Source organism: Oncorhynchus gorbuscha, linkage group LG22 (genome assembly GCF_021184085.1).
Source record: "Oncorhynchus gorbuscha isolate QuinsamMale2020 ecotype Even-year linkage group LG22, OgorEven_v1.0, whole genome shotgun sequence".
Taxonomy (NCBI): Eukaryota; Metazoa; Chordata; class Actinopteri; order Salmoniformes; family Salmonidae; genus Oncorhynchus; species Oncorhynchus gorbuscha.
Genome location: NC_060194.1, coordinates 30781569 through 30919507, shown reverse-complemented (window position 1 = coordinate 30919507; position 137939 = coordinate 30781569). Strand labels below are relative to the sequence as shown.

At 43.2% G+C, this 137939-nt stretch overlaps 2 protein-coding genes across 2 annotated transcripts; both read left to right on the top strand.

The window, feature by feature from the left end:
- The first annotated feature begins 17958 nt into the window (after positions 1-17958).
- LOC124009655 (epidermal growth factor receptor-like) lies at positions 17959-102875 on the top strand. Its single transcript, XM_046321677.1, has 27 exons — positions 17959-18209; positions 66294-66445; positions 68140-68326; positions 69277-69408; positions 69682-69750; positions 70519-70637; positions 74578-74719; positions 78675-78791; positions 79131-79257; positions 79382-79455; positions 79538-79625; positions 79757-79956; positions 81553-81685; positions 83058-83148; positions 84833-84990; positions 88286-88324; positions 89070-89214; positions 89326-89448; positions 89793-89891; positions 90961-91146; positions 91635-91790; positions 92046-92121; positions 94782-95026; positions 95192-95359; positions 100146-100199; positions 100358-100451; positions 100727-102875. Exons 1-27 carry the CDS (start codon positions 18116-18118, stop codon positions 101131-101133), a joined length of 3675 nt encoding a protein of 1224 aa, XP_046177633.1. The 5' UTR covers positions 17959-18115; the 3' UTR covers positions 101134-102875.
- Positions 102876-103022: 147 nt separating this feature from the next.
- On the top strand, positions 103023-133412 carry npc1 (Niemann-Pick disease, type C1). Its single transcript, XM_046321676.1, has 25 exons — positions 103023-103193; positions 110309-110437; positions 110595-110701; positions 110917-111080; positions 113183-113350; positions 114204-114453; positions 114752-114834; positions 114978-115348; positions 115580-115806; positions 116042-116142; positions 116547-116649; positions 116794-116983; positions 117346-117528; positions 117681-117795; positions 120162-120289; positions 123237-123371; positions 123510-123599; positions 123718-123908; positions 124176-124291; positions 124650-124779; positions 125038-125223; positions 129999-130230; positions 130417-130530; positions 131094-131256; positions 131476-133412. Exons 1-25 carry the CDS (start codon positions 103122-103124, stop codon positions 131556-131558), a joined length of 3831 nt encoding a protein of 1276 aa, XP_046177632.1. The 5' UTR covers positions 103023-103121; the 3' UTR covers positions 131559-133412.
- Positions 133413-137939: the final 4527 nt, after the last annotated feature.

Below are 137939 nucleotides of genomic sequence, written 5' to 3'. Positions count from 1 at the left end.
CTATATGATTCTGTACTGTGCAGTATTTTCATTTTAAGGGTTGAAACAGGACATGACTGGCGTAACACTTTTGAAAGGGATTCCTATTGGATTATAGTTAGCAGGTTCATTCATTTACTCTGAACGTTTATTGTATAACCCAATGGGCTGCTATGGAGACCACATGCTCTAACAAGGCATTGGCCTGGGGAGATCGTTGGGAAAGGGTAAAACCACCACCATACAATGGATCATGTACAGTACTGTGCAAGTCTAGTTTCACCGTGTCAGCACAAAAGTGTGCACACGCCAGAGTACCTGCATATTCTATCCCACTAACTATCCACCACAAAACAGTGTTATTGCCATTAACAGTAGCGGAATCTACCAGTAAAATATTGCTCATCTTGTGAAATAAGTCCCCATTGCACATTCAAATATTAGCTAGTCTTAGCTGTGTGAACACAATGGGAACGCCTTGAGGAAAGCAGATGCTTTAGAGATACCAGGTGGTGCACTGTAATCTCTGCAGCTCTGCTAATTACCTCTTCATTTATTGGCATTAGGCTGTTTGTTCACTGTGCCTGGAGCCATCTTATATCATTGCATTGTTGCCATAGCCTGGTTAAACCAGACTGAATGATGCGCTCAGCATTTGTCAATAAACAATTTGAGTATTCAGTCTGGCTTCACCAGGCTACCACTGGCAACAGGATTCAGTTAACACTTTCAGCACTTCAAGTCTGCTGTGTTTGCACACTACATTTTAGTGTGATCCTACAGTTCTGAAAAGAAAAGGGCCCAAGGCTGGAACAACAAAACCTAAAGGTCGGAACAATAAAACCTAGAGGTAGGAACAAGAACTGCCATCTTCTTGTAATGCTCATACCAACCCAAATCCATAACAATACCTCTCTTAAAGTAAATGTCCAGTGTCCAGATTTCTATGAAATACGACCTATAATTACAATATGAGTTAAATAGTTTTCCTTCAAAAATGGTAAGCAGCTTTTATGTGTTGGAATGCTATGGGCGTAACCCAAAGTACCTCTCCCCCTATATACTGGTCATAAAAAATATTCACGCAGGTAGACAGCTGATTGGCCAGCTCATCCTCCTCTAGACCACTGATTGGCCAGCTCATCCTCCTATTGTCCAGCTCATCCTCCTCTAAACCGCTGATTGGCCAGCTCATCCTCCTCTAGACCGCTGATTGGCCAGCTCATCCTCCTCTAGACTACTGATTTGCCAGCTCATCCTCCTCTAGACTACTGATTTGCCTGCTCATCCTCCTCTAGACCGCTGATTGACCAGCTCATCATCCTATAGACTGCTGATTGTCCAGCTTATCATCCTCTAGACTGCTGATTGGCCAGCTCATCATCCTCTAGACTGCTGATTGGCCAGCTCATCCTCCTATTGGCCAGCTCATCCTCTAGACTGCTGATTGTCCAGGTCATCATCCTCTAGACCGCTGATTGACCAGCTCATCATCCTATAGACTGCTGATTTACCAGCTCATCCTCCTATTGTCCAGCTCATCCTCTAGACTGCTGATTGTCCAGCTCATCCTCCTCTAGAATTCTGATTGTCCAGCTCATCCTCCTCTAGACTGCTGATTGTCCAGCTCATCCTCCTATTGTCCAGCTCATCCTCCTCTAAACCGCTGATTGGCCAGCTCATCCTCCTCTAAACCGCTGATTGTCCAGCTCATCATCCTCTAGACTGCTGATTGTCCAGCTCATCCTCCTCTAAACCGCTGATTGTCCAGCTCATCCTCCTCTAGACTGCTGATTGTCCAGCTCATCCTCCTATTGTCCAGCTCATCCTCCTCTAAACCGCTGATTGTCCAGCTCATCCTCCTATTGTCCAGCTCATCCTCCTCTAAACCGCTGATTGTCCAGCTCATCCTCCTCTAAACCGCTGATTGTCCAGCTCATCATCCTCTAGACTGCTGATTGTCCAGCTCATCCTCCTCTAAACCGCTGATTGTCCAGCTCATCCTCCTCTAAACCGCTGATTGTCCAGCTCATCCTCCTCTAAACCGCCGATTGTCCAGCTCATCCTCTAGACTGCTCATTGTCCAGCTCATCCTCCTCTAGACTGCTGATTGTCCAGCTCATCATCCTCTAGACTGCTGATTGTCCAGCTCATCCTCCTCTAAACCGCTGATTGTCCAGCCCATCCTCCTCTAAACCGCCGATTGTCCAGCTCATCCTCTAGACTGCTGATTGTCCAGCTCATCATCCTCTAGACTGCTGATTGTCCAGCTCATCCTCCTCTAAACCGCTGATTGTCCAGCTCATCCTCCTCTAAACCACCAATTGTCCAGCTCATCCTCTAGACTTCTGATTGGCCATCTCATCGTCAGGAGTATTTTATTTTGTATTGTTTTTGTTATGGATCCCCATCAGTTCCTGCCAAGGCTGCAGCTACTCCTCCAGGGATCCAGCAATATTAAGACAATTTACATACAGTTAAAACATTACACTTCACAACACATCATTACATACTACTACAACATATCTACAATACAAAATCCATACGTACTTGTGTGTAGAGTGCGTGTGTTAGCATATGTGTGTGTGTATGTGCGCCTCTTCACAATCCACACTGTTCCATAAGGTGTAGTTTTATCTGTTTTTTAAATCTGATTCAACTGCTTGCATGAGTTACTTGATGTGGAGTAAAGTTATATGTAGTCATGGCTCTATGTAGTACTGTACATTTCCCATAGTCTGTTCTGGGCTTGGAGACTGTGAAGAGACCTTTGGTGGTATGTCTTGTGGGGTATGCATCGGTGTCTGAGCTGTGTGCTAGTCTTTTAAACAGACAGCTTAGTGCGTTCAACAATTACATTTTCTTATTTCACCTTTATTTAACCAGGTAGGCCAGTTGAGAGCAAGTTCTCATGTACAACAAAGTAGTGCGACAAAAACAACAACACAGAGTTACACATGGAATAAACAAACGTACAGTCAATAATACAATAGAAAAAAAATCTATATACAGTGTGTGCAAATGTAGTACGATTAGGGAGGTAAGGCAGTAAATAGGCCATAGTGGCAAAATAATTACAATTTAGCATTAACAGTGGAGTGATAGATGTGCAGATGATGATGTGCAAGGAGAGATACTGGGGTGCCAAAGAGCAAAAAAAAATAACAATATGGGATGAGGTAGTTGGGTGGGCTATTGACAAATGGGCTGTGTACAGGTGCAATGATCGGTAAGCTGCACTGACAGCTGATGCTTAAAGTTAGTGAGGAAGATATAAGATTCCAGCTTCAGTGATTTTTGCAATTCGTTCCAGTCATTGGCAGGAGAGAATTGGAAGGAAAGGCGGCCGAAAGGAGGTGTTGGCTTCGTGGATGACCAGTGAAATATACCTGCTGGAATGCGTGCTGCGGGTGGGTGTTGCTATGGTGACCAGTGAGCTGAGATAGGGCGGAGCTTTACCTGGCAAATACTTATAGATGACCTGGAGCCAATGGGTTTGGCGACGAATATGAAGCGAGGGCCAGCCAACGAGAGCATACAGGTAGCAGTGGTGGATAATATATGGGGCTTTGGAGACAAAACGGATGGCACTGTGATAGACTACATCCAATTTGCTGAGTAGAGTGTTGGGCGCTATTTTGTAAATCACATCGCCGAATTCAAGGATCGGTAGGATAGTCAGTTTTTACGAGGGTATGTTTGGCAGCATGAGTGAAGGAGGCTTTGTTGCGAAATAGGAAGCTGATTCTAGATTTAATTTTGGATTGGAGATGCTTAATGTGAGTCTGGAAGGAGAGTTTACAGTCTAACCAGACACCTAGGTATCTGTAGTTGTCCACATATTCTAAGTCAGAACAGTCCAGAGTAGTGACGCAGGCAGGTGCGGGCAGCGATCGGTTGAATGGCATGCATTTAGTTTTACTAGCATTTAAGAGCAGTTGGAGGCCAAAGAAAAAGTGTGGTATGGCATTGAAGCTCGTTTGGAGGTCTGTCAACACAGTGTCCAGCTCGAAAGCCAGATTGCATAGCCGAGAAGTCTTTCAAAGTCTTTAGAAAGGCAGGGCAGGATGGATATAGGTCTGTAACATTTTGGGTCTAGAGTGTCTCCCCCTTTGAAGAGGGGGATGACCACGACAGCTTTCCAATCTTTAAGGATCTCAGATGATACGAAAGAGAGTTTGAACAGGTTAGTAATTGGGGTTGCAACAATTGCGGCGGATAATTTTAGAAAGAGGATGGTCCAGATTGTCTAGTCCTGCTGATTTGTAGGGGTCCAGATTTTGCAGCTCTTTCAGAACAGCAGCTATCTGGATTGGGGGGGGGGCTTGGGCAAGTTGCTGTGGGGTGTGCAGAGCTGTTGGCCGGGGTAGGGGTAGCCAGGTGGAAAGCATGTACATCCGTAGAGAAATGCTTATTGAAATTCTCGATTATCGTAGATTTATTGGTGGTGACAGTGTTTCCTAGCCTCAGTGCAGTGGGCAGCTTATTCTCCATGGACTCCACAAATACAAGTAGTGATGAAGTCAATCTCTCCTCTACTTTGAGTCACATGCATATTATTCATGTTAGCTCTCGGTGTACATTTAAGGGCCAGCCGTGCGGCTCTGTTATGGGCCAATTGTAAATAGCTCTCTTTGTGGCACTAGACCATATGACTGGACCAGTGGAGACTGCTGAGGGGAGGACGGCTCATAGTCACTCCATTCCAGCCATTACTATGAACCGTCCTCCCTTCAGCAGCCTCCATTGGACAGGACAGTAGTCCAGGTGTGACAAAACTAGGGTCTGTAGGACTTATTTTGTTGATAGCGTGCCAAGAATGCAGAGCAGCACTTCATTACGGACAGACCTCTCCCCATCTTAGCTTCCGCTGCATCAATATATTTTGACCATGTCAGTTTACAGTCCAGGGTTACACCAAGCAGTTTAGTCTCTTCAACTTGCTCAATTTCCACATTATTCATTACAAGATTTAGTTGAGGTTTAGGGTTTAGTGAATGATTTGTCCCAAATATGTTAGAGAGGCTTCCATTAAAGAACACCTGCCGTGTTCTGTTAGACAGGTAACGCTCAATCCACAATATAACAGGGGATGTAAAGTCATAACACGTACGTTTTACAGCAGCTCATTATGATCAATGATGTCAAAAGCTGCACTGAAATCTAATAAAACAGCTCCCACAATCTTCTTATTATCAATTTCTCTCAGCCAATCATCAGTCATTTGTGTAAGTGCCATACAAATGTAATGCCCTTCCCTATAAGCATTCTGAATGTCTGTTGTTCATTTACTGTGTTTACTGTGAAATAGCATTGTATCTGGTCAAAAATAATTATCCAAAAGTCTACTAAGGCTTGGTAACAGGATGACTGGTCGGCTGTTTGAGCCAGTAAAGGTTGCTTTGCTATTCTTGGGTAGAGGAATTCATTTTGCTTCCCTCCATGCCAGAGGGCACACACTTTCCTGTAGACTGATATTGTAGAGATGGCAAGTACTGTAGGTGTGGCAATATAGTCCGCTATCATTCTCAGTGAATTTCCATCCAAGCTGTCAGACCCAGGTTGTCATTGTTGATAGACAAAAAATGAATGTTCACCTCTTCCTCCTCTTCAAAATTACAATGCTTGTCTTTCCTCATTTGGTCAGTTATGCATGGATGTGTAAGTTCAGAGTTTGTTGTTGGCATGTCATGCTAATATTTCAAATTTTAAAAAAGTAATAAAGTTGTGGCAGTATGAGTGGGTTTTGTGATGAATGAGCCATCTGATTCAATGAATGATGGAGCCGAGTTCGCCTTTTTGCCCAAAATGTCATTTAAGGTGCGCCAAAGCGTTTTTGCTATTATTCTTTATCTTTGTTTCATGGTGCAGTTTCTTCTTATTTTTGTTCAATATAGTCACATGATTAGACACATGATTTAATTTTCCAAAAGGCTGTGCAGCCAGACTTATTTACCATTCCCTTTGTCTCATCCCTCTCAGCCTGTTTTTATGTACATGTTTTTATAGTCCTTATCAATCCACAGCGATTTAACAGTATTTACAGTCATTTTCTTAATGAATGGGTGCGTGCTTATTAGTAACTGGAATTAGTAATGTCATAAATGAGTCAAGTGCAGCATCTGGTTGCTCTTCATAAACACAGCAAATATTCTTTACATTTTCAACATAGGAATCACTGCAAAACTATTGACATCTTATACACTATATTAGGCTCAGCCTTTCAAACTATGTTTTCCTAGATATGGCTAATAAACTCAGCAAAAAAAGAAATGTCACTGTCAACTGCGTTCATTTTCTGCAAACTTAACATGTGTAAATATTTGGATGAAAATAACAAGATTCAACAACTGAGACATAAACTGAACAAGTTCCACAGACATGTGACTAACTGTAATGTGCGTTGTTTGAAGGAGACCAAGGCGCAGCGTAATTGGTGGTCATCATATTTATTTAAATGAGAACCAGCAATAAAATAACAACGTGAAACCGAAACGACCGTACCATACCGTTCCGTAGACTACAAGAGCTGTACAAAAACAAGATCCCACAACATAGGTGGGGAAAAGGCTACCTAAGTATGATTCCCAATCAGAGACAACGATAGACAGCTGCCTCTGATTGGGAACCACACGCGGCCAAATACAAAGAAATACAAAACATAGAATGCCCACCCCACATCACACCCTGACTTCACCAAATATTTATCCGTTATTTTACTAGGTAAGATGACTGAGAACACGTTCTCATTTGCAGCAACGACCTGGGGAATAGTTACAGGGGAGAGGAGGGGGATGGATGAGCCAATTGTAAACTGGGGATTATTAGGTAACCGTGATGGTTTGAGGGACAGATTGGGAATTTAGCCAGGACACCGGGGTTAACACGCCTACTCTTACGATAAGTGCCATGGGATCTTTAATGACCCCAGAGAGTCAATAAAACGTCTCTCTAAGGTCAGGGCGTGACACTAACAGAAATGGAATAATGTGTCCCTGAACAAAGGAAGGGTCAAAATCAAAAGTAACAGTCAGTTTCTGGTGAGGCCACCAGCTGCATTAAGTACTGCGGTGCATCTCCTCCTCATGGCCTGCACCAGATTTGCCAGTTCTTGTTGTGAGATGTTACCCCACTCTTCCATCAAGGCACCTGCATGTTCCCGGACATTTCTGGGGGGTTGGCCCTATACAACAGGTCCCAGATGTGCTCAATGGGATTGAGATCCGGGCTCTTCGCTGGCCATGGCAGAACACTGACATTCCTGTCTTGCAGGAAATCACGCACAGAACGAGCAGTATGGCTGGTGGCATTGTCATGCTGGAGGGTCATGTCAGGATGAGCCTGCAGGAAGGGTACCACATGAGGGAGGAGGATGTCTTCCCTGTAAAGCACAGTGTTGAGATTGCCTCAATGACAACAAGCTCAGTCCGATGATGCTGTGACACACTGCCCCAGACCATGACGGACTCTCCACCTCCAAATCAATCCTGCTCCAGAGTACAGGCCTCGGTGTAACGCTCATTCCTTCGACGATAAACGCAAATCATCACCCATCACCTCTGGTGAGACAAAACCGCAACTCGTCAGTGAAGAGCACTTTTTGCTAGTCCTGTCTGGTCCAGCGAGGGTGGGTTTGTGCCCATAGACAACGTTGTTGCCAGTGATGTCTGGTGAGGACCTGCCTTACAACAGGCCTACAAGCCCTCAGACCAGCCTCTCTCAGCCTATTGCGGACAGTCTGAGCACTGATGGAGGGATTGTGTGTTCCTGGTGTAACCCAGACAGTTGTTGTTGCCATCTTGTACCTGTCCCGCAGGTGTGATGTTCAGATGTACCAATCTTGTGCAGGTGTTGTTACACATGTTCTGCCACTGCGAGGACAATCAGCTAGCTGTCTGTCCTGTCTCCCTGTCTTAAGCGTCTCACAGTACAAACAATGCAATTTATTGCCCAGGCCACATCTGCAGTCCTCATTGCCTCCTTGCAGCATGCCTAAGGCACGTTCACGCAGATGAGCAGGTACCGTGGGCATCTTTCTTTTGGTGTTTTTCAGAGTCAGTAGAAAGGCCTCTTTAGTGTCCTACGTTTTCATAACTGTGACCTTAATTGCCTAAAGCCTGTATGCTGTCAGTATCTTAACGACCGTTCCGCATGTTTTTGGTTCATTGAACACGCATTGGAAACAGTGTTTAAACCCTTTACAATGAAGATCTGTTAAGTTATTTGGATTTTTTACAAATGATCCTTGAAAGAAAGTGTCCTGAAAAAAGGACGTTTCTTTTTTTACTGAGTTTATATTATGATCACTACATCCAATGGATATGGATACTGTTTTAGAGCAGATTTCTGGAGAATTAGTAAATACATGCAGATCATTTAATTCCTGTGCTGTTTGTAAATACCCTGGTAGGTTGACTGATAACCTGAACCAGGTTGCAGGCACTGGTTACAGTTTGAAGCTTTTTCTTGAGTGTGCAGCTTGATGAAAACCAGTCAATATTTAGGTCACTCGGAAAATATACCTCTGTTGATATCAAATACATTATCAAGCATTTCACACATATTACAGTGTCCAGATACTGACTGTTGGCCCTTGGTGGTCTATAGGAACATCCCACTAGAATGGGCTTTAGGTGAGGCAGGTGAACCTGTAGCCATATTATTTCAACAGCATTTGACATGAGATCCTCACTTCTCTCTCTGCTTCAATGAACCACTTAATTGGTTTGACTTATTTGTCCAGTTATTGTTTAATAATTAGGTGTTACATGTTCCTTGATGGACACGTAGCTAAGTTGAGTTGCTTCTCTTTTAGTTGCTGTAGATGTTGCTAATACCTTCTTCAGTCGACTTTGTGTGTCGGCTATAAACCTGCTCCTTAACAACTTCTCCCTTCTTTATATGAAAACATGTTTCTCCTCCAACAGGTCTTTCCCTGAGCAACAGCTCTTGAATACCTGAGGAGTGGCTGAATTGAAAGGTGATGAATGAAAGCAAGGAGGGATGACCAGAAACGACCCTTCATTCAGCCATCGTACTCTCTTTCAGAGAAATTACCAGAACACTAGCTGGTCATTATGTTGTGTTTGTCTGGACCTTTCACAGCAACATTTGATCAATATGGCCATACATTTCTATTTGGGGCAATATCGTCATGGCGTTGTTTCTTTTTCTTGTGTAAATGCAGATCTAAAATGCCATGGTGTGCATATTTTCTTGTTTTCAAAAGTGTTGCTAAGATTTACAAGTAGTCTACATGTGTGTCAGTAACATAAACAACAACATACCTTGATATTAACGTAGACAATGTGTCCCCTCTTTCCCATGTCACCTGACATTGTTACAAATTCGAGTCATCCTCTTGGAATACAGAGCATGTCTAACCACCCCTCTCTGCTTGTAACTTGCACAATGCACACACTTGGTCTACATATTTTCCACTTACTTATCTTGGCAAATACAGAGACCTTAGACATGATGCGTTTAATCTTCCATAGTGGTTTTAGTGCAAAGGGTGTCAAACACGTGATCCGCGAGCCAAATGTGGCCCGCGGTATCATTTCTATGTTTTATGAGATTGTAAAAGACCATTCCTCCATACAGAACTTCTCCAGATCCTTAATATCCTTAGTCTGCTCTTATGGGCGGCCCTCTTCAATTCAAACCACAGGTTTTCAATGGGGCTCAAGTCTGGAGACTGAGATGGCCATTGCAAAATGTTGATTTTGTACCCATTTAACAATTTCTTTGTACATTTTGATTAGTGCTTGGGGTTATTAACTTGCTATACGATCCACTTGTGGCCAAGTGTCAGCCTCCTGGCAGCCTCCTGGCAGCCTCCTGGCAGCCTCCTGGCAGAGGCAACCAGGTTTTTGTCAAAAATGTTGATTATGCCGTTGACCTTAACAAGGGCCCTACGGCCAGTGGAAGGGAAATATCCCCATAACATCAAAGATCCACCACCATATTTTACCTTGTTTATGAGGTACTTTTCTGCATATGCTTCTGTTCTTCAACGCCAAACCCACCACTAGCGTGCATGGCAAAAGAGCTCTATTTTCATGGCATCTGACCATGAAATGTTTTAAAAAAAATGTATACAGTATATCCAAACAGCAAGTGGTCTCAATCCCTCAGGGGGAAACCTGAGGGATTGCACCTGACACCTGACAGCTATCCCGTTGCAGCAGCGTCAGTGCACCCATGCTCATGTCTTACATCACTCTTTAACCGCCCTGTTGATCTCAGTGTCATTTTTTTATTCCCTTTTGAAAAAACAGGTACTAACTTTGCATCAGCAAGCAAGTCATAGTAAAAACAGCCCAAATAGAGCAATTCACATTTCAGTTCCGTTGCATATTTGCAAAGTTGTTTGTGATTAGAGTCCATACAATATAATGTCCTCAAAAACAGGAGGATTTGTATTCCCATTTGCCTAATCAGTTTTGTAAACCAACTCTATTTGAGAAGAAATGTAATTGGTGGATCTATAATATCTGAACAGACCAAAGAAAACGATAATAAGCAAGTACCAGAACTAGTCTGTGTGTAAAATGGCACATTAATCCCTGTATAGAGCACTACTTTTGACCAGAGCCCTATGGGCCTTGGTCAAAAGTAGTGCACTTTGTAGGGAATAGGGTTCCATGTGGGACACAAGCCTTGTCTACAGTACATCACCCCCCCCCCCCCAATTCAATGTGACAAACCACTTTGGGTGAGGCCACCATTTCTACACAACACTAAAACACGTTGCATGGTTTATTACAAATGTAAATGAGCCAAATCTAAACTTCAGTCACACTTTAAACAAACTACCACTACTTAAAGGCTTTATGGCAAAGTCCTTATAAGCACTACATAAATATTTCACAAATGATGTATAATCTGACCAAAGTCATACTACATACATACTGTACCTCAGTGGAGCATTTGACACGGTCAACCACGTCATCCTGCTGGACCGCATGGAGAAGCTCCTGGGTCTGTCAGACACTGTCCAGGAGTGGTTCAGGTCCTATCTCACTGATTGCTACCAGTTTATAGCCATCAGTCCTAGTACAGTAGGTCAGAAACAGCTGTGGTCCGACAGGGGGTCCTTCAAGGCTGGGTCCTGATGCCACTAATGTTTTGTATCTACATGGTGCCACTGGGAAACATTGTGAGGGAACATCGACTGGGTGTTCACTTTTATGCTGACGAGAAGCACTGACACTGCCAATACCACTGCACTCCTGCTCAGCTGCCTGCAGGTCATCAAAGCATGGATGCAGTTGGGTTTCCTGAAGTTAAACTGCAAAAAGACAGAGGTTGCCCTGATTGGCAGTCACACTATCATAAACAGCAGCAGCAGTTTACAGCTTCAATACTGATGGTGTCAAGGTCCTCCCCTCCACTGAGGTTCGCTACCTGGGTATGATATTTGACAGCCAGCTCTCATTTGAGGTCCACATCAAGAGTATGACCAAAGTCTCATTTTTACATCTACAGAACATTGCCAGGTCATCCACGCCTTTATTTAATCCCGTCTGGACTATTGTAACGCCCTTTTTGTTGTCTGCCAAGTGTCCAAAACTGTGCTGCACGTGTCCTAACCCACACCTCCTCCGGTGAGCACATCACTCCAGTGCTGTTCAACCTACACTGGATCCCATGCTCATTCATCGACCCCAAAATCCTGGTCCACACTTACCAAGCTATCCACAACTCTGCTAGACCCAAGTACCTGTCTGACCTTATTCTAACCTCCGATCACATACGCACCCTTCGCTCCTCCAGGTCTGTCTCCCTTCAGCAGCCCCACAGAAGACTGAAAACTATGGGTAACAGGGCTATCAGTTGCACGGCTCTGTGGCTGTGGAACACACCTCCATACACTATTAGGGCTGCAGAGTCTATGGCCTCCTTTAAAGGCACAGACAGTGCCGTTCAGAAAAGCTTTCATGGACCTCTGCTATTTCTGTTCCGGATTGTTTTATTAATGTAATACATATATGTAGAATATAGTAGAAAATAAAGATTTTATTTTTGTACTATTTTCTACATTATAGAATAATAGTGAATGTAATGAATTTCCTCCTCTTCCTCCGAAGAGGAGAGGCGAAACGGATCAGAGGACCAATACGCGGCGTGGTAAGTGTCCATGGTTCTTTTTAATACGTTAAGGTACACATGAACAACTGACTACAAAAAAACAAGAAATGTGAAAACTCAAAACAGTCCTATCTGGTGCAAAGACAGAGACAGGAACAATCACCCACAAACACACAGTGAAACCCAAGCTAACTAAGTATGATTCTCATTTCAGGGAAAACTAATAACACCTGCCTCTGATTGAGAACCATACTAGGCCGAAACATATAAATACCCAAATCATAGAAAAACAAACATAGACTGCCCACCCAACTCACGCCCTAACCATACTAACTAAATACAAAACACAGGAAATAAAGGTCAGAACGTGACAGTGAAGACATCAAAACTATGATATAACACTTAAGGAATCATGTAGTAAACCAAAAAAAGTGTTAAACAAATCAAAATATGTTTTATATTTCCGATTCTTCAAAGTAGCCACCCTTACCTTGATGACAGCTTTTCACACTTTTGGCATTCTCTCAACCAGCTTCATGAGGTAGTCACCTGGAATAGATTTAAATTAACATGTGTTCCCTGTTAAAGGTAATTTGTGGAATTTCTTTCTTTCTTACTGCGCTTGAGCCAATCAGTTGTGTTGTAACAAGGAAGGGGTTGGTATACAGAAGGTAGTCTATTACCAAATAGGGCTAAGTCCATATAATGGCAAGAACAGCTCAAATAAGCAAAGAGAAACAACAGTCTATCATTACATTAAGACATGAAGATCAGTCAATCTGGAAGTTTCTTCAAGTGCAGTCGCAAAAACCCTCAAGCGCCATGATGAAACTGGTTCTCATGAGGACCGCCACAGGAAAGGAAGACCCAGAGTTACCTCTGCTGCAAAGGATAAGTTCATTAGAGTTACCAGCCTCAGATACAGCAGTCCAAATAAATGCTTCACAGAGTTCAAGTAACAGACACATTTCAACATCAACTCCTCAGAGGAGACTGTGTGAATCAGGCCTTATTGGTCGAATTGCTGCAAAAAAAACACTACTAAGGACACCAATAATAAGAAGAGAGTTGCTTGGGGCAAGATTCATGAGCAATGAGCATTAGACTGGTGAAAATCTTTCCTTTAGTCTGATGGGTCCAAATGTGCGATTTTTGGTTCCAACCGCCGTGTCTTTGTGAGACGCAGAGCAGGTGAACAGTTGATCTCCACATGTGTGGTTCCCACCATGAAGCATGGAGGAGGAGTTGTGATGGTGCTTTGTTGGTGACAGTGTCAGTGATTTATTTTGAATTCAAGGCACACTTGACCAGCATGGCTACCACAGCATTCTGCAGCGAATCACCATCCCATCTGGTTCATGCTTAGTGGGACTATCATTTGTTTTTCAACAGGACAATGACCCAACACACCTCCAGGCTGTGTAAGGGCTATTTGACCAAGAAGGAGAGTGATGGAGTGCTGCATCAGATGACCTGGTCTCCACAATCACCCAACCTCAACCCATTTGAGATGTTTTGGGATGAGTCGGACTGCAGAGTGAAGTAAAAGCAGCCAACAAGTGCTCAGCACATACAGAAACTCCTTCAAGACGGTTGGAAAAGCATTCCTCATGAAGCTGGTTGAGTGAATGCCAAGAGTGTGCAAAGCTGTCATCATCCAGGCAAAATGTTGCTACTTGTAAGAATAAAAATATATATATATTTTGATTTGTTAAACACTTTTTTGGTTACTACATGATGCTTTGAATTGAAGTGGGCAGAGGACAGAACGATATCAAGGATCTGGAAAGATTCTCTATGGAGGAATGGTCTAATATCCTTCCCAATGTGTTCTCTAATCTCATAAAACATTTGAGAAAAAGGCTCAGTGTTGTTATCCTGGCATGGGCAGTGTGTTAGAGGGTTAAAAACAGGAGTGACAATCATTTTGACCCCTATCTTTTTGAGAAATGTTTTTATTACTTTCTAAACAAAAGGTATTTCTCTGAGCAATTGTATTAGTACAATATATCTCATTATTTCAATGTATTATATACAGTATTTTTCGCTCATCTTTATCAAGGGTGCCAATAATTATGGGCCTGACTGTATATGCACTCCCCTACGATAAAACAGATATGTATGAAAATGCCCTCAAATAAAAGGTGACATTCTGTCATGTCGCCTCATATAAAACATTCAATATCAAATCCAAAATGCTGGAGTTTAGAGCCAAATTAAACGTTTTATCTTCACTGTCCAAATGAATACGTAAGGGAGTGTATACTCATGTCTATATGCTCATGTGATGAGTACCCTTGCCTCAGACCTGAAGACTTGTGTTGGCTCCACTTGTGTCTTTATTCCCAGATATGTGTTCCTCCAGCCAGGGGCACAACTTTGGTTTTAGAAGTGGGGGGTCATAAACATATGTTATTTATTATCCAGTCGGATAATCATTCGAAACCGTCTACCCAACCGCTCGGAGGTGTCAACACGGTCCTAAAGCACTCCGTTGCCTAATTTTGTATCACATTCCAATTATAAAACTGGGGGGGGGACAAAAATGCAACTCCAGTAAAAGTTGCGCCCCTGCCTCCAGCGTGACGTTTCTGAAGATACACAGTGCTCCAGCTGTCTGGATGTGTTCACTGAGCCAGTCTTCATTCCATCTGGACTCAGCTTCAGTCCTGGTAGCCATTTGATTAGCTCTTCAGCAGTCTTATGGCTTGCGGGTAGAAGCTGTTAAGAAGCCTTTTGGACCTAGACATGGAGCTCCGGTACTGCTTGCCGTGCGGTAGCAGAGAGTACAGTCTATGGCAATGTTTAGGGCCTACTTCTGACACTGCCTGGTATAGAGGTCCTGGGCGGCAGGAAGCTTGGCCCCAGTGGTGTAACGGGCCTGCCACACTCTGTAGCGCCTTGCGGTCGGAGGCCGAGTAGTTGCCATACCAGGCGGTGATACAATGCTCTCGATGGTGCAGCTGTATAACTTTTTGAGGATCTGTGGACCTATGCCAAATCTTTTCTGTCTCCTGAGGGGGAAAAGGCGTTGCCATGTCCTCTTCACAACTGTTTTGGTGTGTTTGGACCATGATTCTACAGAATTCCTGAGCTATATGTCAACATAACAATCAGAGAGGCTGTTGATAACCAAATAGCCCCAGGCAAAGCCCTAGTCCCAGTCTGACCTCCAGGCACTGCCCCAGCCATAGACCCAACCTCAGCCCTTGTCCCAGCCATAGCCCAAGTCCCAGCCCGAGATCCAGGCCCTGCCCCAGACATAGACCCAACCTTATTCTCAGCCATAGACTTGTCCCAGCCCTAAAAGTGAGTCTTAAAGACAAAACAAACCATCTGGGAGAAAGAGGTCAGTGAGTGTTAAAGACAAACCAAACCATCTGGGAGAAAGAGGTCAGTGAGTGTTAAAGACAAACCATCTGGGAGAAAGAGGTCAGTGAGTGTTAAAGACAAACCATCTGGGAGAAAGAGGTCAGTGAGTGTTAAAGACAAACCATCTGGGAGAAAGAGGTCAGTGAGTGTTAAAGACAAACCATCTGGGAGAAAACCATCTGGGAGAAAGGTCAGTGAGTGTTAAAGACAAACCATCTGGGAGAAAGAGGTCAGTGAGTGTTAAAGACAAACCATCTGGGAGAAAGAGGCCAGTGAGTGTTAAAGACAAACCATCTGGGAGAAAGAGGTCAGTGGGAGTGTTAAAGACAAACCATCTGGGAGAAAGAGGTCAGTGAGTGTTAAAGACAAACCATCTGGGAGAAAGAGGTCAGTGAGTGTTAAAGACAAACCATCTGGGAGAAAGAGGTCAGTGAGTGTTAAAGACAAACCATCTGGGAGAAAGAGGTCAGTGAGTGTTAAAGACAAACCATCTGGGAGAAAGAGGTCAGTGAGTGTTAAAGACAAACCATCTGGGAGAAAGAGGTCAGTGAGTGTTAAAGACAAACCATCTGGGAGAAAGAGGTCAGTGAGTGTTAAAGACAAACCATCTGGGAGAAAGAGGTCAGTGAGTGTTAAAGACAAACCATCTGGGAGAAAGAGGCCAGTGAGTGTTAAAGACAAACCATCTGGGAGAAAGAGGCCAGTGAGTGTTAAAGACAAACCATCTGGGAGAAAGAGGCCAGTGAGTGTTAAAGACAAACCATCTGGGAGAAAGAGGTCAGTGATTGTTAAAGACAAACCATCTGGGAGAAAGAGGCCAGTGAGTGTTAAAGACAAGACAAACCATCTGAGAGACTGGATATGTAAGGCACAACAAAATAGTGGAGGCTGCTGAGGGGAGGACGGCTCATAATAATGGCTGGAGTGGAGCATATGGAATGGCATCAAACCATTAATTTTTTTTTTTTTTTTAACCTTTATTTAAAAAGGGAAGTCAGTTAAGAACATATTCTTATTTTCAATGACTGCCTGGGAACAGTGGGTTAACTGCATGTTCAGGGGCAGAACAACAACCTTGTCAGCTCGGGGGTTTGAACTCGCAACCTTCCGGTTACTAGTCCAACGCTCTAACCACTAGGCTACGCTGCCGCCCCGGCATCAATCCATTACCACAAGCCCCTCCTCCCAAACTAAGGTGCCACCAATCTCCTGTGCAACTATAACTACCTTCCTTTAAAACAGGCAGTTGGAGTATAGTCCACTTGAAAGAGTATTGATGCTCCTCTCTGTCCACAGCTGAAGAATGTGAAGGCAACATCAGATCCAGGAGAAATGTAAGGTTACGGAGGTCCAACACAGCAAGGTGAGTCCTGACCTCTCATATCAGGTTCAATTGTGTTCAGGGTAGGCTGCCATAAACTACAAAACCCCCATATGCCACAGATCAGCCATACTCAGACGGACTGTGGTCTGGATCTCGACACAGAACGGGGTCAATACGGACTGTGTAAAAAAAAAAATGTCGATTCCTTTTTCCTAAGAAACATTTGCAACACATCCACATTCTCAAAATAGCATAAAAAAATCAAACCCTACTGTACCTATTTGTCTTTAGCCAAGCACTCTGTGAGGAGAGTAGAAATGGTAGTAACTTCACCGATACACATGATATCCTCTTCCTCCTCTGTTCTGCAACCAAAGACAATTTGCAGAGCCATTAGATTCCAGCATAATGAGATAACGACCGATGTGACAAATGTTTTCTATCACTCCTGTCCCCACAGAGTCTGCTCTGTGTACAGAAACACACACACACACTGGCTTGGCGGCCATTTAGATCACTTTGACCAGGCTGACCTTCTGTCAACAATTGTCTGCACATGCTATTAATTGGCAATGAACTTGTCGAACCCTGACGGTGTTACTCTGAACACTGTTTGTTTTAGGTCCAAAAAATAAGTGAGGAAGACTGAGGGTGACAAGATTGCAATATAATGTTGCTATGGTTTTAGTCAGAGTAACACTTCCTATCAATACCCTCTTCATAATGCATTAGAAGAAGCACATGTATGCCTCTATTTAACTGAATGCTTATGCATGTAAATTGTAGTTAACTATTTATATGGTCTATCAAATTAATTATTTTATTTACCTTTATTTAACTAGGCAAGTCAGTTAAGAACAAATTCTTATTTTCAATGACAGCCAAGGAAGTGGGTTAACTGCCTGTTCAGGGGCAGAACGACAGATTAGTACCTTGTCAGCTTGGGGGTTTAAACTTGCAACCTTCCAGTTACTAGTCCAATGCTCTAGGCTACCCTGCCTTCTGTATTTTTGTTAATCATGCAAATTACATTAGAATACGTAACTTCATATAGAAAAATTGAAAAGGGTCCCTTTGCAATTTCTTATCTGGTGACCTGAGAGGATGCATGAGAATTTACACCAGTGGTCCTCCCTACTGATGACGTCAGAAATCCCTTCGGTTTCTCTCGCTTTCCTTCGAACGTCTCGTACTGTTGAGAAATACAGGAGGAGAAGGAGCTGTCAAACTCACAAGTAAAGATAAGTCCTTCAGTTGACGCCACCTCACATTTTTAATGTAAAGTTAGTTGGATTTTATGCATAATTAGTATGGACTGACACGTTTTCATACATTCGGTGGGGAAGAATGAAGACGAGTTTAACAAATACCATGGCTACACTGTTTCAAATCTGGATCATTTTCACCTCTTTGGTCTCCTATGCGTTGGCGGAAAAGAAAGGTAAGACAAAGAAATATCATGTGCTTATATTCGCCTATTTTAGTGAACATTTTTGGAATCCTAGTTGCATTTCTTTAGATTATCAACGAAAGTTCAGGCATTTCACTACCGCGAGCGTAAAACACTTTCAAGATTTAGAAACTCCAGACAACCAGCATGGGAAAGAATCCAGTAACCTTAGTGAAGAGTTGTTGCTGGTTATTACTTGTCTGGGACTATGTAGCCCACTTGTAAAAAATAGTGCACTCAAGGTATATTATGATTGCATACATTTTATAGAAAGTTCGGTGATAGACTTTCATAGTAGGTACTGTTTGAGGTGCCAAGGAACACAAACATGGACCAATAGACCACTACAGCGCAACTACAGTATACATCCCATGCGAAACGAAGAATTTATGCTGCATTCATAACCAAGTGGGAAGGTGGTATTTACCACATACGAATTGGAGAAAATCTACTTGAAAGCCGGTAATTGGTAATTACTAGGTCTATCATCCCTGTGCTCCGACTTCGCCCACATGCTGACATCTGACGTCACCTATTGAGGAAATGACATCAGTAACAGCATTTTCAGCATTTAAATGCAACAACATTATTTATAAAAAGTGATCTATTCATATCTTTATTGAACACTAATATCTTTACAAGCATGTACTTTTAGTGTATGGTTGACGCAGCTTGTTGGCCAAATAGTTCAAAGCATGTGAATGCATCCAACTGGTCTTTACAACTTGACAACTGGTAATTACCACCTTCCAGCTTGGTTAGGAATGCAGCATTAGGCAACGCACCAGAATATTCTAGCCATTGATAATTCCCTGGAAAGGGAGGAGAGTTGTTTTGCAATGACTTCCACTGTATCACATTTTACATTGTAACATATACTACATGACCAAAAGTTATGTGGACACCTGCTTGTTGAACATCTCATTCCAAAATCATGGGTATTAATATGTAGTTACTCTCCATTGCTGCTTACAACAGCCTCCATTCTTCTGGGAAGGCTTTTCACTAGATGTTGGAACATAGCTGTGGGGACTTGCTTACACTCAATCATAAAATGCACTGATGTTGGGTGATTAGGCCTGGCTCACAGTTGGTGTTCCAATTCCTCCCAAAGGTGTTCAATGGGGTTGAGGTCAGGGCTCTGTGCAGGCCAGTCAAGTTCTTCCATACCGATCTCAACAAACCATATCTGTATGGACCTCTCTCTGTGCACGGGGGCATTGTCATGCTGAAACTATAAAGAGCCTTCCCCAAACTGTTGCCACAAAGTTGGAAGCACAGAATCATCTAGAATGTCATTGTATGCTGTATGTAGCATTAAGAATTCCCTTCACTTGAATTAAGAGGCCTAGCCCGAACCATGAAAAACAGTCCCAGACCATTATTCCTCCTCCACCAAACTTTACAGTTGGCACTATGCATTGGTGCAGCTAGGGTTCTCCTGGCATCTGCCAAACCCAGATTCGTCCGTCGGACTGCCAGATGGTAAAGCGTGATTCATCACTCCAGAGAGTGCATTTCCACTGCTCCAGAGTCCAATGGTGGCAAGCTTAACACCACTCCAGCAGACGCTTGGCATTGCGCATGGTGATATTAGGCTTGTTTGTGGCTGCTCGGTCATGGAAACCCGTTTCATGAAGCTCCCTAAGAACAGTTATTATGCTGCCGTTGCTTCCAGAGGCAGTTTGGAACTTGGTGGTGAGTGTTGCAACTGGGGACAGACGATTTTTACATGCTTCAGCACCCGGCGGTCCCGTTCTGTGAGCTTGTGTGGCCTACCACTTCGCGGCTGAGCCGTTGCAGTTCCTAGAGGTTTCCACTTCACAATAACAGCACTTAGAGTTGACCGGGGCAGCTCTGGCAGGGCAGACATTTGACGAACTGACTTGTTGGACGAACTGACATCCTATGACGGTGCCACATTGAAAGTCACAGAGCTCTTCAGTAAGACCCTTCTACTGCCAATGTTTGTCTATGGAGATTACATGAAGGTGTGCTCGACTTTGTACACCTGCCAGCAACAGCTGTGGCTGAAAAAGCCAAATCCACTCATTTGAAGGGGTGTCCACATACTTTTGTATATCCAGTGTATGTTGGAGAACCATTTTTTGGTACATACTTAATTGACCGGTGTTTTATTTTGTTTGAGTATGCCAGTATTCCACTCACTTTACCTGCTGGATGATTTGTGTATTAGCTTTGAGAAACTCCAGGTGGTGATTGTTCTGCTTTACTTGGTCAGGTACCGTTGTCCACTCTTCTCTCCTGTTCTTTGGGACTTCACATTTTAGACTTGACGTCATCATAGGTTTCTTATCTTGGGGTGTTTTTTGCTCTCCCTACGATGTACCTTTGACACCTCAAATGCATTTAAACCAGAGTAAACCAGGAGCCAATAAGACTAACATCCAGTGAAGTGCATGTTATCCCTCAGCTGACAAGGCGGCAAATTGATTACTTTGTGGTGGCAATATCGTGGGAAAAAAATCTTTATTGAGATCAAAAACATTTATGTTTCATTTGAGTCATGTTGGGTAGCTTGCGGATGTTCTTATTTAGAGCGATTTACAATAAGTGCACTCAATCTCGGAGGCCAAAAACATGGTTCCTGACTAGCTCCAATTGCGACAGGTTTCATCAGCTGGTTCTATTAAGTTTAAGGCTGGGAATTGTCAGGAACCTGACAATTCAGGTTATTATCACGATACTTGGGTGCCGATACAATATGTTTTGCGATTCTATTTGTATTGCGATTCGATACTGTGATTTTAAAAAATTAAAAATAATTGTGATTCGATGTTTTAAGCATATTGCTCACCATATGTCTGCCTCAGAGCGACGAGAAAACGAGTTTTGATCAGTCAGGGAAATAAGTGCTAAAAACAAATTGGCTCCCTATTTTAAAAGAAGATGGAGAACAAGGTATGGAGGAAAACCACTTTTTGTGCAGGTATCCCCCCCTGTCACTCATTAAGATACGATCCTTTCCCAGTCATAGCCGGTGTTCACAGAATCATAACAAGGCAGGCGTGTTTGTGAGCCAAAAGACAGATTTCCTAAATATTTCCGAGCAGCTAAACAAACCGGACAGAGCACATTGGCTCCCTGTTGTGAAAGGACCCTAAATAAGGCTTTTAGAGAGCCAATAAAAAGAGAGAGAAGCAAAGAAATAGTCACTGGACTGGAGAATTTGTCTTTTTAAGTTTCAGTACATAGAACATATGTTTAGAAAGATGGTGTTACATAGAATTTCACAGTCCTGCCATATGGTTTAAGAGGACGAAGGCAAACGTCTTTTTGTTGTTTGGCCACGGGCTGTGACAGATGTTTCTTTTACTAGCAACTTTTTCGTAACACACACTCACAGTTCGCAAAATATTCAAACCAGAATGAACATGGTGCGAAATTACAGTATGTTATAGTCTGTTAATTTGACATAATTCTCCTCATGTTGGCTGATGTCTAAACAACAATCTGAAACGTTTCAGTCTTATAAAAGTAGCTGAGAGGTTCTGAATGCTGAGTGTTTGTGGTTACACATAAAGTCATGAGTTACTCAGTGAAGAGAAGATGTCAACAATGTCACAATATGTTAATGAGGTTCAGGTTGTGCCTTGTCTTTCCCATTCAACTCATCTTCTGAAAAGTACTCTAAACTAGTGGATTTTTCTAGAATTCACGAGACTATTCTATTTCTCTCCTGGGACTAAATGTCAGTGTTGAACTGGTCTGAGAAAAACACTAACAAACCTCCTAAATTAGTGACAACAAGAGCTGAAAGTCCTGCCTGAGTTTGCACTGGGGATCTGAATATATTTATGTGGTTATCCTGTATGCATGGGGATGACATCAAGGCAAAGCAGTGGGCTACTGGGCTCCTTATCCCCTCTTTGAGATGAGTGGGAGATTTGACAATGCATTTAGCAACAATTACCCATCTCCCACAGGAAGGGGGCCATGTCAATTCTTTTGATTTATTTTTTAGTTTATTGAACCTTTTTTAACTAGGTAAGTCAGTTAAGAACAATGACGGCCTACCCCGGCTAAACCCTCCCCTAACTAGGACATCGCTGTGCCGATGGTGCGCTGCCCTATGGGACTCCCGATCACGGCCGGTTGTGATGTAGCCCGGGATCGAACCAGGGTCTGTAGTAAAGCATCTAGCATTAGAACGCTGTGCCACTCGGGAGGCCAAAGCGTTCTGCCAGTCCTAATGTGACAGCCTGGGCCCAGCACCCCATTTAGTGCTGCTGGTGGTGAGATTTAGGTAGAACTAGTGTTAAGAGATCTTCCAATGTTTATTTCTGCAAGTTGGTACTAACCTGGTCCCAGATCTGTTTGCATTGTCTTGCCAACGCCATTGCTGTCATTGTCATGCCAAACAGACTACATTGGCGCAGAGTTTCCCCTAGATAGTTTTTCACTGGCGGGGTCCCTAAATCAATATCCATGGACGCTAGTCAAGGGCCTGCCTACAATATTTGGTTAAAAAAAGTTAATCTGAGAGCTCATCTGATGTTTCTTCCCGCACGCCATTGGTATCAATGATGATAAACTGTTATCTTCTGAGAAGACGCTAATATAACCCAGATAATTATCCTCATCATCCACCCAGAAGCAATCACTCCAGCAATTATACATTACTGGGCTCGAATGCATTTCAGTCAATATGTCTTCCAGTGGATCTCTATTTGGAGAACTCAGAGATGGTTGAGATGGTTCTTGTTGCTGGCACCCCAAAATTCCTGTTTTTGATAGAGATGACACATCGAATTTGCAGATAGATGGCTGACATTTCTTTCTTATTGCAGGCAGTCCTAAAGATTCCTCTCATCTTTTCGGTGTGTCATCTCATCACATCTCTCCCCATGCCAAGCTGTCAGAGAGCGAAGAGACATGGAGTAGGAAGAGGTCCTTTCTATCTGTCTCTGTGGGTCCAGAGACAATAAAAGATGACCTGTGTCAGATCAGTCTAATCATAGGGACATGTTCACAGCTAAATCCTTAATCCCCATCACAACACCAGGCTGCCTGCGAAGCAAGGCCCAGCCCACGTGGACACAATTTACCAAGCCCCCTTATATCAATATGCTGCAATATTCTGCTATTCCCAGATAATAGATGACTGGAGCTCTTGTACGATGGTAGGTCTGGGTGACTGAGAGCATGTGAGATGTGTAGGTATGTGTCCAGTGAAAGTGCCACAGCCAAACTGCTATCTTTTAATGAAGCTGTGTGAATACTATCATATATTCAGACTCATGTATCCCCCCATATTCTTGTATAAGAGAATATTACATATTGGCACAGCAGGTGCTGGAGGTCAAAGATCATGTTCAGGTTTGACCTGATGAAGGCCTAAGGGATCAAATATTGTCAATAAAGCCTAGATTGCATTGTGCTTCCGATCCTTTTTTACCTTTGTCCTTCTTGCACACCTTCATTATCATACCTCAGTGCCACTGTACCATACCAGAAACCTTCCATGTTCTTTCATGTTCTCTGTTGGATTCCAACCAACATCTCTCTAGACTCTCCATCCGTCATCTATTGTTTTCCATATTTTCAGAATTTTTTTTATTTTCATTAAGGCCCACTCTATAGGATCAGATTGATATTGCCGTTGTCGGACATTAGTGAAATGTAGGTTAGAATACTTCAGTAACCCTAGAATCTCAGCTTGGTGGTTCAGTAGAATCTAGGGGGTGCTTGTCTGGTTATTGTAGCCTCTCTAACAGACCTGGGTTCAAACAGTATTGGTTTTATTTCAAATACTTTTGAGTGTTTGATTGAGCCCTGCTTAGAGTGCCAGAAGTGAGGGGATTGCACTTTTGGGACTAACCCATTGTTTCCATTGCGCCAGGGCAAGCTCAGTCAAGAGTAGGTAAAGTGTTTGAAAGAAAACAAACACTATTTGAACCCAAGCGTGCTCTCTGACCTTCCCAGATTTCTCATCTGCTTAAGCCATTGTTGTGGATATGGCCTCTGGAGCATGTCCATGAGAGCTAACTGTGGGCTGTTGGGGGAAAACTCACTCTGTTTCTGCTACTCTCTTTGATAAACTAATCTACCTCAGAGTGGCAGAGAAAGATTACATTTGGAGTACGGTTTCACAGAGGGACAACGGTGTTTCTGTAGATTGCAGGTATTCAGGAAGCAACACCTATAGATCTGCTGAGCATTGTGATCTATGGCCAACACGAGCAAGGGCACCAAGCTGTGGTTCACAATCAACAGCCTCTATGTGAAGGAGGTTTGTGTCGTGCTGCCTGAGGCAAATGGTGGTCACACCAGATACTGACTGGTTTTCTGATCCACACCCCTACCTTTTTTAAAGATATCTGTGACCAACCGATGCATTTCTGTAGTCGCAGTCATAGGACATTTATAGATTATCCTAATGAATTTATTTAAATTGTCTAATTTACTTATATGAACTGTAACTCAGTAAAATCTTTAATGTTTGCATGTTTCATTTATATTTCTGTTTTGTGTACAGTATGTAGAATATTGTTGGCCTGTTGGAAACTACAATTCCCTACAGTTCTGGCTTGATCTGATCTATCTCTATAGAGAACCTACACAATGTGTGCATTGAGCTCACCATAAAAAGGTACATTGCCTGTTAAAAAAAAAAAAGAATAACAGGATATTCGGCTAATCGCTCAGCACTATCATACGCTGAGGCTATAGGAGCCCCTTGTTATTCTTCAGTTCCGTTATGTCATTAGGACACCATTAATACCAGCTTGTTATCATTCATCTGGCTTCTGTTCATGTTTGCTGTCATAGAAATGAATCAATATGTGTCATGATAAGCAGTTCTTGTGCTGTTAGACATACCAGATGGTCAATAGTGATGGAAAGTATTGAACATCCCTATCTCTCACAGACAGACTTACGGTTGATTATCGATAAACACACTGTTTGTATCCCTAGGTAGACTACTGTGTCATCACCAATGCAGAATCCTGAAGATATGCATGGGAAAGGGGACTTTGTCTGCATGTAGTTACTCATTGAGCTTATTTCTTTGTTTGTGGTAACAGAGTCATGGAGTTATTTTTGAGCCTTTCCATGATCCAGTGGGTCACCTGTGGCTGTGTGAGAGGCTCCAGTGGAAAGAGACGCATGAATTTAGTCTGGAAAAACTAGCTAAAGGTCCTGCTGCTATCTTACCATCTCAACAGGTGCAGCCAATCCGGTGTACCAGGAAAACAGCCCACTGTTCACTTGAGTTCTTCGACCCCCCCCCCTCCTTATAATTACTGCATTCAAGCCATATTTAACCAATAACAAAGTTTATCAGATAATACAGACTGTGAATTGAATGCTTTGACTGAATATGGATGTTGTCTTCCCCATAACCAAAATCACTTCCAATATCCATTAATACAACACACAGATAACTTACAATATTTGTATATGTTGTTGCATGATTTATAAATGTAGCAAATTCGGTGACAGTAGGCCTGCATCAATATACAGCAGCAAACAGCTATTCAAATATTGAACAGCAATAATGGCACAAACATTGGCAGTTGTTCCTCTGTGTTGTAAAAGAGACGAAGACCAGAGCCATAAGTGCAAAAGGGGTTGTATGTCAATAAAACCATATTGATGACGGCTAATTGAAAAAAACACTTCCAGTTCCCTTGCTTGGTTTTTGTCTGCTTGGTTAGCTGAAAGCACTGAAGTGGCTTATGCAAACAGAAGTAGTACGTAAAGATGGAAAGTGGCAAATAAATGCATTTTCTCTAGTCTCTCTCCGTTCATCTCTTCTCTCTCTCTCTCTCTCTCTCTCTCTCTCTCTCTCTCTCTCTCTCTCTCTCTGTCCCTCTCTCTCTCCTCTCTGTCTATCTCTCTCTGTTCCTCTCTTTTCTCTCTCCTCTCTGTCCCCCCCTCTCTCTCTACTCTCTGTCCCTCTCCTCTGTCTCTCTCTGCTCTCTGTCTCTCTCTCTCCTCTCTGTCCCCCTCTCTCTCTCTGTCTCTGTCCCTCTCTCTCCTCTCTGTCTCTCTCTGTCCCTCTGTCTCTCTCTCCTCTCTGTCTCTCTCTCTGTCCCTCTCTCCTCTCTGTCCCCCTCTCTCTCTTACTCTCTGTCCCTATCTCCTCTGTCTCTCTCTCCTCTCTGTCTCTCTCTCTCTCCTCTGTAGTGTGGTCTTCCACTTTAATTTTGAGTGTGACTCCAAATCCAGACCTCCATGGGTTGATAAATTTGATTTCCATTGATAATTGTGATTTTGTTGTCAGCAATTATGTAAAGAAAAAGGTATTTAATAAGAATATTTCATTCATTCAGATCTAGGATGTGTTATTTTAGTGTTCCCTTTATTTTTTTGAGCAGTGTATTTAATTTGTCCACTTTTATATGTAAATTCATTCTCCTGTCTGTTCTGAATCTAGATTGAGATTCGGAATGTTTGCCTTCTATTTTCCCTTCCGGTTATAGATCTAGGTTGCTGCTTGTTTTATGATATCAAGATTATGAGGAATCCCTATTCACTCTGGCCCCTATTCTGACCTGAGTTAAGCTCGCGTAAATGGAACGTAATTCCCTTTTTATATGTCTTCCTCCCAGACAAACTAAACAACTTCTTTGCTCGCTTTGAGGACTATACAGTGCCATCGACACGGCCCGCTACCAAAACCTGCGGGATCTCCTTCACCGCAGCCAACGTGAGTAGAACATTTAAATGTGTTAACCCGGCCCAGACGGCATCCCTAACCGCGTCCTCAGAGCATGCGCAGACCAGCTGGCTGGTGTGTTTATGGACATATTCAATCAATCCCTATCCCAGTCTGCTGTTCCCAAATGCTTCAAGAGGGCCACCATAGTTCCTGTTCCCAAGAAAGCTAAGGAAACTGAGCTAAATGATAATCACCCTGTAGCACTTGCTTCAGTCATCATGAAGTGCTTTGAGAGACTAGTCAAGGATCATATCACCTCCACCCTACTTGACACCCTAGACCCACTCAAATTTGCTTACCGCCCCAATGGATTAACACCATAGTACCCTCCAAACTCATCATTAAGCTCGAGACCCTGGGTCTCAACCCCGCCCTTGTGCAACTGGGTCCTGGACTTTCTGCCGGGACGCCCCCAGGTGTTGAGGGTAAAAAACACCATCTACACCCCGCTGATCCTCAACACTGGGGCTCCACAAGGGTGTGTTCTCAGCCCTATCTTGTACTCCCTATTCACCAATGATTGTGTGGCCATGCACGCCTCCAACTCAATCATCAAGTTTGCAGACGACACTACAGTGGTAGGCTTGATTACCAACAATGACAAGACGGCCTACCGGGAGGAGGTGAGGGCCCTTGGAGTGTGGTGTCAGGAAAATAACCTCCCACTCAACGTCAACAAAACAAAGGAGATGATCGTGTACTTCAGGAAACAGCAGAGGGAGCACCCCCCTATCCACATCGAAGGGACAGTAGTGGACAAGGTGGAAAGTTTTAAGTTCCTTGGCGTACACATCACAGACAAACTGAAATGGTCGACCCACACAGACAGCGTGGTGAAGAAGGCGCAACAGTGCCTCTTCAACCTCAGGAGGCTGAAGAAATTTGGCTTGTCACCAAAAACACTCACAGGCTTTTACAGATGCACAATCGAGAGCATCCTGTCGGGCTGTATCACAGCCTGGTACGGCAACTTTACCGCCCACAACCGTAAGGGTCTCCAGAGGTTAGTGAGGTCTGCTGCCTGTTCACCCCGCTATCTTCCAGAAGGCAAGATCAGTACAGGTGCATCAAAGCTGGGTTCGAGAGACTGAAAAACAGCTTATATCTCTGTTAAACAGCCATCTATCAGACTGTTAAACAGCCATCACTAACATTGAGTGGCTGCTGCCAACATACTGACTCAAATCTCTAGCCACTTGAATAATTAAAATTGATGGAATAAATGTATCACTAGTCACATTTACCAATGCCACTTTATATCATGTTTACATACCCTATATTTATCATATGTACAGTGGGCCAAAAATTTATTTAGTCAGCCACAAATCGTGCAAGTTCTCCCACTTAAAAAGATGAGAGAGGCCTGTAATTTTCATCATAGGTACACTTCAACTATGACAGACAAAATGAGGAAAAGAAACTGAATGTATTTGCAAATTATGGTGGAAAATAAGTATTTGGTCACCTACAAACAAGCAAGATTTCTGTCTCTCTCAGACCTGTAACTTCTTCTTTAAGAGGCTCCTCTGTCCTCCACTCGTTACCTGTATTAATGGCACCTGTTTGAACTTGTTATCGGTATAAAAGACACCTGTCCACAACCTCAAACAGTCACACTCCAAAATGTCCAAGACCAAAGAGCTGTCAAAGGACACCAGAAACAAAATTGTAGACCTGCACCAGGCTGGGAAGACTGAATCTGCAATAGTTAAGCAGCTTGGTTTGAAGAAATCAACTGTGGGATAAATGATTAGGAAATGGAAGACATACAAGACCACTGATAACCTCCCTCGATCTGGGGCTCCACGCAAGATCTCACCCCGTGGGATCAAAATGGTCACAAGAACGGTGAGCAAAAATCCCAGAACCACACGGGGGGACCTAGTGAATGACCTGCAGAGAGCTGGGACCAAAGTAACAAAGCCTACCATCAGTAACACACTACGCCGCCAGGGGCTCCAATCCTGCAGTGCCAGACGTGTCCCCCTGCTTAAGCCAGTAGATGTCCAGGCCCAATTGAAGTTTGCTAGAGAGCATTTGGATGATCCAGAAGAAGATTGGGAGAATGTCATATGGTCAGATGAAACCAAAATATAAATTTTTGGTAAAAACTCAACTCGTTGTGTTTGGAGGACAAAGAATGCTGAGTTACATCCAAAGAACACCATACCTACTGTGAAGCATGGGGGTGGAAACATCATGCTTTGGGACTGTTTTTATGCAAAGGGACCAGGACGACTGATCCGTTTAAAGGAAAGAATGAATGGGGCCATGTATCGTGAGATTTTGAGTGAAAACTTCCTTCCATCAGCAAGGGCATTGAAGATGAAACGTGGCTGGGTCTTTCAGCATGACAATGATCCCAAACACACCACCCGGGCAACGAAGGACTGGCTTCGTAAGAAGCATTTCAAGGTCCTGGAGTGGTCTAGCCAGTCTCCAGATCTCAACCCCATAGAAAATCTTTGGAGGGAGTTGAAAGTCCGTGTTGCCCAGCAACAGCCCCAAAACATCACTGCTCTAGAGGAGATCTGCATGGAGGAATGGCCCAAAATACCAGCAACAGTGTGTGAAAACTTGTGAAGACTTACAGAAAACGTTTGACCTCTGTCATTGCCAACAAAGTGTATATAACAAAGTATTGAGATAAACTTTTGTTATTGACCAAATACTTATTTTCCACCATAATTTGCAAATCAATTCATTAAAAATCCTACAATGTGATTTTCTGGATTTTTTTTTCTAATTTTGTCTGTCATAGTTGAAGTGTACCTATGATGAAAATTACAGGCCTCTCATCTTTTTAAGTGGAGAACTTGCACAATTGGTGGCTGACTAAATACTTTTTTGCCCCACTGTATATGCTGTACTCGATACCATCTACTTCATCTTGCCTATGCTGTTCGGCCATCGCTCATCCATATATTTATATGTATGTATTCTTATTCATTCCTTTAAACTGTGTGTAAAAGGTCGTTGTTGTGAAATTGTTAGATTACTTGTTAGATATTACTGCATGGTCGGAACTAGAAGCACAAGCATTTCGCTACACTCGCATTAACATCTGCTAACCATGTGTATGTGACTAATACAATTTTATTTGATTAGATTTTCTATGCTATAAGAATGCTATAAGAATGGCATGCTATTCACCCGCTATTCGTTTTGGGTCGAAATTGAATAAATTAAGTTCTGGTGAAGGTGTGTCTACAGATACGTCTTATTCTGACCTGGACTTCATTCCCTGATAATTCCACCAACTTTAGGAAACCATTAATAAGGTTTCCTCTCCCTCTCCAACTCCTCTCCCCTCCCACTCCTCTCCCACTCCCACTACTCTCCTCTCCTCATCCCTCTCCTATCCCACTCCTCTCCCTCCCACTCTCCTCCAACTCCTCTCCCTCTCCTCTCCTCCAACTCCTCCCCCTCTCCTCTCCTCCAACTCCTCTCCCACTCTTCTCCCTCTCTCCTCCCACTCCTCTCCCTCTCCTCTCCATGAATAAGGTCTAGCGAACCTACCGGTTCCAAGTCGGAAAAGCATTTACAGTACTTTAATTTTTTAAAATAGAAATACCAACATTCTCTATGCACTCTATTTAATTAACAACTTGATAAGAGCTAGGTAAATGTGTAGTCCGAATGGATAAGGGAATTGTACATCTAAATTACACTTGTTTTAGATATATTTTTACCTTATCACTGGAGGCAAATGTGAAACCAGTCATTTTGTAGGAAACTGAAGCATTAAAGTTTATGAAATTCTTATGCACTATCTGTCACGCCCTGACCTTAGAGAGCCTTTTTATTTCTCTATTTGGTTAGGTCAGGGTGTGATTTGGGTGGGCATTCTAGTTTGTCTGTTTCTTTGTTGGCTGGGTATGGTTCCCAATCAGAGGCAGCTGTCTATCGTTGTCTCTGATTGGGAATCATACTTAGGCAGCCTTTTCCCCACCTGTGTTTGTGGGTAATTATTTATTTTCTGTGAGTGTTTGTGTGCGCCACGGTTGCGTCACGTTCGGTTTCTGTTGACCTGTTTTTTTTTTTTGTGAAGGTTTCACTTTATTAAAGCTGTGGAATTACATGCACGCTGCGCCTTGGCTCATTTATGACAGGGAGTTTGAAGACCGTGAACGTGACACTATCAAATGTCTTAATTATAGGTAGGGTTGCACATTTTGGGGAATATTCAGAGGTGGAAACTTTCCATTGGAATTAATGGGAATATATGCAAATGTAATATTAATACCATTTAAATGTAGATGTTTTTGCTTTGGATATATTTACCATATCATATGGAGACAAACATTTTACGTGTTGACAGTAAAGGGTCCAGGCCAATTGGCAAAGGAGGTATTGTCACCCTAGAATTAGCTGGTATATGGGCCTAGCTCGAGGCTAGCTGGTGCTTGCTTTGGGACAGAGGCGTTAGCTAACAGTAGCCACTCGTTTGAAGCTAGCTGGCTGCAATGATCTGGTGTAATGATGCAGAATGGCAGGAATCCGGTGATATGGTAGAGAGAAGCAGTCCGATATGCTCTGGGTTGATATCGCGCTGTGCAGACTGGCTGGTGTTGTCTGAGCTAAGGCTGGCTGGTATCCGAGGAAAAAGGTGAAGACCGCTAGCTGTGGCTAACAAATACTAGTAGCTAGTTAGCTGGCTAGCTCCTGATGGAAGTTCCAGTTATAAGAAATAGAAATAGCAGATCCCTACCACATTGGATGAGGCGGGGGTTGCAGGAAAACATATTTAGTTTGTAGATAAAGTGACATTAAGATATATGCAAGAAAGTCTGGCTATTTACACGGGATAAGACAAAGACAAATACACACGTCTTACGGCTACTCCATTGTCTGTCACCAGTGCAAATACCTTGTATGGGCCAAGGTCATTGATGACTGCCTTCAGCTCATCTGCAATATAGAGACCAGTGTGTCTGTTGTCTCTTGTATCTGTGCTCTGATAGAATACTGGTTGAGGGGTGGAGATGATGTAGTTAATTATTCCTTGCCCACAAACATTCGACCGCCCATCAGAGATGATTCCATTGCAGTCTGCTTTCTCTAGGATTTGCTTGACTTTCACTTGATCTCTGTTGAACTCTGCATCCAGCAAATTAGTAGATAAAGCATGTCTGGTTGGAGGTTTGTATGGTGGGCAAAGAACATTCAGAAATCTCTTCCAATACACATTGCCTGTGATCATCAGAGCTGAACCAGTTGCATACACAGCTCTAGCTAGACATTCATCAGCATTTCTCTGACTTCGTTACTCCATAGGGGTAAAAAAAAAAACTTTGGATTCCAGGAGGACCGTGAGCTGCTGCTATCGATAAGGTGTCAGATTCATCATTTTCACCTCGAATAGAAGTAGTGACTTTTGTCAGAGGTTGTGAGAGCTGAAGGAATTTTATGCACTTGGCCAGATGATTCTGCATCTTTGTTGCATTCTTCACATATGATTTGGCACTGCATTTGCAAATGTACACAGCTTTTCCTTCTACATTTGCTGCAGTGAAATGTCTCCACACATCAGATAGTGCCCGTGGCATTTTCCTGTGAAGATTATAATTTTTTTTAAAGAATATAAATAAATACAATTCCATGTACAGATAAATAGTTAAGCAGTTAGATTAAACAACTCCTTTGTAAGATAAATGTTTTAAAATTAAACGTATGGCAACAGGTGAATTAACACTCCTCAGTTAGTAGGCTCAAGCAAGCTAAAACACACATGTTAGCAAAAAATTAAATTGTTAAGTTAGAAATTATTTCAACACACTTTGTTGTAGGCTACTATTTACTAGTTAACAAAGAATCATGTATGTCATATAAAATATATTCACCTCACCCAGTATTTTAATCAAAACTTACCAGAAAGCATGTCGTCCTTGGCTCAGACCATTTAGTAGTGAGGGCTCAATAGCATCTCATTAGTGTGCAAGATCTTGACAATCAGAGGGTTGCAATTCCATTGAATTGGGGATAGTTTAACCAAAATATGCCACAAGACCTAGAATTGCCTTATGTGTGTCCCACAAAAAAAGGTTCACTGTTATAAGCTAACTTTTTGGGGGTGAATTTAAGCACAAATCCCAAAATTCCAGGGCTTAACATCCCATTTACCGGAAAGTTTCCGACCCTTGGCAGCCCTAATTTTTTGTCTACCCCGAACTCTGTCTCCGTTTTCTACCGTGTTAAATATCAGTGTCGGCCTTCAGCAGGCCTAATTATCGCACACATTCATCTTCCAATTTCCCTTCAGTAGGTATAGTCTACATTATTATTCCATTTAATTCCATTGTTTCGTTTACCTTCATTTGTTTACCTTACGCACTCTGATTTTAAATTTCATTCAACCACTGAAAACTGTCCCACTTGCCAACAGATTTTCTTGTGGTGTTTTCATTTAATAGGGTTTTCAGTACTTTTATCATAAGCCATCCTTTAAATATGGTGTTCCTTTTTTAGTTCTAATTTTATCGACAGTTCAGAATATTAGGGATAAATTGAAGAAATCATAAAAAACAAATGAAATTGAATCATAAAAAACAGGTTTGGAGAGTCTTTACACACGAAAGAAAGAAAATGGTGGTTTGATTCATTCTGAAAATGGTAATGTTGGAAGATTAGTGTACATAGAATTATAATAGGGAGAAGAGTGTACAATAGTAGGCTATACCCTCGTCTATTGCTTGCACAAACCATGGAACTCTGCCAAGTATTGCGCCATGCTTCAGGTTCAAACTTTTACGGCTTCTGCTCTCCGCTCCATGACAATTGAATTAGCCTACATGTCTTTCAAAAAATATACAGTGCATTCAGAAAGTGTTCAGACCCCCTGACTTTTTCCAGATTTTGTTAGGTTACTGTCTTATTCTAAAAAAATGTTTTTTCTACAATCTACACACAATATTTCATAACGACAAAGCGAAAACTGGTTTTTAGAAATGTTTGCAAATGTATATATATATAAAAAACCAGAATTGCCTTATTTACATAAGTATTCAGACCCTTTGCTATGAGACTTGAAATTGAGCTCAGGTGAATCTTGTTAACATTGGTCATCCTTGATGTTTCTACAACTTGATTGGAGTCCACCTGTGGTAAATTCAATTGATTGGATATGGTTTTGAAAGGCACACGCCTGTCTCTATATAAGGTCCCACAGTTGACAGTGCATGTCAGAGCAAAAACCAAGCCATGAGGTTAAAGGAATTGTTCGTAGAGCTCCGAGACAGGATTGTGTCGAGGCACAGATATGGGGTAAGGTAACAAAACATTTCTACAGCATTGAAGTTCCCCAAGAACACAGTGGCCTCCATCATTATTAAATGGAAGAAGTTTGGAATCACCAACACTCCTAGAGTTGGCCATCCCCGGCCAAACTGAATAATCAGGTTAGGAAGGTGACCAAGAACCCGATGGTCACTCTGACAGAGGTCTAGAGTTCCTCTGTGGAGATGGGACAACCTTCCAGAAGGACAACCATTTATGGAGCACTCCACCAATCAGACGGAAGCCACTCTTCAGTAAAAGGCACATGACGGCACACGTGGAGTTTGCCAAAAGCACCTAAAGGACTCTGACCATGAGAAACAAGATTCTCTGGTCTAAGGAAACCAAGATTGAACTCTTTGGCCTGAATGCCAAGTGTCATGTCTGGAGGAAACCTGGCACCATCCCTAAGATGAAGCATGATGGTGGCAGGATCTTGCTGTGGGGATGTTTTTCAGCGGCAGGGACTGGGAGACTAGTCAGGATCGAGGGAAAGATGAACAGAGCAAAGTATAGAGAGATCCTTGACGAAAACCTGCTCCAGAGCGCTCAGGACCTCAGACCGGGGCGAAGGTTCACCTTCCAACAGGACAACGACCATAAGCACACTGCCAAGACAACGCAGGAGTGTCTTCGGGGACAAGTCTCTGAATGTCCTTGAGTAGCCCGGCCAGCCCGGATTTGAACCCGATCGAACATCTCTGGAGAGATCTGAAAATAGCTGTGCTAACGACGCTCCCCACCCAACCTGGCAGAGCTTGAGAGGATCTGCGGAGAAGAATGGGAGAAACTCCCCAAATACGAGGCTGTAATTGCTTCCGAAGGTGCTTCAACAAAGTACTGAATTAGAGGTTGACCGATTAATTGGAATGGCCGATTAATTAGGGCAGATTTCAAGTTTTCATAACAATCGGAAATCTGTATTTTGGGGCGCCGATTTGCCAATTTTTTTACATATATTTTTTATACTTTTATTTAACTAGGCAAGTCAGTTAAGAACACATTCTTATTTTCAATGACGGCCTAGGAACCGTGCGTTAACTGCCTTGTTAAGGGGCAGAAAGACAGGCTTTCACCTTGTCAGCTCAGGGGATCCAATCTTGCAACCTTACAGTTAACTTGTCCAACACAATAACGACCTGCCTCTCTCTCATTAACACTCCACAAGGAGACTGACTGCCTGTTGCACGAATGCAGTTAGCAAAGTTAAGTTGCTAGCTAGCATTATACCTATCTTATAAAAAACAATCAATCATAATCACTAGTTAACTACACATGGTTGATGATATTACTATATATTATCTAGCGTGTCCTGTGTTGCGTATAATCTGACTGGGCATACAAGTATCTAAGTATCTGATTTAGCGGTGGTAGGCAGAAGCAGGCTTGTAAACATTCATTCAAACGGCACTTTCGTGCATTTTGCCAGCAGTACAAATACTTTTTTTTTTGGTCCTCCAATAATCGGTAGGTCGACCTCTAGTCTGAATACTTATTTAAATGTAATATTTCAGTTTTTAATTTTGAATAGATTTGCAAACATTTCAAAAAATCTGTTTTTTGATTTGTAATTATGGGGTATTGTGTGTAGATTGAGGGGAAATAATAAAGAATAAAATAAAAATTAGAATAAGGCTGTAACGTGACCAAATGTGGGGGAAAAAAAATGTGGAAAAAGTCAAAGCGTCTGAATACTAATACGTTACTAATGATCCACAGCAACAACCACACGACTGTTACGGCATTTAAAGAGGAACCAAATTAAGGTAAACAAATAGAATAATAATGTAGGCTATACCAACTGAAGGGAACTAACAGTAAATTGTCAGTTGATTATGTGTGGTTATTAGGCCTACTGACGGTCGATACTTAACATGGTAGAAAAAGGAGACCGAGAAATTCGGGGTAGCCTATAATTAAGACATTTGAGAGTGCCAATCCCTGCAAGTCATAAGGCCAATTTAAGTTCTGCATAACCGCACAGCATTTACAGGGGTGCAAACTTGTCACCTTTTGGCAAAATTCGCCGTTTTGAATCCAAAATAGTGATTCGTGTAGATTCGATGAGAAAAGTTCGGGGGGAGCTTAGATTACTATTGGCTGATGCGCATTTGGAGCAATACTGGCTGTATCCAAGGCTCAGCCAATCGTTTACATACAACAGAATACAGCGCAGCATGCGACTGAAGAAAGAAGAGACAACCAATTTATTAGTTACAGCATCAGCGCGCGCTTTGGAAAGGCAGCGCGTCAGTTACATACAGCAGCGCGTCTCCTGAACGATAACGAGACGGTGACGTTAGGTGAGAAGCCTGACCACGGAGACCGGGTGATGAAACGGACTTCACGTGCTGTAACTATAATAGAGCAAAAAATAGAATGCCTGTTTCTCATTCTATTTCTACTTTAAGATGTTTTTTTCCCAACTGCAATATTTATGTGTGTAGTCACAAGCGTTCTATTATAAAGGCTGTCATGGCAAACTGCAATATTAGTGTATTGTTTTTTTTCTCAAGACTTTGTCATTTGCAGTAAAGTCTAGGCAACAAATAACATTGGATTTCTTTCTTTACATTTTTTAGCTCTGAGTTAGGTTCACATGAACCACTTTTTATTTTACACACAGAGACTGATCATGTAGATCATATTATTTGTTGTTTAATTAGTTAACCTGCATTTCTCCCGAGCAGGGATTTTTTTGCAAGTTTCAGTGCAAAAAAAAGTCACCTTTTTGGGCCCTCAGCAGTTCGCATCCCTGCAGTTAATACATTGTACTGCTTCAGTTTGCTGCCATATGACAGTTTTTTCTCTCCAATGATTATAAGGTAAAATAAATCTAAAACAAGTGTAATTTATCATTCCCTTTTCCAAACAGACTCATTTTCCTAGCTCTTATCAATAGCTCTTATCAAGTTGTTAATTACAATGCATAGAGAATGGTGTTATTTCTATCTGAAAAAATAAAGTACTGTAAATGCTTTTCTGACTTGGAACCGTTAGGTTTGCTAGACCTTATTCATGGTTTCCTCACACGTAAAGGTGGTGGAATTATCAGGGAATGAAGTCCAGGTCAGAATAAGACGTATCTGTAGAGACCTCCACCACACCTTCATTTGTTCAATCTTTACCCAAACGAATAGCTGGTGAATAGCATGCTATTGTCATGCTTAAGTTCAAGGTCAGAATATGCATAGAGCGAAATTACCCCCTATATAGTTCTCTACTTGTGGCTAGAGCCTTATATCCTTCTGTCCTTTTAATTTCTGCCCCCTAAAAATACCCTCCTGGAAATATTAGTCACACTTTATTTGGATAGTCTGAATAGTCCTTATGTAGATGTTCTACAGATGGTCATACAATCAACAAGCTATCTGTTGATAAGAAACTGCCCGCTAAGGTTAGGTTTAGAAAAAGAGGTAGGGTTAAGGTTAGTGTACTGAACAAAAATATAAACGCAACATGCAACAATTTCAAAGATTTGACTGAGTTACAGTTCATACAAGGAAATCAGTCAATTGAAATACATTCGTTAGGCCCTAATCTATGGATTTCTGTCTTACTATCCAGGTCTGTACCCAAACAATTTTGAGCTTCTACTTTTAAAAATCCACCTCTCCAGAAACCATTTTCTTACCATTGCAGCTTGCTATAGACCACCCTCTGCCCCCAGCTGTGCCCTGGACACTATATGTGAATTGATTGCCCCCCTATCTTCAGAGCTCGTGCTGCTAGGTGACCTAAACTGGGACATGCTTAAAACCCCGGCCATCCTACAATCTCAGCTTGATCAATCTCACACAAATTATCAATGAACCCACCAGGTACAACCCCAAATCCGTAAACACGGGCACCCTCATAGATATCATCCTAACCACCCTGCCGTCCAAATACACCTCTGCTGTCTTCAACCAGGATCTCAGGGTCACTGCCTCATTGCCTGCGTCCATAATGGGTCTGCGGTCAAGCGACCACCGCTCATCACTGTCAAACGCTTCCTAAAACACTTCAGTGCGCAGGCCTTTCTAATCAACATGGCCCGGGTATCGTGGAAGGTTATTGACCTCATTCTGTCAGTGGAGGACGCCTGGTTGTTCTTTAAAAGTGCTTTCCTCACCATCTTAAATAAGCATGAATGTAGAACCAGGAACAGATATAACCCTTGGTTCACTCCCGACCTGACTGCCCTTGACCAGCACAAAAACATCCTGTGGCGTACTGCATTAGCATCGAATAGCCCCCGCGATATGCAACTATTCAGGGAAGTTAGGAACCAATATACACAGGCAGTTAGGAAAGCAAAGTCTAGCTTTTTCAAACAGAAATTTGCATCTTGTAGCACTAACTCCAAAATGTTCTGGGACACTGTAAAGTCCATGGAGAATAAGAGCACCTCCTCCCAGCTGCTTACTGCACTGAGGCTAGGAAACATTGTCACCAAATCCATGATAATTGAGAATTTCAATAAGCATTTTTCTTTGGCTGGCCATGCTTTCCACCTGGCTACCCTGACCCCGGTCAACATCCCTGCACCCCTCACTGCAACTTGCCCAAGCCTCCACCATTTCTTCACCCAAATCCAGATAGCTGATGTTCTGAAAGAGCTGCAAAATCTGGACCCCTACAAATCAGCTGGGCTAGACAATCTGGACCCTCTCTTCCTAAAATTATTCACAGAAATTGTTGCAACCCCTATTAAGAGCTTGTTCAACCTCTCTTTCGTATTGTCTGAGATCCCCAAAGTTTGGAAAGCTGCCACGGTCATCCCCCTCTTCAAAGGAGGGGACACTCTAGACCCAAACTGCTATAGACCTATATCTATCCTACCCTGCCTTTCTAAGGTCTTCGAAAGCCAAGTTAACATTTCGAATCCCACCGTACCTTCTCCGATATGCAATCTGGTTTCCGAGCTCGTCACGGGTGCACCTCAGCCATGCTCAAGGTCCTAAACGACATCATAACCTCCATCGATAAGAGACAATACTGTGCAGCTGTATTCATCGACCTGGCCAAGGCTTTCGACACTGACAATCACCATATTCTTATCGGCAGACTCAACAGCCTTGGTTTCTCAAATGACTGCCTCGCCTGGTTCACCAACTACTTCTCAGAGAGTTCAGTGTGTCAAATCGGAGGGCCTGTTGTCCGAACCTCTGGCAGTCTCTATATGGGTGCCACAGGGTTCAATTCTCGGGCCGACTCTTTTCTCTGCATACATCAATGATGTCGCTCTTGCTGCTGGTGATTCTCTGATCCACCTCTACGCAGACGACACCATTCTGTATACTTCTGACCCTTCTTTGGACACTGTGTTAACTAACCTCCAGACGAGCTTCAATTCCATACAACTCTCCTTCCATGGCCTCCAACTGCTCTTAAATGCAAGCCAAACTAAATGCATGCTCTTCAACCGATCGCTGCATGCACCAACCACCCGTCCAGCATCACTACTCTGGACGGTTCTGACTTAAAATATGTGGACAACTACAAATACCTAGGTGTCTGGTTAGACTGTAAACTCTTCTTCCAGACTCACATTAAGCATCTCCAATCCAAAATTAAATCTAGAATCGGCTTCCTATTTCGTAACAAAACATCCTTCACTCATGCTGCCAAACATACCCTAGTAAACCTGACTATCCTACCGATCCTTGACCTCGACAATATCATTTACAAATTTGCCTCCAACACTCTACTTAGCAAATTGGATGCAGTCTATCACAGTGCCATCCGTTTTGTCACCAAAGCCCCATATGCTACCCACCACTGCGATCTGTATGCTCTCGTTGGCTGGCCCTCGCTTCATATTCATCGCCAAACCCACTGGCTCCAGGTCATCTATAAGTCTTTGCTAGGTAAAGCCCTGCCTTATCTCAGCTCACTGGTCACCATAGCAGCACCCACCCGCAGCACGCACTCCAGCAGGTATATTTCACTGGTCACCCCCAAAGCCAATTCCTTCTTCGGCCACCTTTCCCTCCAGTTCTCTGCTGCCAATGACTGGAACGAACTGCAAAAATCACTGAAGCTGGAGACTCATATCTCGCTCACTAGCTTTAAGCACCAGCTGTCAGAGCAGCTCACAGATCACTGTACCTGTACATAGCCAATCTGTAAATAGCCCATCCAACTACCTCATCACCATATTGTTATTTATTTTTCTCCTTTGCACCCCAGTACCGCTACTTGCACACATCTTCGGCACATCTATCACCCCAGTGTTTTATTTGCCATACTGTAATAATTTAACCACTATGGCCTATTTATTGCCTTACCTCCCTTATCCTACCTCATTTGCACACACTGTATATAGACTTTCTCTATTGTATTATTGACTGTATGTTTGTTTATTCCATGTGTAACTCTGTTGTTGTTTGTGGCACACTGCTTTGCTTTATCTTGGCCAGGTCGCAGTTGTAAATGTTCTCAACTTGCCTACCTGGTTAAATAAAGGTTATATATATATATATATTAATATTCACATAACTGGGACTACAGAAATGCATCTGTTGGTCACAGATACCTTAAAAAAAGGTAGGAGCGTGGATCAGAAAACCATTCAGTATCTGGTGTGACCACCATTTGCCTCATGCAGCTCGACATGAACCTCCTTCGCATAGAGCTTGATCAGGATGTTGATTGTGGCCTGTGGCATGTTGTCCCACTCTTCAATAGCTGTGCAAAGGTACTGGATATTAGCGGAACTGGAACACACTGTCGTACACGTCGACCCAGAGCATCCCAAACTTGCTCAATGGGTGACATGTCTGGTGAGTATGCAGACCATGATAGAACCCCGCTTCCAGGAATTGTGTACAGATCTTTGCGACATGATGCTGTGCATTTTCATGCTGCAACATGAGGCGATGGCGGCGGATGAATGGCATGACAAGGCGTCAGGATCTTGTCACGTTAAATGTGTTCATTGTCTGTAGCTTATGCCTGCCCATACCATAACCCCACAGTCACCATGGGACACAGTTCACAAAGTTGACATCAGCAAACCGCTCGCTCACACAACGCCAGCTGCGGTCTGCGGTTGTGAGGCCGGTTGGACATACTGCCAAATTCTGTAAAGGGGCCTTGATGGTGGCTTATGGTAGAGAAATTAACATTCCATTCAAATTGCACATTTTAGAGTGGCCTTTTATTGTCCCCAGCACAAGGTGCACCTGTGTAATGATCATGCTGCCACGCAGTCTCCTCGTGGAGTGCAATGTAATCGGCCATAATCTGCAAAAATGCAGATTACTCGTTGTTATGAAGACTTGAAATCGGCCCTAATTATTTGGCCATTCCGATAAATCAGTCAACCTCTAATAAATATATGACAAACCCACATCACGACAATCTTAGACAACACTACATAAAGAGAAACCTAAGACAACAGCATAGCAAGGAAGCAACGCATGACAACACAGCATGGTAGCAACACATAATATGGCACAAACATTATTGGTCACAGACAACAGCGCAAAGGGCAAGAAGGTAGAGACAACAATACACCACGCGAAGCAGCCACATCTGTCAGTAAGAGTGTCCAGGATTGTTCAGGTCGCTAGCTGCAGCGAACTGAAAAGAGGAGCGGCCCGGGGACGTGTGTGCTTTGGGGACCTTTATCACAATGTGACTGGCAGAGTATGTGGAGGATGAGGGCTGCAGTAGATATCTCAGATAGGGGGGAGTGAGACCTAAGAGGGTTTTAAAAAATAAGCATCAACCAGTTGGTCTTGCGACAGGTATACAGAGATGAGGAGTATAGAGTGCAGTGATATGTCCTATAAGGAGCATTGGTGGCAAATCTGATGGCCGAATGGTAAAAACCATCTAGCCGCTCGAGAGCACCCTTACCAGCCGATCTATAAATTATGTCTCCGTAATCTAGGATGGGTAGGATGGTCATCTGAATCAGGGTTAGTTTGGCAGGTGGAGAGAAAAAGGAGTGATTACGATAGAGGAAACCAAGTCCAGATTTAGCTTTAGCCTGCAGCTTGTGTGCTAAGAGAAGGACAGTGTACCGTCTAGCCATACTCCCAAGTACTTGTATGAGGTGACCACACCTGTGGGGAGAGGGGCATTCTTCTTACCAAACCACATGACCTTTGTTTTGGATGTGTTCAGAACAAGGTTAAGGGTAGAGAAAGCTTGTTGGACACAAATGTTGTTGTAGAGCATTTAACACAAAAATCTGAAAACATGGGCCTTTGACTACATTGTGAAGTCATGCATGCTTTAGGCCTACAGACAGAGCAATGCCAATTTGTGTGTGTGTGTAGGCTGTGTGTGTTATCCCCCTGGCTCCTGATCAACAGCCTCTTTTGACATGACTCATTCTGTGGGCTGGATTCACTAAATACACACAAGGTACCAAGAGCTTTACTCAACAGGAGCTTTACTCAACGGGCCGGCTGGTCTGTCTGTAACATCTATAATCTTTACTCAACGGGCCGACTGGTCTGTCTGTAACATCTACAATCTTTACTCAACGGGCCGGCTGGTCTGTCTGTAACATCTACAATCTTTACTCAACGGGCCGGGCCGGCTGGTCTGTCTGTAACATCTACAATCTTTACTCAACGGGCCGGCTGGTCTGTCTGTAACATCTACAATCTTTACTCAACGGGCCGGCTGGTCTGTCTGTAACATCTACAATCTTTACTCAACGGGCCGGCTGGTCTGTCTGTAACATCTACAATCTTTACTCAACGGGCCGGCTGGTCTGTCTGTAACATCTACAATCTTTACTCAACGGGCCGGCTGGTCTGTCTGTAACATCTACAGACTACAGACATCTACAGAGTGCTCTCTTGTTTGTTTGTTACACGTTCCAATCCACTTATTATATGCTAGAGGGAGAGGGAGCAATTTAGTGAGAGAGTGAGTGCAGAGAGTAAGAGAGCGGGAGGGGGGAGGAAAGAGAGGGAAGCTAAATGCATCTAGCCTCTGATCCATGAACACAGACAGACCCTGAATGTATAGCTCCATCTCTGTGGGAAAAACACAACCCCGTTAAAAGGTTCTTTCTCCACCGCTTTGGTGTCTGCTGCGACACTGGCTTGTATATCTTCTGGGGTGTTAATGGGCCATGTAGACGTCACTTTTAGACACTGGGATTTAGCCCTATGACAACAGGGGGAGAAAGGCCAGTTCCTTAACTGATATTTATGGACACCAGAGAATGCACTTAGATGGGTCAATGTTTCAGATAATAAGGCTGAAATATCCTGATTTTACCTGATGTACCTGTCTGATAAAACATTTCGGCATAAAGCAAGCAACATTCCATAGTGTCACTAAAGCTTTGTATTAACAGCCTACACTACAACTACTATATAAATACTAACTAATGTGCACGTACATGATGTTAAAACTACAATATGAGTACAACATTTGTTGGAGGGAACTGGTAAACCCTTACTTAGGTCTACTGTATGTTACTGGGGAGGAAATTACAGACATTGCACCTGATGACATAGTGCCTAGCCCTGTATGAGTTACAGACATGATTGTAGGTAGCAAGCAACACTAGGCAGGCTAGCAGGACGTCATAGCCAGGCCTGACAGACGAGCATTTCAGCCCTCGCTGTCTCACCCTCCAGTCTAGCCTTAGAATCTGACAGTGAAATACTTACACTCTTGTCTCTAACATGTTGGCTCAGCATTCCCGAATACTCCCATTACAGAATGTTGAATTTTTAAAATTTTAACGTACTTTCCCTGTTTTTGTCCTTATGTCGGAGGTAATCTGAGACAAAATATTCACAGGGAAGCCTTATAACCCGACCTTCAGTATGCCGTTTGTATTCGCCGTGTCAAACACTTGCACAATATGGCCAAGCCTAACTGAAACCACAAACTGAACATTGTCCCAGGGAATCAGCTGGCAAATTTCATAAACACTTCCAGCTGATAGTGAGGAAACATGCTTCAGTCGACTCCGTTCAGTTACATTCGGCTATTGTTGAAATATTTTGCATCACGTACAATGCGTCAGGACATTGAAAATACAAGTGACAGAAATGACCGCCGCCGCAAAAAGTAACTGTATCCAAGTGTTGTTTACCCATCTCCACCTCCTACCATCAAACGGACCGACAGCACAGACACCCGGTAAAGTACGTCTAAATATCATTCTGGCCTGTAGAGCAGGGGACTCCAACAGGTCGAAGGTCGATCGGGAGTTACCGTTAGCTCACAGACCACCAATGAATAGCTCGCCAAACAATTCTGAATGTAATTTTCAAGTGTTCCACCGCAAACTGTCATAAACAAATCTCTTAAGTATCAGACACTGCAAGTTCCCAGATACTATTTAGCAAACGCAACATTGCCATTATCTCACCCCTGGTTAGCCAGTAGTGATAGGTCGTTTGTGAACGAACAGCTCTGTTTGAAAGGCTCTTTTTGGTGACAGTCGGGAACCGAATCGCATATGTGAAGGAGCCGTTCATTTGGCTCCCTGATTGTCATGCTTTTACTAGTGCTTTATGAGCTCTAGACATCGATTATCTGGAGATAAGTTATAAAAACATTGTCTGAAGATGTGCAGGAACAATATAGTGAGGAGAGAGCCTCATTCAGTCTTCATCTTTTTTTGCAGGCTATCTAATAATTTGGTCAGGTAAAAGTGTATTTCAACTCACATTTCACGATCTGACATAGGCAACATTTTAGGCTTTACATTTGTTCTTGCTTTTAGGTCAATTTCGAAGCATTACTAAGCAAAGAGCTGTTTGGGGGCCAAACGAAATACTTTTTTAGGTGAACGGAGCAAAATGATCCGGCTCACAGAAAAGACGCGGAATGCCCATCACTAGTAGCCAGTTGATGTGATAACCGTCTTGTGGGTTGACAGGAATGCTTTCCCCAAAACCTTCACAATTAAATGTTACTGCAAAGTAGGCTTACCAGGCAGAAGTATATCATAAGTAAGTATATTATTTGTTATTTCAAACGTTGCCATGAAAAGAGCAGCAGCAATACAGAACCATCACTAGACCGGCACACTACAAACACAATTAATAGGCCAGATGCGCAATTAAAGGGGAATTACCCCCCAAAATCAAAATCTTCCAGACCAATTCAGAACGTCTAATTTCGTTGTTTCTCTATGAACAGTTGTAATTTTGAGAGTGAAAAACCCTCAAAAATCTTAAACCAGGAAAAATACAACTGAGAACTTATACTTTTGGGATAACCATTATGGGGTAACCATGGTAACAGTTTGCTGTTTAGGCAACCTCCAGTTCAGCCTTTACAAGCTCACATCAATGTTGTTTCCACATCATTTCAATTTTTTATTTTTTTTATTTTTTTATTTCACCTTTATTTAACCAGGTAGGCTAGTTGAGAACACCTTTATTTAACCAGGTAGGCTAGTTGAGAACACCTTTATTTAACCAGGTAGGCTAGTTGAGAACACCTTTATTTAACCAGGTAGGCTAGTTGAGAACACCTTTATTTAACCAGGTAGGCTAGTTGAGAACACCTTTATTTAACCAGGTAGGCTAGTTGAGAACACCTTTATTTAACCAGGTAGGCTAGTTGAGAACACCTTTATTTAACCAGGTAGGCTAGTTGAGAACAAGTTATCATTTGCAACTGCGACCTGGCCAAGATAAAGCATAGCAGTGTGAGCAGACAACACAGAGTTACACATGGAGTAAACAATTAACAAGTCAATAACACAGTAGAAAAAAAGAGAGTCTATATACAATGTGTGCAAAAGGCATGAGGAGGTAGGCAAATAATTACAATTTGGCAGATTAACACTGGAGTGATAAATGATCAGATGGTCATGTACAGGTAGAGATACTGGTGTGCAAAAGAGCAGAAAAGTAAATAAATAAAAACAGTTTGGGGATGAGGTAGGTAAAAATGGGTGGGCTATTTACCGATAGACTATGTACATCTGCCGCGATCGGTTAGCTGCTCAGATAGCAGATGTTTGAAGTTGGTGAGGGAGATAAAAGTCTCCAACTTCAGCGATTTTTGCAATTCGTTCCAGTCACAGGCAGCAGAGAACTGGAACGAAAGGCGGCCAAATGAGGTGTTGGCTTTAGGGATGATCAGTGAGATACACCTGCTGGAGCGCGTGCTACAGATGGGTGTTGCCATAGTGACCAGTGAACTGAGATAAGGCGGAGCTTTACCTAGCATGGACTTGTAGATGACCTGGAACCAGTGGGTCTGGCGATGAATATGTAGCGAGGGCCAGCCGACTAGAGCATACAAGTCGCAGTGGTGGGTGGTATAAGGTGCTTTAGTGACAAAACGGATGGCACTGTGATAAACTGCATCCAGTTTGCTGAGTAGAGTGTTGGAAGCAATTTTGTAGATGACATCGCCGAAGTCAAGGATCGGTAGGATAGTCAGTTTTACTAGGGTAAGTTTGGCGGCGTGAGTGAAGGAGGCTTTGTTGCGGAATAGAAAGCCGACTCTTGATTTGATTTTCGATTGGAGATGTTTGATATGAGTCTGGAAGGAGAGTTTACAGTCTAGCCAGACACCTAGGTACTTATAGATGTCCACATATTCAAGGTCGGAACCATCCAGGGTGGTGATGCTGGTCAGGCGTGCGGGTGCAGGCAGCGAACGGTTGAAAAGCATGCATTTGGTTTTACTAGCATTTAAGAGCAGTTGGAGGCCACGGAAGGAGTGTTGTATGGCATTGGAGCTCGTTTGGAGGTTAGATAGCACAGTGTCCAAGGACGGGACGGAAGTATATAGAATGGTGTCGTCTGCGTAGAGGTGGATCAGGGAATCGCCCGCAGCAAGAGCAACATCATTTGGGGCGGCAGTGTAGCCTAGTGGTGAGAGCGTTGGACTAGTAACCGGAAGGTTGCAAGTTCAAACCCCCGAGCTGACAAGGTACAAATCTGTCGTTCTGCCCCTGAACAGGCAGTTAACCCACTGTTCCTAGGCCGTCATTGAAAATAAGAATTTGTTCTTAACTGACTTGCCTAGTTAAATAAAGGTTAAAAAAAAAAATAAAAATAAAAAAATATACAGAGAAAAGAGTCGGCCTGAGGATTGAACCCTGTGGCACCCCCATAGAGACTGCCAGAGGACTGGACAGCATGCCCTCCGATTTGACACACTGAACTCTGTCTGCAAAGTAATTGGTGAACCAGGCAAGGCAGTCATCCGAAAAACCGTGGCTACTGAGTCTGCCGATAAGAATATGGTGATTGACAGAGTCGAAAGCCTTGGCAAGGTTGATGAAGACGGCTGCACAGTACTGTCTTTTATCGATGGTGGTTAATTAACCAACAGGAAATAGGTGTTGTATTGACGTGTGCGCCCAGTGGGGAGGCATCTCATCTATGGAACAATGTTTTATCTTCCACAGTTGATTATTACAGGGAGGATCTGCTTGTTGATATTTAGTGGTTATCATCGTTCACTATCAGTAGCATAGAGATGATCTGTTATTTGTTTGTTTAACTTGAGATACTGGTATTGCGTTAACTATCAATAGCATGGTGAAGTTCTCTCTTGATGTCTCTAACATGATGTTACCGGTCAGTGTCAATAGATATCATCTGTAGAGTAGGGCATGATTCATTTTCTCATTCCTTGACCGTACAATGCTAGGCTACTTCCAATGAAACTTTTATTTATCCAGGTTAGTTTTGTTGAGATGATCAAATCTATTTGAGATAGACCTGGTTTACATTAGCATATTAGGCCATGTGTATTTCATTCCATACATTGCATGACGTTATAGCATAATGAGTCCTCTAGAGCAGAGGTATTGTTCAAATATTATTGAAAAATCTGCTCTCGGTCTAGTAGAAACGATTCGTTCTAGGTTTATGGTGGTTTCAATGATAGATGGAAATACCCCAGAGTGCAAGTTGGACTGATTCCAATAGGATGAGCCCAGTAGACTTCTGTTCACTGTACCGACCGTCTCACTCTGAACTGATTATGCTTGAGAGTCTCTGAATTTTTAATATGAATGTACTTGTCACGCTGGGTATTATTAAGGTATTATCCACCGTGGGCATACACAGTAATAATCACCCACGCAGAATATTGCCCCAAAGATTAGAATAAGCTTACATTGGTTTAAGGGGTCAAAGAGAAACACAGCAAGTTAGATTGCTTTCAAATAGTCAAGCATGAGGCATGTGAAGAAAGCCAAGCAGCATTCTCAGTTGGCAGCGAAGGGAGAACACTCTGTTGGGTCATGGGAGTATGTGAGTCATTTTTCCCTGTTTCGTTTTCAACTCTGAGACAAACACTAACGTTTGTTGTTTTGCAAGCAATGGATAGTCTTTAGATCGCAGGCATTTAGCGAAAGGATGTGATGTTCTCCCATGTCAAATTACCCCTTGTTCTGTGTTGTGAAGTTTTGGCACCAACAATACCTAGAACTGGAAAAAACATGGAAAGTTAGACATCCAACATTTTTAACAAGAAACATCATTGCATCTGCTGAGAGGAGTTAGATCCAATACTCCCATCTTTCAATAAGAATGCTGTGATGCTATTGGTTGGATGCGTGTTAGCCATTTTAGCCAAACAATTGTGACATAGGACCAAGTTCCTCATATCTTCTCCCTAGCTACCCACTCTTATAATTGGTCTGTGTGTATATCTGTAGTATAGTGCATGTCTCACCCATTCTGACTGTGAGCCAGGGCCCTAGTGCTCAGAAGTGAGTGCAGTGCACCCTGATAGGAGAAGGATTCCCTGGCCTCCAAGCCCCAGACCCTTTGACTGACGCACTGCGGTCCTGAGGTGCCTGCCAATAGCACTGCTTTGCATCCAGTGAGATGAGGGGTCGGCTTTGAATAAACTGTCCCCAGCTCCGCTGCCATGATCACTTCAAACAGCCAATGGCATAGTTTTGGCTTCCGTTACCATCCAGGTGTGATATGTCTTTTTGTCACACAGATGATCATCACACGCCACCGGATCTAACATTAGAAGACATACGAGCTGCCGTTTCTGTGTTACGACGTTTAATGTCAGTCAGGTTTCAATGTTATATTGCCCACATCATTTCCAGAGAGGGGATTGTTCTCTAAATACTCTTAAGGATTATTAACAAGTTGAATACTATTGTATTCAAGCTGAATACTCCCCCCCCCCCCCCCAGTAGGAGGTTATAGGAGAAGCCCTCAGTCCGCCTAATGCCTTAACCAAGGGAAACTGACAGTGAGTAAGAGCTGAGCAACACAATGCTACTTAAGAACTAAAACCTCAGTCTCTTTTAGAAAAGGCCTATGTCTTTTTATGGGAACCCTTGTAGAGCAACTGACTGATGTGTGAGTCCAGATCGACATAGGGTGAGTTAATAGGGGAATGACTAAGGCAGTAGCTGGGAAGTGGTTGGAATCACACAGGAGCAGGACAGGGAGAAATGCAGTGGGATCCCTGATATCGCCTCCCCTCCAAGCATCCCTAGTATAGACTGTTTTCATACTACTCTGTCCCATTTAAAAGTTGAGAAAGTTTAGGTTCTACTCACTACAGATGATGTCGGATCTTCATTTGATCACCCTGTTGCAGGAGACCTTTCCTGCAATGCAGGACATTTTAAAACCTCTAGTGTATTTGAGGTTTAAAAAGGCTTCAAAAGTTTGTAATTTCCACTTTGAAATTTCAGACTTGATCTTCCCTTTTGCTAAATGCATCAACCCCTACAAAACTGGACATTTTTAATTACAATCCACATAATAATTAACATTTCCTGTTGCTGCAAGATTGTTTTCCTGCTGTAGCAAACTGGCTCAAATTAAGATCCTACACCTGTAGCACTGACTGACTACCTTGACTTAACTGTAGCTTTCAGTGTAGGTTTGATAAGTGGCAACCAATGTCTTTATCTCCTGTATCCTCAGATTATGTTGAGGAAGAGCTCCGCCTCCTTCTCTGTGCTGTGTACTGCTCCACTCTGAGCCGGGACGGCTTTGGGAAGGCTACTCAGGCCAACCAATAGGGTGTCAGAAGGGGAATCCTGAAATACTTTTTTCAGGCTGGAATGATGTGGTAAATGTGTAGTTTTTACTGCCTGTGGTTGTCGTTTTCCCCCTCCCTTTAACAGGCATGGTTCTCTAAGAGCGTTGGTAAATAAAAGGAGACCTACCTCTTTGTTGTGTGTGTGTGTGTGTGTGTGTGTGTGTGTGTGTGTGTGTGTGTGTGTGTGTGTGTGTGTGTGTGTGTGTGTGTGTGTGTGTGTGTGTGTGTGTGTGTGCGTGTGCGTGTGCGTGTCAGTGAGTTAGCAGGCAGCCGTGTGTTTGTCTTGCCGGCCTCTCTGCCAGCCGACCCGCCCACTCTCTCTCCAGTCTTCCTCTAACTGACTTCCTGTGGGATTGCTGAAGAGGAGGATAGTGTTAGCAGTGGATGGGGGAGAGTAGGGGGGAGACGGGGTAACATGTCTTGGGTTTAAAGTGGGACAATGGGGAGAATGTCTGGAGTGAAAGAAGTAAAGGAGGAATTGGGCAGACTGTTGAATGTTTAAGGAGGCTGGTGGGTAGATTATTGGACGTTAAAGGGGACAGAGGATAGGAGGTTGGGGAATAGGAGTTTTGAGTGTTGGGTGACTGGTGGGATGCATTGAGATTTAAAAACGGTCAACAGATAGTGCCAAGTATGGTTTTGTTTATGACTGGTGTGTTTAATGATTATAAGGTTTCTATAGCGCTGTTCTACTGTATATGGGACAGCTGTGTGGAGTGACACTGGTGCAGATATGTATGGAAGCAAGCCAAAAGACATTGTTTCGGTGTTAAATTGACACTTTTACTTGATTATTTTCAGATCTATAATACCTCTTTCTGTGACCACAAAAGGGCATCACTAGGAGCAGTGAATGCACCATTGATAGTTCAAATAATTGAATAACAAGTGTCTGTTGTGTGACCAGGGATCACTGTGGCAATTCAAGGGATCACTGTGTAAGGGACTTCTTCCATTGACGGAGAGGCGGACCAAAGCGCAGCGTGGTTATTTTGACTCATGTTTTAATAAATCACTTCACATGAACAAACTAACAAAAACAAGAACTGTGGAAACGCAAAACAGTCCTATCTGGTGCAAAGACAGAGACAGGAACAATCACCCACACAGTGAAACCCAGGCTACCTAAGTATGATTCTCAATAAGAGACAACTAATGACACCTGCCTCTGATTGAGAACCATACTAGGCCAAAACATAGAAATACCCCAAAACATAGAAAAACAAACATAGACTGCCCACCCAACTCACACCCTGACCATACTAAATAATGACAAAACAAAGGAAATAAAGGTCAGAACGTGACACACTGACTTGACTGCCATGAGAAGAGTTTCTTGTATGTTCAGTCGTTACATGATTGATACATGCTTATTCAATATCAACCTGCAGCTCTGTATAAGCCAAACCTACATGTCTATTGGCAAGCTTCCCCAGTTAAGTCATAGCCAAGAGAGGCACTGACATGACTGAAACTATCTGATGTGGCATCGTTGGGAGAAAGTTTGTGGGGAGTGGTGTAGATATACAATATCAGAAGCCCCTTGGTTAGTGTTGCGACTTACGAGCAACGTTGTGTGCCGGAGTGCAGAGTGACTGGGTCTATTCCTGTGTGTTTGTAAGGAACTTACATCCAGCATTCCACCACAAGGTCACAGAATAAACACACGACTGACCCTTTTTGCTGCAGATATCTGGAGTGTCTCAGTTATGTTAGAGAACACTCTGTTAGCACAGAAACCCTCTGCAACTGGGATAAACATGAGCCTTTTGGCCTTTATTTGGTCTCTTTTCTTTCAGCTTCTAAAGGACCAAGCCGCTAAGAAGACTCCATTTTCAAAGGCGTATACTTTCGGCTCAAACTGTTAAGAGCTCTCCCGGTGAGAAGTCATGGAGTTGTGTTCTAACAGAGGACTCGATCTGCTCTCCAGATAGACGTGCGTCATTTAAAGTGAACACAGTTTGGAAGGATTATCGGTCATTCACAGCAATCACTGGTGTTTGCTTGTCTTGTGCTCCACAGCTGGGCTGGTGTTTTGTCCTCTGTGCAACCCTGAGGGATACAGGGAGATATCCCTCTCTCTCATTACAGTATGAAACACAGCTTCAGGCTCAGTGGCTCTGCAACATCTGGCTGGGTTGGTTAAATCACCTTCCTTTCTCTATAGCTCAGATCTAGAACATTCTCCTGGCCCCCTTGAGACAACAACCCAGGCAGCATCTGGGTTAGCGTAGTATTGTAGCTCATATCTCAGCATAGCTCTCTCTGACGGGACTGACCCCATGCAAAGAAGACATTTCCTGAGACAATTCAGAGGGTCCTGCTGTGTAGTTGCAGCCATCCATTGTGTGTGTGTGGGGGGTGGGGGGATACGCACGCACGCACATGTGTGGGAGTGCTTGCGTGTGTATGGAGGAGGGATATCCGCCCCCCTCCACTCCCCTTGTGGGCCCTTTTCTTCTGAGAGAAGTTGTTTTCTCAAAGGAATTGATGCTGCATGCATTTCTCACGTAGAGGAAAATGGCATGTACCTCTGGCCTCACAGTAAAAAGAACAGGAAGTTAGGAGGAGGGTTTCTCCAACTGTCTTTACTCATGCACAGTAGGCCTGCGTAGGGTACTTCTCAGAATGAATGTTTTAAATGATGATCCCACAACTGCATTGGTAACTGGCAAACCAAAGTATTATCTTTTATAATCATATCGGGACTTATCTCTCACCCCCTCGTCAACATCAGCCAATCAGAAAGGAGGAAGTGTGTGCTCAATGCACAGGAAGTATGGAGGAAGTGCTTTATTTTTTTCCTCCCTCTCTGATAGGGGGCCTTTGTGATTATGCTTCCATTGAATCTGGGGATCTGGATGGAAACCTGAGGCAGTGCACTGCACTCGCAAGGAGCTGATACTGCACCCGCAAGGAGCTGATACTGCACCCGCAAGGAGCTGATACTGCACCCGCACTGATACTGCACCCGCAAGGAGCTGATACTGCACCCGCAAGGAGCTGATACTGCACCCGCAAGGAGCTGATACTGCACCCGCAAGGAGCTGATACTGCACCCGCAAGGAGCTGATACTGCACCCGCAAGGAGCTGATACTGCACCCGCAAGGAGCTGATACTGCACCCGCAAGGAGCTGATACTGCACCCGCAAGGAGCTGATACTAAGGACATTAGTTTGGCAGTGAATTGTAATGAAGAGAGGAAGACAATGGTGGTTGGGTTATACAAAATGCCTTGCTGGGATTCTTTCTTCATGGAGGAATATAAACAAGAGTATCAATTAACATTGCCACTCCCCTTTAATGATGAGTAAAACTTAACTAATATAATTATCAGACTCTGGCTGCAGTGTAATTGAATTGCAGGTAGTAAATGAGGGGAAGGGAACAAGGTTGTTGGATCATTTCTATTGTCCCCAGTAAAATGGGCTTTCAATCATCATAACCTTTAATGAAGATAGGTTATAGATACATTAGTACAAATCAGTTGGCATAATATGAATATGGTTTACAGTTTGCTTTGGTAAAATGAGAGCAATTATTGATACAAAATTAAACGTGGACAAATCCCTCACCCTGACAGGCATACAGAGGTTCCCTGCAAACACATTAGTAACGGCTTTTAATGACAATGTGATAAATACGCTAACTTTTGGAGATGAAGTAGGGACCTCGTTCAATTTCCTGCAGCTTAAAGATCTGATGCCTCCAGAAACAGAAACCTGTTCTCACACCTTTGAGTTCTAACACTTGTCCAGTGAGCAAACATCAAAAGCCACATTTCTGACTGCACATTGCAAGAAGCTCAGATGACCCGCATTCATTGCAATACACCTGCAATGGGCGCTCCAGGGAATGTTCTGTACACCTGGGTCTATGAAACAGGGTGTTACCTACCTCATTGCATCTCTCTCTCACACACACACACACACACACACACACACACACACACACACACACACACACACACACACACACACACACACACACACACACACACACACACACACACACACACACACACACACACACACACACACACACACACACACACACACACACACACACACACACACGCAAACAAAAAGGTAGAGGTTGTGGAGACTTGCCAGCTCCGCCACACCCTGTATGCTTCTCCTTGGCTTCTGTACATACTTAGTGACACCAGCACAGCTGGGAGAGAGGAAGTGAAGCAATCACTGAAGCGTTTTAACAATCTCACAAACTCTCCTCATGCGTCCCATTGACTTACTCATCAACCACTCCCTGTGCACCTTATGTAGAGTGACAGTACTGTCTTTCTTGATGACAGCAGGTGTGACTGAAGACATGGACTATCAGGTTTGACTTGTAGTTTCCGTTGACATTTCCCTTCAGGTTTCTTTTAAGGGGAACCTCATTGCTACTTGTAGATTCTCGTCAAACAGTTCTCATGAAGGATAGTAATGGAATAATATCTAACTAGGGCTGTGTCCAATGGATTTTAATGCTTCTCAGATGCGTGTACAAAAAGCACTTGCACAAAACCAATTTTTCAATGAAGGATCTGTTATTCATTATAAATGGTTGGATCACTGTTAAATATGAGTGTGTGCGTGCCGGTTCGGTCTTGCTGTTATTCTAACCTCAGCAGCCAGGCCACTAAAAGGACTATAAGGCTACGTCTGAAAGGGCATTATATTTCAGATGTCCTACTTTTGACCAGAACCCTGTAGACCCTGGTCAAAGGAAGTGCTCTATATAGGGGATAGGGTGCCATTTCAGACGCACCTTAGTTTTTGTTTCTCCTTGTCGTGGCACAGTGTCATATCAGGTCTTTTAGAGCACCGCTGAGCCCTGGGTCTGACTGCCATAAAACTGTTGATTTAAATTAAATACAGTGCAATGTTTACAATGGCTTGTACACACACACACACACACACACACACACACACACACACACACACACACACACACACACACACACACACACACACACACACACACACACACACACACACACACACACACACACACACACACACACACACACACACACACACACACACGTAGATTACAGCCTTATTCTACAATTGTTTCAATAGCTTTTTTCCTTCAATCTAAACACAATACCCCATCATGACAAAGCAAAACATTTACATAAGTATTCAGACTCTTTACTCAGTCCTTTGTTGAAGTACCTTTGACAGCGATTACAGCCTTGAGTCTTCTTGGGTATGACGCTACAAGCTTGGCACACCTGTATTTGGGGAGTTTTTCCCGTTCTTCTCTGCAGATCCTCTCAAGCTCTGTCAGGTTGGATGGGGAGCGTCGCTGTACAGCTATTTTCAGGTCTATCCAGAGATGTTTGATCGGGTTCGAGTCCGGGCTCTGGCTGGGCCACTCAAGTACATTGAGACTAGTCCCGAAGCCACTCCTGCGTTGTCTTGGCTGTGTACTTATTAGGTTTGTTGTCCTGTTGGAAGGTGAGCTTTCACCCCAGTCTGAGGTCCTGAGCATTCTGGAGCAGGTTTTCATCAAGGATCTCTCTGTACTTTGCTCCGCTAATATTTTCCTCGATCCTGACAAGTCTCCCAGTCCCTGCCACTGAAAAACATCCCCACAGCATGATGCTGCCACCATCATGCTTCACTGTGGGGATGGTGCCAGGTTTCCTCCAGATGTGACGCTTGGCATTCAGGCCGAAGAGTTCAATCTTGGTTTCCTTAGACCAGAGAATCATGTTTCTTTGCCTTTTGGCAAACTCCAAGCGCCTTTTACTGAGGAGTGGTTTCCGTCTGGACACTTCACCATAAAGGCCCGATTGGTGGAGTGCTGCAGAGATGGTTGTCCTTCTGGAAGGTTCTCCCATCTCCACAGGGGAACTCTGGAGCTCTGTTTGCTCAGTTTGGCTGAGCAGCCAGCTCTAGGAAGAGTCTTGGTAGTTCCAAAATTCTGCAATTGAAAATGATTGAGGCCACTGTGTTCTTGGGGACCTTCAATGGTGCATAAATGTTTTGTACCCTTCCCCATATCTGTGCCTTGACACAATCCAGTCTCGGAGCTCTACGGACAATTCCTTCAACCTCATGGCTTGGTTTTTGCTCTGACATGCTCTGTCAACTGTGGGACCTTTTTATGTATAGACAGGTGTGTGCCTTTCCGAATCATCTCCAATCAATTGAATTTACCACAGGCGGACTCCAATCAAGTTGTAGAAAGATCAAGGATGATCAATGGAAACAGGATGCACCTAAGCTCAATTTCAAGTCTCATAGCAAAGGGTCTGAATACTTATGTAAATAAGGTATCTGTTATGGATTTTTATTTTTTAATACATTTTAGAATAAGGCTGTATAAGGCCATAACAAAATGTGGAAAAAGTCCAGGGGTCTGAATACTTTTCCGAAGGCACTATGTAATATTATATACACACACACACACAACACACGCACAAGCAGATACAGTACAATGTTTAACATGTCTTATTGTGCAACTGCCTTGTGTAGTGTTTTCTTCAGACTGAATGTGCCACTTTACAGCCAACCAGGCCTCAGGTATTTTATTGTAAACAATAACTTTTGACCTTTGCTCATATTTAATTTTAATTCTTCAATAGATCATCTCTCACTGAAAGAAAGGTTACATTGATAAGACACAGGGTCATGTTTTAGGCCTGATTGTAGCTGAATGCTTAGTCTGATATTGTAAATAATGCTTATGCCACGTGACTGGGATCAATATGTTACGTCTCCTTATGACGATATATGATGTCAAGATAATATGTTTATACAATTTCCTCTTACTGTGTATAGACAAGTTGTGATGATATCTTTTGCTTATTCCTTTTCAGCCTTTAAGTCAGTCTTAATTGAGTTAATTAAATTAATTAAATCTCACATCATGCCTCTCCTAATTATAAAAGAAGAGCTTGCTGCAGTAGCATTGTAAGTCGGCCTCTGTTGCTAGGCATTAGGGTGTTTAGGTTCTGCCTCTGTTGCTAGGCATTAGGGTGTTTAGGTTCTGCCTCTGTTGCTAGGCATTAGGGTGTTTAGGTTCTGCCTCTGTTGCTAGGCATTAGGGTGTTTAGGTTCTGCCTCTGTTGCCACGGTGTCAGGGTTTTAATTAGGGTGCGTACCAAATTACAACCTATTCCCTTTATTTAGTGCACTACTTTTGACCAGATTAGTGCACTATAAAGGGAATAGGGTGCATTTTGGGCGACATCCTTAGCCAGGCCAGTGGCGTGGATGGTAAGGGTAGATTTCAGGGTGTCCCTTCAGGGACATGTTAATGAGAACTAGAACTTAATGTCTTCACAGAAGAACACAGCTGTTCATGTCCTATACACTTTCTCTGATTGGGCCCATCTCTAGCCCAGATCTGTTTGTGCTGTCTTGCCAGTGCTTATGTTTTTGGTGAGACAATGACCAGATGAATTGTCAGGACAGCATAAACAGATCTGGATCCAGGCTAGCCCATCTCAACTGATCACGACGGGGAGCAATAACAAACAAGTGAGGTGCACCATAAATAAGCAGACTTCCATTGTACTTGGACATTTGTGTTGCCAGTTTCATTATCAAGTTCAATGGCATCATACCCAGAATATTGTCAGTCTTTACAGCTACAACAGTATAGAATCTACTTTCACTTATTTGTTTAATTTATTTCATCACTTATTTTGTTTCATTGTTCAATTAAAAAAACAAAGACCACCAAAGAAATGACAGAAAAACAAAAGGTTGGAAAGAGGACAGGCGTTAAGAAAATAATCCTGATGATATGTTTATTTCTTCCATTCTTGGAAATGAAAATGTCAGTGTACGACAGCAAACTGTTGTGCTACTGAGATGTGTTTTATGCTGAGGCTACTGCTTGAGTTGTGGAGCTGTTCTGGCTTTGCTGTCTAGACCAGGCATGTTTAGGAATGTACTGTATTCCTAGGAAAATTACAACAACAAGACTGATTGAAATAGGAGGAAAATAAATCCCCTCTTTATCCCAAAGCTCATATTCTGACACCAGGGACAAAATCACCAGAATTTAAAGTGAGTTAGTGTCACTGCTCAATAAAGACCATAGTTTTGGCAGAGCGATTTGTTAGGTATTTTATTAGGATCTCCATTAGCTGTTGCAAAAGCAGCAGCTACACTTCCTGGGGTCTACACAAAACATGAAACATAATACAGAATGACATAATACAGAACATCAATAGACAAGAGCAGCTCAAGGAAAGAACTACATACATTTTTTAAAGGCACACGTAGCCTACATATCAATGCATACACACAAACTATCTAGGTCAAATAGGGGAGGGGCGTTGTGCCGCGAGGTGTTGCTTTATCTGTTTTTTGATACCAGGTTTGCTGTTTATTTGAGCAATATGAGATGAAAGGAAGTTCCATGCAATAAGGAATCTATATAATATTGTACGTTTTCTTGAATTTGTTCTGGATTTGGGGACTATGAAAAGACCCCTGGTGGCATGTCTGGTGGGATAAGTGTGTGTGTCAACTATGCAAACAATTTTGGATTTTCAACACATTCATGTTTTTTATAAAAAGAAGTGATGCAGTCAGTTTCTCCTCAACTCTTAGCCAAGAGAGACTGGCATGTATAGTATTTATATCAGCCCTCTTAAGTCCCACTAAGCGCAAACCAGATGGGATGGCGTATCGCTGCAGAATGCTGTGGTAGCCATGCTGGTCAAGTGTGCCTTGAATTCTAAATAAATCATTGACAGTGTCACCAGCAAAGCACCCCCACACCATCACACCTCCTCCTCCATGCTTCACAGTTGGAACCACACATGCGGAGATCATCCGTTCACCTACACTGCGTCTCACAAAGACATGGTGGTTGGAAGCAAAAATCTCAAATTTGGACTCATCAGACCAAAAGACAGATTTCCACCAGTCTAATGTCCATTGCTCGTGTTTCTTGGCCCTATCAAGTCTCTTTTTCTTATTGCTGTCCTTTAGCAGTGGTTTCTTTGCAGCAATTCAACCATGAAGGCCTGATTAATGCAGTCTCCTCTGAACAGTTGATGCTGAGAGGTGTCTGAGATGTGCATTTATTTGGCCTGCAATTTCTGAGGCTGGTAACTCTAATGAATTCTGGGTCTTTCTTTCCTGTGGGGTTCTCATGAGAGCCAGTTTCATCATAGTGCTTAATGGGTTTTGCCAGTGGTGTAAAGTACTTAAATAAAAATACTTTAAAGTGCTACTTTAGTAGTTTTTGGGGGTCTGTACTATTTATATTTTGATAACTTTTACTTCACTAAATTCCTAAAGAAAACCTTTTACTCCATACATTTTCCCTGACACCCAAAAGTAATTGTTACATTTCGAATGCTTAGCAGGACAGAAAATGGTCCAATTGCCACACCTACAGTATCAAGAGAACACCCCTGGGCATCCCTACTGCCTCCACAAGTCTGATTCATCCTTGGGAGCAATTTCCAAATGACTGAAGGTACCACGTTCATCTGCAAACAATAGTACGCAAGTATAAACACCATGGGACCACGCAGCCGTCATACCGCTCAGGAAAGAGACACATTCAATTGTTTGCAGATGAACGTGGTACCTTCATTCATTTGGAAATTGCTCCCAAGGATGAACCAGACTTGTGGAGGTCTACGAAAAGAAAATTCTGAGGTCTTTGCCAATTTCTTTTGATTTTCATACATATACACACACACATACAAAGCTAAAATAAATCATTCTCTACTATTATTCTGACATTTCACATTCTTAAAATTAAGTGGTGATCCTAACTGACCTAAGACAGGAAATTTTTACGAGGATGAAATGTCAGGAATTGTGAAAAACTGAGTTTCAATGTATCTGGCTAAGGTGTATGTAAAATTCCGACTTCAACTGTATATGTTTTGACCATGACAGTTTACTATCTAAGGTAACGCCAAGTAATTTAGTCTCCTCAACTTGTTCAACAGCCACACCATTCATTACCAGATTCAGCTGAGGTATAGCAATTAAGGAGTGATTTGTACCAAATACAATGCTCTTAGTTTTAGAGATGTTCAGGGACAGTTTATTACTGGCCACCCGTTCGAAAACAGACTGCTTACTAGATTACTTTGGCTTCCCTCCAGGCCTGAGGACAAAGACTTTCCTCTAGGCTCAGATTAAAAATATGACAGATAGGAGTGACTACAGAGTCAGCTACCATCCTCAGTAGCTTTCCTTCTAAGTTTCAATGCCAGGTTTGTCATTATGGATCGTTAACCAAAAAAATCCACCTCTCCCACACTAACTTAACAAAATTCAAACTTGCACTGCTTTTCTTTCATTATTTTTTTTTAATGAATGAATATAATTGCTCACTGTTTTGTCGTGGGCATTTCCTGCCTAGGTTTGCCCACTTTGCCAATTAAATAATAATAAAAATAATTGGCTACTTCAAATGGTTTTGTGATGAATAAGCCATCTGATTCGACGAAAGATGGAGTTGAATTTGTCTTTCTACCCATAATTTCATTTAAATGACTCAAGTTTTTTTCCCATCATTCTTTACATCATTAATCTTGGCTTCATAATAAAGCTTCTTCTTCTTTTTGTTGAGTTTAGTCACATAATTTCTCAATTTGCAGTAAGTCAGCCAGTCAGATGTGCAGCCAGGCTTATTAGCCACTCTTTTTGCCCCATCTCCTTCAACCATAGTTTTTCAATTCCTCATCAATCCATGGCGCCTTAACAGTTCTAACAGTCAGTTTCTTAACAGGTGCATGTTTATCAATAATTGGAAGAAGCAATTTCATCAGGTGCAATGTTTAGATGCTCCTCATTAATCACATCAGACCAACAAATATGTTTAACATCATCCACATAAGTCACAGCAAAATATTTAGTATGATCTCTTATATACTATTTTATGCCCAGATGTTGGAATTTTGGCTTTCCTGGATATAGCCACTATATTGTGATCACTGCATCCAATGGGCAAGGTTTATAGCTTTGGAACAAAGTTTTACAGTATTAGTAAAAACGTGATCGATACATGTGCATGATCTTCTTCCTGTATGTTCCTGTAGTGTTTGTAAACATCCTGGTAGTTTGATTAATAACCTGAACCAGATTACAGGCACTGGTTACAGTAAGAAACGGACAGCTTGATGAAAACCAGTCAATATACACTTCCCCGCGAAAGTAGACCTCTCTGTTTACATCACATACACTATCAATCATTTCACACATATTATTTAGATACTGACTGTTAGCACTTGGTGGTCTATAGCAACACCCCAAAAGAAAAGGCTTTAGATGTGTCAGGTGAACCTGCAACCACAACACTTCAATAACACTTGACATAAGATCTTCTCTAAGCATTACAGAGATATGGCTCTGAATACATACAGCAACTCCTCCCCCATAAGCATTTCTGTCTCTTCTATTCTATAAATGTTATATCCTTGTATTGCTATTGATGTATCATCAAATGAATTATCTAAGTGAGTCTCAGACATGGCTAATATATGAATGTTATCTGATGTTAGCAAGTTATTGATTTCATGAACCTTATTTCTAAGGCTACATACAGTGGGGAGAACAAGTATTGATACACAACGAATTTGCAGATTTTCCTACTTACAAAGCATGTAGTCTGTAATTTTTATCATAGGTACACTTCAACTGTGAGAGACGGAATCTAAAACAAAAATCCAGAAAATCAAATTGTATGATTTTTAAGTAATTAATTTGCATTTTATTGCTAGACATAAGTATTTGATACATCAGAAAAGCAGAACTTAATATTTGGTACAGAAACCTTTGTTTGCAATTACAGAGGTCATACGTTTCCTGTAGTTCTTTACCAGGTTTGCACACACCGCAGCAGGGATTTTGGCCCACTCCTCCATGCAGACCTTCTCCAGATCCTTCAGGTTTCGGGCTGTTGCTGGGCAATGCAGACTTTCAGCTCCCTCCAAAGATTTTCTATTGGGTTCAGGTCTGGAGACTGACTAGGCCACTCCAGGACCTTGAGATGCTTCTTACGGAGCCACTCCTTAGTTGCCCTGGCTGTGTGCTTTGGGTCATTGTCATGCTGGAAGACCCAGCCACGACCCATCTTCAATGCTCTTACTGAGGGAAGGAGTTTGTTGGCCAAGATCTTGCGATACATGGCCCCATCCATCCTCCCCTCAATACGGTGCAGTCGTCCTGTCCCCTTTGCAGAAAAGCATCCCCAAAGAATGATGTTTCCACCTCCATGCTTCACGGTTGGGATGGTGTTCTTGGGGTTGTAAACCAAAAAGCTCTATTTTTGTCTCATCAGACCACATGACCTTCTCCCATTCCTCCTCTGGATCATACAGATGGTCATTGGCAAACTTCAGACGGGTCTGGACATGCGCTGGCTTGAGCAGTGGGACCTTGTGTGCGCTGCAGGATTTTGGTTGGTTTTCTTTGAGACTGTGGTCCCAGCTCTCTTCAAGTCATTGACCAGGTCCTGCCATGTAGTTCTGGGCTGATCCCTCACCTTCCTCATGATCATTGATGCCCTACGAGGTGAGATCTTGCATGGAGCCCCAGACCGTGGGTGATTGACCGTCATCTTGAACTTCTTCCATTTTCTAACAATTGCGCCAACAGTTGTTGCCTTCTCACCAAGCTGCTTGCCTATTGTCCTGTAGCCCATCCCAGCTGTGTGCAGGTCTAAAATTTAACTCTGATATCCTTACACAGCTCCCTGGTCTTGGCCATTGTGGAGAGGTTGGAGTCTGTTTGATTGAGTGTGTGGACAGGTGTATTTTATACAGGTAACAAGTTCAAACAGGTGCAGTTAATACAGGTAATGAGTGGAGAACAGGAGGGCTTCTTAAAGAAAAACTAACAGGTCATTGAGAGCCAGAATTCTAACTGGTTGGTAGGTGATCAAATACTTATGTCATGCAATAAAATGAAAATGAATTACTTAAAAATCATACAATGTGATTTTCTGGATTTGTGTTTTAGATTCCTCTCACAGTTGAAAAATTACAGACCTCTACATGCTTTGTAAGTAGGAAAACCTGCAAAATCGGCAGTGTATCAAATACTTGTTCTCCCCACTGTATATGCTGCTTTAGTGAGTGTTGTTGTGTAATCTCAGCAACGCAGAACCAAATCTCTATGTTTCGACTAGTTGTTATGCAGAGGTTCCCTGGTTCGAGCCCAAAGTAAAGTAAATAGAATGTGTTCACACATTTAACTCTGCTTTATACGATCCCTTTGTGGTCTTTAGTGTGTGATGGATGGCGCTTGGGAAACCAGACGTCATGCGTCTATTCTGTTTTTACATTTTTAACTTAAGCTTTATTTAACTGGGCAAGTCATTTAACAAATTCTTATTTACAATGACGGCCCACCGTAGAACAGTGACAAATAAAATGTGATGTTCCTGCCTTGTTCAGGGGCAGAATGACAGATTTTGACCATGTCAGCTCGGGGATTTGATCCAGAAACCTTTTGGTTACTGTCCCGACGCTCTAACCACTAGGATACCTGCCGCCCCTGTTACCTAGTGACTTTACATAACTACCTCGGTTACCTCGTACCCCTGCATATCGACTCGGTATTGTTACTCCCTGTATTTAGCCATGTTATTTTTACTCTTTAGTGTAATTTGTTTTTTCACTGTGTATTTATTTTTGCCACAATTTCTATTTGAAAAACATCTTCTAAATCTTTAATTCTGCATTGTTGGAAAAGGACCTCTTAAGTAAGCATTTCACTGTTAGTCTACACCTGTTGTTTACGAAGCATGTGACAAATAGAATTTGATGTTCACCTGGTTCACATTGTCAGTCACAACAACCTGTCAGACCAGCTCAAGGGACAGACAGACTGAACCTGTTTCCTCCAGATCTCCTCAGTCAGCTTCTACTACTCTGTAAAGGATCATCACGTCTTCCTCTGGATCTTCAATAGTGTCTCACTGCATTGACTTAGTCAAACACGGTTTTCTAATCGTAGATCAGAGCAGGGGTTTTCAAACTTTTCTTGCCCAGTGACCCCTGCTCAGGAAAACCTGGGACTCCCATCATATGTTAGCAAAACATCATATTTATCACATCTCGTCTTATCAGGTGAATGATAATGGCAAGAAGAAGTAGTCAACATTTTAAAATTAATAGATTTTGTAGATAGATTAGAATTATTTTGAACTGCCAACAGTTCATTGGAAGAGGAAGTGTAAACTCTAACATAGCCTATAAACTAAAAGGTATCTTAGCAGTGTAGAGAAAATGTGGCTGTTGTAAAGCTTATTAAAAAATATATATTGTTCAATATCCTTTCTGCATGCTCTCTATCTGGTTTTGGTCATTTAAGTTGAGACTGAAACACTTTTTCCATCCCGCCTATACAGAAAACAAACCCTGTAATTATCTCCAATGACTGTAATTTCTTCCATATTAAAGGTATAGTTCGAGATTTTGGCCATGAAGCCATTTATCTACTTCCCCAGAGTCAGATGAACCGGAGCCGCTAGCATGCACTGACGCTAGTTAGTTTTGGCTTTTGAAACTACCTCTAACATCCTTCTTACTAGAGGCAGAGACATGAAAATGGTACCCACAATGCTATTCTGTTGCAGCTAGTGATATTCCTCAAATAATTGTTGTTCACATGAAAAGTCTTTTTTTTTAAATTAAAATAAATAATAATAATTTGCAGACCAACTGCAGTACCCCAGTTTGAAAACCCCTGGATTAGAGCATTATAATCCTTTTATCATAGGTGTTTGTTGGAGTAGCTCGCGGAAAGGCTAATAGCTGTTGTTGCATACACACATGCATCAACAACACTTGGAGGATCCTGAGAAGTTGTTGATTCGTGCCAAGAATGGGAGTTATCATGCAAAATGGCTCCGGCTTTCATTTCCAGGAATTCCTTAAATAATCCTTGTTATCTGACTGGAAAACCTGTCTAAACTTCAGAAGATGCAGTATTTAAGGATCAATGAACATTAATGCTGCCACTATTCTTCCTAGCGACAGGGTGATGAGTGGAATAGATAATAGACCCCATGAATAACGTGTGTGTGTGTGTGTGTGTGAATATTAACTCCAACATTTCTGCAGATATGACATGGCGCAGAGTCGCTAGGCTTTGTTTAACTAGCCTGAATAGCAGTGGAAAGAGTCTGAGCCAAGATAAATACAGCCAGCTCAGAGCTCACTGCGACTCATGAGTAAGCACTAGCATTGTAGGGATCGAGTTCCCATTGTAGATTGAATCCAGATCAGCTATTTAATGCATCTGAATGAGCCAAATGATGACTGTGCATACTTACAAACAAATATACTAAACATGTGTGATACCTAAGAGAAGCCAAAGAGAAACAGAGTGGGAGTCCTTCGTTGTGTTGGGTATGCCAATATGAATTTGAGCAGAGACTGCATGATGATTAGCACTAGCCATGTATGTGGGCTTGGTAGCTTAGATTTTTCCTGTCTATACTGAGTGTACAAAACATTAGGAACACCTTCCTAATATTGGGTTGCACCCCTTTTGCCCTCAGAACAGCCTCAGTTCGCCGGGGCATGGACTCTACAAGGTGTCAAACGTTCCACAGGGATGCTGGCCCATGTTGACTCTAATGCTTCCCACAGTTTTCAAGTTGGCTGGATGTCCTTTGGGTGGTGGACCATTCTTGAAACACACGGAAAACTGTTGAGCGTGAAAAACCCAGCAGAGTTTCAGTTCTTGACACACTCAAACTGGTACACCTGGCACATACTACCATACCCTGTTCAAAGGCACTTAAATATGTTGTCTTTCCCATTTAGCCTCTGAATGGCACACATACACAATCCATGTCTCAATTTTCTCACGGCTTAAAAATCCTTCTTTAACCTCTCTTCTTCCCATCACTGATTTTAAGTGGATTTAACAAGTGACATCAATAAGGGATCATAGCTTTCACCTGGATTCACCTGGTCAGTCTGTCATGGAATTCCTAATGTTTTGTACACTCAGTGTAGATCAAGGCAGCAATATTTGGACAACGGGCATATTTGTTCCGGCCACCTCACCAACTGTTTTTTATATGAGTGGGCCCACTAACTCTAAATGTTCCTTGTGAAATTCAAGTTGACGCTCTGATGTTCTCATCTGCTTTCCTGGATCGTCATGTCCTCACTCTTCATCCACAGTGTGCCAGGGCGTCACTAACCGGTTCAGCCTGCTTGGGTCAAAAGAGGACCACTACCTGAACATGGTCAAGACCTACAGCAACTGCACCGTGGTCCTTGAGAACCTGGAGGTCACATACATGGAGGACGACCATGATCTGTCTTTCCTCAGGGTAAGATGAAGGAATGCTAGCCTGGTACCAGATCTGTCTTGTCAAGTCCTATGGACAATGACCATAATAAGGTCATTGTCCATTGACTACAGGTCAGGAACACATTTGTGGAGAAAGCAATATTGGATGATAAAAACATGTACATAACAGCTGCTTAAAACACCTTACAAGCTTGCTTTAACCTACAGACATTAGTGATGCACCGATATTTCATTTTTGGCTGATACCGATATCCAATATTTTCCTTGCCAATAAATAAATAAAACAAAACTGATAACCGATATTAAACATTTTTGCGGCCTTTTAAGCATTCTAGTAGAGTTAAATAGTTAATACACAGACACATGGACACAGCGGTCTAAGGCACTGCATCTCAGTGCAAGAGGCGTCACTGCAGTCCCTGGTTCGAATCCAGGCTGTATCACATTGGCCGTGATTGGGAGTCCCATAGGGCGGTGCACACTTTGCCCAGCGTCGTCCGGGTTTGGCTGGAGTAGGTCGTCATTATAAATAACGGACTTGCCTAGTTAAAGGTTACACACACACCACACTGACCAAAAAGTTATTTTGTTGGCATTTACGTACGTCCCCATTACCAGTAAAACATAATCAAAACCTATTTCTTTCACTTACTTGCTGTGCTGTTTCGTTGTTCATTTGTTCAGTCGTTTCATTCTCAACCAGGATTTCATCATACATGTCAAGCAGTGAAGTTTCAGCTGTCTGTTCATGGCTTCTTTTCCTCGGTGTGAACTGTCACTGTGTCTGTCACTGTCACTGTTTCCATCTGGTCCAGCTGTGTATGTAACCTTTCACATAAACCCTGTTTCTTGTCTGCATCTAAGTAGCGGTCCTTGTACATAGCATCCAGCATGGTGGTGACACAGTAGACAGGCTCAGATAGAGTGCCACCGAATCATTTGCTTGTTCACGTCTGCAGTTTTGTTGACAGGCGTTTCAATGCCATGACAGAGGGAATCACGTCTGCTGCAGGTGCAGTTGATGAGCTTATTTCTCCAGTCAGTTGTTTGAATGGAGCTAGCTAGTGTGTTCATGTTTCAAACATGTTGTCAAATGCCATTGAAATGGCAGCAGCTGTATGACAACCAGCACATTCATGAGCATGCAATACAGCTTTCCTCAGTAGGAAGTCCTCGTCAACCCACTGTGCTGTCAGACTCAGCATCCTTATGGGGCTGACATCGCTGGTCCAAATGTCAGTCGTGAAGCTCATAGCAGTGACACTATTACTGTGTAACTCCGGTAGGGCAACATCTGAAAAATAGCACACTTGGTAGTGTGTACCGGTGCTCAACCAGTCGGCGAAAGCCAACATCACAGACGACAGAGAGCGGTTGATTGTCAATGGTAATGAATTCCATTATCTTGGCATTAATGGACTTCGCCTTTAAGTTGTCTTGCTGAAATGTTGTTACTCTTTGAAATGACTGCTCGATCCACACAGCAGACATTGTGGGCTAATTGAGGAATGCTGTGTAGCGCAAAATTTTATGTGGCGAAGTTACATTACATTACCTATGTTATTTAGGTATGCAGGATATATCTAGCTATGAGGATATAGACAGGCTGATGTGAAAACCAGCAGGACTGAAGCTGGACCATGTAGGTGTGGAGTTGTTCACCACTGGCATAGTGTGTGAAGTCCAGTTAAACCTTTCTTTGTTTGCCTCCAGTCCATCCAGGAGGTGGGTGGCTACGTTCTGATCGCCCTCAACACAGCCAACAGGATTCCCCTGGACAACCTGCGCATCATCCGAGGCCACACTCTCTATGACAGTGGCTTTGCCCTGGCTGTGGTGCTGAACTATAACAAGTCCATGCGAGCAGGCACCACTGAGCTGCCTCTGACCAGCCTCACAGGTCAGTCTATAGGCCTGTCCCTGCTCTGTCCAGGCAGGTCTATACCCAGCCTCATAATGACTAGTCACTGTGGGAATTCTCACATACTAGGGCCAAACCAGGGAAACTCTAAGCCCTATTTATAAGCTATAAAATAGGGTTAGGGTTGAGGATTAGGATGTGGACACAAAGTTATGGTTAGGGTTGAACCAGGATATGGATATGAAGCTGGGGTTAGGGTTGAACCAGGATATGGATATGAAGCTGGGGTTAGGGTTGAACCAGGATATGGATATGAAGCTGGGGTTAGGGTTGAACCTGGATATGGACATGAAGCTGGGGTTAGGGTTGAACCTGGATATGGACATGAAGCTGGGGTTAGGGTTGAACCTGGATATGGACATGAAGCTGGGGTTAGGGTTGAACCTGGATATGGACATGAAGCTGGGGTTAGGGTTGAACCTGGATATGGACATGAAGCTGGGGTTAGGGTTGAACCAGGATATGGACATGAAGCTAGGGTTAGGGTTGAACCAGGATATGGATATGAAGCTGGGGTTAGGGTTGAACCAGGATGTGGACACGAAGTTAAGGTTAGGGTTGAACCAGGATGTGGACATGAGGGTTGAACCAGGATGTGGACATGAAGCTGAGGTTAGGCTTATAATATAATATAATTATAATATATGCCATTTAGCAGACGCTTTTATCCAAAGCGACTTACAGTCATGTGTGCATACATTCTACGTATGGGTGGTCCCGGGGATCGAACCCACTACCCTGGCGTTACAAGCGCCATGCTCTACCAACTGAGCTACAGAAGGACCACCAGGCTTGAAGTTAGGCTTGCATCAGAATCTGAAGATTCAGTAGTTTGTTGTATTTCATCTACACAGCTTTATTACAATGATTAATTCACACCAATATTTAGCTTCCACCTGAAAATAAACAAGTCTCTCTCCAATTTCCAGAGATCCTGAAAGGAGGAGTGAAGTTCTCAGACAACCAGCTTTGTAACGTGGAGACCATCCAGTGGTTGGACATTGTAAACAGTAACAGCAAACCCAACATGCAGTTACCTGAACCCAGCAACAATCGTCTCTGTAAGGAGCTCCTGTTAGAACACAAACATTGCGTCACATAAATGTACCTACCATAATCCCATTCAAGGTTGTGTGTTTTTATACACCCTTGAGGCTTGACTGGTTCATGTTGTAAGATATTAACAGGAAGCTGCTTCAACAAGTTGGGCCAACAGTTTCGTAATGTTTCACTTTCAACTGTCAAATATTCCAACTTTATTTGATTAAACATTAAAGTAATGGTTTGGAAGTTAAGCTTTTGCTAAACTTTTATTTGTGTCTATGTTTTTGTAGGTAAAAGATGTGATCCTGGATGCTTCAATGGTTCCTGTTGGGCGCCCGGCCCAGAACACTGCCAGACGTGTAAGTCTTTCAAGTTTAAACCATACACAACTCCAAAGTGCTACAGAGGGTAGTGCATACGGTCCATTACATCACTGGGGCTGAGCTCCCTGCCATCCAGGACCTCTATACCAGGCGGTGTCAGAGGAAGGCCAGAAAAATGTTCAAAGACTCCAGCCACTCAAGTCATAGACTGTTCTCTCAGCTACCGCACGGCAAGCAGTACCAATGCACGAACTAAGGAACCAACAGCTTCTAACCCCAAAATAGTTTAGTTAAATAATTAACTAAATACCTACCCAGACTATTTTACATTTGAGTTGTTTAGCAGGCGCTCTTATCCAGAGTGACTTACAGGAGCAATTAGGGTTAAATGCCTTGCTCAAGGGCACATTGACAGACTTTTTACCTAGTTGGCTCGGGGATTCAAACCAGAAATCTTTTGACCAATAACAAATGCTTCTGCTACTGTTTATTATCTATCCTGTTGCCTAGTTACTTAATTCCTAGTTACTGTATATGTACATATTTATCTCAATTACCTCTTACTCCGGCATATGGAATCGGGACTGGTACCTCGTGTTTATAGCAAAGTTATAATTTCTCATTGTGTATTTATTATTATTTTTACAGAATTATGTGTTTTACTTTTCTATTATTTTTCTATTTCCTTTCTCTTTGCATTGTTTGGAAGGGCCTTAACTCAGCATTTCACTGTTAGTCTACACCTGTTGTTTACCAAGCATGTGACAAATAAAATTTGATTTGGCATTTCTAATCCCTTTATAGTGACGAAGCTGAACTGTGCCCAGCAGTGCTCTAAGAGGTGTAAGGGTCCGTCCCCCATCGACTGCTGCAACGAACACTGTGCTGCAGGCTGCACTGGACCCAGACCTACAGACTGTCTGGTGAGAGACCCTAACCATAACCCACCTTCACACTGTACTGGACCCAGACTGTCTGGTGAGAGACCCTAACCATAACCCACCTTCACACTGTACTGGACCCAGACTGCCTGGTGAGAGACCCTAACCATAACCCACCTTCACACTGTACTGGACCCAGACTGTCTGGTGAGAGACCCTAACCATAACCCACCTTCACACTGTACTGGACCCAGACTGTCTGGTGAGAGACCCTAACCATAACCCACCTTCACACTGTACTGGACCCAGACTGTCTGGTGAGAGACCCTAACCATAACCCACCTTCACACTGTACTGGACCCAGACTGTCTGGTGAGAGACCCTAACCATAACCCACCTTCACACTGTACTGGACCCAGACTGTCTGGTGAGAGACCCTAACCATAACCCACCTTCACACTGTACTGGACCCAGACTGTCTGGTGAGAGACCCTAACCATAACCCACCTTCACACTGTACTGGACCCAGACTGTCTGGTGAGAGACCCTAACCATAACCCACCTTCACACTGTACTGGACCCAGACTGTCTGGTGAGAGACCCTAACCATAACCCACCTTCACACTGTACTGGACCCAGACTGTCTGGTGAGAGACCCTAACCATAACCCACCTTCACACTGTACTGGACCCAGACTGTCTGGTGAGAGACCCTAACCATAACCCACCTTCACACTGTACTGGACCCAGACTGTCTGGTGAGAGACTGGCAGAAACACCAACTTCACACACTGTACTGGACCCAGACTGTCTGGTGAGAGATCCTAACCATAACCCACCTTCACACTGTACTGGACCCAGACTGTCTGGTGAGAGACCCTAACCATAACCCACCTTCACACTGTACTGGACCCAGACTGTCTGGTGAGAGACTGGCAGAAACACCAACTTCACACACTGTACTGGACCCAGACTGTCTGGTGAGAGACTGGCAGAAACACCAACTTCACACACTGTACTGGGGACAGACTGTCTGGTGAGAGACCCTAACCATAACCCACCTTCACACTGTACTGGGGACAGACTGTCTGGTGAGAGACCCTAACCATAACCCACCTTCACACTGTACTGGACCCAGACTGTCTGGTGAGAGACCCTAACCATAACCCACCTTCACACTGTACTGGACCCAGACTGTCTGGTGAGAGACCCTAACCATAACCCACCTTCACACTGTACTGGACCCAGACTGTCTGGTGAGAGACCCTAACCATAACCCACCTTCACACTGTACTGGACCCAGACTGTCTGGTGAGAGACCCTAACCATAACCCACCTTCACACTGTACTGGACCCAGACTGTCTGGTGAGAGACCCTAACCATAACCCACCTTCACACTGTACTGGACCCAGACTGTCTGGTGAGAGACCCTAACCATAACCCACCTTCACACTGTACTGGACCCAGACTGTCTGGTGAGAGACCCTAACCATAACCCACCTTCACACTGTACTGGACCCAGACTGTCTGGTGAGAGACCCTAACCATAACCCACCTTCACACTGTACTGGACCCAGACTGTCTGGTGAGAGACCCTAACCATAACCCACCTTCACACTGTACTGGACCCAGACTGTCTGGTGAGAGACCCAACTTCAACCATGGAACCCACCTTCACACTGTACTGGACCCAGACTGTCTGGTGAGAGATCCTAACCATAACCCACCTTCACACTGTACTGGACCCAGACTGTCTGGTGAGAGACTGGCAGAAACACCAACTTCACACACTGTACTGGACCCAGACTGTCTGGTGAGAGACTGACAGAAACACCAACTTCACACACTGTACTGGACCCAGACTGTCTGGTGAGAGACTGGCAGAAACACCAACTTCACACACTGTACTGGGGACAGACTGTCTGGTGAGAGACCCTAACCATAACCCACCTTCACACTGTACTGGACCCAGACTGTCTGGTGAGAGACCCTAACCATAACCCACCTTCACACTGTACTGGACCCAGACTGTCTGGTGAGAGACCCTAACCATAACCCACCTTCACACTGTACTGGACCCAGACTGTCTGGTGAGAGACCCTAACCATAACCCACCTTCACACTGTACTGGACCCAGACTGTCTGGTGAGAGACCCTAACCATAACCCACCTTCACACTGTACTGGACCCAGACTGTCTGGTGAGAGACCCTAACCATAACCCACCTTCACACTGTACTGGACCCAGACTGTCTGGTGAGAGACCCTAACCATAACCCACCTTCACACTGTACTGGACCCAGACTGTCTGGTGAGAGACCCTAACCATAACCCACCTTCACACTGTACTGGACCCAGACTGTCTGGTGAGAGACCCTAACCATAACCCACCTTCACACTGTACTGGACCCAGACTGTCTGGTGAGAGACCCTAACCATAACCCACCTTCACACTGTACTGGACCCAGACTGTCTGGTGAGAGACCCTAACCATAACCCACCTTCACACTGTACTGGACCCAGACTGTCTGGTGAGAGACCCTAACCATAACCCACCTTCACACTGTACTGGACCCAGACTGTCTGGTGAGAGACCCTAACCATAACCCACCTTCACACTGTACTGGACCCAGACTGTCTGGTGAGAGACCCTAACCATAACCCACCTTCACACTGTACTGGACCCAGACTGTCTGGTGAGAGACCCTAACCATAACCCACCTTCACACTGTACTGGACCCAGACTGTCTGGTGAGAGACTGGCAGAAACACCAACTTCACACACTGTACTGGACCCAGACTGTCTGGTGAGAGACTGACAGAAACACCAACTTCACACACTGTACTGGACCCAGACTGTCTGGTGAGAGACTGGCAGAAACACCAACTTCACACACTGTACTGGGGACAGACTGTCTGGTGAGAGACTGACAGAAACACCAACTTCACACACTGTACTGGACCCAGACTGTCTGGTGAGAGACTGACAGAAACACCAACTTCACACACTGTACTGGACCCAGATTGTCTGGTGAGAGACTGACAGAAACACCAACTTCACACACTGTACTGGGGTCAGGATTATTACCTCACCATGTCATGTGATTATACCAGGAAGAGAGAGACTGAAGCCACCTTCACATATTACCGGGGTCAGAGGTTATAGGGAGAGAGGCCATGAGTGGCTCCATAAGGGAGGACACTTGCATCTCTCACAAGCTATTATGTATTATTTCAAGTTAGTTCTTAACCCAATAACAGTGTCGTCACTCAAGAGTCAAGGGTTTGAGGAAACAGACCCACATTGCATTTCACACATAATTATTTCTCTCTTATGAGGCTCCCTTGTGACTTACTGGCTCACAACCAACCATACACCGGGTGAGTGTTTTCTATCCACTTTATGATTGAAACCAAATTGTGTTGCAAATTGTGTTGCTCTTGCATCCAGTGACCACTGGTTAAACTCTGCTTTTTGACAGTGCCTTGAGAATCAGGCTGGGTCCCCAGCTGGGAGCTAAGCCAGTCACCTATTCCTCTCTCTAGCTAACCTAAGGCATGAAATAGAAATGCAGTGTTATCATCTGAGTATATATGGCTCTGTTATATGGTCCTAGTGCTCTCTGGGTTGGCTGGGTTGAATTGATGATTAGGCAGTACTTGACTTGGGTAGGAGCTCACAGGAGTTGAGTACCGGAACCTCAAATGTTCTACTGTTTGAGCTCCTTGTTCCTCTTCGTAGAATATTAGCTCAAAAGTATTGCGGAGCTCCTGCACCTAAATATAAACAGTACCGGCACCCAAAATGAGTACCCAAACCTATTGTCCAAGTCAAGCACTGTGATTAGGCCATTTAAAACATTTTGCAATGGGAAAGTGAAAACAAACATTTCCTATTGGACAAGTTCAGGTTGTCCCTCCCGGTGTCAGTCAGTTTTCTTCCGTTTGGTGCCTAATAAACACAACCCTCTTTGATGTCGTAGGCCTGCCGTGACTTTCAGGATGATGGGATGTGTAAAGACTCGTGTCCCCGCCTCCTGCTCTACGACCGTAACCTTCACCAATTGGTCAACAACCCAGACGGGAAGTACAACTTTGGGGCCACCTGCGTCAAGACTTGTCCTCGTAAGAAAACCCCCATGGCCCTCCGTGTCCCCTCCATGTCCCCCCATTACCTCCTCTGAGGCTGCAGTATAGGATAAATGATATAAGGATTGTTTAGAACATGGCTGCCCCATCCTGGTACTGGAGGGCCGAAACACTTCTGGTTTTCATCCTCTCATAATCACGGACTAATTCAGACCTGGGAACAGGGGAGAACGACTCCCCCGTCTCATTGAAGCCACAGAGGTTCAAAGCTGACTGTGGTACAGCAGGCATTGTTAGCAGAAAACAGGATCCCCATTATAGTGAATGGAAAATTGGCAATCTTCATGTAAATAAATCAAATATTAGAAGACAATCATGGTACCAATAGCTACTTCTAATACACCAGATGTGTCTCCTTGAGCTTTACAATTACACACAAAATAAGTTATACGGATCATCATTTAGTTATTAATGGCAGCCTGCAGTACCCAGGTATGTCTTAAACTTGAGCTACTTAAATAGTGCAATTAGCTACCAGGTAGAAACAAAAACCAGACGTGTTTTGGCCCTCCAGGACCAGGACTGGGAAGCCCTGGTTTATAAACTGTACACAGAGGGGGCTTCAACCAGGTCTACAGACAACACATACAGTACCTGTCAAAAGTTTGGACACAAGGGTTTTTCTTTTTTTAAAACTATTTTCTACATTATAGAATAATAGTGGTGACATCAAAACTATGAAATAACACATTTGGAATCATGTAGTAACCAAAACAGTGTTAGACAAATCAAAATATATTTTATATTTGCGATTCTTCAAAATATCTACCCTTTGCCTTGATGACAGCTTTGCACACTCTTGGCATTCTCTCAACCAGCACCATGAGTCCATTTCAGACAACAGGTGTGCCTTATTTAAACCTTTGTGGAATTTCTGTCCTTCTTAATGCATTTGAGCCAATCAGTTGTGTTGTGACAAGGTAGGGGTGGTATACAGAAGATAGCCCTATTTGGTACAAGTCCTTATTATGGCAAGAACAGCTCAAATAAGCAAAGAAAAATGACAGTCCATCATCACTTTAAGAAATGAAGGTCAGTCAATCTGGAAAATTTCTAGAACTTTGAACGTTTCTTCAAGTGCAGTTGCAAAAAAACAGTGGTGGAAAAAGTACTCAAATCTCATACTTGAGTACATGTAAAGATATCTGCATAGAAAATGACTCAAATGAAAGTCACCCAGTAAAATACTAGTTGAGTAAAAGTCTAAAAGTATTTGGTTTTAAATATACTTAAGTATCAAAAGTAAATGTAGTTGCTAAAATATACTTACAGTTGAAGTCGGTAGTTTACATACACTTAGGTTGGAGACATTCAAACTCGTTTTTCAACCACTCCACAAATTTCTTGTTAACAAACTATAGTTTTGGCAAGTCAGTTAGGACATCTACTTTGTGCATGACACAAGTAATTTTTCCAACAATTGTTTACAGACAGATTATTTCACGTATAATTCACTGTATCACAATTCCAGTCGGTCAGAGGTTTACATACACTGCTGACTGCTTTTAAGCAGCTTGGAAAATTACAGAAAATTATGTCATGGCTTTAGCAGCTTCTGATAGACTAATTGACATCATTTGAGTCAATTGGAGGTGTACCTGTGGATGTGTTTCATCATGGGAACATCAAAAGAAATCAGCAAAAACATCAGGAAAAAAAGTTGTAGACCTCCACAAGTCTGGTTCATCATTGGGAGTAATTTCCAAATGCCTAACAGGACCACGTTCATCTGTACAAACAATAGTACGCAAGTATAAACACCATGGGACCACGCAGCCGTCATACCGCTCAGGAAGGAGACGCGTTCTGTCTCCTAGAGGTGCGAAAAGTGCAAATCAATCCCAGAACAACAGCAAAGGACCTTGTGAAGACGCTGGAGGAAACAGGTACAAAAGTATCTATATCCACAGTAAAACGAGTCCTATATCGACATAACCTGAAAGGACGCTAAGCAAGGAAGAAGCCACTGCTCCAAAACCGCCATAAAAAAGCCAGACTACGGTTTGCAACTGCAAATGGGGACAAAGATTGTACTTTTGGTCTGATGAAACAAAAATAGAACTGTTTGGCATCATGAGGAAGGAAAATTACGTGGATATATTGAAGCAACATCTCAAGACATCAGTCAGGAAGTTCAAGCTTGGTCACAAATGGGTCTTCCAAATGGACAATGACCCCAAGCATACTTCCATAGTTGTAGAAAAATGGCTTCTGAAAAAGCATGTGCGAGCAAGGAGGCCTACAAACCTGACAGTTACACCAGCTCTGTCAGGAAGAATGGGCCAAAATTCACCCAACTTATTGTGGGAAACTTGTGGAAGGCTACCTGAAACATTTGACCCAAGTTAAACAATTTTAAAGGCAATGCTACCAAATGCTAATTGAGTGTATGGTAAACTTCTGACCCACTGGGAATGTGATAAAATAAATAAAAGCTGAAATAAATAATTCTCTCAACCATTATTCTGACATTTCACATTCTTAAAATAAAGTGATGATTCTAACTGACCTAAGACAGGGAATTCTTACTAGGATTAAATGTCAGGAATTGTGAAAAACTGAGTTTAAATGTATTTGGCTAAGGTGAATGTAAACTTCCGACTTCAACTGTAAGTATAAAAAGTAAAAGTAAGAATAAAAAAAAAACCTTATTAATGAATAGCCAGGGTCACACTCCAACACTCAGACATAATTTAAAAACAAAGCATTTGTGTTTCTTGAGTCCGCCAGATCAGAAGCAGTAGGGATGACCAGGGATGTTCTCTTGATAAGTGTGGCAATTGGACCAAAGTATTTTTATTGAAGTACTTTACACCACTGGCAAAACCCATTAGGCGCTATGATGAAACTGGCTCTCATGAGAACCCCACAGGAAAGGAAGACCCAGAATTCATTAGTTACTAGCCTCAGAAATTGCAGGCCAAATAAATGTTTCACAAAGTTCAAGTAACAGACATCTCAACATCAACTGTTCAGAGGAGACTGCGTTAATCAGGCCTTCATGGTCAAATTGCTGCAAAGAAACCACTACTAAAGGACAGCAATAAGAAAAAGAGACTTGCTTGGGCCAAGAAACCCGAGCAATGGACATTAGACTGGTGGAAATCTGTCCTTTGGTCTGATGAGTCCAAATGAGAGATTTTTGTTTCCACCCGCCGTGTCTTTGTGAGACGCAGAGTAGGTGAACGGATGATTTCCACATGTGTGGTTCCAACTGTGAAGCATGGAGGAGGAGGTGTGATGGTGTGGGGGTGCTTTGCTGGTGACACTGTCAGGAATAGCAGCCAACATGTGCTCAGCATATGTGGGAACTCCTTCAAGACTGTTGGAAAAGCAGTCCAAATGAAGCTGGCTGAGAGAATGCCAAGAGTGTGCAAAGCTATCATCAAGGCAATGGGTGGCTACTTTTAAGAATCTAAAAACTAAAATATATTTTCATTTGTTTAACACTAACTTCATAGATTGTACAAATAAAGAAAACCCTTGAATGAGTAGGTGTGTCTAAACTTTTGACCGGTACTGTGTGAGTCTCAGTGATGTGAAATGTTCAGATCTGGTATTTTGAACAAGGGGATACATGGTCCCTCTAGCCTGGTGTTCGTGTCAGTCAGTCTGTGTCAGACTGAGTTTAATCATAAACTGCATAAGCGAGGAAAGAAAATGTTGTAGTTTTAGGGTGTGCTAATGCAGCAGCCTCCACTTTCTGTTAGAATCAGCACTCAACCTCTGGCATGCCTAAAATACTGTCCTGCAGTATTGCATTATATAGGTTTATTATATATTTTCATAGTTCTATTCCTTTGAAGAAATTAGATTTTTTTTTTTATTGTTTTTAATTTGACTTGATTTTAGAACCATATGTATATGATTAATGAGTGCTGATTGTGTACTCTTAGAATATAATCATTTTAGATTTTTTTCCCCTCCTCAGATAACTATGTGGTGACGGACCATGGAGCGTGCGTTCGGACATGCAGTGGTGACACATACGAGGTGGACGAGGGAGGGGTCAGGAAGTGCAAGAAGTGTGATGGACTGTGTCCCAAAGGTAGTTAATAATGCTACAGCTCCTACTATATATTCTGATGGCAGGGATTATAGCATTCACGATGATACTGCATGAATGTGCCTCTCTATAACATCAAGTTCACCCCAGTGTTATTCCCCAAAGATGCACTGCAGGGTTGTGTTCAATACCATTTTATTTCCAATAGAGGATTTTCCGATTTTTGAATTTTACTTATTGAATAAAAATGTATTTTAACCTGATGTACTGCACTACTCTTCTGTTTTTTGGGAGGCTTGTGATTTCTCAAACTAACTTTTCTGTGTGTCAAGAAATTAGTAGCTACGTTTGTTTTTATTAATATGTTACTAATTTTCACAGTTTGCAATGGACTTGGAATGGGAAAACTTGCCAATATTCTGTCAATTAATGCCACCAACATTGACACATTTAAAAACTGTACCAAAATCAATGGGAACATTGCTATTATCTACACATCTATCCATGGGTAAGTAATGAGCACATTAAGGTCTTTTGAAATTGCAGAAACATCATAGATCATTTCTAACCTTTGTATTGTGAAATTCACAAATATGACAGATGCATGTCACAGTTGTTATTGCTATTCACAGGGACACGTTCACCAAAGCACCTAAGATGGATCCGGCCAAGCTAGAAGTTTTCAAGACAGTTAGAGAAATTACCGGTAAGAATAGAGCCATGGCAGTTCAAATCAGACTAAAGTGCACTTTTCACGATTATTACAAAAACATCTATTCATCTTCCAGGGTACTTGCTGATTCAGAACTGGCCTGAGAACATGACGTCCCTCAGTCCATTTGAGAACCTGGAGATCATCCGTGGACGGACCAAGCGGTAAGATCACTGTTTCTGGCCTCTCTCTAAACCTCAACCTCTACTACAGGGTGCCACTGACCGTGAATGAGTTGATGTGACTCATTCAATATCCCTTTAACTCCTCTCTCTCTCCCTCTCTCTGTTCTCAGTGTTCTGTTGAGCTTGGCCATAACCCAGTTAACCATCACCCACCTGGGGCTGCGTAACCTGAAGGAGATCAGTGACGGAGACGTGGTCATTGCAAAAAACCCCAACCTCTGCTACACCAAGAATCACCACTGGAAGCAGTTGTTCAAGTCCGACACTCAGACCGCCCGGCTGGAGAACAACGCCGACGCAGCCGACTGCGGTAAATCATTCAGTCATTTTTTTATGATTAACATTTTTATAGATTTTTGCGGTCACATAACAGAAAAAAGCGAACACTAACAAACAGGAGATGCACAACAAACACCAGGAGTGAACACCATCATATCAGCTCAAGCCCATGACAAATGAGCGATAACATGTTCGGGTCTTACTAAACGAATGGTTACACTGGGATATGAGTGACTCTGAGATAATATTTGCACTCTATTGTTGTGGTAATAAAACTGTGATAGATACAGAATGCAATGATGATGGAGTGTTATTGTGGGAGAAAGGAAATGAACGCTAGCTTGTTGCTTGTGCAGGGTTGTGTGAAAAGAGAAAAGGGTTCAACAGGTGAAATGCTTACTTACTACAAGCACTTCACCAACAATGCAGTTCAAGAAATAGAGTTAAGAAAAGATTTACTAAATCAAATAAAGTAACAATACCGAGGCTATATACAGGGGGTTCCGGTACTGAGTCAATGTGGAGGCTATATACAGGGGGTTCCGGTACTGAGTCAATGTGGAGGCTATATACAGGGGGTTCCGGTACTGAGTCAATGTGGAGGCTATATACAGGGGGTTCCGGTACTGAGTCAATGTGGAGGCTATATACAGGGGGTTCCGGTACTGAGTCAATGTGGAGGCTATATACAGGGGGTTCCGGTACTGAGTCAATGTGGAGGCTATATACAGGGGTTCCGGTACTGAGTCAATGTGGAGGCTATATACAGGGGTTCCGGTACTGAGTCAATGTGGAGGCTATATACAGGGGGTTCCTGTACTGAGTCAATGTGGAGGCTATATACAGGGGGTTCCTGGTACTGAGTCAATGTGGAGGCTATATACAGGGGTTCCGGTACTGAGTCAATGTGGAGGCTATATACAGGGGTTCCGGTACTGAGTCATGTGGAGGCTATATACAGGGGTTCCGGTACCGAGTCAATGTGGAGGCTATATACAGGGGGTTCCGGTACCGAGTCAATGTGGAGGCTATATACAGGGGGTTCCGGTACCGAGTCGATGTGTAGGCTATATACAGGGGGTTCCGGTACCGAGTCAATGTGGAGGCTATATACAGGGGGTTCCGGTACCGAGTCAATGTGGAGGCTATATACAGGGGGTTCCGGTACCGAGTCAATGTGGAGGCTATATACAGGGGGTTCCGGTACCGAGTCGATGTGGAGGCTATATACAAGGGGTTCCGGTACCAAGTCAATGTGGAGGCTATATACAGGGGGTTCTGGTACCAAGTCGATGTGGAGGCTATATACAGGGGGTTCCGGTACCAAGTCGATGTGCTGGAGTAAAGGTTAGTCGAGGTAGGTAGAGGTAAAGTGACTATGCATACCGTAGATAATAAACAGCGAGTAGCAGCAGTGTAAAATCAAAGGAGGGGGGGGTCAATGTAAATAGTCCAGGTGGCCATTTAATTAATTGTTCAGCAGTTTTATGGCTTGGGGGTAGAAGCTGTTAAGGAGCCTTTTGGACCGTGATGTGCGGTAGAAGAGAACAGTTAAGGCTTGGGTGACTGGAGTCTTTAACAATGTTTTGGGCCTATCTATAGTATGCGTCTGTATGTGTGTTTGCAGGGATGCAGAACAGCACGTGTGACAGGATGTGTACCAGAGATGGCTGCTGGGGTCCTGGACCCACCATGTGTTTCGCCTGTCAGGACTACAGCCGAGCAGGAAGCTGTGTCGACTCCTGCAACCTACTGGAGGGGTGAGAGGAGCCCCTATCTGTTCCCCATTGTAACCTACTGGAGTGGTGAGATAAGGAGCCATTGTAACCTACTGGAGGGGTGAGATAAGGAGCCATTGTAACCTACTGGAGGGGTGAGATAAGGAGCCATTATAACCTACTGGAGGGGTGAGATAAGGAGCCATTGTAACCTACTGGAGGGGTGAGATAAGGAGCCATTGTAACCTACTGGAGGGGTGAGATAAGGAGCCATTGTAACCTACTGGATGGGTGAGATAAGGAGCCATTGTAACCTACTGGAGGGGTGAGAGAGAAGTCATTGTAACCTACTGGAGGGGTGAAAGAGGAGCCATTGTAACCTACTCGAGGGGTGAGATAAGGAGCCATTGTAACCTACTGGAGGAGTGAGAGAGGAGCCATTGTACCCTACTGGAGGGGTGAGAGAGGAGCCATTGTAACCTACTGGAGGGGTGAGAGACGAGCCATTGTAACCTACTGGAGGGGTGAGAGAGGAGCCATTGTACCCTACTGGAGGGGTGAGAGAGGAGCCATTGTAACCTACTGGAGGGGTGAGAGAGGAGCCATTGTAACCTACTGGAGGAGTGAGATAAGGAGCCATTGTAACCTACTGGATGGGTGAGACAGGAGCCATTGTAACCTACTGGAGGGGTGAGAGATGAGTCATTGTAACCTACTGGAGGGGTGAGAGAGGAGCCATTGTAACCTACTGGAGGGGTGAGAGAGGAGCCATTGTAACCTACTGGAGGGGTGAGAGAGGAGCCATTGTACCCTACTGGAGGGGTGAGAGAGGAGACATTGTAACCTACTGGAGGGGTGAGAGAGGAGCCATTGTAACCTACTGGAGGGGTGAGAGGAGACATTGTAACCTGATTCTGTAGCTGAAGCAGGGAGGAAAAGTGAAAGTAACTTGTTGTATACTTGGCAAAGAAAAACGTGTATTTTGCAAGAAAATGTTGCATGAAACGATGTATGGAATTTAACAGTAAAAACAGATGGAGTATATCTAAGAAAGGTAGTAAGACAGTACTTAACAGTAGAATTGTTCACTTTTGGTAATGAAGAAAGTTCTCTCAGCTGGAATGGAATCACTTAACTCATAGCTGTTTAACTTTGGGAGTCCTCTCCTCTGTCAAACATTGAGCATCAACCTTGCTTACAATTTAACTACTGCTATGAGGAACGGGATCAAGTATTTCACTGCAAATGCAACCATCTGAAATTAAATGTTCAACCAATAGAAATATAGCCTGGTCCCTATCTTACCAACTCCTATGGGACAATGACTAGAGGAGTTGGCAAGATGGCACAAACCGAATTGGGACTAGGCTAGTGGAAATATGCTTCATGCTATCATGTGTCCTAATTGTTGCAGGGAGCCACGGGAGACTGAAGTGAATAAGACGTGTGTGGAGTGTCACCTTGAGTGTCAGCTCCTCAACGGGACCCAGACCTGCTCTGGACCAGTATGTGTGTCTCTTATATATGCTACGTCAGTGCAGTCTCTGTAATATAGTATACACTACCATTCAAAAGTTTGGGGTCACAAAGAAATGTCCTTGTTTTTGAAAGAAAAGCACATTTTTTGTCCATTAAAATAACATCAAATTGATCAGAAATACAGTGTAGACATTGTTGGTGTAATGGTGTTGGTGTAAATGATTATTGTAGCTCGAAACGGAATATTTTTTTTATGGAATATCTACATAGGCGTACAGAGGCCCATTATCAGCAACCATCACTCCTGTGTTCCAATGGCACGTTGTGATAGCTAATCCAAGTTTATATAATTTTAAAAGACTAATGGATAATTCGAAAACCCTTTTGCAATTATGTTAGCACAGCTGAAAACGGTTGTGCTAATTAAAGAAGCAATAAAACTGGCCTTCTTTAGACTAGTTGAGTGTCTGGAGCATCAGCATTTGTGGGTTCGATTACAGGTTCAAAATGGCCAGAAACCCGTCTTCTGAAACCCGTCAGTCTATTCTCGTACTGAGAAATGAAGGCTATTCCATGCGGGAAATTGCCAAGAAACTGAAGATCTCATACAGCGCAGTGTACTACTCCCGTCACAGAATAATGCAAATTGTCTCTAACCAGAATAAAAAGTGGAATGGGAGGCCACGGTGCACAACTGAGCAAGAGGACAAGTACATTATAGCGTCTAGTTTGAGAAACAGACAACTCACAAGTCCTTAACTGGCAGCTTCATGAAATAGTACCCGCAAAACACCAGTCTCAACGTCAACTGGGAAGAGGCGACTCCGGGAGGCTGGACTTCTAGGCATAGTTGCAAAGAAAAAGCCATATCTCAGACTAATAAAAATAACATATTAAGATGGGCAAAATAATACACACTGGACAGAGGAACTCTGCCTAGAAGGCCAGCATCCTGGAGTCACCTTTTCACTGTTGACGTTGAGACTGGTGTTTTGTGGGTACTATTTAATGAAACTGCCAGTTGAGGACTTGAGGCCATTTCTAAGTGAGCCCAAACTTCTGAACTGTAGTGTACTATGTAGTAGTATGTGTCACTATAATATACTATGAAGAAGTATCCCACTGGGCACAGATGTATTTTCAACATCTAGTTTTGATTTACATTTGGTTGAGTTGTTAACCAACAGAAAAAATCAACATGAAACAAAAAATGTCAACATGTCATTGGAATTCGTTTTTTTTATTCCCTTGCGTTGATGACTTTTTGCAAATCCAATCAGTTTTCCAAGTTGATTCAACATCATCACACAGAAGTTTGTTGTTGAAATGAGGTGGAAACAATGTTGATTCAACCAGTTTTTGACCAGTGGGATGTCTCTCTCCCTATAATATAATATGTAGCAGTTTGTGTGTCTCTCCATGCTATGTCCCAGAACAATAGGCACAATGTATTTCTCTGGCATTCTATTGCAGAGTCATTTGCTTACCCTTTAGACTGGCAGCCTTTCAGACCAGGATCAGTACATCTGTAAACATATTAGCATGTGAGCACCCCGGGACACAGTTGTCGCCATCTTTGAAGTTGGTACACTGGGCACACTGCTTGTGTTTGTTAATGATTCTACATCTCAGCACATTAGGGCTGTTTCCTTAGAATGTTTATTTAGATGTGTATGTAATACATTGTCTTGCTATCCTCCTTTCTTTCAGGGTCATGAGCAGTGTACCCGGTGTGCCAACTTCAAAGATGGAGACAACTGTGTCCCGTGGTGCCCTAGAGGGGTGGCTGGGGGCAAGAACACCTTCATCTGGAAATACGCAGATAAGATGAAGGTGTGCCAGCTGTGCCACCAGAACTGTACCGAGGGGTAAGTAAGGGCATCTGTCACAACCGCATAAATTCATTAATAATTCACAAATACACAAATGGCGGCGGAGAAGAAGGCAGACGTTTTACGTGCCCCCAGCCGATTGTTTTTTTATTTGCGTTGTTTGTAACTTATTTTTTTACTTATTTTCTACATAATGTTTCCGCTACCGTCTCTTATCACCAAAAAGAACTTCTATACATCAGGACTGCGATTACTCACCACAAACTAGCAGAATTATTATTTTCCTTTCAATACTCTGATGAGCTCGACACGAAGGATATGCTGTATCCTCGGGAAAAGGCCCCGATCCACGTGATCTGCGTGAAGAGGAGGCAAAGAAAGAGGGGCCGAAGTGCAGGCTGCCTTCTGAAAATTTGTAGGCGATCGAATAAACCCCCACTTCCCTTCATTCTGCTAGCAAATGTGCAATCCTTGGAGAATAAAATCAACGAGATACGCGGAAGATTAAACTACTTTAACATCAAGCTGCTGTAACATCTAATGCTTCACAGAGTCGTGGCTGAACAGCGACAATATCAACATTCAGCTGGCTGGTTATACGGAGTATCGGCAGAATAGAACAGCAGCGTCTGGTAAGACAAGGGGCGGCGGACTATGTATTTATGTAAATAACAGTTGGTGCACGATATCTAAGGAGGTCTCGAGCTATTGCTCGCCTTTGGTAGAGTATCTCATGATAAGCTGTAGACCACACTACCTACTGAGAGAGTTTATCTGTATTCTTCGTAGCTGTTTACATACCACCACAGACTGGCACTAAGACAGAATTGAATTAGCTGTATTCCGCCATAAGCAAACAAGAAAACGCTCACCCAGAGGCGGCGCTCCTAGTAGCAGGGGACTTTAATGCAGGGAAACATAATTACTGTTCACCAAATTTCTACAAGCATGTTAAATGTGCAACCAGAAGGAAAAAAACCCTGGACCACCTTTACTCCACACACAAAGACGCATAAAAAGCTCTCCTTCGCCCTCCATTTGGCAAATCTGACCATAATTCTATCCTCCTGATTCCTGCATAAAAGCAAAAATTAAAGCAGGAATCACCAGTGACTACATCAATAAAAAAGTGGACAGATGAAGCAGATGCTAAGCTACAGGACTGTTTTGCTAGCACAGACTGGAATATGTTCCGCGATTCCTCCGATGGCATTGTGGAGTACACCACATCAGTCATTGGATTCATCAATAAGTGCATAACCTCGTCCCCACAGTGACCGTACATACATACCCCAACCAGATTTAATGGATTACAGGCAGCATCCACACTGAGCTAAAGGCTAGAGCTGCCGCTTTCAAGGAGCGGGACTCTAACCCGGAAGCTTATAACAAATCCCGCTATGCCCTCCGACGAACCATCAAACAGGCAGAGTGTCAATACAGGACCAACATTCAAATCGTACTACACCGGCTCTGACGCTCGTCAGATATGGCAGGGCTGGCAAACCATTACAGACTACAAAGGGAAGCACAGCCGAGATCTGCCCAGTGACACAAACCTACCAGATGAGCTAAACTACTTCTATGCTCTCTTCGAGGCAAGTAACACTGAAACATGCATAAGAGCACCAGCTGTTCTGAAAGACTGTGATCACGCTCTTCGCAAGCCGATGTGAGTAAGACCTTTAAACAGGTCAACATTCACAAGGCCGCAGGGCGAGATGGATTACCAGGATGTGTACTGCGAGCATACGCAGGCCAACTGGAAAGTGTCTTCACTGACATTTTCAACATCTCCCTGTCTGAGTCTGTAATACCAACATGTTTTAAGCAGACCACCATAGTGCCTGTGCCCAAGAACACTATGGTAACCTGCCTAAATGACTACCGACCCGTAGCACTCACGTCTGTAGCCATGAAGTGCTTTGAAAGGCTGGTTATGGCTCACAACACCATCATCCCATAAACCCTAGACCCACTCCAATTTGCATACCGCCCCAATGATGCAATCTCTATTGCACTCCACACTGCCCTTTCCCACCTGGACAAAAAGAACAGCTATGTGAGAATGCTATTCATTGACTATAGCTCAGCGTTCAACACCATAGTGCCCTCTAAGCTCATCACTAAGCTAAGGACCCTGGCAATAAACACCTCCCTCTGCAACTGGATCCTGGACTTCCTGACGGGCCACCCCCAAGGTGGTAAGGGTAGGTAACAACACATTCGCCACACTGATCCTCAACACAGGGGCCCCTCAGGGGTGCGTGCTCAGTCCCCTCCTGTACTCCCTGTTCACTCATGACTGCACGGCCAGGCATGACTCCAACACCATCATTACATTTGCAGATGACAGCAGGCCTGATCACCGACAACGACAAAACAGCTGATAGGGAGGAGGTCAGAGATCTGGCCGTGTGGTGCCAGGACAACAATCTCTCCGTCAACGTGATCAAGACAAAGGAGATGATTGTGGACTACAGGAAAAAGAGGACTGAGCACGCCGCCAATCTGATCGACGGGGCTGCAGTGGAGCAGGTTGAGAGCTTAAAGTTCCTTGGAGTCCACATCACCAACAAACTAACATGGTCCAAGCACACCAAGACAGTCATGAAGAGGGCACAACAAAACCTATTCCTGAAAAGATTTGGCATAGGTTCTCAGATCCTCAAAAGGTTTTACAGCTGCACCACCGAGAGCATCCTGACTGGTTGCATCACTGCCTGGTATGGCAACTGTTTGGCCTCCGACCGCAAGGCACTACAGAGGGTAGTGCGAATGGCCCAGTACATCACTGGGGCCAAGCTTCCTGCCATCTAGGACCTCTATACCAGGCGGTGTCAGCGGAAGGCCCTAAAAATGGTCAAAGACTCCAGCCACCCTCGCCGGTACCGCATAGCAAGCGGTACCGGCGCCAAGTCTAAGTCCAAGAGGCTTCTATACAGATTCTACCCCCAAACCATAAGACTCCTGAACATCTAGTCAAATGGCTACCCCCCCCCCCTCCACACCACTGCTACTCTGATGTCATCTATGCATCGTCACTTTAATAACTCTACCTACATGTACATACTGCCTCAACTAACTGGTGCCCCCTCACATTGACTCTGTACCGGTTCCCCCCTGTATATAGTCTCGCTATTGTTATTTTACTGCTGCACTTTAATTACTTGTTACTTTTATTTCTTATTCTTATCTGTATTTTCTTTAAACTGCATTGTTGGTTAGGGGTTCCTAAGTAAGCATTTCACTGTTGTATTCGGCGCATGTGACAAATAAAATTTGATTTGATTTGAATAAAAAAAACATATATGTGCTAATATGTTTACAGATGTACTGGTCCTGGTCTGAAAGGCTGTCAGTCTAAAGGGTAAGCAAGTGACTCTAGTCATGAATATTAACTTACAAACATACTGTTCAAATTCAACATAAACTTAAACACTAAGCTAATGAACATTTGATAATTTGTGGAAGTATTTTGCCCGCATTGATTGGTTACCATCTGTTCCCCTTTCAGTAACTCTGGGCTGTCAGTGATTGGTTACCATCTGTTCCCCTTTCAGTAACTCTGGGCTGTCAGTGATTGGTTACCATCTGTTCCCCTTTCAGTAACTCTGGGCTGTCAGTGATTGGTTACCATCTGTTCCCCTTTCAGTAACTCTGGGCTGTCAGTGATTGGTTACCATCTGTTCCCCTTTCAGTAACTCTGGGCTGTCAGTGATTGGTTACCATCTGTTCCCCTTTCAGTAACTCTGGGCTGTCAGTGATTGGTTACCATCTGTTCCCCTTTCAGTAACTCTGGGCTGTCAGTGATTGGTTACCATCTGTTCCCCTTTCAGTAACTCTGGGCTGTCAGTGATTGGTTACCATCTGTTCCCCTTTCAGTAACTCTGGGCTGTCAGTGATTGGTTACCATCTGTTCCCCTTTCAGTAACTCTGGGCTGTCAGTGATTGGTTACCATCTGTTCCCCTTTCAGTAACTCTGGGCTGTCAGTGATTGGTTACCATCTGTTCCCCTTTCAGTAACTCTGGGCTGTCAGTGATTGGTTACCATCTGTTCCCCTTTCAGTAACTCTGGGCTGTCAGTGATTGGTTACCATCTGTTCCCCTTTCAGTAACTCTGGGCTGTCAGTGATTGCAGCTGGTGTGGTTGGCGGGATGCTGGCCTTTCTCATCATGGGCCTGTCCGTCTTCGTGTTGCTAAGACGACGCCACATCAAGAAGAAGAGGACCCTGCGAAGACTCCTCCAGGAGAGAGAGGTGAGAGGCAGAAATTGAACTGCTGAGCCTCAAGGGCTTTCTAGGGCTGGAATTCAATCACCTTATTGCATCAATGTGAACAAAGTAAACCATCCTTATATGCATCTACAGTTAGTTGAACCGCTGACCCCCAGTGGGGAGGCGCCCAACCAGGCTCTGCTCCGTATCCTGAAGGAGACGGAGTTTAAGAAAATCAAAGTTTTGGGATCAGGGGCCTTCGGCACTGTATACAAGGTAAATACAAATGCTCACAGTATCTAGATTTAATTCTGGAAACTCCAGTTTCATGGATTGTACTGTGGTACTGTACGTAAAGAGTTTATGGGAATGTATGTTCAGACTGAATATAAACCAACACTTTTAGATACATCTACATCTGTTTTTACAACAACAGCCAGATATTTAATGCACCACATCATGCATCAATCCACACTCACCCTCCTGTCTCCTTATTAGTTATTTTACCATTCCCACATTCTACTAACGACAAAAGATTGAAAGAAATGATCAGAGTACACACACTGACACAGATTTCTCCTGTTATCATGTTAAATAACCCTACGGTCTGTCCTATCCAGGGTCTGTGGGTCCCTGAAGGAGAGGATGTGAAGATCTCTGTGGCCATCAAGGTTTTAAGAGAGGCCACATCACCTAAAGCCAACAAGGAGATCTTGGACGTGAGTCATATCACTCTGTCACTTTACTCAAAGATGTTTGTTCATGGGAGTTAGAATCTGTTATCCTCCAAATATAAAGAGTCTATATCTAATTCACAGTAGAATCTGTATGGTATTATACAGTCTAAGTTAGTGCTGTTAGGCACACTCTGGTATCAGTCAGTCATTGATGGCCATCCATACCATGCGCTAATGTTTTGACATTAGTATTTTGACCTAATTTAGCTGCATAATACACTCAGTATTATTGCATGTTACTGGCCAATTTAGGTGTCACGTTTCCTTTAATAGTCTAATTCCAAGCACATGCTCTTCCATTTAGGTAGAAGCTGAAATAATGACAACATTTAGCTTGAAAATGGAGTCAGGTTTCTAGTCAGGGACCTCGATGGGGACGTAGGAAATGGGATTAACTCATTGAGAAACTTTGGTCCAGGGTTGGGCGTGGGAGGAGGATACTAATTCAATGTTAAGGTGTTCTGGAAATGAATTTAGAATCTCTTCCAGTAACCGCAGTTAAAAAACACAGTCCAGACCTGGGTTGAAATAGTATTGGAAATCTTTCAAATACTTTAGCTGGGCTTGATTGAGCTTTCCTGGCATTGTTGAACCAATAGAATAGTCCCAAAAGCACAAACTCTACCCACCTGGCACTCCAGGCAGGCTCAAGTATTTGAGAGATTTAAAATGCTATTTGAACCCCGGTCTGACAGTCATGAAAATTCAGTCAGACTTCATGGAGTGCATGGACAGCTGAGGTTTCACAGTGATGTTGCTCTTGTCCTCTTGTAATGAGGTCAACGCTCTCTTCAAAGTATTCACTAAGTTGACGTATTGTTCTGACCAGCGTCGTTGTCTTCAAGCTGTCAGTTGATATGAAATGTTCATGTTGGGTGGGTTTTATGAAGTCACAGTAGAATGATGCCACCATCCCTAGCCCTAAATGCTGTATACTGTACTGTTTGTGTGTTTTGTATAATGCCTACAATGTGATGACTAGTGTGGAGCAGAGTAGTGATGCCCTCCTTGGCCTGTAGTAAATGTTGGTACTGTATCTATCTGACTCTAGGAGGCCTATGTGATGGCCGGTGTGGACCACCCCCATGTTTGTCGTCTGCTGGGCATCTGCCTGACCTCTACAGTCCAGCTGGTCACCCAGCTCATGCCCTATGGCTGTCTGCTGGACTATGTCAAGGAGAACAAGGACAACATCGGGTCCCAGTACCTTCTCAACTGGTGTGTACAGATAGCCAAGGTAAGACTAAGCTGCAATTAAACAGTCATCGACCAGATAGTGTTTTTTTAAATTGCAGTGATTTTCCAATACTTCATCATCCTCCGTTTCAAACTGCTCCAACACAAATGGAACTTGACAGCTCCCACTACTAAGGACACATCCAACTTACTGATTAATGGCACCCAGACTATGATGAGGCCCTGAGTTTTCCTGACCCTAATTTCTGACTACCCATGAGTCACAGTGTATGGTATTTAATCAAACAGGAGTCAGTGGAACGTCTGGTGTAACCATGTATGGCAATGTATAGGCTCCTAATAGACCCCTACAGTTCAACCCTCATTTGACGTCTTGTTGACCTCTTTAAAACCTAATCAAACAATGAGTCATGAAAAATGTGAATACTGTTAGAATGCTTCCTTAATTTTCAGTAGTAATCGAACAGGCCCCATATAGCCGTCGACGTATACAAGATAATTTGACCTTTCACCTGTGGTTGATCCCAGGGGATGAGCTACCTGGAGGAGCATCACCTGGTGCATCGTGACCTGGCAGCGAGGAACGTCCTGGTGAAGACCCCTCAGCATGTCAAGATCACCGACTTCGGCCTGGCCAAACTCCTCAACTCTGACGAGAAGGAGTACCACGCAGACGGAGGAAAGGTCTGCTCAATCTCCTCATGTCATTTGATTTTAATTGAATTACTGTGTAGTAATGTAACAGAACCCATTTTTTGGAGTGTAAATCTAATATTATAATCCCCTTTTACTTTGATTGTATGATAGTGATAATGTATGTTGTTACTATGTCCATCCCTTACCCAACCTATTATATATAGTCTAACGATGCCCAGTATTAGCTACCTCAGGTTGGTCTTGCACAGTGAGCTCTATGTCATGAGAACCCTTTCTCTGCAGGTACCAATCAAATGGATGGCACTGGAGTCCATCCTCTACCGGACATATACACATCAAAGTGATGTGTGGAGCTATGGTAAGTCAGGAGAACATGCATCCTGTGGAGGTATGGTAAGTCAGGAGAACATACATCCTGTGGAGGTATGGTAAGTCAGGAGAACATGCATCCTGTGGAGGTATGGTAAGTCAGGAGAACATGCATCCTGTGGAGGTATGGTAAGTCAGGAGAACATGCATCCTGTGGAGGTATGGTAAGTCAGGAGAACATGCATCCTGTGGAGGTATGGTAAGTCAGGAGAACATGCATCCTGTGGAGGTATGGTAAGTCAGGAGAACATGCATCCTGTGGAGGTATGGTAAGTCAGGAGAACATGCATCCTGTGGAGGTATGGTAAGTCAGGAGAACATGCATCCTGTGGAGGTATGGTAAGTCAGGAGAACATGCATCCTGTGGAGGTATGGTAAGTCAGGAGAACATGCATCCTGTGGAGGTATGGTAAGTCAGGAGAACATGCATCCTGTGGAGGTATGGTAAGTCAGGAGAACATGCATCCTGTGGAGGTATGGTAAGTCAGGAGAACATGCATCCTGTGGAGGTATGGTAAGTCAGGAGAACATGCATCCTGTGGAGGTATGGTAAGTCAGGAGAACATGCATCCTGTGGAGGTATGGTAAGTCAGGAGAACATGCATCCTGTGGAGGTATGGTAAGTCAGGAGAACATGCATCCTGTGGAGGTATGGTAAGTCAGGAGAACATGCATCCTGTGGAGGTATGGTAAGTCAGGAGAACATGCATCCTGTGGAGGTATGGTAAGTCAGGAGAACATGCATCCTGTGGAGGTATGGTAAGTCAGGAGAACATGCATCCTGTGGAGGTATGGTAAGTCAGGAGAACATGCATCCTGTGGAGGTATGGTAAGTCAGGAGAACATGCATCCTGTGGAGGTATGGTAAGTCAGGAGAACATGCATCCTGTGGAGGTATGGTAAGTCAGGAGAACATGCATCCTGTGGAGGTATGGTAAGTCAGGAGAACATGCATCCTGTGGAGGTATGGTAAGTCAGGAGAACATGCATCCTGTGGAGGTATGGTAAGTCAGGAGAACATGCATCCTGTGGAGGTATGGTAAGTCAGGAGAACATGCATCCTGTGGAGGTATGGTAAGTCAGGAGAACATGCATCCTGTGGAGGTATGGTAAGTCAGGAGAACATGCATCCTGTGGAGATATGGTAAGTCAGGAGAACATGCATCCTGTGGAGGTATGGTAAGTCAGGAGAACATGCATCCTGTGGAGGTATGGTAAGTCAGGAGAACATGCATCCTGTGGAGGTATGGTAAGTCAGGAGAACATGCATCCTGTGGAGGTATGGTAAGTCAGGAGAACATGCATCCTGTGGAGGTATGGTAAGTCAGGAGAACATGCATCCTGTGGAGGTATGGTAAGTCAGGAGAACATGCATCCTGTGGAGGTATGGTAAGTCAGGAGAACATGCATCCTGTGGAGGTATGGTAAGTCAGGAGAACATGCATCCTGTGGAGGTATGGTAAGTCAGGAGAACATGCATCCTGTGGAGGTATGGTAAGTCAGGAGAACATGCATCCTGTGGAGGTATGGTAAGTCAGGAGAACATGCATCCTGTGGAGGTATGGTAAGTCAGGAGAACATGCATCCTGTGGAGGTATGGTAAGTCAGGAGAACATGCATCCTGTGGAGGTATGGTAAGTCAGGAGAACATGCATCCTGTGGAGGTATGGTAAGTCAGGAGAACTTACATATTCACTATTTAATAGGATTAATGCACTGATACCTTTACATTCTGCCAAAACACTAACATGCCAATGCTGCATTGTGTCAGAATTAACTACATTGCTTGTGTAACCCCAGATACATAAATATTGATTCTGGATAATGTACTTACGCAAATCTGTTAGAGTCAGGTCCAAATGGGGATGTTGGTTTGCTAGAGTCTGGGAGATGAGAGAAACAGCTAACTAGTATCGGTGATATGCACCGCAAGTCCCAGAGGCCCAATGTCTTGTCAAAAGAAACTTTGAAACCTCAACTTTCTCAAGTCAACAACACACACACCACCCCCGGTTTGGACACTCGCAAGCATGCACACACACACACGCACAGACACACGCGCACACACACGCACACACACACACACACACACACACACACACACACACACACACACACACACACACACACACACACACACACACACACACACACACACACACACACACACACACACACACACACACACACACACACACACACACACACACACACACACACACACACACACACACTCAGCGGGCCAGTCTCCAGATCCTGTCCTCTGAGGTTGGATTGTGTCTTCCGCTCTACAAGGCAAAGACATCAGTAGCAGCAGCCAGCCCTCCTCCTCCCTTCTTTCCATCCTCTTCTCATTTTCCTCATCCTCCTTTTCCCTTTCAAACTGCTCCAACACCAACGGAACATGACAACTCCCACTCCTAAGGACACATCCAACTTACTGATGTTTACTGTGGAATGTTCTGAAAACTAACTTAGGCAGATATCAACACAATGCTATCGGCTTTTCTGGAATGAAAACAGTCATCTTCCCTAGTGACTGAACTTTATCTGAGATTGTGCCACTATCATTAAGTGTGACAATAATGAAAGTTTTTAACTGAGATTATGTCATTGATTGTGACTCCGTTTCACTGTACCTCTGTTTAGGTGTGACCGCGTGGGAGCTGATGACGTTTGGGACCAAGCCCTATGACGGCATCCCAGCCAGTGAGGTAGCAGGGGTGCTAGAGAAAGGCGAGCGGCTCCCCCAGCCTCCCATCTGTACCATAGACGTCTACATGATCATGGTCAAATGTTGGATGATCGACGCAGACAGCAGGCCTCGTTTCCGGGAGCTGATAGCTGAGTTTTCCAAGATGGCGCGGGATCCCCCACGTTACCTTGTCATCCAGGTAAGCATTTTAGCTCCTTGCCAGGAATAACTGTAGAGTCACACAACACAAATCTATTAGACTCCCTCAGCCACTGTAAAGCTAGTGAACAACCACCTAGCTACTCTATTATTCTTTCTGCCTGTGTTTTTGGTACTGATGGTGAGTTGTGTGTGTCTCTTCCAGGGTGACGACCGGATGCACCTCCCCAGCCCCAGTGACACCAAGTTCTACCACAGTCTGATCAGTGGAGAGGACATGGAAGATGCTGTGGACGCAGACGAGTACCTAGTGCCTCAGCACGGCTTCTTCAGTAGCTCCAGTACCTCCCGCACACAGCTCCTACACTCTACGGTACAATAATAGTAATATATACCTCAGCACCTTCAGCACACAGCTCCTACACTCTACGGTACAATAATAGTAATATATACCTCAGCACCTTCAGCACCCAGCTCCTACACTCTACGGTACAATAATAGTAATATATACCTCAGCACCTTCAGCACACAGCTCCTACACTCTACGGTACAATAATAGTAATATATACCCCAGCACTTTCAACACACAGCTCCTACACTCTACGGTACAATAATAGTAATATATACCTCAGCACCTTCAGCACACAGCTCCTACACTCTATGGTACAATAATAGTAATATATACCTCAGCACCTTCAGCACACAGCTCCTACACTCTACGGTACAATAATGGTAATATATACCTCAGCACCTTCAGCACCCAGCTCCTACACTCTACGGTACAATAATAGTAATATATACCTCAGCACCTTCAGCACCCAGCTCCTACACTCTACGGTACAATAATAGTAATATATACCTCAGCACCTACACTCTATGGTACAATAATATTAATATATACCTCAGGACCTTCAGCACACAGCTCCTACACTCTACGGTACAATAATAGTAATATATACCTCAGCACCTTCAGCACCCAGCTCCTACACTCTACGGTACAATAATAGTAATATATACCTCAGCACCTACACTCTATGGTACAATAATGGTAATATATACCTCAGCACCTTCAGCACCCAGCTCCTACACTCTACGGTACAATAATAGTAATATATACCTCAGCACCTTCAGCACACAGCTCCTACACTCTACGGTACAATAATAGTAATATATACCCCAGCACTTTCAACACACAGCTCCTACACTCTACGGTACAATAATAGTAATATATACCTCAGCACCTTCAGCACACAGCTCCTACACTCTATGGTACAATAATAGTAATATATACCTCAGCACCTTCAGCACACAGCTCCTACACTCTACGGTACAATAATGGTAATATATACCTCAGCACCTTCAGCACCCAGCTCCTACACTCTACGGTACAATAATAGTAATATATACCTCAGCACCTTCAGCACCCAGCTCCTACACTCTACGGTACAATAATAGTAATATATACCTCAGCACCTACACTCTATGGTACAATAATATTAATATATACCTCAGGACCTTCAGCACACAGCTCCTACACTCTACGGTACAATAATAGTAATATATACCTCAGCACCTTCAGCACCCAGCTCCTACACTCTACGGTACAATAATAGTAATATATACCTCAGCACCTACACTCTATGGTACAATAATGGTAATATATACCTCAGCACCTTCAGCACCCAGCTCCTACACTCTACGGTACAATAATAGTAATATATACCTCAGCACCTTCAGCACCCAGCTCCTACACTCTACGGTACAATAATAGTAATATATACCTCAGCACCTACACTCTATGGTACAATAATATTAATATATACCTCAGGACCTTCAGCACACAGCTCCTACACTCTACGGTACAATAATAGTAATATATACCTCAGCACCTTCAGCACCCAGCTCCTACATTATATGGTACAATAATAGTAATATATACCTCAGCACCTATAGCACACAGCTCCTACACTCTACGGTACAATAATAGTAATATATACCTCAGCACCTTCAGCACACAGCTCCTACACTCTACAGTACAATAATAGTAATATATACCTCAGCACCTATAGCACACAGCTCCTACACTCTACGGTACAATAATAGTAATATATACCCCAGCACCTTCAGCACACAGCTCCTACATTATATGGTACAATAATAGTCATATATACCTCAGCACCTATAGCACACAGCTCCTACACTCTACAGTACAATAATAGTAATATATACCTCAGCACCTATAGCACACAGCTCCTACACTCTACGGTACAATAATAGTAATATATACCTCAGCACCTTCAGCACCCAGCTCCTACACTCTACGGTACAATAATAGTAATATATACCTCAGCACCTTCAGCACCCAGCTCCTACATTATATGGTACAATAATAGTAATATATACCTCAGCACCTATAGCACACAGCTCCTACACTCTACGGTACAATAATAGTAATATATACCTCAGCACCTTCAGCACACAGCTCCTACATTATATGGTACAATAATAGTAATATATACCTCAACACCTATAGCACACAGCTCCTACACTCTACGGTACAATAATAGTAATATATACCTCAGCACCTTCAGCACACAGCTCCTACACTCTACGGTACAATAATAGTAATATATACCTCAGCACCTATAGCACACAGCTCCTACACTCCACGGTACAATAATAGTAATATATACCTCAGCACCTTCAGCACACAGCTCCTACACTCTACGGTACAATAATAGTAATATATACCTCAGCACCTATAGCACACAGCTCCTACACTCTACGGTACAATAATAGTAATATATACCTCAGCACCTATAGCACACAGCTCCTACACTCTACGGTACAATAATAGTAATATATACCTCAGCACCTTCAGCACCCAGCTCCTACACTCTACGGTACAATAATAGTAATATATACCTCAGCACCTTCAGCACCCAGCTCCTACATTATATGGTACAATAATAGTAATATATACCTCAGCACCTATAGCACACAGCTCCTACACTCTACGGTACAATAATAGTAATATATACCTCAGCACCTTCAGCACACAGCTCCTACATTATATGGTACAATAATAGTAATATATACCTCAACACCTATAGCACACAGCTCCTACACTCTACGGTACAATAATAGTAATATATACCTCAGCACTTTCAGCACACAGCTCCTACACTCTACGGTACAATAATAGTAATATATACCTCAGCACCTATAGCACACAGCTCCTACACTCCACGGTACAATAATAGTAATATATACCTCAGCACCTTCAGCACACAGCTCCTACACTCCACAGTACAATAATAGTAATATATACCTCAGCACCTTCAGCACACAGCTCCTACACTCCACGGTACAATAATAGTAATATATACCTCAGCACCTTCAGCACACAGCTCCTACACTCCACGGTACAATAATAGTAATATATACCTCAGCACCTTCAGCACACAGCTCCTACACTCCACGGTACAATAATAGTAATATATACCTCAGCACCTTCAGCACACAGCTCCTACACTCCACGGTACAATAATAGTAATATATACCTCAGCACCTTCAGCACACAGCTCCTACACTCTACGGTACAATAATAGTAATATATACCTCAGCACCTATAGCACACAGCTCCTACACTCCACGGTACAATAATAGTAATATATACCTCAGCACCTTCAGCACACAGCTCCTACACTCCACGGTACAATAATAGTAATATATACCTCAGCACCTTCAGCACACAGCTCCTACACTCCACGGTACAATAATAGTAATATATACCTCAGCACCTTCAGCACACAGCTCCTACACTCCACGGTACAATAATAGTAATATATACCTCAGCACCTATAGCACACAGTTCCTACACTCCACGGTACAATAATAGTAATATATACCTCAGCACCTTCAGCACACAGCTCCTACATGATATGGTACAATAACACATCAACATGGCTAGCCATCATCTACTGCTATGTGGCAGTCACTTATAACCTAGAGAGGCGATTTCCCGGACTCTAAAATGCATGTTCAATGGGGATGTCCAGGAATCTGCTAAACCTGTCTAAAGAAAAGGTTTCCACCAGGCCCTGGCTCTGTCTATGCTCTAATTTCTAACACAGATAATAGTTTTTTTAGTGTATTACAGGGACTGGATAATATGACATCCTTGCACTGACTCAAAGAAAAGGGATTCCATTATGTCTCACTTCATGCTCACATCTTTTCTGTTGTTTTATAAAGAAGGGTCTGCAGAATGTTGTTATCCACTTCCAAAATGGACATCATTTGACAATTTAGACTACTGGAGGCAATTTAGACTACTGGAGGCAATTTAGGTTTCCCTACTACACCCAGTAGTTAGTCTCTTTTGACATTGTGGTGAAATTGAATCATGGTGTACATAGGTTGGGGATGAAACAGAGCAAATTACATTTACGTGGGTATTCATACCGAGTCATACCTGGCTTGAACCAGACTGCACTCAATCACCCAATCGTTCCTGTTAAATTGTCATCAGGGGTATTCTTCTTCCCCCATACTATTTCTGTTCTCACCCCTACTCCCCCCTCAACCCTGCTTCCTCCCAGATGCACCTTGATTGATGGTATTTAAGATGAGAAGACATCTCTCTCTCTCCTTCTCTGTCTGTCTTAAGACTCATCTCCAAGTGCAGTGTTGGCAGTATATCTAAGCTGTATGCCTGCTACTGAAAGCCGTCTGGTTACTCCATAAGCTTTCAACTTTGATTACCTTTGCAGGCAGCACTACTTGTTAAATATTTTGGCAGAATACAAGTGCAGGAACCTGATTATATAATTGCAGCATTTGGTTCACTATACAGCAATTTTGACAGATGTCGCCTGTTTAACTTATTCCTATTTCCTCTTATTCAGTCTGTCGAAAATATTTACATTTGTCTGAGCTGTTTTGTCACTTATTTATTCCTTGTTTTCTTTTATTTGAACATCTTCTTCATACACATTAACGAAATTAAAAGGTTTGACCTTTCGAAACATTACTGTGAAGAACTACCAAGAGCTTATAAGAAGTAAGCCTACAGTAATGAGTGTTTTTGTGGTATTTTACCATGTGTGTTGAAATGTAAAAGGAAGTGTTAACCTGAGTGTGAATCTGTGTTTCAGAGCCAGAACAGCACGTTGAACAGCAGCATTGGAATGTGCCACAGCAGAAATGGGGTCAGTAACCATCACAAATCCACATTGAGGTGTATTGAAAAGGAAACTTTGCAGTATTGACTTGAGTCTTTCACCATACAAAAAAACTGATCTCTAATTCATCGGATACTTGCAGTTAAGGTGTGGGTTTGAGCCAACAACATTTGTATTTAAACTAGAACGGGTTCCCAGTCAGAGAAGGAAGCATGGTTCTCCGGTACATTGCTGACCCCACAGATAGGTTCTTGGACCACGCCTTCCAGCCATCTCCAGGAAAGTATCCTCATTGACCTCCCAAAGGGTCTTAACCCCAGAACATGGCTAATTCATTACATATTGTGATACATCTTCCTTTCAAAATAAAACAGTCATGTATCATTTTGAAAGGAAGAGTGACCTCTGCTGGGCAATAGCTGTAGTTCATATGCCAAGTAGAGCACCTGTCAAATCACCTGTCATTGGTTACAAAACTACAATTGAACGTTTCATTCACTGTGAGGGCTTGTTTTCCTGCTGTAGTAAGTAACTCCTGTCATTTTGCCCCACAGACTACATTAACCAGAACGGAGTTTCAGACATGATGAACCCTGTATACCAGCACCCTGGTCCCCCTCGCACCCTCCTCCCCACCATATCCTCAGATGAAACAGAGGCAGAGTACCTGAACTGCTATAAGAACGGGGCAGTGGGGCCTGAGTACCTCAACACCCTCCAGCCTTCCCTCCTCTCCCCCACCACCTCCAATGGCATCTCCAATGGCCTCAACCCCACTGCTAACGGCCATTCCCCCACCTCCAATGGCCTCTCCCCAATTTCCAATGGTGGTCTCCACCACGTCCAGAAAAACCAGCCCCAAAACAGTATAGATAACCCAGACTACCAGCAGGACTTCACCCCCTCCATCAAGACCCACATCCCAGCCGCAGAGAACGCAGAGTACGTGGGCCCAAACTGAGTTCTGTTACCCCCCTACTCCCACTGGGGAGGGAACAAGACACCAGGGAATAAGGCTCTCTATCCTACTGAGAGAAGACATGAGGTCTTTGTTGAGGAGGGGTAGCGGTACCATGGATTGTATTGTACTTTGCATTGTATTTATCCCTGCCTAAAGAAGCCAGAAGTGAGATAAGTGCAGCTTTCCATTTTGTTTCACCAGTTGTAGTATTGTATAGTACTATGAAACTCTTCCATTTCAAACTGTGTCTGAACAGATAGAGATGTGATAGGAATTAGGCTCTGGGTCTGGGTGTATTCTACTCCATTGTGTTCAAAAGACCAAGAGAAAACCTTAGGCCTATAAGATACTGTAGCCCCTATCAGAAGCCCATAAGAGATGTCTTGTTGCACAATGAAAAGTTGTGATCAGAATTAAATGTATAAGTGGAGAAACACTATTACTAGACAAGAGTGTAACCTTCAATCCTTGATGTCAGATGCTCCAGAAATACTATTATATGTGGCAGCTCACCCTTTTCTTGCCAACACAAACAGTACTTAAAGATGTCACTCATACTGGATTGGTGTATTGAGTATATAGTATTATTGGGTATTTACCTTCCACGGCTTAAGGGCTTGAAACTGTTAGAACAACAGTTAGATGTCTCGGCTCTTCTGTGTGTGGAACCTGCAGTTTGAGACCCACAAATGTTGCTGAACGTTGTTGGTGTCAGAAGTGGGAAGGAGGAGGCTCTCTTCACTGATGGTGGCTGGAGCATGGAGTTCATTGATGAACTTCTGAATCATGACGGCACTCTTTCTGAAGGAGGGTTTCATGAGGACACAACAATGTCAAATGTTGCTGTTGATGACTCTGCTGAAGGCTCTATAGCAGGGGTATTCAAATCGTACACTGAGGTCAGGAACCTGCTAGTTTTCTGTTCTACCTGATAATTCATTGCATCAACCTGGTGTCCCTGGTCTAAATCAGTCTCTGATTAGAGGGGAATAATGAAAAATTGCAGTGAAACTGGCTTTGAGGTCCAGATTTTAATTTGAGGGCTCTATAGCCTTTATTATATGGCCAGATGGGAGACACACTGACCCCTGTTGGTGCCCCAGTGTAAAAGTATCAATATTAGTATATCTCTGTTGTTGCTTATTGTCTTGAACAGTTGGGTCTTTAGTTCTGACACTACATCTGTAAATCTTCTAACCATTTTGAAGGAATATATGAATTAGTTACTTGACATTTGAGAGCCTGCTGTTTGACAGAGGTACACATACAGATCATTTGTATTTTACTAGGACAAATCCTTATTTACAATGACAGCCTACCCCGGCCAAACCCTAACAGCACTGGGCCAATTGTGCGCCGCCTTATGGGACTCCCGATCACAGCTGGTTGTGATATAGCCTGGAATTGAATCAGGTCTATAATGACGCCTCTAACATTGAGATGCCGTACCTTAGACCGCTGCGCCAATCCGGAGCCCCAAGATAAATGTGAGATTATACGTGTATAATATACTCAATATGGTCACCTATAAATTATCCTATCAACATTCCTCATCTAAATGGTCTTGTCCCATTATATATGAATATACACTTATTAATGAAATAATTATTTAATTTCAAAGTGAAAATTAATAAACCGTTGTTTTCTTTAAAGACATTTACACTGTTCAACAGCAAATCTGAGTGTTTTTCAACCTGTTTTATTAAGATGAACATAAGATTAAAGGATCTCTTGTTAAAAAACTACGTTTTGTGTGTCAAAAGTTTTTTTTTTTTTTTACATTTCACAATGTTGCTAGTGCTCGTACTTTCCAATCCGGTAGGTTGCAGCAGTGTGCCAAATGGTTGTTCTCCAGTCACCAATGTCGTAATGAAGAAGACGAGCAATAACAGGAAACGCCGAAGTTTTGCGGGGTTCATATAGCTAGTTATAACGTCAGTCGTTACTGTAGTTGGAATGCCAGAGAAGTATTTGTGACAGTAAGAAGGATGGGGCTCTTATCAGAAAGAAGCTGTTTATTTTTCCTCTTCATAATTTTGACAGAGGGACATTATACATGGGTAAGTCCACCTACCTATTAAATAGCTTTCTATAGACTTGTTTTGCTAGCTAGTCTCTTGTTGCGTATAGTTAGCAAGCTGCCGGTTGCTTGCAGTAACCGTTCGCTAACTTGTTTTGTTGATTCAATCATCAGACACGCTATCGCTATTACGGCACACCCCTACTAACTTGCTAAAGTGTGTCAAACGAGCTAAATCGGTGTCAAAAAGCTAGTTTGCTTACCCAAATCAAGTCCTGTTCATGCTTACAAGGTTTAACGTTCGTTTAACGTTAAATATCTTGCTAAAGTAACTAGATAGCGTTAGCTGGCATCAATAAACTAGAACCAGCTGCCAGCTACAAATTGTACTAGTAGCTAGTTTTGACCATCATCAACAAGATTCAGCCGCTGGACGATTTCTTATTGAGCGGATGGTCAGGGGACCGGAACATGACTACAAATCATTTGTAGACTTCAAGACCAAACAGATTTGACAAAAACATAATTTCAAAACGTGCTGATATTTATTTGTATACGATCACATATCTATTGTTTCGCAATCTTTTGGAACTGATTTCCAAAATGTAAAGTCACTTGGAGATGGTGTTTTTACAGTCTAATGTCCAACAATTAAAAAAATAACAAAACCAAATTCGTCCGGCTTCGGACCGCCAGTTGGGGAAGCCTGGTTTAGGAGCTAAAATAAATATGGCTTTTCGAGCGGGCCAGACATGACGAAATGGTTTTTCGTCACTGTCACGCGAGTGTCTTGTAGCTCAAAAGTCATCCATCAAATGCAGCTAACGTTAGCTATTCAGCAAGGTAAAGTAAATAAACGCATTTCTTTATCTCAAATCAAATATTTGCGTGACATGGGCTTACATGCAAATTACTGTACTCTGATTCAAGTGAGAGCGAGACCTCTTCAAAGCTACTGATGTGCGTCCTCCTGCTCCAATATAAAACACATTTTGCTAAAAATACATGAATCCAACAAACGACCCAAAGCAACTCATGTTTTGATCAGATTTTCTCTCGTGGGATGGAATTAAATTGCCCATTGTTAAAATTGACAAGTGCTATCTTTGTACTCGCGCAGTCATTTGCATTCCTAAAATAAGTTGATCAATCCTCTTCATTCCTACAGTCAAATCATTTCCAATACACTTCACGACAACACGCAGCAAAAGGGCAATGAACTTTAAGATACAGTATGTATGGCTGTATGGAGTAACAATACACAAATGTTGGATACTGAAAACGACTGTAATGGGAGACCTGTATGTCAAGGAAGTAACTGGAGTTGCTCTTCGGGATTCCCCTGCTTGAACCATACATTTATTTATATTTTTGGGATTTGTGGTAGTACCGCACTGTTGGAGCTAGAAACACAAGTATTTCGCTGCACCTGCGATAACATCTGCAAATGTGTACACTACCAATAAAATAGATTTTACATGACTTAGCCTGTTAGGTGTGCCATCCTCCTCCTAGGCAGCTGATTTGGTGGATTGATGGCAAGTGCCTTTTGAACTTGCGCCACATAGAAACACAATATCACCGTCAGACCCCGAACAGACAGAGGCTTAATCCTTGTTCACATTGGCAGTTTGAAGTGACTCAAATAAAAATCCTATCTGATTAGAATCTGTTATTTTTCCTGCAGTCTGGACAGCCTGCCAAAAAGCACAGTGGAATCAGATATTTCAAGCCACATTTCAAATCACTTTCATATCAGGTAGTTGCACTGGTGACACAGTGCTTTGAACACAAATGCAGTGCATTTGGAAAATGTCTAGACCCCTTGATTTTTCCACATTTTGTTATGTTACAGCCTTATTCTAAATTGATTAAATTAATGTGTTTTAATAAACACACAATACCCTATAATGACAATGTGAAAACCGATACCTTATTTACATAAGTATTCAGACCCTTTGTTATGAGACTCGAAATTGAGCTCAGGTGCATCCCGTTTCCATTGATCATCCTTGAGATGTTTCTACAACTTGATTGAAGACCATCTGTGGGAAATTCAAATGATTGGACATGATTTGGAAAGGCACACACCTGTCTATATAAGGTCCCACAGTTGACGGTGCATGTCAGAGCAAAAACCAAGCCATGAGGTCGACGGAATTGTCTGTAGAGCTCTGAGACAGGATTTTGTCGGCACAGATATGGGGAAGGGTACCAAAACATTTCTTCAGCATTGAAGGTCCCCAAGAACACCGTGGCCTCCATCATTCTTAAATGGAAGAAGTTTGGAACCATCAACACTCTTCATAGAGCTGGCCGCCCGGCCAAACTGAGCAATCAGGGAGGTGACCATAGTTACTCTGACAGAGCTCCAGAGTTCCTCTGTGAAGATGGTTGTTTTTCTGGAAGGTTCTCCCATATCTGCAGCACTCCACCAATCAGGCCTTTATGGTAGCGTGGCCAGATAGAAGCCACTCTTCAGTAAAAGGTGCATGACAGCCCGCTTGGAGTTTGCAAAAGGCATCCAAAGACTCTCAGACCATGAGAAACAAGATTCTCTGGTCTGATTGAACTCTTTGGCCTGAATGCTAAGCGTCACGTCTGGAGGAAACATGGCACCATCCATACGGTGAAGCATGGTGGTGGCAGCATCATGCTGGGGGGAGGTTTTCCAGTGGCAAGGACTTGGGAGACTAGTCAGGATCGAGGGAAAGATAAACGGAACAAAGTACAGAGATCCTTGATGAAAACCTGCTCCAGAGCACTCAGCTCAGACTGGGGCAACAGTTCACCATCCAGTAGGACAACGACCCTAAGCACACAGCCAAGACAACGCAGGAGCGGCTTCGGGACAAGTCTTTGGATGTCCTTGAGTGGCCCGGACTTGAACCCGATCAAACATCTCTGGAGGGACCTGAATATAGTTGTGCAACCGGACAGAGCTTGAGAGGGTCTGCAGAGTAGAATGGGAGAAACTCTCCAAATACAGGTCTCACAAGCTTGTAGCGTCATACCCAATTAGACTTGCGACTGTAAATGCTACCAAAGGTGCTTCAACAAAGTACTGAGTACAGGGTCTGAATACTTTATGTAAATTATTTTTTAAATTATACAATTGCTAAAAATACATTTAATACATGTTAGAATAAAGTTGTAACGTAACAAAGTGGAAAAAGTCAATGGGTTCTGAATACTTTCTGAATGCATTGTAGCTAAATGTATTGAGTAACTAGAGGCCACAGCTTTCCATCACTGCGGTGTAATAGCCTGAACCCATGAGGTTCGTCTAACCTGGTCCTTGGGCAGTTGATTAAACTATTGTTCAAACAAAAATGGTATGCAATGGGCGTATTTTTACGCCGATTCTGTTGCAAAGCGTTTCTTAAACTAAAGCAAATGGAACGAAATGGGGAAGGACCTATCTGAATTTGCAATAGCAACTTTTGTTTTGCTGTGTTTGCGTCTATTTAGTTCTGAAATGGTAAACTGTTACCGTAATGAATACACCCCGGCTTTTCGGCTCTTTGGCTGATAATTGTTATGTACTTTCCATGCGACAGTATCTGAGCATCCAGTTTGGGATTAAGATGACATGGACGAATATTAAAAATGACCAACCAAGCATATGTACATTTTGTGATAATAATAACAATAGTAATAATAATAATAATTTAAAAGAGTACAGCCGGTTATGAGTAAAGTAGGCAATTTAACATGGGTGTAATGGGAGTACCCTACGGCTGTATCCTACTCGGAGACATGTTCACATTAAGACATGACTCGCTGTATCTATCTATGGCTACATTAGTTAATAATAATATAATATATGCCATTTAGCAGACGCTTTTATCCAAAGCGACTTACAGTCATGTGTGCATACATTCTACGTATGGTTGTCATATTAACAACGGGTGTGTACGCAGTGGAGTAGGCTCAGCAGTGTGAACAAGGCTTTAGACTAGGCGGAGCACAGCCAAGGTCTGGTCACAGAAAAGGCACAAAATAAGTCTTCAAACACACCCTTCCTATAAATGCCAGTGTAATAACTCATAAGAGACATGTTGGAAATAATTTAACAGTAGCAACACATTAGTGAGTTCAGTCTAGTCCTAGAGTGCATCTTACTGTGATTTACTTGAAACCCCTGACCGTGACAACAAGGGAACCAACCAAAGCTGTCGAGTGACCTATGCAAAAAAAACAGGGCACAGTGTGTACTGTACATTATCAGTCTGAAAGAAACAGGGCACAGTGTGTACTGTACATTATCAGTCTGAAAGAAACAGGGCACAGTGTGTACTGTACATTATCAGTCTGAAAGAAACAGGGCACAGTGTGTACTGTACATTATCAGTCTGAAAGAAACAGGGCACAGTGTGTACTGTACATTATCAGTCTGAAAGAAACAGGGCACAGTGTGTACTGTACATTATCAGTCTGAAAGAAACAGGGCACAGTGTGTACTGTACATTATCAGTTTGAAAGAAACAGGGCACAGTGTGTACTGTACATTATCAGTCTGAAAGAAACAGGGCACAGTGTGTACTGTACATTATCAGTCTGAAAGAAACTTGTTCGGAAGTCAACCATCGAAAGAGTAGATTAAAAGGGGAACGCGGAAGACCACAGCACATGTGATTTGTGGAAGTGAAGGTTTTATTTTAGAATTTACACTCAGACGTGGTATAGAGAAAATAACCCCAAGGTGCACAAGATGTCAGCTCACTTCTGCTTTAATTTAGAATTCAAATGATTTACCCAAATGATATTCTTGCTATCACTTTTTGACAGCAATATTTTTGATTTGAATGAGACCTTCCATACATATTTGTCCATAGTAGAAGTGCTCAGAATGTGACTTTTTGCACCTGAATGCCAAAACATTCAAGAGATAAAAGGTGCTCAAAGGTGACTCCTTTTGCATACCCCACCATACCATGAGACATCCATGTCTTCATCACTGGAGAAGATAAACAGTTGAAATCAATATCATTTAAAATCTTACAAACAGGGTTGTCAAACTATTTCATTTCTAGATTTTAAAAAAGAATGTAAGACACATTATTTCATTTTTTAACCTTTTTAATGTCAATTATCAAAAAATGTGTAAACTCAGATTATTTTCATATTCATATGTTGTATTTTAGACCCTATTTTATATGAGGTTTTTGTGTTGTGACCGCCATTGGTTGAGACAACATGCTCTTGAATACAGGGTGTCGTTTTGGCTGATAAATGTACTAAAATGGGAATATATTTTTAATTTAAACTTTTCAAATGGTACCACACAGATGGTTGGAGCTCCAGACATCAGAGAATGTTCACTTGAATGGGAATATCTGTTTTAAATTATACTGTCAATCTTCCATAGGAAAACCTATGTAATTTGACGGTGTGTGGACCGACAACTATCTTTGAATCCATGAATTCTAGTTGTATGATTTGAAATGACACTCACCCTGTATTCAAGAGCATGTTATATCTCAACTGATGGCGGGCACAACACAAACTCAGATGCCGTAAAATGGGATATATGCACAAAAAAATGCTAAAATGAATTTGAGGTATACAGTGACTTTGGGAAAATATTCAGACGCCTTCCCCTTTTCCATATTTTGTTACGTAACAGCCTTTATTCTAAAATTGATTAAATAAGAAGAAAAATGTCCTCGTCAATCTGCACACGATACCGCATAATGACAAAGCAAAAACAGTTTTTTAGAAATGAGGAGATGGGAAAACCTTCCAGAATGACAACCGTCTCTGCAGCACTCCACCAATCAGGCCGTTATGGTAGAGTGGCCAGACTTACGACCTCAGACTGGCGCAAAGGTTCACCTTCCAACAGGACAATTGCGCTAAGCACAGAACCAAGACAACGCAGGAGTGGCTTCGGGACAAGTCACTGAATGTCCTTGAGGGGCCCAGCCAGAGCCCAGACTTGAACCCGATCGAACATCTCTGGAGAGACCTGAAAATAGCTGTGCAGCAATGCTCCCCATCCAACCTGACAGAGCTTGAGAGGATCTGCAGAGAATAATGGGAGAAACTCCCCAAATACAGGTGGGCCAAGCTTGTAACGTCATACGCAAGAAGACTCGAGGCTTTAATCACTGCCAGAGGTGCTTCAACAAAGTACTGAGTAAAGAGTCTGAATGCTTATGTAAATGATATTTCAGTTTTATGTTTGATACATTTGCAAAAAATAAACAGTTTTTACTTTGTCATCAAGGTGTATTATGTGTAGATTGAGGGCAAAAAAATATTTTTTTATCCATTTTAGAGTAAGTCTAACGTAACAAAATGCAGAAAAAGTCAAAGGGTCTGTAATACTTTCCGAATGCACTGTACGTACATGTTTTTAGAATTTGCGTTAAAGGTTAAAAAAAAAGGGCATCCATTTGTTTTTTATTCAATAAAGTATCAAATAGTTTGACAACCCTGTTTGTAAGCTTTTAAATGATATTGATTTCAACCGTTTATCTTCTCCGGTGATGAAGACATGGATGTCTCATGGTATGGTGGGGTATGCAAAAGGAGTCACCTTTGAGCACCTTTTATCTCTTGAATGTTTTAGCATTCAGGTCCAAAAAGCACATCTACTATGGACAAATATGTATGGAAGGTTTCATTCGAATCAAAAATTTTGCTGTCAAAAAGTGATAGAATTCAAATGATTTACCCAAATTAGATTCTTGCTAAATTAAAGCAGAAGTGAGCTGACATCTTGGGCACCTTGGGGTTATTTTCTCTATACCACGTCTGAGTGTAATATTAGCCTTCTATCCACCTCGAAAGGCCCTGTCTTTTGGCATCCAGGTCCAGAAAGTCACTTTCTGACTTCTTCCATTGACCAACATGTATGGAAAGTTTTGTTTAAATGATGTCCTGTCAAAAAGGGAATGAATTCAAATGGATTTACCCATTTATTATCTTTAGCGTTCAAACACAGTGGCTACGTGCCTTTAACTTTTACACAGTAGCAACTGATCTCACCAATTCAAATGAACTGAAGGAAACTCGACTAACAATTTCTTGAGGGCCTTCAATGACCGCAACAAAAGCATTGTAAAATGTGCATCCATGGTGCAGCATATGTAGCCTACAGAACAGCAAATTTAAGTTCTGATAAGTAGCCTACCTATCTTCTCTCAGGTTCAAGCCCAGCACTGTGTGTGGTACGGTGAGTGTGGTGCGTCTGACAAGGTCCCGGGGAAGAAGTACAACTGCAACTATACAGGACCACCCATCCCACTTCCAGCAGAGGGCCATGAGCTGCTCACGGTAAGGTTGACCATGGACGCTTTCTTTGAACGGGTTCTCAAGATGCCTTCTGAAATGACAATTGACTTACATTGAAATGTGTTCTGTCTCCCATGTTTTATTTTCGCAAAACCAAGTTAGATCAGGGAAATTATACCGTGTGTCTGTTTGTGTGTAGGAGCTGTGTCCAGGCTATGACTATGGGAACCAGAGTCTGTGCTGTGATGTCCAGCAGCTTCAGACTCTGAAAGGGAGCCTTCAGTTGCCCCTACAGTTCCTCTCTCGGTACGTACCATGGTGGCTTTGCAAAAGGGACTTTGACGTTACATGTGCCGTACTTGGACAGACCCCTGTTATAGCTATAGTCTAGCAAGATGCCTTGGCAGTAAGGTAGCTTTGTTGGCATCTTATCATTGTCACCTGTTTCCTTCTAACGGTCTCTTTATATGTTGATGATAGTAAGCTTCTTTATCCTGACTCTCTGTGTTCTCCATCTCCAGATGCCCAGCCTGTTTCTTCAACCTGATGAACCTGTTCTGTGCGCTAACCTGCAGCCCCCTCCAGAGTCTCTTTATGAATGGAACCCAGTTCACTAATGACACAGCTGCCAACAAGACCAATGTGGTGAAAGTCCAGTACTACATTGGACAAACATTTGCCAATGGTGAGGGGGCACATTTCCTGGTCCCAGCTCTGTTTGTGCTGTTGGAGCCAACTCCTATGGTCATTATCCAGCTAGTGGGCACAGTCTCTATATCACAGTATGAGACACACTATATATACAAAGTATATGTGGACACTCCTTCAAATGAGTGGATTTGGCTTTTTTAGCCACTCCCGTTGCTTACATGTGTATACAATCGAGCACACAGCCATGCAATCTCCATAGAGGAACATTGGCAGAAGAATTGTCTGACTGAAGAGCTTAGTGACTTTTTTTTCCCCCAACAAGTCAGTTCGTCAAATGTATGCCCTGGTAGAGCTGCCCCGGGCAACTGTAAGTGTTGTTATTGTGAAGTGGAAACCTCTAGGAGCTGCAAGGGCTCAGCCGTGAAGTGGTAGGCCACACAAGCTCACAGAACGGGACCGCCTTGTGCATAAAAATAGTCTGTCCTCAGTTGCAACTCTCACCACCGAGTTCCAAACTGCCTCTGGTAGCAACGTCCGCACAATAACTGTGTCGGGAGATTCATGAAATGGGTTTCAATGGCAGAGCAGCCGCACATAAACCTAAGATCAAGCAATTTGCTACACCTTCAATAACATACACATATTTAGCATATGTGACCAATAACATTTTATTTAAGATCACCATGCGCAATGCCATGCGTCAGTTGGAGTGGTGTAAAGCTCGCCTCCATTGGACTCTGGAGCAGTGGAAACGTGTTCTCTGGAGTGATGAATCACGCTTCACCATCTGGCAGTCTGACAGATTAATCTGGGTTTGGTGTATGCCAGGAGAATGCTACCTGCCCCAATGCATAGTGCCAACTGTAAAGTTTGGTGGAGGAGGAATAATGGTCTGGGGCTGTTTTTCATGGTTCGGGCTAGGCCCCTTAGTTTCAGTGATGGGTAATCTTAATGCTACAGCCTACAATGACATTCTAGACGATTCTGTGCTTCCAACTTTGTGGCAACAGTTTGGGAAAGGCCGTTTCCTGTTTCTGCATGACAATGCCCTACTGCACAAATCAAGGTCCACACAGAAATGGTTTATTAAGATCTGTGTGGAAGAACTTGACTGGCTTGCACAGCCCTCACCTCAACCCCATCGAATACCTTTTGGATGAATTGGAAGGCCGACTGCAAGCCAGGCTTAATCGGCCAACATCAGTGCCCAACCTCACTCATGCGCTTGTGGCTGAATGGAAGCAAGTTCCCGCAGTAATGTTCCAACATCTAGTGGAAAGCCAGAAGAGTGGAGGCTATTATAGAAGCAAATAGGGAACCAACTCCATATTTGAATGCCCATTATTTTGGAATGAGGTGCTCGTCGAGCAGGTGTCTACATACTTTTGGGCTTGTAGTATATGCTGACCGAGTAGCAGTGTAGATTTCTACAAACAAATTACTTTCCTTGTATTATGCAATTAGTTGGGTAACTAAGGGTCAGATTAACACCCCTGTGTTGTGGTTCATTTGGCAAAATGCAGTTGAAGGTCACAGCTTGAAGAGTGGAAAAACGCAATCACTTCCCTTGGCTATTGTTTTTATTGTGTGTTTAAAAAAAAAAATTGACCCCTTTTTTCTCCCCAATTTCGTAGTATCCAATTGTTGTAGTAGCTACTATCTTGTCTCATCGCTACAACTCCCGTACGGGCTCGGGAGAGACAAAGGTTGAAAGTCATGCGTCCTCCGATACACCAGCCGTACTGCTTCTTAACACAGTGCACATCCTACCCAGAAGCCAGCCGCACCAATGTGTCGGAGGGTACACCATGCACCTAGCAACCTTGGTTAGCGCTCACTGCACCCGGCCCGCCACAGGAGTCGCTGGTGTGCGATGAGACAAGGACATCCCTACCGACCAAGCCCTCCCTAACCCGGACGACGCTAGGCCAATTGTGCGTCGCCTCACGGTCGTGGCCGGTTACGACAGAGCCTGGGCGTGAACCCAGGGACTCTGATGGCACAGCTTCCGCTGCAGTACGGCGCCCTTAACCACTGCGCCACCCGGGAGGCTAGCATAACTATTGTTGACCTAATGCTATAGATGTTGGTCTCTGCCCAGGTGTTTAATATAATTCTGATTCTCTTTCTTGGCAGCCATGTACAATGCTTGTCAGGATGTCCAGGCTCCCTCCAGTAATGTGAAGGCCTTGTCACTGCTCTGTGGGAAAGATGCCAGTGACTGCAACGCCACCAACTGGATCGAGTACATGTTCGACATCAACAACGGACAGAGTCCCTTCACCATCATCCCTATATTCTCAGGTGAAATTAAGTTAAATGGACAAACACAGAATATTTGCACTTTGTACATGCCAGGTATGGATGTCCCAACAAGGGTAATCAGAAATGTAATTTCACTGTTTGAAAATGTCACTGGTCTCTGTGAAACTACACTGAACAAAAATATAAACGCAACATGTAACAATTTCATTGGTTTTACCGAGTTACAGTTCATATGAGGAAATCCGTCAATTGAAATAAATGAATTAGGCCCAATTCTATGGATTTCACATGACTGGGAATACAGATACCTTTAAAAAAAATGGGCCTCACAATGGGCCTCAGGATCTCATTACGGTATTTTTGTGCATTAAATTGCCATTGATAATGCTCTTGTGTTCATTGTCTGTAGCTTATGCCTGCCCATACCATAACCCCAACGCCACCATGGCCTCACAACGTTGACATCAGCAAACTGCTCGCCCCATACACGTGGTCTGCGGTTGTGAGGCAGGTTAGACGTACTGCCAAACTTTCTTAAATGACACAACTGCACATTTTTGTGGCCTTTTATTGTCCCCAGCACAAGGTGCACCTGCTTCTTGCCACACCTGTCAGGTGGAGGGATTGTCTTGGCAAAGAGAAATATTCACTAACAGGGATGTAAACAAATTTGTTCACATTTGAGAGAAATATGGACTATTTCAGAGATCTTTTATTTCAGCTCATGAAACATGGGGCCAACACTTTACATGTTGCGTTTTATATTTTTGGTCAGTGTATGTAATACGTACATTAACACAATATTGAGTACTTATGCCTAATGCTTTCTTCTTTAGTTTTTAATGATCACAACAAATAACTCAACATCCTCGTACCACCCCCACCCCTCCAGACGTGTCAGTATCCGGTATGAGCCCCATGAACAACAAGACATACGACTGTACGGAGGCTCTGGAGGATGGCTCTGGTCCCTGCTCCTGCCAGGACTGTAGCCCGGCCTGTGGCCCCCAGCCTGTCCCCCCTCCCCTGCCCCCACCATGGACCATCCTGGGCATCGGCGCTATGGTCCTCATCATGTGGATCTCCTACATGGCCTTCCTCCTTGTCTTCATGGGAACTGTGATCGGCACCTGGTGCTACAGGTGATAACTGAGGGGCACTGATTTTGGAGCAGAATGTAATGCTTGTCTATTCAGTGCCATTTTGGAGCTGTATGTAATGCTTGTCTATTCAGTGTCATTTTGGAGCAGAATGTAATGCTTGTCTATTCAGTGCCATTTTGGAGCTGTATGTAATGCTTGTCTATTCAGTGCCATTTTGGAGCTGTATGTAATGCTTGTCTATTCGGTGCCATTTTGGAGCTGTATGTAATGCTTGTCTATTCAGTGCCATTTTGGAGCTGTATGTAATGCTTGTCTCTTTCTCTTATTTCTTATTCAGAAAAAGGAGAATTGAGTCTGAGTATGGCCCAATATTGGACAGCAATAACCCTCACTCTCTGAACAATGACAGCATTGATCAAGGTACTCTTTTATTTGGCATGAGATCTGACTCTGTCTCATATTGGAAAATAACCAAGTACAATATTCAGTAAGATACAGCTACAAACCTGTTCTTGCTACGATCTGACCTGTAACCTCCTGTCTTCCCTCTCTCTCTCTCTCAGTGGATGCGTCGTGTGGCGAGACGTTGGGCGAGCACTTCGAGAACGCCCTGCGTTACCTCTTTACCCGCTGGGGCTCGTTTTGCGTACGGCAGCCCCTCTTGGTCATCCTGGGCAGCCTGATCATAGTGGCTGCCTGCTCAGGGGGCCTGGTCTACATGAAGATCACCACAGACCCTGTGGAGCTGTGGTCCTCGCCCAGCAGCCAGGCTAGGCAGGAGAAGGACTACTTTGACAGCCACTTTGGACCCTTCTTCAGGGCAGAGCAGCTCATCATCACCACCACATTGCAGTCAGAATCCTCTTACTCCCCGTACCCCGCGGGGGATCCCGTGCCCTTCGGAGCCCCCCTGGACAAGGACGTCCTCCACCAGGTGGGTTAGGTAGAGGAACTGGGCTGGGTGGTGATTGATTGATACTTTCAGATGGAATTGTTGTAACATTTTCAATGGGATTATTGGTTCTGGACAATATATTCGCTCTCTTGTAGACCAATTCAGGAAGGCATCTTTGGGCCTTGCCTTAGTTCTGATGTGACATTTTATAGCTTTAGTTTGTTTAGTTTGTTTTTCTCTCTCAATTTTCCACAATCACTCATCTCTCAGGTGTTGGATCTCCAGACGGACATAGAGAACATAGTGGCCTCATATGGGGACCAGAATGTGACCCTAAAGGATATCTGCTTGGCCCCACTGGCCCCATACAACGACAACTGTACCATCCTCAGTGTTCTCAACTACTTCCAGAACAGTCACAAACAGCTGGACCATAGCATAGGAGATGACTTCTACGTCTATGCAGACTACCACACACACTTCCTCTACTGTGTCAGGTGAGTGGCCCTCTGAATACATTCTCTTGTGACATCTGCATCTGCGGAATGCTGCTGAATTCATGAGGTTATACTAGTTGGAGTTCCTCTCTAACTCTCAACTCAACTCCTTTCTTGCTCCTCATTTCCCTTCAGCAAGTATATACTCATAGCTGTAAATGGTGAATAGTAGTCATAGATTTGTGTATATTACCTCAGAGTTCTTAAAGCATTTGCTCTGTCTCTCCTGTGTCAGTGCCCCAGCGTCCCTCAATGACACCAGTCTGCTCCACGATCCCTGCCTGGGCACCTACGGAGGCCCCATCTTCCCCTGGCTGGTCCTGGGAGGCTATGATGGTGAGGATACATGTACATCATCACACAAAGAAATAGAATGTACTAGTCAGTGGGCAATATACCTTTCTATTTTGTGCTGCTTTTTCTGTGGGTATGTTTAATTGTATGCTTGAATTGGGAAAAGCATTTTTAGCACTGACAAGTTAACTTTATTACATAACTCCTTTTATATAGTCAGTTTAAGCACAAATGTTTTGTAGTTTTATTTTATAGTTTTTATTATGCAGAGAGACCACATTTTTTGTGGTAATTGGGTGTAATTCGCTGTCTCGGACTGTTTGCAGCTTTGAATCTCTTGGATCTGCTATCCTTCAGTATCTTCTGTATTGATTTACTATAGTTTGTCTACTGTCAACACAAATTCCCTGACCATGACATATTTGCATCTTTCTTCCCCACTGTAGCAACCAACTACAACAACGCCACAGCTCTAGTGATCACGTTCCCTGTCAACAACTACCATAACGACACTGTCAAGCTGGGGAAAGCTCTGGCCTGGGAAAAAGAGTGAGCATTAAGCTCATACTTTTTAGCTATCAACCTTCAGATGCTAGTGTATAGACTAAATTAATTTCATAAGTCAAAAATGGTTTGGTTTTGTGCCATGAGTTGCCATTGCACTAACACAACCCTCCATGTCTCTGTTTCCAGATTCATCAGATTCCTGAAGAACTATACAAACCCCAACCTGACCATCTCCTTCAACTCTGAGAGGAGCATTGAGGACGAGATCAACCGTGAGAGCGAAAGTGACCTCAGCACTGTCGTGGTCAGCTATGCTATAATGTTCATCTACATCTCCCTGGCGCTAGGACATATCCACAGCTTCAGGAGAGTATTGGTTAGTAGTAACTAACTTCAGACATTATAATAGTTTATTTAATTTAGTAAGATGTTCGTCTACATCTCCCTGGCTCTGGAGCATATCCACAGCTTCAGACGAATACAGGTGAGACAACTAACTCACTTTACAATAGTGTATTGTCCAGCTGTTCACCTTGTCACCATTTCCTTTAGTAACATGAAATCTGTTTCGTTTGCAAAGATCATATCGTTTGCGGTGTGAGTTTGTAAAACTAATTTCGAAAGCATTGAGAAGGAATGAACAATGCATTCAGTAACTCAAACGTCAGAAAAATGATGAGTGTCTGCTAAATGACACATTTTAAATGTGAGCAACTCATTGTCTTTGTCCCTTCCCAGGTGGACTCTAAGATCTCCCTGGGCATAGCGGGCATTGTGATCGTGCTGAGCTCAGTGGCCTGTTCTCTGGGCATCTTCAGCTACGCTGGCATCCCTCTCACACTCATCGTCATCGAGGTCATCCCCTTCCTGGTGTTGGCCGTGGGCGTCGACAACATCTTCATCATTGTACAGACATACCAGGTAGGCATTATGCTTGCCTGATGCTTGTCTGACAACACTAACCATGATTTATTGGACATAGTTTTGAATACCAGTGTTGACTCTTTTTTTTTTTTTTTTTAACACACACACACTGTATTTACCTCCTGTGTGTGTTGTGTTGTGCTGTGCAGAGGGATGAGCGGATGCCGCATGAAGAGCTGCACCAGCAGATAGGCCGTATCCTAGGAGACGTGGCTCCAAGCATGTTCCTCTCCTCCTTCTCTGAGACCGTGGCTTTCTTCCTGGGTATGAGAATGACCTGTAACTAGGGCTGTTACGGTGACCATATTACCGCCACACCAGTGGTCACGAGTCATGAAGGCAGTCAAATTCTACTTAACTGTTTAGTTTCGATATTTTAGGCTTCTTCAAGTTCTGCTGCTGATGGTCATTAGTAGCCTACAAAACTTGCTAACTGCCTGGTACTCAGCACTCTATTGTCCCTCTAATCACTCTGACATCAATGCAATGGGGCGGCAGGGTAGCCTAGTGGTTAGAGCATTGGACTAGTAACCGAAAGGTTGCAAGTTCATATCCCCGAGCTGACAAGGTACAAATCTGTCGTTCTGCCCCTAAACCCACTGTTCCTAGGCCGTCATTGAAAATAAGAATCTGTTTTTAACTGACTTGCCTAGTTAAATAAAGGTTAAAATAAAGTGTAATCAAAAATCAAATCAAACACTTCAAAGAAGCCCTTGAGCTCATGTTGTGCAAAATTTTCAATTGGGTGAAGGCCCCTACTAAAAATAGGTGGATCCCATCAGGTTTCTATAGGCTAGGCCTTGCTGGCATGAACATTAACCATGGGAAAGCATCCTCCATTTGCTATTTGGGTGCAGAGATTGTTCAAAATAGCCACCTTGATGACAGCTTTGCACACTCTTGGCATTCTCTCAACTAGCTTCACCTGGAATGCTTTTCCAATAGTCTTGATTGAGTTCCCACATATGCTGTGCACTTGTTGGCTTATTTTCCTTCACTCTGTGGTCCAACTCATCCCAAACCATCTCATTGGTTTGAAGTCGTGTCTTTGTTGAGACCGGGTCATAATTCATCACTCTCCTTCTTGGTCAGATAACACTTACACAGCCTGGAGGTAGCTCATTGTCCTGTTGAAAAACAAATGATAGTCCCACTAAGCGCAAACCAGATGGGGTGGCGTATTTCTGCAGAATGCTGTGGTACCAATGCTGGTTTAGTGTGCCCTGAATTCTAAATAAATCAGACAGTGCTTTAATGGTGACACGATCACACCACCTCTATGCTTCACGGTGGGAACCACACATGCAGAGATCATCCGTTCACCTACTCTGCGTCTCACAAAGACACGGCGGTTGGAAGCAAAAATCTCAAATTTGGTCAACTTTTGTGCTATGAGGGATAGTAGATTGACATAGGCTAGTACTTTTTCTGTTCGTTAGGCCTACTCAACTTGTTGGCTGACAAAGTAAATGTGGCAGTTCTTCCAATGTCTTCAATATGCACCTCAGAATTGGATAAGGACGCGTCTGCATGTGTCTGTCTTCACTTGTAGCCTGTGAGAAAGACCCGATCACGTGATGGAATGCTATGTGAGTGCGATGTGCTTCAGGGAGAACGAAATTAGAGTTATTACGTTCAGCCCAGAGACACAACGGCCACTGGCCGCAAAAGGCCTAGACTTTTTGTCAAGGGGCATTATGGCCACACAAAGGGGATTCCGCCAAGAAATTTGAGGCATTTATCAAGTGCTTGTCAAATTGTGAATGAGAGACTGATTAAGTGTGTACAGCCTGCACTTAAAATGAAGCAGAGTTCATGTGACTAATGATGATGATTTGAAAAAAGTTGCATCATGCATCCTTAGACTGTATTAAAAATCAAAACATGTAACCCAACGTTTGTTTCACAACTGAAGTTCCATAAATAACTCAAAATGAAGCATATAGGAGGACCTGTTTCTTTGTTAATCGCTCAACACAGAATACCTACATGTCGTTTGGATTAAATGCCCTTTCTATTTTATTTGTCTTTGTTCTATAAGATAATGCCACTGTATTTGTGACTGCTACAGCCCTACCTGTAACCTTCAATCACTTAACGCCTTCAGTGTTGACACGCTACTTGGCATACTTAGGACTGCAGGTAGCCTAGCGTTAGTGTGTTGGGCCAGTAACCGAAAGGTTACTAGTTCGAATCCCTGAGCTGACAAGGTGCAAAATCTGTTCATGTGCCATTGAGCAAGGCACTTAAACCCTAATTGCTCCATGGTCGCCGCTGATAATGGCAGATCTTGGCTCTGATGCCACCCTCTGAGGGTTTCTCAGGGAGAGTTGGGATATAAAAAAATTAACAAAAAATATTTCCAATTCTCACGTGTATTAATACATGTGTACATGTCGAAAATAGGACAAATATACGCAACCATCAAATTACAATTATCATACATTATACAACAATCAAACATATTGTATAATGTAGCCAAGTAGTATGTCTCAACACACTAGATGTAGATAATTGAAGATGTCAGCTAGGTCCTTTCTATGGATTTCAGTATTGACTGCAAATGTTTTGTAACCACAATCTTTAGTCTGGAGCTCTGTCAATGAGTTAACGACTATTTTCTTCTCCAGGGGCCCTGTCCACTATGCCAGCGGTGCGGACCTTCTCCCTGTTTGCTGGGTTAGCTGTGTTCATTGACTTTCTGCTACAGATCAGCTGCTTCGTCAGCCTGCTGGGCCTGGATGCCAAGAGGCAGGAGGTGAGGCGCATGGACATTACAACCAGTAAATAGTGATAGTGCTGCCGTGACTATGGAAAACTCCCAATGGCGTATGAAGCCGGAGGTATTTGAATTTGAAGCGTGCCATGTTGCTGAATAGGTCTAAATGGCACAAAAGAATCACTAAGGGGCATGGTGAAAGTTGTTGTAACTAGCAAAGGATCATGGTCGACGTAGTCATTTTCATCCTGCCTGAGAGAGTCAACCTAGTTTTAATGTATTTGAACCTGATGCTCACCTACTGTTAAACCTTTGCGTACAAAGATTAATTTGAAAGTTGACCGTTACCTAAAACTTAGCCAGGTTAACATTGGAAAACAAAAAAGCAAATAATAACTATGATAATCAGAATTACGGTTGATTTATTGGAAAAAAGGAAAATTACTCTTTCCATTGCCGATTAGTACAGTTAAATACAGAACATGCCGGCATGGTGACTAACATTGTAAAATCAAACTCAAATTTGCGCAAAGTTAATAAGTACCCTATCTAGTCTAGGTATCATGTGGCCATGGGCCTTCCACCGGGAAATGAAATGTGAATGGGCTACCATCACAACAACCCATCCCAACTCGGTAAGGCTAGATTGGATTGCCCCATGAGAAAAGAGTGGACTTCACATACATTATCTTGATTCTGTATTTTTATATGATTGTAGACTTCTTTATCATTTGTGCAACTGCATCCTTATGTCATCATAAATATATATATATATATATGCCATTTAGCAGACGCTTTTATCCAAAGCGACTTACAGTCATGTGTGCATACATTCTACGTATGGGTGGTCCTGGGGATCGAACCCACTACCCTGGCGTTACAAGCGCCATGCTCTACCAACTGAGCTACAGAAGGACCTCAGACATACGGTGTACACTGAGTGGACAAAACATTAAGGACACCTTCCTAATATTGAGTTGCACACCCCCCTTTTTGCCCTCAGAACAGCCCAAATAATTTAGGGGCATGAACTCTCCAAGGTGTCGAAAGCATTCGACGGGGATGCTGGCCCATGTTGACTCCAATACTTCCCGTAGTTGTGTCAAGTTTGCTGGATGTCCTTTGGGTGGTGGACCATTCTTGATACACACAGGAAACTGTTGAGCTTGAAAAGCCAATGGCGTTGCAGTTCTTGACACACTCAAACTAGTGCGCCTGGCCCCTTACTACCATACCCTGTTCAAAGGCACGTAAACCCTGTCATACGGTCATCCTCTGCTCTCCACTCTGTCATCCTCTATCAGCCCCATAGACACAGCCCCACTTGACAGGCTTGTTGACTTTGCTCTCATCTGGATAATAATATATTTGATTTTAAGAGCTTTTCACGACATCCAAAGTCACTTTACATACACAAGAAAATCAGCAGGATAAAAAGCAATAAAATCACACATTATAACAGGTATATACAACTACACTAACCGTGATGACAGACTAAACGTGATAACGTTTGAATTAGACAGAGGATAAAAGCACAGCACAAAACACACCCTTAGGTGCACATTCATGAGGGCGGGAGCCTCCTCGTAGCCTGCCGGCCCGTGATTGGTCTGTCTCAGCACGTGATCCTCTGTGAACTTTCAAATAATTCACTATGGGGATCCAACATGATCGTAATAAATACATTTTAGAGCCCAAAATGTCCATCTCCAAGTTTTGTTTAGCCATTCTGCCGATCTTAATTTACATAGGCTTTCTAGGGCAGACCAGGGCTTTTAGCCTTGCTAAAAGCTTGTGACTTCACGCTCCAGACCGGACACGGAGGGCCTCGTGAGGAGGGTTTGGGGTTACTCAGAAGCAGGTGTGCGAAGAGGTGAGTTTGGCTGGGGATTAAAGACCAGAAATGCTTCCACACTATTTGCTGTTCCTCTGAGAGGACTGGTGATGACTCACAGGACTAGGGTAGGGTTGGCTTGCTAGAGTATCTGTCAGTTTCTCTGTCACTAACTCCTAGGTTCATTATTACCATGTCATGCCCAGCTAAGCATGAACATCACAGCCTACTTCAAATGAGCAGTGCACTGATGTCACTTTTTAATTTGTAATTTTATTTGATTTCACCTCTATTTAACCAGGAAGGCCAGCTGAGAACAAGTTCTCATTTACAACTGCGACCTGGCCAAAACAGTGCGACAAAAGCAACAACACAGAGTTACACATGGGATAAACAAACATACAGTCAATAACACAATAGAAAAATCTATATACAGTGTGTTCAAATGAAGTAAGGCAATAAATAGGCCAATAGTTGCAAAGTAATTACAATTTAGTAATTTACACAAGTGATATACAGTGGTGAGAACAAGTATTTGATACACTGCCGATTTTGCAGGTTTTCCTACTTACAAAGCATGTAGAGGTCTGTAATTTTTATCATAGGTACACTTAAACTGTGAGAGACGGAATCTAAAACAAAAATCCAGAAAATCACATTGTATGATTAAGTAATTCATTTGCATTTTTGCGGACGCTTTCTAATCTTTAGGAATCTGAGACGATACGAAAGAGGTTGAACAGACTAGTAATAAGGTTTGCGACAATGGCGGTGGATCATTTTAGGAAGAGGGGGTCGAGATTGTCTAGCCCAGCTGATTTGTAGGGATCCAGATTTTTCAGATCGAGACACTGGAGTCTAATATGGAAGTAAATTCTCAATACCTGTTTTACTAATTGGGTCCTTGGGGCCTTCTCCTGCATTCGTAACCACGTGGGAGGTTGGAATTTACCAGTTGTGAAGTTAGAAATACCAGTTGGATGCATTCACATGCTTTCAAATGGTTGAGAAACTCATGAATGTAATTTAAGTTTCTGTGTGCAGTTTGAAGGAAGTTGAAGGTCATTTTTGGAGCCATTGACTAGCGTTAACGCAATAACTTGTATCATTCTCCTGTGCTTCAAGAATGAACATGTTGTGTTACGTTGCCAGGAGAATCGTCTGGACATTATGTGCTGTGTGACGCTGCCAGAGGGGAAGGAGGGGAAGACTGATGGCTTCCTGTTCCGCTTCTTCAAGAATATCTACGCCCCCTTCATCCTCAAGGAGTGGGTCAGACCCATAGTGGTGAGTAGATCTACGCCCTCTTCATCCACAACGAGTGCTGGTACTCAGATTTGAATGTAAATGTACAATAGAGCCAGCATTTAAGCCAACAATTGATGTAAACATAGTGTGTCTTTAATGTCTCCTCTTCTTGGACAGGTGGCTGTGTTTGTGGGGCTGCTGTCCTTCAGTATTGCTGTCACCAATAAGGTAGAGATTGGACTGGACCAGAAGCTCTCCATGCCTGATGTAAGTATGTCTAACCCCACCAGCCCCACTCAGTGGGCTAATGACATTTGGTGTTGTGCTCTTAGTTTTGATACATTGGCTCATGCTGGACATCTCTATTGAATCTCCCATCCTATAGGACTCGTACGTGCTGGACTACTTTAAGAACCTGAGTACGTACCTCCACACGGGTCCTCCGGTCTACTTCGTGGTGGAGGATGGCCATGACTACCTGAGTCTGGAGGGCCAGAACTCTGTGTGTGGAGGGGTGGGCTGCAACAATAACTCTCTGATCCAACAGGTCTACACAGCATCTCTCATTAGCAACTAGTGAGTGACACACACACTCACACACGCCTCCCTTACAGCAACTAGTGAGTGAAGCAACAGCAACCTTTGGACTGCATGTTGACATCAGTATTATGCTGTGAAGTCAGTCTAGCTCAAACAGGGTGACTAGAACTCTGGGTTTAGCTGCTGTTGTTATAGCAGTGAACTCATTGACAAATAACCTTCTTGTTTGAAGGAATTATGAGACTTTCTTGAATATCTTCCAATAGAAAAGGATCAAATACTCTCCATGTTATTGTCCCCCAGCACCACTATAGGATTCAACCCGTCGTCGTGGCTGGATGATTACTTTGACTGGGTCAAGCCTCAGTCCTCCTGCTGTAGATATTACAACTCTTCTGGGGCCTTCTGCAATGCCTCAGGTAACACACACACACACACACACACACACACACACACACACACACACACACACACACACACACACTGAAGATATTACAACTCTTCTGGGGCCTTCTGCAATGCCTCAGGTAACACACACACACACACACACACACACACACACACACACACACACACACACACACACACACACACACACACACTGAAGATATTACAACTCTTCTGGGGCCTTCTGCAATGCCTCAGGTAACACACACACACACACACACACACACACACACACTGAAGATATTACAACTCTTCTGGGGCCTTCTGCAATTTTCTTTGTAATTTGATGTTATAAAAATATTGTATTGAAGTACCTATTTGTCTCATCAGTGGTGGACACGTCGTGTGTGCATTGCCGCCCCATGAACTCCAGTGGAAAGCTGAGGCCTACGGAACAGGAATTCATGAACTTCCTCCCCATGTTCCTGTCAGACAACCCTAACGTCAAGTGTGGGAAAGGGTAATTATTGTGTTTTTGGCAATCCAGGTATGGCTCATAAAGGATTGTGTGTTGAGAAGTATTGGATTTGGGGTTTGAATTGATGGTAAAACCACTCGTCTGAATCTTTACTTTTCACTTTTGCTTTTCACCACAGCTCTGATAGAATTGTCTATGAACGCTTACATTTCCAAATGAATCATTCAGTTTAAGGGAATTGAAATTCCTTTTAACTGAATTACTCTTTCTGTCTCTAACTTGGTCTTTGTGGTCCTGTAGTGGTCATGCGGCCTACAGTTCAGCGGTGGTTCTAAAGGGGAACGCCACGTCTGTGGGGGCCACCTACTTCATGACCTACCACACCATCCTCAAGGACTCACCTGACTTTATAGACGCCATGAAGATGGCCCGTGTGCTGGCTGACAACATCACAACCGCCATGGGACACAAAGTCTTCCCCTACAGGTAAACTAGGCTAACTCCTATGTTAGTTAAAGATTCCTGTTATCTCACTCAAATAGGAGTTATTATCTGCTCCAGTGTTGTTTCCATATCACCCTCACTTAAAAGGGTGAGGCTTTTCCTGCAAAGGGTCAGTATCACTGGCTTACCTGTTGCTATAAAAGTCACTGGTAAAAATCTTGCAGGTTGACAATAATTGTCCTTTTATTATCATGAGTCTTGTCCTGGAGGCAGAACTGGGTGATTTCTCCTTAGGTAAACCAGCTGTGAAGTCAAAGTTGGCTGTATTGTAACAATTCATAAAAACAAAAATTGGTATTTTGGGTTAAATTTAAGGTTAGGGTTAGCATAGCTCTCAAACTCTAGGTGGCATTCTGCCTTCTCCCTACAGTTTCAGCCCTCCGCTTCACCCACGATTGGCTCATGTGAACTACAATCTCGTCCCTGTGTTATGTTTAGAAACGTCAGTAATCAGCGCTTGCGATACGGCTTTCGAAACATATGGCCCTTTCATCAGCGAGAGAAAATCTAATAAAAAGATCCACTTACTGTAACAGTTACAGATCTGTGGAGCCTCCAAGCTACACTTCTTTCCCAGTTATGCTTCCACACAGTTGTTCGGAGCACACTAAATAGATAATTATCACAGGTGGTCGACTCTCTTCCATCTGTCTTCCGTAAACAAATGCTGTAACATGGAGATATGGCCGGGTGGGAACCCTACAATGGTGTATTAATTAACCTTTTTTAAATGATTATTATTTCTCGCTGCTATGAATGATACGGTTCCTGTACCGCAAGCGGTCCGTGTTAATGTTCAGACCTAACATAACTCCACCGTACAGAAAACGCCTTCTTCCAATTAGTTTTATGTGTAATGTAATAGAACTGAGAGTCAAGGGTCAGCAGTTTGGTTAAGTTTAAAATCAGATTGAAAGACTTTGTGGCTGTGCTAGCTAGTGATCACTCTGCAGAGTGATCACTACAAAACTCTAACCTGCTAAAATGTTCTCGCATGAGGAGAAACTATTGTCACTAGTGGGATAGATGCTCACTGTTTCTGAGTTCTTGATTTATCTTGCTAAATGAACCGGCTCTGAAAGCTGTTACATTTTGTGGTCTCTTAGGACTCAAAGTCCAGGGTCTTTGTTCCTTAAAATAACCATAAAAGGTGAAGTTAGTCAGACATGGATAACTACTAACATGTTGTTATGGCTCAAATCAAATTTGATTTGTCACATACACATGGTTAGCAGAAGTTAATGCGAGTGTAGCGAAATGCTTGTGCTTCTAGTTCCGACAATGCAGCAATAACCAACAAGTAATCTAACTAACAATTCCAAAACTACTGTCTTATACACAGTGTAAGGTGATAAAGAATAATGCCATTGTAACACAGTTCTTCTCTTGTTTGACCTTGGCATCTAAGTTTTATGGCCACTCCTGTTTATATTTACTACACTTCCTGTTTTAAGGGTTAGAGAGGAGTTGTATAGTGCATTTATTTTTAGCGCGCACTGCGCCCGGCCCGCCACAGGGGTCGCTGGTGCGCGATGAGACAAGGATATCCCTACCGGCCTAACCCGGACGACGCTAGGCCAATTGTGCGTCGCCCCACGGACCTCCCGGTCGTGGCCGGCTGCGACAGCCTGGGCGAGAACCCAGAGTCTCTGGTTGCACAGCTAGCGCTGCTATGCAGTGCCCTAGACCACTGCGCCACCCGTATAGTGCATTTAAACACAGCATCGACCTAGAGTTTTCATCTGTATTCTTCGTAGCTGGTTACATTCCACGACGGACTGAGGCTTGGCACTAAGAAAGCATTGAATGAGCTGTTTTCCGCCATAAATAAAAAAGAAAATGCTGACCCAGAGGCGGCACTCCTAGTAACCGGGGACTTTAATGCAGGAAAACTTAAATCCGTTTTACCAAATTTCTATCCATTTACATTACATTTAAGTCATTTAGCAGACGCTCTTATCCAGAGCGACTTACAAATTGGTGCATTCACCTTATGACATCCAGTGGGACAGTCACTTAACAATAGTGCATCTAAAACTTAGGGGGGGTGGGGTGAGAGGGATTACTTATCCTATCCTAGGTATTCCTTAAAGAGGTGGGGTTTCAGGTGTCTCCGGAAGGTGGTGATTGACTCCGCTGTCCTGGCGTCGTGAGGGAGTTTGTTCCACCATTGGGGGGCCAGGGCAGCGAACAGTTTTGACTGGGCTGAGCGGGAGCTGTACTTCCTCAGTGGTAGGGAGGCGAGCAGGCCAGAGGTGGATGAACGCAGTGCCCTTGTTTGGGTGTAGGGCCTGATCAGAGCCTGGAGGTACTGAGGTGCCGTTCCCCTCACAGCTCCGTAGGCAAGCACCATGGTCTTGTAGCGGATGCGAGCTTCAACTGGAAGCCAGTGGAGAGAACGCATGTCAAATGTACAACCAGAGGGGAAAAACACTCTAGACCACCTTTACTCCACACACAGAGAAGCTCTCCTTCGCCCTCCATTTGGCAAATCTGACCAGAATTCTATCCTCCTGATACCTGCTTACAAGCAAAAAGGCAGGAAGCACCAGTGACTACATCAATAAAAAAGTGGTCAGATGAAGCAGATACTAAACTACAGGACTGTTTTGCTAGCACAGACTGGAATATGTTCCGGGATTCCTCCGATGGCATTGTGGAGTACACCACTTCAGTCATTGGCTTCATCAATAAGTGCATGACATCGTCCCCACAGTGACCTGTACGTACATACCCCAACCAGAAGCCATGGATTATAGGCAGCATCCGCACTGAGCTAAAGGCTAGAGCTGCCGCTTTCAAGGAGCGGGACTCTAACCCGGAAGCTTATAAGAAATCCTGCTATGCCCTCCAACGAACCATCAAACAGGCAAAGCGTCAATACAGGACTGAGATCGAATCCTAATACACCAGCTCTGATGTTTATCGGATGTGGCAGGGCTTGCAAACCATTACAGACTACAAAGTGAAGCACAGCCGAGAGCTGCCCAGTGACACGAGCATACCAGACAAGCTAAACTACTTCTATGCTCGCTTTGAGGCAAATAACACTGAAACATGCATGAGAGCACCAGCTGTTCTGGAAGACTGTGTGATCACACTCTTCGCAGCCAACGTGAGTAAGACCTTTAAACAGGTCAATTCACAAGGCCGCAGGGCCAGACGGATTACCAGGACGTACTGTGAGCATGCAACCTCTCCCTGTCTGACCAACTGGCAAGTATCTTTACTGATATTTTCAACCTCCATCCTGGTCATGTCTGAGTCTGTAATGCCAACATGTTTTGGACAAAAGGAACACCTATGAGAATGCCATTCCTACAGCTCAGCGTTCAACACCATAGTGCCCTCAGCTCATTAATGAGCTACGGACCTTGGGACCACCTCCCTCTGCAACTGGATCCTGGACTTCCTGGGCCGCCCCTCAGGGGTGTGTGCTCAGTCCCCTCCTGTACTCCCTGTTCACTCATGACTTCATGGCTAGGCATGACTCCAACACCATTAAGTTTGCCGATGACACAACAGTGGTAGGCCTGCTCACTGACAAAGATGAGACAGCCTATAGGGAGGAGGTCAGAGACCTGGCCGTGTGGTGCCAAGACAACAACCTCTCCCTCAACGTGATCAAGACAAAGGAGGTGATTGGGGACAGGAAAAGGAGGACCGAGCAAGCCCCCATTCTCATCGACGGGGCTGCAGTGGAGCAGGTTGAGAGCTTCAAGTTCCTTGGTGTCCACATCATCAACAAACTAACATGGTCCAAGCACACTAAGACCGTCGTGAAGAGGGCACGACAAAACCTATTTCCCCTCAGGAGACTGAAGATTTGACATGGGTCCTCCGATTTCTCAAAAGGTTCTACAGCTTCAACATCGAGAGCATCCTGACTGGTTGCATCACTGCCTGGTATGGCAACTGTTTGGCCTCCGACCGCAAGGCACTACAGAGGCTAGTGCGAACGGCCCAGTACATCTCTGGGGCCAAGCTTCCTGCCATCCAGGACCTCTATACCAGGTGGTGTCAGAGGAAGGCCCTAAATTGTCGGACTCCATCCACCCTAGGTCATAGACGGTTCTTTCTGCTACCGCATGGCAAGCGGTACCGAAGTGCCAAGTCTAGGTCCAAGAGGTTTCTAAACAGCGTCTACCCCCGAGCCATAAGACTCCAGAACAGCTAATGAAGTGGCTACCCAGACTATTTGCATTGCCCCCCCCCCCCCTCTTTTACACCGCTGCTAGTCTCTGTTGTTGGCATCTATGCATAGTCACTTTAACTCTACCTACATGTACATATAACCTCAACTAACCGGTGCTCCCGCACATTGACTCTGTACCAGTTCCCCTCTGTATATAGTCTCGCTATTGTTATTTTACTACTGCTCTTTAATTACTTGTTACTTGTATTTGTTATTCTTATCCCAATTTTTTTGTTTAACTGCATTGTTGATTAGGGGCTCATAAGTAAGCATTTCACTAAGATCTACCTGTTGTATTCGGCGCATGTGACTAATATAATTTGATTTGATTTGAAAGGCCAGTCTGAAAGGTGAAATCTATGTATTCTGGCCAGTCAAATGCCCTGTTTTTTTGATGCTTCTTTGTCAAATATTTTTTCAGTGTTGTGAGTGGCCACAACTAGGGCAATGAATGTTGTTCCTCTTTAAATACACACTTCACAACATGTAGCTTTCTACATCCTGTAATACAGTCATGTTGAATTAGTTTAGTCTTTAACTGTAACCGCTGTTTTCCCTCCAGTGTGTTCTACGTGTTCTATGAGCAGTACCTGACCATAGCCTACGACACGGTCTTCCAGCTGGGCGTGTCGCTGGCGGCCATTTTTGTGGTTACCACTGTGCTGCTGGGCTTTGAGCTGTGGTCAGGAGTGCTGGTCAGCATCACCATCGCCATGATCCTGGTCAACATGTTCGGGGTCATGTGGCTCTGGGACATCAGCCTCAATGCTGTGTCCCTCGTCAACCTTGTCATGGTGAGTGAATAAACAGGCTGATAGCAGTTGGTTTTAACATCATGTCTTCATGTAACTTGGCATATTTCAGTTGTTTTGGTAGTTATTTTTTATTGCCACATTTTGACTCCAAGAGGATGCAGAGAACTCTTTGTTGTGGACACAGCCCAGTATTCCCAGTCTATTAATTGTTTGTGTGTGTTGCAGAGCTGTGGTATCTCTGTGGAGTTCTGCAGTCACATAGTGAGGGCCTTCTCCATCAGTATGAAGAGTACCAGGGTGGAGAGGGCTGAGGAGGCTCTGGCCCACATGGGCAGCTCAGTAAGTACAGGGGTTTATTCATTAGTTGGATTCCATTGCAAAATGTTTTGTCTGTAAAACGGTTCGCAACTTAAACGATTGTTTTGATAGGACAAATTCCGGTAGGTCCCTTCATGTTGTGTTCTGTTTGCTTCCGTGTGGTATCTGGAGTAAACGGTAAAGTGTTTAGGTTGCAAGACAGTTTGCACCAGGCAAAATGTTTTGCAACGGAATAGGACTAATGAATAGACCTCAGCTCTACTTTTGTAGTTCACCACAGACTGGAACGCTGTATTCTGTCCATAGAAATGTCACACTGTCTGAATATTATTTTTAAGAAAAGCATTTAGTTCATCCTTTGCCCAATAATTCTGAAATAGCAGTATATCTGACATGCAAAAATAGTATTGCAAAATGAACTGTGGAGTAAAATTGAATTCTTGGCATGAATGGAATATCTAGAAAAGTAGAAATTACTTCCTTGTTTTACTCAGGTTTTTAGAAACTGGTTATTTTACTCATTATTGACTGGAGGGAATGCTGACCAGCAGAATATAACTAAACCATGGCTCCTCTTCTCCCAGGTGTTCAGTGGCATCACTTTGACTAAGTTTGGAGGCATCCTGATCCTGGCTCTGTCCAAGTCCCAGATCTTCCAGATCTTCTACTTCCGCATGTACCTGGCCATGGTGCTGCTGGGGGCCACGCACGGACTCATCTTCCTCCCTGTGCTGCTCAGCTATGCAGGTACGCATGGTGTGGTTTGTGTGGAATTTCACCTCCCATATAATTCCCCTTCCTAACAGCACACTATAGCACTTCTCTAAGCTCACTAGCACCCTCTATCAACAAAAGGAAGTGTGCCTTGAGATGAAGGTTTGCTTAACACTGGAGTATGTTGTGCCTCTCAAAAGTCCTTAACGATTATGCCTTTGAAAAAATGACACCATCTGTCTCTCGCCTCAGGTCCTTCGGTGAACAAGGCCAAGGTGTTTGCAGCCAACAAACGCTACGCCGGCACAGAAAGGGAACGCCTCCTCAACTTCTAGAGACAGGACAATGGTATGAACCAACTAACCAGTCTGTCTGGTCTGGGAGAGACTGTGTGGGGTGACTCAGTGTGACAGGAGCAGCTGTTTCTATGATTATTGACACACTCATCAACCATTCCCTACGCAGCATATCGCAGGGATGCAACTCAGGAATAACAGTGTGCGGTGTCTGTCAGAGGCCTTCTCAAATGCTTCTTTTCGCCAATTTAATTCTCAAGGGCAATTCTGGGTGTTATGCAATAGTGCACACAGTGGCAAAAGTCCAGGGCCTAAATTCACAAAGCATCTCAGAGTAGCAGTACTGATTTAGGATCAGTTTAGCCTTTTAGATCACATTGAATAGGATTACGTTGACAGGTGGGAGCTGGTCCTAGATCAAAATCATCAAATGTTTTTAGTCACATGCTCCGAATATAACAGGTGTAGTAGAACTTACCATGAAACACTTACTGACAAGCCCTTCACCAACAATACAGTGTTAAGAAAATATTGACTAAATAAACTAAAGTAAAAGCACACTAAAATAACAATACTGAGGGGGTACCGCTACAGAGTCAGTGTACAGGTTAGTCCAAGTCATTTGTACATGTAGGAGGGTTAAAGTGACTGCATAGATAATAAACAGCGAGTAGCAGCAGTGTCAAAATGATCACTATTCCTACTCTGAAGACGCTTTGTGGGCCCAGGTAGTCCCTCCCTGTTTTTCTCCCTTCTGTTTGGTGCCAAATGAACACAACTCATTTCACTAACCTAGAATACCCCCCGAAATCAACAGCGATACGATGACGTATACTGTATTCTCTCTCAACACAGTGTGACATTAGGAGAAACTTCAACTCTCACAACCTTCTAGTTTGGATAATAAAACCGATGCTACCCTTTAGTTTCTTTTGGGGATCAATAGTTGTGAAACCAGCCAGTGTTTTTTTTTGTATTGGGATTAGCTAAGTACTATGTGTAAAGAGAGTGATATATGCAAAGGTTGACTTCTCTGAGGATAGCTATTTGATATGACGATTCATTGATGTATACTGTACCGATTTACACTGTAATGTAACTAATAATGAAAAATATTTAAAGAATTTGTTTTACCTTGGATGTGTTCGTAATCCACACAGAAACACAATAACTATAATTCTGTAATTATATTTCTATGGTTCCACAGTTACTGAACACTTTACCAGTTGGATTGAGGTAATTTTATTCATGTTATAATAACAATATTGTGTGACACTGTATTCCTATAGCCAGGGGTCCGTATTCACAAAGCGACTCAGAGTAAGAGTGCTGATCTCGGATCAGGGTCCCCTTGTCTATTTAATTATGATCGAAAAAGCAGAACTGATTCTAGATCAGTGAATACGGGCCCAGAGGTCAGTCTAAGTACTGAGGTTTTCTAGGCCAAGGAGTACAGTAGTTATTCTTTCTTTTTTTGGTTGATATTGTAGTGAGCTTAGGCTGACTCCCTATTTTGAAGTGATGTTTTTGCTTACAGTTAAGGTTAGTGTCCAGTTGTCTGTAGTACTTCAGAATGTAAGGCTGAGCCTAGATATTAACGTAATGGTTATTATAGGGCAACTAGTGGCTCTAAATGTTTGTGACAGACATGATTTTTGACAATGTTGTGCATTGGTGCTGGAAAAGAGATGCACAATGTTGTAATATTGTAACCAGTCTTGAGTGAAAATCTTAATTTTTAACTATTTTATTGTGTGGGCTGCATTGTAACTCGGTCTTGACAGATGAAATGTAATGTGCAGTAGAACCTCCTAGTGGTGTTGTGGAAAAGATGCACCACTATAGATTTCTCTGATTTTTTTTTTGGGGGGGGGAATAAATCACTTACTAATATCTCATGTGTGCCTTATTTGAGTAACCTCACACAATAGAATAGATGTTCACAAGAAACAGCCTGGTTGATGGTTATGTACAAAGTGACCACATTGTGGAGCCAGATATCAGAGTAGCTGTCTGCTGTGTCTGGAACTACCTCTCCCGACTAACGGTATTGACCTATTTTTCATCCGTCTGTAAGGCTACAGTTGTTATGCAGTATTTCCTCACTTCAGGTGGATGTGGTCTAACATGGTAGTTTCAATGCTTTACATTTACTGCCAATTTGAGGGCTCACGTTTATATTTTTTCTGTCTTGTGGTTGTGAGACATTAGTATTTTTTTTTTAAAGATGATTCATGTTTGTCCGGTATTTTAAAACCCAAGAACCATTTCTAACAATATGAACTTCGAACTTCACCCACAGTGTGTCTACTTCCATGTCCCACATTGAACATAATATCCTAACTGGAATCGGCTACCAAACCGAGGACTGATGGTTTGCAACAGTGTCAACTCCCTTTCTGTCCTGACTTGGCAATTGCCTTAACAGCCTTGTCATACAGACTGCCACTTCATAATTTATTCATCCATTTTCTCTCTCATCGTTTGGGCTGTTCATTTGAATCTGGTGGAGATTAAAATATTAATTTCCCCCTGGCTGGGGCTGTGGGGGGCAGGAGAGGGTTGGAGGGAACACAGACTAATAATATATGTAGGAGAGTGGAACGGGGGGGTGTGGCTCACCTCTCCCTGGACCCATCACCTGACCCAGACACTGCTGTTTTATGAATAAGAATACGGCTGTCATCTACAGATGCTTTGCCATTGCTGACATTTCAGCAGCTGGTTTTCTCCAGGTTGTAAATCACATGCCAGAGATTAGGTTTTGCATTATTTTATGTAAACTGTTTATTTGAATAGAGACCGCTACACCGAATGATTGAATGCCAGATACTGTACATTACACCATGCTTTTACTTATTTATAGCATCAGTCCCTCAATCAGCTTAAGAAATTAGAATATCGGAGGAGGGGGCATGACTTTCAACCTTCCATTGCTCCCGAGCCCGTACGGGAGTTGTAGCGATGAGAGAAGATGGTAGCTACTAACAATTGGGGAGGAAAGGGGGTAAAATTAAAATTTGAATATAGCCGTGAAACATCAAGGTAATATTTATGAATGGCAACCATACTATACTGTAGTTTACTATCTATCAGGTGCAAGGTTGCTGTAATTTGCAGATATTCAAGTACAGCATTTTTCATCCATTCAGTTTGTACTGGGGAGCCAGGCAGGCTGAGTTCTGTCTGTGGCCTCTGTCTGTCTGGTCTGGATGACTGTGACCATGGATTATCAATCCCTGGAAAAACTATCCATTCCCCCTCTGAGGCCTCATATCATATCGTCATTGAACGAAACACAACATAATCAATATGGTTTTATGAGTGAATGAGCTCATTAATTGGTCACCAGCGCTAGATAAAATATGATTTGCTGACCTCAATGTACATTATGCACTTTGGAATAAGAGTCATTATTCTAAGAAAAGAGAGTCAACCCATATTACACCACTTTGTTTTTAACAGCACAAAATGGTTAATAAAAGGCAGGGTAGAAATATGGGCTAAAATGGCACCAGCCCACTAAACTAAAGCATGTGATGTAAACATTCTACTGGCACAAAAAGTAAGAAGGCTAACTGTACAGTACCAGTTACCATACTGGCATGGTACATTATTACATTCCTCAAGTTGAATAGGTTATTATTAAGAAAAACACCAGTCATTTTGGCTTTCTTGCCGCAGTGGAAATATTTAATGTGAAATAATGTAGCGATTGTAGTGGTGACTTTAAGAGAAGGCATACTGTAAATTGACACGTTATCAGGCAGCTCCTGCCGCCATGTGAGGTCACTTTGCTTTACATGCGTTGCCATGACGCCTTACTGTCACAACGACATATGCTTTCTGAAATACGTAGTCAAGCAACACACACCACATGGTAAGGGCATACAGAAGACGATCTCTTGCTAGTCGCCTACCAGGAATCCAAAGCAAATTCTGCAACACCACCACACCTCTCAAAGCTGGTTCATGAAAATACACCTACTCCAAAGTACCCCTAATAAGTCATTGAGTGCCCTTAATTGCTGCCAACACTTTCCTTGGGTTTCAATTTCCGGCCATGTTTTCCACTTGACTGAATCACTTTAAAGGGTACATTAATAAGTAAGGTGAGAGAGACATTTCATACCCTGTTGTTTTGCGTCACTGGTTTTCTGTTACAGCCGGGGCTCAGTTGACGCCAAACTAGACTGCGTGGAACAGTGGGACTAGAGAGTCATCTCAAATCAAATGTTATTGGTCACATACGTGTTTAGCAGATGTATAGTGTATAGTGAAATGCCTGTGGAGATCAGATTCACACACAGGTCCACCCGCAGTGCTGTTTGGGGTCTGTAACGTTCACATTGATATGATTCCCTATATCTCTTTCTAACTGCAACATTTCACATCGCTGAATACACACCATTCACTTCCTTGTTTACAAACGTCCAGGCCATAATGGTGGTGGGCCCAGCAGCGGCCAGGGTCTGACCTGGGGTGAAAAGCCCTGAGTCACTGCAACACTCACAGCATCAGAAGGGGGAGGAAAGGCCTGGGTGGCAAACTGCCGTTTCAGCCAAATGTTATTTTAATAGCGGGAAGGGCAATAGACTAGGCCAGGGGGCTTGCCCCCCCAAACGATGGAACACATATTTGGTACAATGGCGATGGCTGATGTGTGAGCCAACCCCAGGAAGGGCAGTCAATTGTCCTTTTATGAGGCTCTGAGAGGGGTATTAGGGGTATCAATGAAGAGGGCTAAGCCGTATAGGCCATGTGGCCAGGCCTGGAACTTTGTTTTGATGGTAGCACAAGACTGGGACTGGCGTGACTGCCCGCCCGCCTTGTTGACCTTGGATGTGTGTCAGACGGTACTGGGAGAGCCCATTTGTTCCCTCCCATTCGCTATATTTTCCTTCCTCCCTCTCCCTGAGAAACTGTCCTCTCAGATTGCATCAGAGCCATAGCCGGGCACAACATGTTCCCTGAGCTCCATATAGGAGAGCCACAACTCACTAGCACTGGCTGTCCTTCTCAACTTGCACTGACTTGGAGTTGTTTCCGATGCTCTTATGCAAAGAGATATTTGAAACATACTTTAATATTCATGGTAAATTACAACCGATTGGGTGACAGACTCAACATCACAGTGCTGATGTGTCACAGGCTTTTTAACATTCGGGCGAAACCTCACGTTCAGGGGTTTAGGATTTGTATGAGAAACATGCACTGCTTCATGCATGGTTGAATTGTAAAAAATTCTATTGGTTTTCTGCAAACAAATATTAAGAGTGAAACCAGATATCTCATGCTATGGCAGTAAATCAATTCAGCAACATCAGGAGAGAGTAACACAAAATTAAGCGAAGCCACTCACATTTCAGGAATCTTGTTTTTATTGAACAAGCAAAGCAGTATATTTACAAACATACGCACGTGTATTTGAATGTTGTTGACCATCAGCTTTCTGGAAAAGCCTAAAAGTGGGTATCCTATGGCAAAACCTCTTGGGCTTACAAATAGAATCAGAACTTCTCCCAAATGTATTTCACCCCAATTTCAGCACTATCCATCTGTTCTGATTACTCAATCACAGCAATCAGATTAAAGTCAACCCTTCTGTGTTGAATACAATAGGCCTGATTCAAACACATGGCAATTCACACGTCTATTTTTACTTGAATAATGTATCCATGTTTCTCTGTGACATAGTTCAGCATCAACCTACGTTGTTGTATCAAAGTTTATATAGTCAATTTCAGATTGAGAGAATATATACCCAACATTACAGGTCAATATTACAGCTACACACATTTGAAAAGGGCAATTTAATAAGCATTGCACTTAGGGCGTGGCTGAGGTGCATGACAAAAGGATTTTCACCATCCTAAACTTTCTGATCAGACATGGATATGTGCATGTAGCATAAAGCTCGTTTCTGTAAGGCCTGTTTGATTTGTCCATTCAAACCAAAGAAAAAGATAAGTGTTCAAAAGACTAAAGTTGGATCTAATAAAATAAGAGAAACTCTTGGTAACACTGCTATGATGTCACAACAATTCCATTAGCATACCATTCCAAAGGTGACTTTCGAGCTTGAACCACTCTTCATAAAAGATTGGTGGCACAACAATATTGCAATCATGACAGATACCATGCCATTTAAACACTTGGTCCGGTCATGACAGATATCATGCCATTTAAACACTTGGTCCGGTCATGACAGATACCATGCCATTTAAACACTTGGTCCGGTCATGACAGAGACCATGCCATTTAAACACTTGGTCCGGTCATGACAGATACCATGCCATTTAAACACTTGGTCCGGTCATGACAGATACCATGCCATTTAAACACTTGGTCCGGTCATGACAGAGACCATGCCATTTAAACACTTGGTCCGGTCATGACAGATACCATGCCATTTAAACA

What these genes read in the sequence shown, in the direction of transcription:
- npc1 (XM_046321676.1), top strand. Translation starts at nt 103,122, where the DNA reads ATGGGGCTCTTATCAGAAAGAAGCTGTTTATTTTTCCTCTTCATAATT. An exon ending in TGGACAAACATTTGCCAATG is followed by an intron (nt 111,081 to 113,182) that starts GTGAGGGGGCAC and finishes CTTTCTTGGCAG; the next exon opens with CCATGTACAATGCTTGTCAG. An exon ending in TGTGCTGCTCAGCTATGCAG is followed by an intron (nt 131,257 to 131,475) that starts GTACGCATGGTG and finishes CTCTCGCCTCAG; the next exon opens with GTCCTTCGGTGAACAAGGCC.
- LOC124009655 (XM_046321677.1), top strand. Translation starts at nt 18,116, where the DNA reads ATGAAGACGAGTTTAACAAATACCATGGCTACACTGTTTCAAATCTGG. An exon ending in TGCGTTGGCGGAAAAGAAAG is followed by an intron (nt 18,210 to 66,293) that starts GTAAGACAAAGA and finishes CTTCATCCACAG; the next exon opens with TGTGCCAGGGCGTCACTAAC. An exon ending in TGTGCCACAGCAGAAATGGG is followed by an intron (nt 100,200 to 100,357) that starts GTCAGTAACCAT and finishes TATTTAAACTAG; the next exon opens with AACGGGTTCCCAGTCAGAGA.